The sequence below is a fragment of the Schistocerca serialis genome, chromosome 1 (genome assembly GCF_023864345.2).
Source record: "Schistocerca serialis cubense isolate TAMUIC-IGC-003099 chromosome 1, iqSchSeri2.2, whole genome shotgun sequence".
Lineage (NCBI taxonomy): Eukaryota > Metazoa > Arthropoda > Insecta > Orthoptera > Acrididae > Schistocerca > Schistocerca serialis.
The window spans coordinates 131431897-131576075 of NC_064638.1; the positions used below are offsets into that span (position 1 = coordinate 131431897).

Here is a 144179-nt window from a genome sequence, read left to right on the forward strand (position 1 = left end):
CCTCCTCCCCTGGTTGCTCCTCTCCAACCCCTGCCCTCTGCCGTTTCTTCACTGTTGTGTCCTCCCTACTCTCCATCTCTAGTCTTCATCTCCTTTCCCAGGGTGGCTTCCATTAACTCCCCCTCCCGGATGATGTCCTCTCTCCCTCCATTTGTCCCTCCCATCAACTCTGATCCTCACATCGCCCTCCTTCCCTCTGTCCTTTTCCTGGGCTCCCTCCCCCCCTTTCCATCCTGTTTTTTCGCTGCCTCCCTTCTCTCGCCCGAGTCCTTTTGCATTTCCCTCCTCTGTCATTCCCCATTCCCTCTCGTGTCTGCCCTGACCCCCCTTATGAGTCCTCTCCCTCCGTCAGCTCCCGCCCTTTCGTTTTTCCTCTTCTCCCCCCTTATTTTCCCCTCATCTGTCCAGGTCCCCCCCCCTCTCCCCATCTGCCCTTGGCTATTATGGTGTGTCATCTTCATGCTGACTTTTCAGTGCAGTGTTTCCAGTGATTGTTAAGTGTTGTGCATCTTTTCCAAAGTGTTGCAAACGTACATCATGGTGTAGCCGAGTGTGATTTTTATATCTTTTGGGAACAGAAACCAGACTGCCGCCGTGTTTTTTAATTGTCTGTCTACTATTTTATCTGTCTGCTTACTGTGTATTTTATTAGCATCGCCCACCCTTTGTTTCATGTTTTAACTTTCTACAATTTTCTGCCGTTTTACAATTTAAGTCGCCGTTTTATCGCCTGCTTTTATTCTTTCTTATCTTCTTCGTATGTTTTAAAAATTCTGTAGTCTGTAGAGCAGCGTACTAAGCTGCTGCCAGCCCACCCCCTTGGGGGGGGAATCCAAATTCAATAAAGGAAAAGAAAAAGACATAAAAAATGTGTGAGCTTACATTATGTTGACATGGCTTAAAGCCATAATATCAGTACTTGATAATGGCCTAAGGCCGAAATTGCAATAGTTAATGAAAACTTATAACAGTCACTGGCGAAAAGATGATGTCCTTCAAAGAATTTTTTATGACTGTGAATCCCAGCTACAACAAGTTTACATAAGAGTGGTGCTGATAGCGCCACTATACTGACGCAAATCGGGTTTGCTTTAAATACACTCTACAATGGTCGTGTGCCTTAGTTACCTTTGAGACTGAACATGGTCATCAGATGTAAGTCAAGAGTGCCTCTAAGGCGACAAAGACGCTATTATCAGTACCTCACTGAGCTTGAACGAGGAGGTGTAATAGCGGAAACACTTGGCAGGATGTAGCCGCTATAAACGACTGCTAACAGCGGTGATCACGAGAACGTACAGTCGCAAGAACACCGGACAGGACGGCCACGTTGCGCTACCGAGAGGGAAGACGATCACGTTTGGCATATGGCCCTAGCGAATCGTACTGCATCTGCAGCAGCAATTTGGTCAGCAGTTGGTACAACAGCGCCGCAACGAACTGTTACAAATCGATTGCTTCAAGGACAGTTCCGAGCCAGCCGCCCTGTACCGTGGATACCACTGACCCCAGGTCATCGCCGTTTGCAACTTCAGTGGTATCAAGGGAGAGCTCATTGGAAGATAGAGTGGAGGTCTGTTGTGTTTTCTGATAAAGGCTGTTTCTGCCTCATTGTCAGTGATGGCCGTGTATTGGTAAGAGGGAGACCAGTTGAGGGCCTACAACCAACCTACGCACGCTAGACACACTGGACCGACACCTGGAGGTATGATCTCGGATGCGATTTCGTATGACAGAAGCAGCATTTTCGTGGTTATAAAATGTACGTCTGTCTGGTGATTAGACTTGTGCTGCCATTCACGAACAGTATTCCAGGGTGTGAGACGTGCTGTGGCTCGCATTGGTGCCGTTTGTAGGTTTCCTCTGTTGGAGGCCAGACGTTTAGTTGGCATGGTTGTGGTTGTTTGTCTTCTTCTCGTTTTGACTGGCGCCATTTAGTTTCGCAAGCGTTGCCAGTCCGCTAGTGGAAGCAGCGGCAGTTATCGATATGTAGTAACTGTTGCCCTATCTTTGGAGAGACGTCGTTGTTTTTCCGGGTCGGCCAGTTCATTGGGGACTCAGGAGGAGCCAGGTCCACGCAGTGACAGAACACGCCGGGACTGCAGGCGGCCCGCATGGATTGCCAGATGGAAGGGCTGTGGTCACGAGGATGTACGACCTCGTTGTAAACCAGATCCTGCAAACTTAAAGTTGAGTGCATTTCAATCCAAGTAGAGAAACCTCCACCACTGTGATATCTCGCGATTCTCCAGTAACTTGAGTACGTGTTGCTGCTCGTAGTGTCGCCGAGGAGAAGAGCAGCGAGTGGAGTGCTTGGGGAAGGCGGAACTGATTAGCTTTCCCCGACTCCTTCTTACTGTTTACTGCGTTCACTTGATACAATTTGTTAAGTTCAACCAGCGGTAATCTTTCTTAGCTGGTGACCACTAACTCCACAGTTACCTGTCCTGGGGGTTAGCGCTTGTAACGGCAGTGTACGTTTACTTTCCTTGCCGCTGCTGTCCATTAAGGCGTGTAGGTTTGACAGCTTTCTAGATGGTAGGCCGATTGGTGATCCTTCTACTCTGGTGGAAGTGATTCCTTTCTCGTTCTGGGCGCTCTAAACACACTATTCTGGGGACTTAGTGCACACCGCCGGTTTCGGTTTTGGCGTATTGTTGCGTCGTTGTAATTGGTTTATCGGACGTCAGGTAGCTTTAGCAAGATTATCATTAGTCATTCGTTAGGCTGCCACTTGTCTGAGTTACCATCTTGTGAAGTGAATGCAACTCTTGGCTGCCTATCTCATCGCTCGCGAAAAAGTTTGTTGCCAGACCTTCTCAGAGGTCGATTGGAGCACCATCTGTGGCCCCTTGCGTTACAAAGTTTACCATCGTCTTATTTCACCCGTTTGGTGATCAGTTGCTTATTGTTTTATTAACCTTTCCTATTGTGTTTGCTGTTTTATAGCAGATTTCTAAATTTTTTATATTATTGCCATTACTGGCGTGTAAGGTCTTCAGCTGTTATTGTGATCATATCCATTAAAAATTTAATTTGCTGTTTGTATTTTAGCAGTAAACCTTAAAACCTTATTTACTGCCATTCCTGGCGTCTGATGACTTCTGCTGTGTTTGTGGTGACTTGCTTTTAATATTTCAATACCTGTAATTTGTAAGTTGCAGCGAGTTTTAAACAATTCTTAATTTATTGCCATTCCTGGCATGTAAGGCCTTCTGCCCAGATCACAGTGGCTTGCTTTTAAAACATTATTTGTTGTATCTGTATTTAATAATGATTTGCTAAATTGTAGCTCACTGAAAACGCTATTATTCGCACAGTTGTTTATTCCTTCATTAATAACGTTTGGTATTTTATTTATTGTTGAGTCTGGAATTACTAGTTTAAAATAAATTGTGTGTAATTGTAAAAGGCAACCAATAATAACTGATTACGACCCCGTCCACAATCGTAACCGAATCCTGCCTTCCTTTGACTATCAGGTCTCAGGGTGTTCCCCAACACAACAACGCTCGCCTGTAAGCCGTTCTTGTAACACAACGTGCTCTACAGAGTTTCTGTGTATTGCCTTGGTCTGCTGATCACCAGATCTGTCTCCAACCGAGCATGTGTAGGACATAATCGGGCAATAACTCCAGCATCACTAACAATCAGCATTAACCAGCACTGTATTGACTGTTCGAGTGCAAAAGGCATCCAACTCCATCCCAGAAACTGACACCCGACATCTGTACGACACAATGTATGCACACTTGCATGCTTGCATTCAACATTCTGACGGTTACACCGGTTGTTGATGTACCACCGTGTCACGTTTGAAATGGCTTTTATCGCGCTTATCTTAGCCTGTGATCTTGCATTGCTCTACATTAGCTATATCTTGGTGCTGGGATTTTTTTTTTTTTCGTCAGTGTATATTTCAGTGGATATTATCGATCGCAAATTTAAATAAAAGGAAGTGGAAGAACTCACTCACAGATAAACATAGGTAGTATGATCATGTCTTTGGTACCCATGTCACATCCAAATTCGAATTAATCGCATCTTGACCATTATGTAAGTATGCTGGCTTAGAAGGTAAATCTTTTAAGATGTAGGGGAGCGTCATTTTCCTCTTCAGTTTCTTCTTCTCGATCGACGTTTTGCACACTCTGGTGGCATCCTCTTCAGGATTTTTTTGTTTTCTAAGTTCATCATACACGGCGTTGATTGCAGAAATTATTGATTTCACATTTGGGCCCTTTTCAAGCGGTACAGCAAACGATTTTGCTTCAGCATACGTCAAACTTTAAAAGTTCTCTGATATGTATACATTGAGGTGTAACATGTGCTGCAGCAAAATATTTTGCAGCACCACTTGAAGATGGCTCAGAGGCTGAAACTGCAATTGTGAAATAAATAATTTCTACAGTCAACGACGAATAAGATGTGTGGTGTCACCGCCAGACACCACACTTGCTAGGTGGTAGCCTCTAAATCGGCCGCGGTCCGCTAGTATACGTCGGACCCGCGAGTGGCCACTATCAGTGATTGCAGACCGAGCGCCGCCACACGGCAGGTCTAGAGAGACTTCCTAGCACTCGCCCCAGTTGTACAACCGACTTTGCTAGCGATGGTTCACTGACAAATTACGCTCTCATTTGCCGAGACAATAGTTAGCATAGCCTTCAGCTACGTCATTTGCTACGACCTAGCAAGGTGCCATTATCATTTGCTATTTATCTTGTGATGCATGTACCGTCAGACAGATGTTCACCAATTATGGATTAAAGTTAAGTATTCCAGAAGCTACGTACTTTATTTGCTAGTCTTTATTACTTGTCCTGTTCCAGACCTCACGCCATCCTGTGTGAGCTTAAACGCGTGCCTTACGGCTACCCGTCACAGTGAATTAGCTGTCTTGCCAGTCCACAACAGCTGACGACGAGGATTTTGCGTTCGTATTGATAGACTGATTTACTTGTGTAATGGCTTCGCCACCATCTCCAGATGTACTGTCCGAATTTTATCGCTTGCAGAATCAGCAGACGCAGGCCATACTGGATGCCCTTGGACAGCTCGTCCAGGGTCAACGTGCAATGCAAAACGATGCGGCCACCGCAGCCACAACACGCTGTTGCACCACCTTTTCGTCCTTTTGATGCGACGCTGGAAGGCTGGACGGAGTGGTCACGCCAATTTGGATTCCATCTCGCCGCCTACAGAATTCAAGGTAATGAGCGGCAGCCTTTTCTCCTTTCTTGCGTCAGAGTGGCCACCTACAGTGTGACAGTCAAATTATTTCCCCGACGCGATGTAGCAACTCTATCCTACGACGAAATTTTGTCTGCATTAGATGCATATTTCAAAGAATCGGTCAATGTAGTTGCAAAAAGGTATACCTTCTTTCGTACCAAACGTATGGCAGGTCAGATGAATAGAGAGTGGGTTGCAACTTTGCAAGGCCTTACTAGGGATTGTGCTTTTGAGTGTGAATGTGGACTCCCTTATTCAGATACTATGGTATGTGATGCAATTGCACAGAACGTTTCTGATGTTCGTATAAGGGAACAGATTTTGAAACTCATCAATCCCTCCCTTCAACAAGTGATGGAAATATTGGATCGGCAGGACACACTTGACTTTGCTCAGAAATCATTTGATACTTCACCAGCCATGTGTCACATTAACTGGCCCGCCGGGCGCGCTGCACGCAACAGTAAACAGCCCTCGCGCCCGTCCGCGCAGCTGCCGCCAAGCTCTCCGCCACGTGTCCCGCGCTGGCAAGCAAATGCAGTGAAATCATGCCCGCAGTGTGCTACTAGACATTCGCGTGAGAATTGCCCGTCAAATGTTAAGCTCAGTAGCTATTCCAGTCAGCATATCCCTGTGTTGGGACAGTGCAACCTTCTTGCAACATACAAGGGACAAACAAAACTTGTGTCATTTTATGTCCTTCGTTCTTCTTCTGCGGTGAGCTTGCTTGGTTTAGATTTATTTCAGTTGTTTAACTTGTCTATACTCAATAAGGTCCTATCAGTGAACCAGACTGTGCCTTCAGACAGTGTTTCTCGTCTATGTGAAGAATTTGCAGACATTTTTGCACCGGGCCTTGGTTGCGCTAAGAACTATAAAGCACATTTGGAACTGAAAGTAAACGCACAACCGAAATTTTTCAGAGCGCGCAATGTTCCTCGCACATTGCGTGATGAGGTCGCAAGAACATTACACGATTTGGAATCACAAGGTGTAATTGAATGTGTGCAGGCTTCTCTCTGGGCATCACCCTTAGTAATTTTACCAAAACCTTCCAGAAAATTGAGACTTTGTGTGGACTTCAAGGCAACAGTGAATCCCCAACTAGTGATTGCAACTTTTCCTTTACCCCGCCTGGAAGATCTTTTTGACAAACTGTGCCCGGGTAAATATTTTTCGAAGTTGGACCTAGCAGATGCGTACTTGCAAATACCGGTGGACGAAGAATCCCAGCGCGTTTTGGTGGTTAACACGCATCTTGGTTTGTACCGATTCAAACGACTGCCATTCGGGTGCGCATCCACCCCTGCATTGTTTCAGCAATATTTACAAACTATTTGTGCGTCGGTCCCTACTGCAGCAAACTATCTGGACGATATTGTGATCTCCGGAAAAATGGAAGAAGAGCATTTAGCCAATCTCAGAATGTTATTTCAGGTCTTGCGACAAAATGGTCTTCGCTTGCGGAAGGACAAATGTGTGTTTTTTGCTCGTGACTTACCCTATCTGGGACATGTCTTCAATGCCCAAGGCATACATCCCAGTCCAGAGCACCTCCGTGCCATACAAGACTTGCCTTCGCCGCAGAATTTGAAGCAGCTACAGAGTGTGCTGGGAAAAATCGATTATTATCATCGCTATGTGCGCCACGCCTCTTCCTTTTCAGCTCCGCTTCATCAATTACGCCGTAAAGGTGTTCCGTTCGTCTGGACGACGGAATGTGAACGCGCATTTCGCCAGTTGAAATCGGCGTTGCTTTCCCATCCTTGCCTTACGCCATTCGATCCCCAGAAACCCCTTTTGTTGATGGTGGATGCCTCAGATTTCGGGATCGGTGCTGTGCTTGCGCACAAAGATGGATGACATGAACGCCCTATTGCCTTTGCGTCCATATTGCTCTCGTCTGCGCAAAGAAATTATTCACAGATCGGGAAAAAAGCATTGGCTCTCGTATTTGGTGTTACTAAGTTTCATGATTTCTTGTGTGGTCGTCACTTTACCATCATCACAGACCACAAACTTTTGACATTGCTTTTTCATCCGAACAAGCCTGTACCTCCACGTACAGCACAGAAATTCATTCGCTGGTCTATTTTCCTCTCGCAGTACCGCTACGATATCTTGTATCAGTCCACTGCTAAGCACGGAAACGCCGATGCGTTGTCCCGTTTGCCTGTTGCTGCGGATAGAGCATTCGATTCTTCTGAACTTGCTTGCATGTTCATTGATGCGGAAACCGATAACGTGGTAGAATCGTTTCCGATTGATTTTCGTCGTGTAGCTACAGCCACAGCTGCTGACCCTGTCCTGGCTACCGTTCTGCGTTTTGTTGCTACGCAATGGCCCTTGTCAAAGTCAAGGATCGAGGATCCGTTGGTTCGCCGATTTTTTGCTCACAAGGAAAGACTTGTTGTACGACGTGGTGTTTTGCTGTTGCGTTCTGATAATGATCAGTCCAGTGTCGTGGTCCCACATTCGTTACAGTCCTCTGTCTTACGGCTTCTCCACCACGGACATTGGGGTGTAGTGCGAACGAAACAACTTGCTCGTCAGCACTGTACTTGGTTCGGAATCGATTATGCGATTACGAATATGTGCTCTTCTTGCATGGCGTGTGCCGAACAACAATCCGCACCACCGCGGAAATTCTTTGCATGGCCAAAAGCCACTTCCCCTTGGCAATGCTTACACATCGATTTTTCTGGTCCGTTCTGGAATGCTTGATGGTTGGTTCTGGTCGATTCATTCAGTAATTTTCCTTTTGTTGTCCGTATGTCTTCCACAACGTCTTCTGCCACCATCCAAGTGTCATCTGCTATCTTTTGCATTGAAGGTCTTCCACAGACTATTGTTTCCGACAATGGCCCACAATTCATGTCCGCAGAATTTCAGTCATTCTGCAAGGCCAATGGTATTCAACATCTGACATCCGCGCCGTTTTCGCCTCAGTCAAACGGTGCCGCTGAACGATTGGTCCGGACTTTCAAGTCACAGATGTTGAAGTTGAAAGAGTCGCATTCTCGGGAGGACGCGTTATTGCTCTTTTTGTCCTCGTATCGCTCTCAGCCCCGAGATGGTCGCTCGCCGGCTGAGTTGCTCCACGGTCGTCCTCTTCGAACCTTGATGTCTTTGCTACATCCACCGCATCAGGTTCCTGTGCAGCGGCAGACACCTGCTTTTGCTCCAGGCGACGTTGTCTACTATCGTCCCTATCGCGGTTCACGGCGTTGGCTCAAAGGGCGCATTCTTCGCTGCCTCGGCCGCGCTATGTATCTGGTCTTGGGGGCCTCTGGTGAGGTGCGTCGGCATCTCAATCAGCTGCGCCTCTGTCGTCGCAAGGGTTCTGCCGCTCCTCGTCTGCTTTCAGCGACGGTGCCGTCCGGTCAGCGCCCTGGGGACCCATCTACTAGCTCGCCTCAGCCCCAGGTGTTCCCGACGCTGCCTTCCATTTTGCCCCATGGCGACGCGCCGCCGCCGCCGCCTGTTCTTCCGCCGGCGACGCCCGCAGTGGACGCGTCGCTGCAACCGCCGGGCGCCTCCCTGGGTCACGCGCCGCCGATCGCTTCCCGTGACCAGGTGTCCTCCACCATGGAACTCTTGCCCGCTCCGGACCACATTGCGTCTTCGCCCGTCGGGTGCCCCGACCCGATGGAGGTCGACCCTTCGGCCCCTCCTGTCTCTATAGGGGCGCATACACCGCATGTTGGCGTGCTCCCTGGACTAGGATTTCAGGTGTTTCCTAGCTCCCCTCGGACCGAATGGCAGGGTGCGGGTGGCACAGCCTCGTCTGTTGTTAGGCTCCCCACATCGTCGCATGCGTCAACATGGGGTCCTCCCCACGGCGGGCGGAAGCCTTATAACATAACCTTCCGCCGATTTGTGGGGGAGGAATGTGGTGTCACCGCCAGACACCACACTTGCTAGGTGGTAGCCTTTAAATCGGCCGCGGTACGGTAGTATACGTCGGACCCGCGTGTCGCCACTATCAGTGATTGCAGACCGAGCGCCACCACACGGCAGGTCTAGAGAGACGTCCTAGCACTCGCCCCAGTTGTACAGCCGACTTTGCTAGCGATGGTTCACTGACAAATTACGCTCTCATTTGCCGAGACAATAGTTAGCATAGCCTTCAGCTACGTCATTTGCTACGACCTAGCAAGGCGCCATTATCATTTGCTATTTATCTTGTGATGCATGTACCGTCAGACAGATGTTCACCAATTATGGATTAAAGCTACGTACTTTATTTGCTAGTCTTCATTACTTGTCCTGTTCCAGACCTCACGCCATACTGCGTGAGCTTAAACGCGTGCCTTACGGCTACCCGTCACAGTGGATTGGCTGTCTTGCCAGTCCACAACATGATGTCCTTCAAAAAATTCTACATGACTGTGAACACCGACTATGGGAAGTTAATCTTCAGAAAGTTGTTGTTTTCACGGTTAGATGAACACCACAAAGTTCTGAGGAGGATAGCAGCAAAAGGTTTGAAACGTCACTGAGTAGAAAGAAAGCGACAGGTAAATGATACGACCTAACATATTACATTTTATCTTTTCATTTCAACTCAGCTTGATGTGCTGGGCTGTCTGTAAGTGTGAATCTACCCTTCTAAAACATGGGTGGATAGACAGAAATATTAAGTCAATTAGTAAGAGGTAGGAGAGTTGGCAGAATCTGTGGGGCTATGTTACCAACACGTCGGCCATTGTGGAATTCTCCGTTTAGCATGCAGCTCGTAATTTTCAAGTAGGAAGTGGGCCATGCGATATCAAACTGACAGAAAACGACACGAGATAAATAATGGTGCTTTTCATTTCAGTATGACTTACTTCATTCTCGAGTTATGCCAAATTTTTCTCCCTCACATGTTTACAAGTGACGCAGAAAACTGGGTTAGCCGCACATCGATAACGGACAATGAGAATTTTGACCACATATAAATAGCTCCCATAACGAGCTCCTCTACACGCTGTAAAGGGCCAAGGGATGTCTGCCAGCCGCCCTGTCATCCTCTGCCTTTCGGCCTCATGCGGATGCGGTGTGGAGGGGCATGTGGTCAGCACACCGCTCTCCCGGCCGTTTTGCAGGCTTTCCCGTCAGTGGAACCGTTACTGCTCGGTCAATTAGGTGCTCAATAACTGGCACCACGAAGCTTAGGGCACACCATGCCAGTCCTCCAACCAAGGAAAAATCCTTGGCAGTACTGGGAATCGAACCCGGGTCTGCCGCATGGCAGGGTGCTATTTGTCCACCTCTGTAGCTGAGTGATCAGTGTAGATGTCTGCCACTCAGCTACAGAGGCGGACAAATAGCACCCTTAAAAAATGCAAATATTACAACATCTCACCGGGGACGATCCATATCGTCGGGTTCAGTTTACAGAGTGGGTGACACACAATGTAGATGACATCCGTCTTTTCCTCTATGACGTACAGTTTATGGATGAAGCTAATTTCTGTGTGAAGGAAGAGATAAATAAACAGAATCACAGATCCTGGTTAGATGTCAACCGTCACTGGATGGATCCATGGGAGCTAGAAGACACACCAAAAGTGATGGTTTGGAGTGGTATGTGGGGCTGAAGAATTGTTGAGCCTTCTCCTTTTCAGCAGGCAACGGCCTTGCCGCAGTGGATACACCGGTTCCCGTGAGATCACCGAAGTTAAGCGCTGTCGGGCGTGGTCGGCACTTGGATGGGTGACCATCCAGGCCGCCATGCGCTGTTGCCATTTTTCGGGGTGCACTCAGCCTCGTGATGCCAGTTGAGGAGCTACTCGACCGAATAGTAGCGACTTCGGCCAAGAATACCATCATAACGACCGGGAGAGCGGTGTGCTGACCCCACGCCCCTCCTATCCACATCCTCAGCTGAGGATGACACGGCGGTCGGATGGTATCGGTAGGCCACTCGTGGCCTGAAGACGGATTGTTTTTTCCTCCTTTTCAGTGTACACTAACAGCAGCCTGTTATCTGCCAGTGTTAGACGAATATGTGCTGCCTTCACTGCTGTTTGAAGATGAACATTCCCAACTCTCTTTCAGCGTGATGGTGCCCTACTTCATTACAGGCTAGCTGACTGGACATACCTGGACATCCGGTTTTCCCAGAGATGGAAAGCTGGTAGAAGTCTGGTGGAGTGACCACCAGGTTCCCTGCATTTAAGTACATTAGATTGCTATCTATGGGGACATGCGAAGGCAACTATTGATGCAGGGAAAGGTCAGAAAACTTTCACACGTCAGGGAGCGCACTTGCATTCCAATATGTGTGTTAGTTAGTGGGCGAAGCGGATAATCACGGCCTTGCAATGCGCCAGACAACACGCCGAACACATCCTTTAGCATTTATGTACTACCAATAGTATTTTCCTTGTTCCGTACAAAATGCTACAAAGCCTGGGAATTAATAAAGCGATGCTTAAATGAAAGCCACAGTTCTTCTTCCCACGTAACTCTCTATATGTTTTGTATGTTACATGATCTCCTTTCGGTTTCAAAAATTACGAGTTGTATCCAGAATGGTGGCTACCAAAATCGCCACCACGTTGGTAACATAGCCTCACAGTTTTTCCCCCTGTCCTATCTCATACTATTTGACTTTAAATTTCTGTTTATCCATTTGGTTTTTTCTAGAAAGGCCGTTTCACAGATATGGACTACTTTGTAGTATACGCACCATTTACATACAGTAATACAGGAAAACAAGATATGTAAATACAGTGACCGTTTATTAGACAATCAACCAGTGTTTGTGTACCAATATAAGAACAAAAGTACACTCTGAATAAAATGACAGCTGTGTATGACCCGTCTCATACACCTATTGACGTCCATACATTTGGCAGGAAGGTGCCCATATTGATATGTACAGACAAACGACGCTGGAATTAGCATCTGAATACTCGTGCATTTATTTACATCATTCAAGTGTTGTGAAACTGTGTGACCCACACAGTGCATTATTGATTGTCACAGACAAGATGTGTCGCTGATGGCCACGTGTCAGAGCACTATTCTCTGATTAAGCTGGGTGTGTGTCAACATATTGTACATAGTGTGCTGGTTGTGTGGACCACGTGCTGTCTCGGCTTTGCTCGATCTTTCTTGGAAGTATCCAGAACAGCGCGAATTTCAACAAGTATTGCGCTGTAGCAGTTTTAGGTCGGCAAAACTTTCTTCAATTCACCAAATCTGTGGTGTCAGTACTGTTTACCTTTCGCTATTTGTTCGTCTAGTGGCTGTTTCCACAAAAAGAGGCAGTCTAGCGATCTATAGTCGCAAGCCTTTATAAAATGAATTGAAATGACAGAAGAGAGAGATGGCAATTCTCAGTATATATTATGCAGTCACATAATCAAATCTGCTATGAAACAGCATTACAATACCATGCAGAAAGAAAATAAAGATTTAGTTGACAATGAAAGAGCAAAAAATTACATTGATCAACAGATGAGATTCATTACTCTGTACATCAAGAAGCAATTTGCTAATTTTTGATATGAATAGTAAAATTTCTGAAGTCGCAAGCATTATCCCACTACCACCTGCAACAGTCGTCGATGGAACTGAAAGAAGGGGCTGCATACTTCAAAGGGCATTGGTTAATCCAAGGAGCGTGGTTGGAACGATTTTTCGATTTAAAGTTCTCTACTGTTGAATTTTCGAAGGAACAAGGAGTGCAGGAACATCTGGAATCGATTGGAGACCTCGCATTTTATATGCACTTGACTGCACACTGCCCACAATAAGATACTACAATGACTTCTTTCTGATTTTATGGGGATGCATTTAAAAAGAGAATCGCTTTTTACAAGGAACACTTTCTGACAAACACAGTCCAATTCCCTAAGGCGACTTAAAGAAAATGCAAGGTTTGAAGAATTGATCGTGGCTGGAAAGGATTACAAGGATAGTTCCCTAAACGTTTTGAGAATACTGGCAATCTTACATCTGTTTTACAGTTGTTTCCGAGACCATTTGCTGTTTCAGTCATAAACACCCCTGTGCATGTGCAGATGCAACTGACGGCAGAGTAATTCCCATTTTAAAGGCAAATCCCTTTATCGCTAAAACTGTCTAGCATATCTACACTGCTTTCCGCAGGTACAATTTTCATGTCTGCACAATGAAGTTGCAAAAGTGCTCCAATATTTCAAGCGATATATATGTGTGTGTGAAAGACTTGTTTTCGATTATGAAACTAAATGTCATGATTACGAGGCAATCTGAGTGCAAAAATATGAAATTGTACACATCTCTCTGTATGTCGACAGTTTGTACCAGAAAAAAATATATTACATCTCCAGTGCGCAAAAATAATTAAATAATACTGAAATTCTGTTTGGTTCTTGATCTATGCTGTTGAGAAGTGTGAAATATAAATCCAAGTCATACACAATGTGACTGTGTTGCCTTTTATATACAGCCTATTGACAGTTTCCCTCTCCTCCCCCCCCCCCTCCTCAAGCAAGCATGGAGCGGCAGTGGGGGAAACGTGCCAGTCAGGCTGTGTGCTATGGCACTTATGCTGTGACACAACTCATGAGCCAAATTCTTGGCCACCCTGACGTAGTGTGAATTCACCGCAATTTGATGACGATGTTGTCTGTCATTTTGTTCAATTCCATTGATGTCCCTAAAGTAACATACGTCATAATATCAATTCGCTCTTGAGAAAAGAAAGGGAGCAGAATACTAAAACATTCCACAATGTTTAAAAATGGAGGCTTTCACATGTGCTGTCACTAGAATAGAATGGGATAGATGGGATGTCAAGGTCTATGTTTCTTGGAAACTTAAGTTTTGACCTGATATTGCTGGGAGGGATGGTGTCTTTGTCTACTATCTCTTTTTAGCCTTGTTCACACATCTCACTATAGTAGAGTTCATGTTTTTGTGTCTTTATAGACTTAATGTTATTATATTGCTTTATTATCATGATAAAATGCAAATGTTCTTGTCCAAAAGGGCCAGATACATGAAAGGGGAAAAAAGTTATAGGTTTCACAGTATATAGGTTTCACAGCACCTGGACAGAGAAAAATCATACTTGCTGTGTCAGAATAATATCCACGTATTTATGTTTAAAATCTATTCCTGACTGCAGACGCTACTTCATGCATTGAGTACCTTAGGTAACATCCTAACAGCGGTCATCAGTCATTCCATGCATTGGTAACACGCTAATCCTGGCATCCGCCAACACTTCATGAGGTGAAGAGGAAAAAAATACTTAAGGGGAGCCAGAATGTTCTATCTCCTCCACGTTAATTTCAGCAAATATAAACATTTTTTCCTTAAACTTTAAACATATGGGTCTGAAATTTGGACAATATTTTCAATGAGTATTTCTGTACAAAGTTGTAATGCCATGTTAAGAAATATTTATTGATTTTTGTATTACAATTTTTTTAAATGTTGCCAATTTTTCTCTAAAATTTTGCAATTTTTCTTCTATAACTCCTTAAATATACAATATTTTTTTACATTTATTATGACAATGAAGGAAATGAAATAAACAATACTGTCTATAATTTTGATTCATCTACTGTTGGTGATTTTCGAGAAAATCTTCCTTAAATACGAAAATTTGAATCTTGTGGGAAGTGGCTTCCAAAGTTTTTTTTAATACATTCCCGCTCCATGTGATGGCTCATCAGCATCCTCTTCTTTTCCTGGTGTTAGTTTTTTTCACAGGTCTCTTCTTCGCTTTTGCTGCATGTTGTAGAATTTTGTCTCTTCTTGCTGTACCTCTTAGTCTTTCTTCATCAATTATGCGCAGTGTGAAAATGGTGTTGTGCCCTGGTTGGAAACCAAAACCTTTCGACATATCACATTTTATAATGTCTCCAGCATTGTATGTTGCAATTGCATCATACACTACAAAGTGTAATGTTTTTATCTGCACAAACACTAGTTTTGGAATCACAACCCAAATTAAACCGTTCACACTTCCATTGGGATTTTGTGTTTTCCCATGTAGGTACTTTTGCAATAAATTTGGCACTGATAAATCTCTGAATATGGTCTTAATTATATCAATTACAGCATTTGGCAAAACTTTTTTATGGTCATAATTCTTTCCTGCCCCCCTATGAACCATGGATATTGCCATTGGTGAGGAAGCTTTCTTGCCTCAGCGATACAGATAGCTGTATCATAGGTACAACCGCAACAGAGGGGTATCTGTTGACAGGCCAGACAAAGGTGTATTTCCTGAAGAGGGGCAACAGTCTTTTCAGCAGTTGCAGAGGCAACAGTCTGGATGACTGACTGATCTGGCCTTGTGACATTAACCAAAGCAGCCTTGCTCTGCTGGTACTGTGAATGGCAGAAAGCAAGGGGAAACTACAGCCGAAATTACTTCCTATGACATGCAGCTTTACTGTATGGTTAAATTATGAAGGTGTTCTCTTGGGTCAAATATTCCAGTGGTAAAACACGCCGGTCGTGGGCTACTCAGGAGGACGTCGTTATCAGGAGAAACAAAACTGGTGTTCTATGGATCGGAGTGTGGAATGTCAGATCCCTTATCGGTTAGGTAAGTTAGAATATTAAAAAAGGGAAACGGATAGGTTAAAGTTAGATATAGTGAGAATTAGTAAAGTTCGGTGACAGAAGGAACAAGACTTCTGATCAGGTGAATACAGGGTTATAAATACAAAATCAAATAGGGATAATGCAGAAGTAGGTTTAATAATGAATAAAAAATAGGAATGCAGGTAAGCTACTACAAACAGCATAGTGAACACATTATTGTAGCCAAGACAGCCACGAAGCCCACGCCTACCACAGTAGTACAAGTTTATATGCCAACTAGCTCCGCAGACGACAAAGAGATTGAAGAAATCTATGATGAGATAAAAAAAATTATTCAGGTAGTGAAGGAAGACGAAAATTTAATAGTCATGGGGGACTGGAATTCTATAGTAGGTAAAGGAAGAGAAGGAAAGTTAGTAGGTGAATATGGAATAGTGGTAACGAATGAAAGAGGAAGCCACCTGGTAGAATTTTGCACAGGGAATAACATAATCGTAGCTGACACTTATTTTAAGAATCATGAAAGAAGGTTGTATACATGGAAGATGCCTCGGGTCACTGGAAGGTTTCAGATAGATTATACAGGGTGAGTCACCTAACGTTACCGCTGGATATATTTCGTAAACCACATCAAATACTGACGAATCGATTCCACAGACCGAACGTGAGGAGAGGGGGTAGTGTAATTGGTTAATACAAACCGTAAAAAAATGCACGGAAGTATGTTTTTTTACACAAACCTACGTTTTTTTAAAATGGAACCCCGTTAGTTTTGTTAGCACATCTGAAGATATAAACAAATACGTAATCAGTGCCGTTTGTTGCATTGTAAAATGTTAATTACATCCGGAGATATTGTAACCTAAAGTTGACGCTTGAGTACCACTCCTCTGCTGTTCGATCGTGTGTATCGGAGAGCACCGAATTACGTAGGGATCCAAAGGGAACGGTGATGGACCTTAGGTACAGAAGAGACTGGAACAGCACATTACGTCCACATGCTAACACCTTTTTATTGGTCTTTTTCACTGATGCACATGTACATTACCATGAGGGCTGAGGTAAACGTACACACGTGGTTTCCGTTTTCAATTATGAAGTGGAATAGAGTGTGTCCCACTGGAAACGCGTCGACGTATGTGGTATCAGCATGATGGTGACCCAGCACATTCCGCAATTAACACTAGGCTGACCCTTGACAGGATGTTTGATGGGCGTTTCATAGGACGTGGAGGACGCATAAATTGGCAAGCCCGTTCTCCTGATCTTACACCTCTGGACTTCTTTCTGTGGGGTACGTTAAAGGAGAATGTGTACCGTGATGTGCCTACAACCCCAGAGGATATGAAACAAGATATTGTGACAGTCTGCGGCGACATTACACCAGATGTACTGCGGCGTGTACGACATTCATTACGCCAGAGATTGCAATTGTGTGCAGCAAATGATGACCACCATATTGAACATCTATTGGCCTGACATGTCGGGACACACTCTATTCTACTCCATAATTGAAAACGGAAACCAAGTGTTTACGTGTACCTCACCCCTCATGGTAATGTACATGTGCGTCAGTGAAAAAGACCAATAAAAAGGTGTTAGCATGTGTACGTAATGTGCTGTTCCAGTCTCTTCTGTACCTAAGGACCATCACCGTTCCCTTAGGATCCCTACGTAATTCGGTGCTCTCCGATACACACGATCGAACAGCAGAGGAGTGGTACTCAAGCGTCAACTTTACGTTACAATATCTCCGGATGTAATTAACATTTACAATGCAACAAACGGCACTGATTACGTATTTGTTTATATGTTCAGATGTGCTAACAAAACTAACGGGGTTCCATTTTAAAAAACGTAGGTTTGTGTTAAAAAACATACTTCGGTGCATTTTTTTATAGTTTGTATTAACCAATTACACTAGCCCCTCTCCTCACGTTCGGTCTGTGGAATCGATTCGTCAGTATTTGATGTGGTTTACGAAATATATCCAGCGGTAATGTTTGGTGACTCACCCTGTATAATAGTTAGACAAAGACTTTTAAGTTGTAAGACATTTCCAGGGCAGATGTGGACTCTGACCCAATCTATTGGTTATGAGCTGTAGATTAAAACTGAAGAAACTGCAAGAAAGTGGGAATTTAAGGAGATGGGACCTGGATAAACTGAAAGAACCAGAGGTTGTAGAGAGTTTCAGACAGAGCGTTAGGGAACGATTGACAAGAACGGGGAAAGAAATACAGTAGAAGAGGAATGGGTAGCTTTGAGAGATGAAATACGGAAGGCAGCAGAGGATCAAGTAGGTAAAAAGATGAGGGCTAGTAGAAATCCTTGTGTAACAGAAGAGCTATTGAATTTAATGCTGAAAGGGGAAAATATAAAAATGCAGTAAATGAAGCAGGCACAAATGAATACAAACATCTGAAAAATGAGATCGATAGGAAGCGCAATATGGCTAAGCAGGGATGGCTAGAGGACAAATGTAAGGATATAGAGGCATTTATCACTAGGGGTAAGAGAGATACTCCCTACAGGAAAATTAAAGAGACCTTTGGATAAAATAGATGGTCAGATGGGAAACTAGTTACAAGCAAAGAAGGGAAAGCAGACAGGTGGAAGGATACAAGGGCGATGTACTTGAGGGCAATGTTATGGAAATGGAAGAGGATGTAGATAAAGGTGAAATGGGAGATATGATACTGCATGAAGAATTTGACAGAGCACTGATAGACTTAAGTCGAAAAAAGATCCAAGGAGTAGACAACATTCCATTAGAACTTCTAATAGCTTTGGGAGAGCCAGCCATGACAAAACTCTACCATCCATGACAAAACTCTACCATCTGGTGAGCAGTATGTATGAGACAGGTGAAATATACTCAGACTTCAAGAAAAATATCATACTTCCAAACCCAAGGAAAGTAGGCGTTGACAGGTGTGAAAATTACCAAACTATCAGTTTGATAGATCATGGCTGCAAAATACTAACACAAATTCCTTACAGCAGAATGGAAAACTGACAGAAGCCGACGTCGGGGAAGATCAATTTTTGATTCCGTAGAAATGTTGGAAGATGTGAGGCAATACTGACCCTTCGAATTATCATAGAATCATAGAAGATAGATTAAAGAAAGGCAAACCTGCGTTTGTAGAATATGTAGACGTAGAGAAAGCTTTTGACAATGCTGAGTGGAATACCCTCTTTCAAATTCTGAAGGTGGCAGGGGTAAAATACAGGGAGTGAAAGACTTTTTACAATTTGTACAGAAACCAGATGGCAGTTATAAGAGTCGAGGGACATGAAAGGGAAGCAGTAGTTGGGAAGGGAGTGAGACAAGGTTGTACCCTATCCCCGTGGTACTCACTCTGTATGTTGAGCAAGCAGTAAACGAAACAAAAAAATTGGAGTAGGAATTAAACTCCATGGATAACAAATAAAAACTTTGAGGTTTACCGATGACATTGTAATTCTATCAGAGATAGCTAAGGACCTGGAAGAGCCGTTGAACGGAAAGGACAGTGTCTTGAAGGGAGTATATAAAATGAATATCAACAAAAGCAAAACGAGGATAATGGAATGTAGTCAAATTAAATCAGGTGATGGTGAGGGAATTAGATCAGGAAATGGGACACTTAAAGTAGTAAATGAATTTTGCTATTTGGGAAGTTAAATAACTGATGATGGTCGAAGTAGAGAGGATATAAAATGTAGACTGGCAAGGGCAAGGAAAGCGTTTCTGAAGAAGAGAAATTTGTTAATGTCAAGTATAAGCTTAAGTGTCAGGAAGTCTTTTCTGAAAGTATTTGCATGGAGTGTAGTCATGTATGGAAGTGAAACATGGACACTAAATAGTTTAGACAAGAAGAGAATAGAAGCTTTCGAAATGTGGTGCTAAAAACTAATGTTGACAGTTAGATGGGTAGATCATGTAAGTAACGAGGTGAGAAGAGGAGTTTCTGGCACAACTTGGCTAGAAGAAGGGATCTGTTGGTAGGACATTTCCGGAGGCATCAAGGAATCACCGATTTAGTATTGGAGGGCAGCATGGAGGGTGAAAATCGTAGAGGGAGACCAAGAGATGAATACGCTAAACAGATTCAGAAGGATGTAGGTTGAGGTAGGTACTGGGAGATGAAGAAGCTTGCACAGGATAGAGTAGCATGGAGAGCTGCATCAAACCAGTCTCAAGACTAAAGACCACAAAAGCAATAGAATCACCATCCCATATGTAGTTACCATATCCTACATGATACCAACCCTCTGATCTGGAACAAATTCTTTTCATTCCCTCTAAATCCATGACTCATCTTGTGTCACGAAAATTTGCTACACAACCTTCATTATGTTCCTCCTTGGTATTTCCCTTACACCTACAATGTATGGAGAGAACAGCAACATCAATAACTTAGCAACTGTCTCCACTGGTAGGCGTCATGACTCCATTTAGAGATTTATGACCTCTACATTGCCATGATCCATCTAAAGCAACACTTAAATCTCTACAATCTCCATTATCAGTCACAGCCTTGAGAGGTGGCATGAGCCCCCTCTCATATTTCTATCTTACGATTTTCATCTCTAATTGCATGCGGTGAAAAGTTGCTATTCCTTCACATGCAGCCTTCCCACGCAGCGTCTCTCGTCACCCAGGTGGTCTGGTGACAGGCGGGCTCCGCTGATCTCGAGAGGGTTAGGCCGACGGTTGTGAGGGAGTCGAGTGAATGCTTTCCAGACGCTGACATTGTCAAAAGACACGCCCGGATGGGCCTGAAGTAGCGGCTGGGCTAGAGGTTCCGTTACTTCGCAGAAACATAGCGAAAACACTTTCTGGCGTGCTACCAGCGAGGCGTGGGAATGACTTGTGTACCCAGGCAGTTGTGGCGGGAAAATTCCCGCGCTTTCTGCAAAATAGTAACTGTGATTGGCTTGCTGAGGGCATAGCTCCGTGACGTAGCAAAATCAGCGCAGAAATTGGTGCCAAATATCTCCATTGGTGGAATGGTAGTGCTCCGGCAATGGAGTGGAATTTGCCGCCGGTTTTCGAGTTGCTGATTGGAACGTTTAACCACGGCCACTGTCATGGGGGCGGGAATGTTCTGTGTTCGGCCTGTACGGGTGCTCAGGGGTAGTCGGCTCTCGCCTTTCGCTCGAGGACGTCGAAGCAACCAGCCATCGCCTCCGGTACGCCAGATCGTGTTCTGGCAGTTAAGAAGACAGTTTGGTAATGTATGTCCGCAGCACCGGCAGATAGGGATTTTCCTAGCTGATAATCAGAGCTCAGCGGAGCGCGCCTGTTCGTCTTTTTCTAACTTTGTTCTGTCTTGAGTAGCAGCAATTAATGTTGGGTTAGCTGTGTTTCTCTCTTAAGATTTGAGTGGCAAGGAATTGGCTCCACATACCACTTCGTCTTCAACCTCAAAATCTAGTTTAGGGACAACTTCACCTTCACAGCGTTTGTTTGAGTATCCAATTTGATGTATTATAAATGTTTCATGTGTTTTTGTTTATTATTTTGTGTTTAGTCGTAATAAATCCTATTGTTATTTTGGACAGAACTTTCATTCTGTTAATCGGTAGAGCAAGCCATCATTTCTCACTACGTTAATGAAACCTTCCTTTATTTAACTTATTTATCAAATTAAATTATTGCAGGTGCCAAACTCTTTTCCACTCCACTTGCAGGGTTGATTACAGTCAGTTCGCGTATATTTTTTTATCCATGTGCAACAGCAAAAGTCGGAGTTAGAATAGGGGGGGCTTAGAGCATCATTTACATATGTAGATTCTAGAAGAATTTAGTGTTAAATACACTGCTTGCCCCGGCACCTCGCAGCCTTTTCAAATGCTTTTTTTCGTTGTTGCTTGTGCAACATCTCAGCAGAAGATTCCACCTATTCATTATAAAATCCGAACTTGGTTGGTGGTTTTGGCAAGTTCATAATTCCACATAACATTTTTTCTGCAGCACTGCCCTTTCCTATGCCACACTAACTCTGCACTAGCCTAACATTTATGTCATACACCTTTCCACTATTACCACTACAAGAATTATACAACGAAACCTCTCCACCACATTTGTCACATTTCAATAACATTTTACATGCAAAACCAATGTGTGAAATTATTTTCAATTCGAGTCCTCTTTCTTTGCAAACTTGGCATAATGCATTACGTTTTAAAATATTAGACAGCAAGAAAATGTTAATTATTTCATTCACATCATCACTGTCACTTTCATAGTTTTCAAATTTTCCTTCGCTGTCAAAAAGTTTCTTGCTGGAAGAAGTTTTCACAAACAGACTTGGATTGGTTGGTGAAGCAGATGGAACAGCATTTCCCTTTGAAACAGCAAAGGATTTCTTCGTCTACTCATTTCGTCTTTTCTTATACACTCGATTGCTGAAATGGGGCATATTTATATCCGCAAATCGAATACATAAAACAAATACGAGAAAAATTCGTTAAATACGCAAAATTGTTGAGGCAATCAGCAGACATATAGAAAACTTCACAAGTCAACATAAACCATGTGCCATTTATGTTTATGGATAAGAAGACAGCGAGTGGTGCCGTCAGCAATAACACACCAGTTGTCTATGGCCATTTACGCGGCGCGGCGCATCAACTTTAAAACGATAAAAAACACACGTAGAATTTATTTAGAAGATTGAAACTTGATTTGTTTTAATCAGAAAACTCCAAATAATTATATAATAAAAAACCACAAAACTTTCATTTTGCCATTTTTATCGTTCTGGCTCCTTTTAAGACGTGTATGTATATGAGGCATATAGTGCTGCTCATAGAACCGATATAAACCAGTTCCAGTACAAGATTAAATTTTATTTATGCTAGTATGTACTAGCAACTGTGGACAAGACTGCAGATGAACTAATTATATACATCAATATAACCAGGTGTCATTAAGTAGTTGCTAGTATGTTGCTGGAATTTTAAATAACTGGTAACTATCATTCAATACAGCTTCATGTAACTAAAATTAAGACTGTTGTTTTTGAATAAAATAATTTAGGGTAGTGGCTGCATCACTGTAAACTGCTAAAACAACAAAATTGGTAATGTTTCAACTCACTTGCTGTAGTTCTCTTCAAGGTGGTTCACTGTTGTATACTGGCGAATGTCTTCCTATGTACTCGTATACTGTCATTTTGAGTTATTTGGTAGCTCCTGACGCCACTTATCTGATATGTCATTGAACAATTTGAAGAGGCTGTTATGGAATGGGTGGCTGTATGGCATGCTGTTACCTGTGCTACCCCAGTGGTTTACTGGAAGGCAACTGTAGTAGATGACTGATAGAAGGTAGCATATAGGCTGCTGTTGCCTGCGCCATTTAGGCAGTTCTTCGTTGGTGATTGGAAGGCAATAAATAACAAATTGACATCTTGTATCCAGGGGATGGTGTTTTCCTGCAGTGAGGCCACATGGCAATTCTCTTGCAGCCACTGTTTATACTGCTAAACCCAGGTGAAATTGTGCTGATGACTGGCAAACACACGTGGACTGCTGGGCTGGATTAGCTAACAGCCAGGCCTTACTCAACTTGTACCCATCCTCCCTGTTTATATTGTTAGGGCCTTTGATTATTTCGATAGCCCCTCTTATTTTCCATTGCTGCATCCACAGCTGCCAAACAGGCACATGAGGTTCTTGAAAATTGATAGGACAGGCACATTCCTGATGGTGTTAAGCTACAACTGACATGTTCTGTTCCAGTCAAACATAACGTTCATGCACCGAGACGCGAGAGCTAATGGGTCTCCCAGTTCCATCAACACAGACTACGCCACATTAACACTGAAGTTTGTAGACACCTGCTATGTGGACAGCATTCATGGGATCCTCAGCAGGCCTTACCAAATCTTCGATCTTGCTGCCACTCTGAAATGTAGGTATAATAACTCTGCAGCACAGAACATTGTCTACACATTCGCTGTCGCCTCTCACATAAAAGTATGCGAGTAACTGGAAGAGTATGTTCGTTGTCTTTGATCTGTTTTTCTTCACTGCATCTCACCGCTCGTTGCATGTCTCTGTTCTTGTATCTGTTCGTGTGGGATGTTGTCTTGAGCTCGTTCAGTTCCTGTTGTACATAGTTGGCTTCAGTACTCCGTTGAGCTCAAGCAGTTAGTATACGTAACACAGCTTTCTTTCGTGCTGGATGATGATGCAAATCCGCGTGTGTGTATCTGCTGGTGTGCTTCGGTTTCCTGTAGACTTTATGGCCTAGTCTGCCAGTAGATGTTCTATATGGCCTACATATCCAGGAAAGCAATCGTTCCATTTTTTTCCACTTCTAGCTTGAATTGTATGTTCTTGTGTTAGCTGTTGAGGCTCTCATTTAATCTGCATAGTTCTGCTTCCTCAAGCGGCCGTATGACGAGCGTGTCATCCCCATCTCTCAGCCGGCAATATGGGCACAATGGCATGGAATTTAGAGCGGTTTGTTCGAAGGCTTCCATGATATGTCAGCTGGTTCAGGTGAGAGGGTGGAGCCCATAGCCGTTCCATCTGTTTGCTCTTAAAATTTGCCCTGCCAACTAATATATGTTGATGACAAGCACAGCTGTACTAGGTCACAGATGTCTAGCGGTATTTGCTCCTGTAGGATGTTGATGGTTTTGGCTGTAGGCACGTTAGTTAACAAAGATTTTATTTTTTTATTTATTTATTGTTCTGTGGGACCAAATTAAGGAGAAGTCTCCATGGTCATGGAATGAGTCAATACATGAAATTATAACACGATAGTAGAAACAGATAAAATGAAATATAAGAAACATATTCAGGCGACAATTTGTAAGCTTAAATAAAGAAAATCAACAATGTAACACTGGAATTTGCTTAATTTTTCAGCTCTCCCAGGAGCTCCTCGACAGAATAGAAGGAGTGAGCCATGAGCAAACTCTTCAGTTTTGCCTTAAAAGTGTTTGGGCTACTGCTAAGATTTTTGAGTTCTTGTGGTAGCTTACTGAAAATGGATACAGCAGAATACTGCACTCCTTTCTGCACAAGAGTCAAGGAAGTGCATTCCACATGCAGATTTGATTTATCCCTAGTATTAACTGGGTGAAAGCTGCTAACTCTTGGGAATAAGCTAATATTGCTAACAACAAACGACATTAAAGAAACTTACACCACAGATAGCTCGAACAGCCCGTTTTTGAGCCAAAAATACCCTTTTTGAATCAGAAGAATTATCCCAAAAAATAATACCATATGACATAAGCAAATGAAAATATGCGAAGTAGACTACTTTTCATGTTGAACTGTCACTTATTTCAGATATTGTTCTAATGGTAAATAAAGCAGCATTTAGTTTCTGAACAAGATCCTGAACATGGGCTTTCCACAACAGCTCACTATCTATCTGAACGCCTAGGAACTTGAACTGTTCCGTCTCTCTTATAATATGCCCATTCTGTCTGATCAAAATATCGGTTCTTGTTGAATTGTGACTTAGAAACTGTAAAAACTGAGTCTTACTGTGATTTAGCATCAAATTATTTTCCACAAGCCACGAACGTATTTCATGAACTACATTATTTGATACTGTTTCAATATTACACACAAGATCCTTCACTACCAAGCTGGTGTCATCAGCAAACAGAAATATTTTTGAATCTCCTGTAATAGTAGAAGGCATATCATTTATATGAATAAGAAACAGCAGTGGCCCCAGCATCAACCCTTGGGGAATACCCCACTTAACACTGCCCCATTGGGACTGAACATCACTACCACTCTCAAAATTGCGGAGAATTACCTTCTGCTTTCTGTTCTTAAAGTAAGAGGCGAACCAATTGTAAGCTACTCCCCTTACTCCACAATGGTCCAGCTTCTGCAGGAATATTTTGTGGTCAACACAGTCAAAAGCCTTCGTTAAATCAAAGAAAACACCTAGCGTTCGCAACATTTTATTTAATCCGTCCAAAACCTCACAGTGAAAAGAGAATATAGCATTTTCAGTTGTTAAACCATTTCTAAAACCAAACTGTACATTTGACAGCAAATTATGTGAATTTAAATGCTCCAGTAACCTTGTATATACAACCCTCTCGATAACTTTAGCAAACACCAATGGCATAGAAATAGGTCTATAATTGTTAACATTATCCCTGTCTCCCTTTTTATAAAGTGGCTTCACTACTGAGTACTTTAATCGGTCAGGAAACCGACCACTCCTAAAGGAAAAGTTACAGATGTGGCTAAGTACTGATCTAACATACATAGAACAATACTTCAGTATTCTGTTAGATACCCCATCATATCTATGAGAGTTCTTGGTCTTTAGTGATTTAATTATTAACTCAATCTCCCTCTTGTCATTGTCATGGAGGAGCATTTCAGGTAACAGTCTCGGAACACTCTTTTCTACGTGCGCTATATGATTCCCTGCTGGGACTAGGTTTCTATTTAGGTTACCTGCTATATTCAGAAAGTGATTATTAAATACTGTACATATATGCGACTTATCAGTAACACGGACATTTCCACTAAGCACTGATTATATATCCTTGACCTGTATCTGCAGACCAGCCACTTCCTTTACGACTGACCATATGGTTTTAATTTTATGCTGAGACTTAGCTATTCTACCTGCATACTACATACTTTATGTCGAAGCTGACTGTAAGATCCGTAGCTACTAGTTGCTGTTCCCATATAAGCTGGATTAAATGCATAGATTCCTTAACATGAGAGTACATATGGTCAAACACTGCGTAATATGTGGACCACATATTTTGCTATATAATATATGGACACTTGATCGCACTGACAACCAGTCTTAAAGGATAGCTTTCCTTCTGGACCTTAGGTACTCGATATATTCTTGGTGGCACTGAAACGTTCGACATAAGCCCCCCCAGGTGTGTCGATCGATTCTAGAACCCTCAAGCATGGCTTGCATCTGCCTCACTATCTTCGATGTGGTATGACTTGTCAGTTCTTTGCACATGAGGTCATCGAACAGTTCGCCCCTTTTGGCTTCATATAATGTAGTGTCCAATATTACTGTTTTATTGGCTTTGCCTGAGCGTAAAATTACAATTTATTTGTTGTTCCATAGTCCACTTAGGGCTACTCTTTGTCCAAGTGAGATATTCTGCTGTGGATGCAGGATTCTAGTTATTTCTTGAGTATCTTCTCTGCTTCTACCTGAGGCGGTTTCCAGAAAGAGGCTTCAATGGCTTGTGTAATGTCCTATGTCAATGTGCACTGGGGCATCACAAAAAAGTTTAAACCCGTAGACAGCACATCTGTAGCTGCCTCGCTGAAAGTATGTGTTGATAGGTTCACCACAGGGCGAGACATGTGCAGCTTCGATTGAACAGTCTGTTTCACCTGTGCGAGCTCCATAAATTTCCTCTGCTGGCGACCCTTTACTCCTTCACTCCACGTGTAGGCTTGCCTGTACGTTATTTTATCGTCCTTTTCTCAGTCAGTTTCCGTTAACTTGGCTGTCAACCATAAATAGTTCTCAAATAACTACCTGTTGTTAAAATCCAGCATGGAACAAAGATGATGGATTCCTTCCCGAAATAGTGAATGGCTAACACATTTGAAAATATTACTTGCTTTTCTCGTTCCGAAATGTGGTTGCTCCCAAAGGAAACTTAGTATAATGTCGTGATCTCGGTACCTCTTCATGATGGCGAAACCACTGAGCCGCTCTTCTTTGTCTTCTTCAGTTGTTCCAACTTTCGAATAGGACCATAAACTTTCTACCCATACAGGTCACTAATATAAGTTTGTAGGCTTCCACAGCCAGTGTCGTTTCGTATTAAATAATTTACGGTATTGTTCTTATGTCAAAGTTGTCAGTGCTGTTGAGTCCCCTGGTTTCACCAACATAGACTTCGCTGCATTCAAACTTAAGTTTGTAGACACCTACAGTGTGGAGAGCATTCATAGAATCCTTAGTGCACCTCAACAAATCTCAGATCTTATGGCAACTCCGATATATTGGTCTGATACCTATGTAATGTAGAACCTTGCCTAGATGGTTACTGATGCCTCTCACATGATGAATGTGAGCAGCAGGAAGAATAGCTTCCGAACCTTTATCTGTTTTGTCTTTGGTGTACCTCATAGTTTCTATTTCTCTGTTGATGTGGAGCTAAACATGCTCAAGGCAACATGCTGTGTGAATGTATACAACAATACAGACATGAGATACGGCAAAGACAAAACAGACAAAGCTACAGAAGTTACCATATGCAAGAGGCCTCAGCGACTGCATTAGCAAAATATGCACTGAGCAGGTATCAGACCTATATTTTTCAGTGGCCACATGTGTTCACCATGCCTACTAATCACTTACCAGAGTGGCACAGGCAACAAACCGTCAATACGTTACCTTCTACCAGTCACTTACTAGAGTTGCCTTCCAACAAACCACTAGTGTAGCACAGGCAATAGTGTACCATGCAGCCACTCCCTCCATAACAACCTCATCAAATTGTCCAATGAAATCTCAGATATGTGACGTCGCGAGCCACGAGATAATCGAAAATGACAGTATATAAAGGAAGACATTCACCAGTATACAGCAGTGAACTGCCCTGAAGAGGACCACAGCAAGTCGGTCGAAATGTCGGCAATTTAGTTGTTTACAATGATGTGGCCCAGTACCGAAAATAATTTTATCTAAAGTGACACAAGTCATGGAAGCTTACAAGCTTAAGATTATCCTTGTTTATCCACAAATCCTTGAGTAAGCGATCTACATACTCCATATTAATAATTAGCACTGACCTCAGTTGATTACTTGTTAATTATTCCTGTTGACTTTATATAAATGCAGCACTATTTTATTTATATTTAATGAAGATCAGATGCATGTTATGTATCAGTTGGTATTTAGGTCCAGGTGGGAATGATACAGCATATCATGAGGTGCAGTTCAACCATGATTACTCCCTGACAGTTCTGAGTGACACAAGCAAGTAATGATTACTCTCCCTATATACAATATAAATACCATCTTTAAATCGAGAAAAATAAAGTAATTCAGGACAGACCTACTATTTTGCGAATATCTGCTACTTACATTCTTCTACAATACATAATAGCGACAGCTTTTGCTTAGATTGTCGATTACTATCGCTCACTTAACACAAAAAGCTTATTTAACACCCAGTCAGCGATATAATCTTAGTCAACACTGTATTATCTCTGTTTTCTTTCCAGTGTAAAATATAGAACTCGCTTTCTTTCCTTTTCTTTCCCAAAATATTTACCATGAACTACCTCTATTAACTGTAGCACTTATAGTGACACTATATTAGCTTCATGGTTCATTTTCATCCACAAAAATCTGCTGAAATAATATCGTAAAATTAGACACATAAATAATATATTATATTCTGAGCTTTTCTCTGTAGTACTACCAACAGTAAGCTACCAGTATCTTAGATTTTCTAGCCTCTCTCCCCCTTACTTTATTTTCTTTCACTTATTTATTTATTATTCCTTTTCTTCCTGGGACTCAAGCTTATTTTGAAGATTATTTCATCTACTTCAACCAAACACTCAGGAAGTATTTTATTTCCTTTTTTGTACCAAAACTTTATTCCATATTTATGTGTACAACAGAATATCAATGATAGTGGATGGGTACTAGTAACACTTTGTCCTGAAGCACAATGACTAAAAGTCAAAAAATCTATAATCAAAAAGCCAGAGAGCCACTCTGTTTTTGGGTGCTGAAGTTAAGCAATCCAAGCAAAATAAAGTTTCTTAAAATGTTGGCAAATCGCATCCCACTTTCATTCCCTAATGGAAGTGTCACTCACCATCTTAGTACTGAAAGTAATGATAGTACTTTGACATGTTTGCATAAATGGTTCCGATGGGATACTATTTAACTGTTGTGAGAAAGATCTTGACAATTTATGGGCAACACTCACTGTACAACGAAAGTAGAGTTTGGCCCCAAAATTTTCTAGTGCCTGTTTAATCAAATATTTTGCATATTGGGTCACTACTACTCAAAGCAAACCACAAATCAATCAGCTACGCCATATCAATCCGATATGCAAACAGAGCAACCACACTATCATCTGAGTGTGTTCCAGTCCTCCAAATAAACACACCAAACACTCAGTTACCCCAGAGTTTGCTAATTTCCTATAAAAAAAACAGTGAGCACTCAACTGCCTTGGAGTATGCCAAACAGAAGCACAAATCAAAATACACAGAACAATTTGGATCAGTATCAATAAATGCTTGATCCAAGTATAGCTCTCCCAATGAAATGTTGCCATCATCCAACACATTATATACACCTGCTCTTTACACCATTATTTTGCAAGACCTCCCATGCTAGCAATTAATTTACTGACAACGGAAACCAACTAGACCATATTTAATGGCAGAAAACTTGTATAGCTTAACAAATCAAATGATAGTAGTAGTTCACTTACCATACCTGCAAATATACTTCTGACTACATGAGATCAGTAATCATTCTGATTTGTAAGTACCCGCACTCAATTACTACTGCAATCTGCACTGCTCCACTTTGTCTACCCATCCAATGGTTAAACTGTGAATGTCAGTGCAATAGCTTCACTGTGATCCACCCTAATACCCATGTTAAACCAAGTTTATTCATTTTTTCAAACAAAACATTGTGCATGTGTGAGCATGTACATTTGTATGCTCTCAGACTGAAATTTAATTTCTTGAATCAATTGCCTACAAGGACAATTATTTAGGAGATGAGGTTCAAAAACTTTCTTAGCAGCTGGGGAAGAGAAACTATATGGAAAAATATGACGGGAGTGCACAGGTGATGTACAAACACAGATGGGTATGAGGCTGTGGCAAAAGAGAACTACATACAATGGAAAGAAATTGGAAGATGACAGACAATTACATGGTAAGATAGACTCACAGAATCTGTTATAGATAAAATTCAAAATTATTATTGCATGACCATTAGGCAATATATTGATATAGTATCAGCAGCATAAGATGGGACAAAATTCCCACAACAGTGATTGTCTCAGTCAGTAAACTGTATCTTGGTGTCTTTGATAGAGTGGCAACAATCAGTCAAGGAAATGTTGCAAAGTGTGAAGTCCTGAAAATATTGTTGCCAACTCTTGTTTGTTCCACAATGAAACACACTTCCAATTTAGTTAAAGAAAGACAAGGGCAAGACAACACAGATGATATATTATCCCTTCCTTTCTGTGGTTCTTAATTATTATTATGTGAAACACAAGAAAGGTATGATATAAGATATATATATATATTGATTTGTAGGTGGCCACATAGGTGGGTAGATCACATAACTAATGAGGAAGTATTGAATAGGATTGGGGAGAAGAGAAGTTTGTGGCACAACTTGACCAGAAGAAGGGATCGGTTGGTAGGACATGTTCTGAGGCAGCAAGGGATCACCAATTTAGTATTGGAGGGCAGCATGGAGGGTAAAAATCGTAGAGGGAGACCAAGAGATGAATACACTAAGCAGATTCAGAAGGATGTAGGTTGCAGTAGGTACTGGGAGATGAAAGAGCTTGCACAGGATAGAGTAGCATGGAGAGCTGCATCAAACCAGTCTCAGGACTGAAGACCACAACAACAACATAGGTGGCCAAAGATAATTCCACAAAGCACAGAATACACACTTGAATTATTCGCTACATACGAGAACAAAAAGAACAAAAGCTACCGCAAGTGTACCTTACATACAGCAGAAGAAATGATCTGACTCGAAATAATTTTAGATATCTTTTTTCTCTTGTATATAATGACAAAGATAATAATGTTCGTTTTGAGAACATTATGCACCATGATCTCATCTAATATAAATAATCAGCATCAATATTTCAAAAGGGACACTATAATGAGCAGGAAAAAGGTAATTGCAAGACGAGATGAAAGAGGATGCAGTCAACCCATCATACTGTGCTGGAATGCATTCACAAGTTTTATCGCTTTTTCCCGTAAGTTTTATTTATTAAGTACAAAGTGTACTTTTTCTCAGCTTCTACTTGCCAGAATTTGTTCAAAACTACTTGGTATATTCATTAGAGTATTGTAGATATTTTAACACAGGATTTCCATATTTTGTAAATCTCAAACAAGTTAGAGCATTGCATACATACAAAAGTGAAGACAGTTTTTATATTTTTATTTCCACTTTAAAAAAATAATTATTGTGTTAAAACTAATCAATATTTTTAGAAATTCCTCTGCTAGGGTGGTTAGAAATATATAACCTGCAAGTCATATTTTTCAGATTTTTATTCCTGATAGGTTCTGAGAAAAGGTAGCTTTTACATGAATAAATTAAACCATTTTGGAACCACTTCAGCAAACGTACGTACAGCACTAGCATCACCTTCAAAAATTTAATCACTATTGTTGGTTACCGATTTGGGTACCATCTTCGCTTCTCAATTGGCTATTTCTGTAGTCCATCGATTCTGCATTGGTACTCTACAACATACTTCAAACAATCATATATTAGTAAATACTTATATTGACATATGATCAATATCTAAGACATGTCAGCATAAATCGAGCTGTTGTGCCTACAAGTTAAGATGACAGAACTATTGTGACAACAACTAAAATATGTCAAATCTTTTTGACCCATCACATCTACATTGTACATAAATAATAACATAAACTGACTATACAATTTTCATCAAATAATCTTTTTAACAGTGTAAAAGCAGATCTATTGAAGTAGAAAAATACAGCTGCTTTGACTTTATTTGGTTTTTAGAAAGAAAAATATACAGTGATTAAGGCAAACAGATTCATTATATTACCTTGCAAATATCGTTTAATTTGTTTTTTCTAGCAAATGCCTGAATGACACTTTTCCTTTAGTTCCACTTTTTAGCAATTACAATACAAATTTTATCAAAAATATCCCTTGCCAATTTTCCTTTGCCTATTCATAAATATTGTCATTGTTGTAATTCTACTGTTTGTCCCAGCATATTTATTGATCGAACAGTCCACTGGTATGCTGCCAGATCATAATGGTCAACAGGCATAATATCTCATTGATCAGACGTGTCACTACTCTCGGGTTCATAGACAAACTGACCTCCTGTGGACACACAGCCGATTTCTATCCCCTCAGTCCCCAAGCCATTCTCTACACTATCTGCTCCCAAGGGTGCATGTCATTGGCCAAATTGGTAATCATGTCTCCATCTGTGGCTGGTGACACCTGGCAGGGCAATCCAGTTATGGTAACATGGGTGTAGTTACTCTGTCTGCCCTGGCTGCCAGAACATTGTGTTTGCTCCATGTCTTCTTAATGCAATCTAGTGATGGTTCCAAGCCTTGCTGAGATTGTAACCATGGCCACGGTTTGTTAGATTATCCCTGGTGCACGTTTTGGAGACCTCTACAATACTGCTGTCCCAAGATATTGGAAGCTTGCGCTACAGTCCTGGTACATTGGTGTTCCATTGTAAGAATCTCTGACAAACATTGCTCTGCGACCGCCATATTGTTAGGATACATTAATCGAGTGTGCCACTGGCATACTTTGCTCTAATGTCTGACAGTGTACACTGTTTATCCGATATATGTCTTGCCACATTGGTATGGAATCTGATATACCCCAGCTTTCTGTAAGCTTAGGTCATCTTTAGCGCTTGACAATGATGGGCATGTTTTATTGGGTGGGCAAAAGACAGTTACTACTCTGTACTTTTTCAGTATAGTATGTTCCCACCGAGCGAGGTGGTGCTGTGGTTAGACACTGGACTTACATTCGGGAGGACGACGGTTCAATCCCGTGTCCACCCATCCTGATTTAGGTTTTCCATGATTTCCCTAAATCACTCCAGGCAAATGCCGGGATGGTTCCTCTGAAAGGGCACGGCCGACTTCCTTCCCCATCCTTCCCTAATCCAATGAGACCGATGACCACGCTGTCCAGTCTCCTTCCCCAAACCAACCAACCAACCAACCTAGTATGTTCCTGATCTTTCTAAACAGAGCACAGTTGTACTGTAAAACTATGGTAGCTGCCTGTTTCCTTATGCCTTCGGCCATCATCACTGATTGTACTGTAATGGAGGGAGGGGGGTTGTAGAGCGTGTCTAGTCTGCCATTACAGCAATTTCTTTTGGAAACATAGTTCTGTGGTGTTCCCATTTCCATGGAACATTCTCTGCATCTGACATGGTACATGCCTTATGTACTAAAGTTTTCAGTATCTCATTTCTGTGAGAGGACAGTGGCAGCTGTATGTGTGTAAGTACAGGACAGTGTACTTTCTGATGCACAGCTCTTCTTCCGATCTTGGGTCGAGGAAAAGTAATCTTTCTTCTGCCTTGGGTTCTGTAGGGAATTTGATGTTAGGATTGAACCGTGGTTTTATTTTCAAAGAATATTCTTAAGAATTTATTTTATTTACTAAAGATTCATCAAGAACATTAACACATTTAATCACACTATGTAAGCATGGAAGTAGTTGCCAGGGAGTAACTGATGAAATCATAAGCAAATTCCTTTTAGCAAATGGCAATTTTATTCACTTTAACAGTGCCTAAAAGCATTTTTTTAAAGAAACAGTTTAAAATTATAATCAGAAAGCACCCTCTAAATGTCAAGTTACAATTTATTCAGAGGCAGAAAGAAACAAGTGTTGACTGTATGAGCTTTCAGGCAGAGAACCTCGCCGCTCCCTTTTGACACAGCCGTAGCTACGACTGATCACAACAGCCTCTGAAAGACTACACTGGTGCAAATCTGCAACACACCAAATTACTTAAAACTAACAGTTTTAACAATTTACAGAAGCACACAAACTATGCACCCCCGTAGGAGGGATGGAAATGGTACAAAACACTAAAAATTAAAATCTTAACTTTGCCACCGGAGGTGCAACTTGATTTTAACTTCTAAGAAAAGACTTATGATGAAAGGGTGGCAACTTTACATACTAAAATGATCATTTAAATAAAAGCCCATGGAATGCAATCTCATATAAAATTTTACAAGGTTGGCCAAACAAGTTTCGATGCTCTACAGTAAACAGATACCACCTCTCAAGATGATAGGCAAGGTCAAGACATATTTCAGGAATTAGGCCATTACACTCCAAGCAATAAATTCGTTAACAGACCAAATCCGACAAACATGACAGAGGCAGCTACTAACGTATGGTAGATTGATAGGGAGATTGCTCTAACCCGCCCCTACTCCACAAGGGAAAAACGGACCACCCAATTTATAAACAACCACCTTCATGCAGGTGGGCAAACGGAGAAGAATGGTGGGACGACCCCAAAGAAAAACGGCTGGTGACCTCACCAAGAAAACAAGTAGAATTTAAAAAGAGTAAATGAAACAACAGATCTCCAATCACTTAACTTCTAATAAACTGCGATTTCTCGAGAAGACCTGGCGCAGCACCCCAAAATCGTTCTCCCGAACCGTCCGCTGCCAACCGCTTCCACGGACGCAGGAAGGCGCGCCGATCTCCCGTCTCACGGCGTCGCAGCTCGCACTGGCCAGACCAATGTCGTGTGTTGACTCCTGTTGCTCTCGTGTCGACCGCGAAGCCACTACCCCTCCTATACGGCACGGACCACTGGACTCACGTGGCGACCTCGCATGCGCAGACGTTCAAGACGGACAAGTAATCTTGTGTCTCAGTGCGCGACTGACCAACCGATCGATCTAACCGTCAATGACCATTAACTGAGCAAACTGGAGCAGACTGGCGGCCCAACGCGCAGACTCAGATACAGGAACTAAGACCTGACCTGACGACCACTCGCTGAGTTCTCTTACTGGCGGAGTGGTAAGACTCTCATATTGCCAGCTTTAAAGGTTGATCTGAACGAAATACATGCTAGGACTCCGGACGACAGACAGACACTAACTGCCTCACAAATGCGGATGAGAGACAGACTAGCTAGCTGGGAACGAGAGACTGACCCAGACTGACCCCTGGCTAGCGCATAGCGCCCCTTAAATGCACATGAACAGGCAACCTTTCCCCTTTCTCACCAGAGGGAGACACCAAATCTGTGACTGCCACAGCGGCGCCAACGTCAGAAATGGAGGGCGACTGCTTCACACTATGCGCTGTGGTCCGCTCTTCAAAACAGCAATTTTTACCACGGCTCAAGGACGAATGAAGGTTAGATGTGGGAGGAAGTCATGGAGTTTGTCCCTTCCATGGGGCCAGATGAGCAACATTTTGTCAACATAATTGAAAAAGCAAGTGGGTTTTCATTTGGGCTGGCAAGTGTGGCCAAGCGGTTCTAGGTGCTTCAGTCTGGAACCGCGCGACCGCTATGGTTCAGGTTCGAATCCAGCCTCAGGCATGGATGTGTGTGATGTTCTTAGGTTAGTTAGGTTTAAGTAGTTCTAATTTCTAGGGGACTGATGACCTCAGATGTAAAGTCCCATAGTGCTCAGAGCCATTTGAACCATTTTTTCATTTGGCTTTCAGGGCTTATTCCTCGAAGTGCTCCATATAGAAATTCGCAACCACAGGCGAGTATGGCCTCTGCTTGTTCATAGTAATCTCCATTAAAGAGAAAATACGTGGAAATCAGGACATGGCTGAGAAGGTTGGTGGTCTTCCCATCAAATTTCTGACCATTGAGTTTAAGTGATTCTTGTAGGAGTATGCTGATGAAATGACGGCTGATACTCATCAGGATATCTGAGGCCTTCAGACTGAAGTTGAGGCATTTCACAAAATCCACTGAATTGTGGACATGATGAAGGCATTTCCCCACATAAGTGTTTTGTATTTCATTATGATCATCAATATTTTGCCAACCAACCTGTAGGAGCCCTGATGTTGCTGACAATTAAGTGTAACTGGAAAACATATTTGTGGAACTTAGGAAGTACGTATCGTCGTGGCAGTACAGACCCTCGTGTTAGCTATGTCTTGTTGAACCACTGTGAAACGTTCGAGTCCTTGAGAAGTGCGCTGGTCTTTTTCTCCACCTTTTCGATGCACTCAGATTGATCTTCCTGTAGGAGTCTTCATCTAGCAGGATCTGCATCTTCTCATTGTAATCCTTTTGGGAGAGAACAACAATGACTTTGCCTTTGTCAGCAGGTAATATAACAATCTCTGGACACTCTGAGGTCTCAAATGGCTACGCTCTCTTTGCTGGTAATGTTTGACTTGGTAGGCTTAGTTCTCGTCAGAGCACATCAATTTCCACTACATATTTCTTTGATGCATCAGGCCGTAGTCACACCACGAATTGTTCAACTGTTCTGACGATGTCCAAACTGGTGTGAACTTATGAGATTGGAGCAAATTTATGTACCATCTCCAGAACCGAAACAGCGTCTCCATTCACCTTCATGTCTGTCTAACTGATGACAGTCTTGAAGGGAGCTTCCAGTGCTGATTTGTGAGTGAGATGTACCAATTTTGATGCTTAATATCCTTTACTTTCCCTAAATGCAGAATTGGCTGCTACCCAGGCAAAACCATCAGTCCAGTCCCAGGTCCAGGAATTAAAATGTCTGGCCAGTTGTAAATAAAGTTTAAATAGTTCCTGGCAGTTGTTCTCCAGGCTCCAGTGGGCAAAAAGTATCATCTCGTGCACCAAGACAAAGCTGGCTTGCTTCTTGATTCTCCTGGCTGCCACTGAATCGATTTCATGCATCACCTTAGCACAGTTTGGCACAACATACTCAGCACGATACCTCTTCAGAAATGTGAGAGCACACAGTAAATGTGATCTTTGGTGGCGCAACTTGTAGAATTTCTTCTTGCTGTGATACAGCCCCTCCCTGGCTATGATTCTCCAGTATCTCCCAAAGCATTTGTTCCTTGAACAGTCCATCTGTGTAATGCAGGTTCATACTGTGCAACAGTCACAATATTTCGGCCATCAGACATCTCGCCGTAGACAGGTGTGCTGACGAACTGAGCTCCTGGGGGATGCAGCTGACTTATACTATGTGATCAAAAGTATGTGGACACCGGGCTGAAAATGACTTACAGGTTTGTGGCGTCCCCCATCGGTTATGCTGGAATTCAATATGGTGTTGACCCACGCTTAGCCTTGATGACAGCTTCCACTCTCGCAGGCATACTTTCAGTCAGGTGCTGGGAGGTTTCTTGGGGAATTACAGCCCATTCTTCACGGAGTGCTGCACCAACGAGAGATATCGACTGATGTTGGTCAGTGAGGCCTGGCACGAAGTCAGTGTTCCAAAACTTCCAAAAGGTGTTCTATAGGATTCAGGTCAAGACTCTGTTCAGGCCAATCCATTGCAGGGATGTTATTGTCGTGTAACCACTCCGCCACAGCCGTGCATTATGGACAGGTGCTCGACCATGCTGAAAGATGCAATCGCCATCCCCGAATTGCTCATCAACAGTGGGAAACAAGAAGGTGCTTTAAATATCAATGTAGGCCTATGCTGTGATAGTGCCACGCAAAACAACAAGGGGTGCAAGCCCCCCTCCATGAAAAACACGACCACACCATAACACAACAGCCCCTGAATTTTACTTTTGGCACTACACAAGCTGGCAGATGATGTTCACTGGGCATTTGCGATGCCCAAACCATGCCATCAGATCGCCATATTGTGTACCTTAATTCGTCACTCCACATAACAGTTTTTCCACTGTTCACTGATCCAATGTTTATGCTCCTTACACCAAGCAAGGTTTCGTTTGCCATTTAGCGGGGTGATGAGTGGCATATGAGCAGCCGCTCGACCATGAAATCAAAGCTTTATCATCTCCCACCTAACTGGCGTAGTACTTGCAGTGCATCCTGATGCAGTTTGGAATTCTTGTGTGATGGTCTGGAGAGATATCTGCATGTTACACATTACAACCCTCTTCAACTGTTGGTTGTCTCTGTCAGCCAACAGACGAGGTCGGCCTGTACTCTTTTGTGCTGCATGTGTCCCTTCACGTTTCCACTTCACTAACACATCGTAAACAGTGGACCTAGGGATGTTTAGGAGTGTGAAAATCTCGAGTACAGACGTATGACACAAGTAACACTCAATCACGTGATCACGTTCGAAGTCCATAAGTTCTGCGGAGCTCGCCACTCTGCTCTCTCACGATATCTAATGACTACTGAGGTCGCTGATATGGAGTACCTGCCAGTAGGTGGCAGCACACTGCACATAATATGAAGAACGTATGATTTTGGGGGTGTCCAGATACTTTTGATCACATAGTACATTTCTGTATGCAGTTCCCATCTGAGGGCGCTTGTTGGTGCCCAAGGAGGTGACACAGCGCCCACCACAGATGCCAAAGAGAAACCTCTAGTATACAGGGTATGCACCATCTGAGATGCAGAGTGTCTTCCCCAGGAACTAGAACGCCTCACAACTGTGTTACAGAAAACGGTTATTCAGAATGTTAGATTACGAATGCTCTGTGCCCTTCCACTACAGTACATTGTATGAAGATGGACGAAGTCATGGAGACAGAGGCAGCCACAGTCTTTTTACTCTACACAGGCGCACTATTGGGAAAAATTGGGCACATACTGAGAAAGCACTTAGTGAGAACTGTTCTTTTCTCACGCAATAAAACACGAGCGTTGCTGGGGAGCATCGAAGACGACCTTAGTTTACATTTGTGGAAGACAGTATATACCAAATTCAGCACAAATGTGTGCGAGATATACAGTGGACGAACAGCATACACCATCAAAGATTGATGCTGAGTACGCCAGCAGTACACTCAAGTAATGTATCCCATCAATTGCAGATCATCGTTTGTTCAAGGCTCGTGCAATGGAACATGAACATACCAAGATTTTAGCACATACGTCCATACACTGGATCAGTGTTGTTAGAGAGTCCATTTAAATTTGTGGGACGATCTCATCAACCAGGGTTGTGGTTATTATCTCAGTAAGGACAGGCAACCAGCACTGGGTGTAATTAAGAAGATGTTTAGCAAACAAAACATTGTGTATCATGTAAAAAATGAGAAAGAATGGCTGCAAATATTGAAAACACCATCACATGTAACTTTTTGGCAGTTGGGTTACTGTTAACCTTATGTCCTGACAAGTAACTGCTTTACAGACAAGAGCATAAATATCAGTTGGCTCGACTGACCCATTCCACCAGGGCAGATACAACAATTAACAGATATATTTGCTAGTGTTAACCAAAGTGTAACATCTACAGTGATACTTCACAGAAGTAAGATTTTAATATTAGTGGAGTCATGGAGTGTGAAGGGATATAAGTTTTGAATTAATAAAATGGGATTTTAAACTGTGACAATTTGCAGCTAAAAATAGCAGTTACCTGAGAGTAGAATCCAGAGAAATCACTACTATTGGAAAGTCACAGTTTAGCCTGTTCCCACAATTTGATTAATTTTGTATAGCACACTACCGAAAAGCGGAACATCTGGAAAAGCAATGACAATATTTATAAAGGAAATCAATTTACCATATCTATTGTGTTTTTTCTGTGCTTCGAATAATGTCAAATTACTGTATGTATCCTTTTCGGTATAGTTGACATTTTCACTTAGAAAAGCTATTTCGTGAATATTTCTTCATCAATTTAAATTCTTATGTATATGTAGTGTATGTGTCAGCTGTTCCATTATTGTATTAGCTAAAGCATTTTCCTCTTTTGGATTTCTGTCCTGTCTTATTGGAAAACCTTCAATGGAAAAAATATCTAAGTCACTGTGTAATATTTGAAATGTGTCACATAAACAAAGCAAAATAAAAAATTAAGGCTAAAGAGATACAAACATATGAACACCATACATTAGTGAGTGTGGTGAAAATAGGTTAACTTCTTATGTTAACAAATGACGATATCCTCTGGATAAATTCTAGTGTCTGATTCCACTCATCGGATTTGACTAATGGTGTCATACATAAGGCAAAGATGCTGCATATCAGCAATCTATGAAGGGAATTGATCATACTCATAAACAAACGAATATAGCATGCGATAAAATAATAAATTTAATGCGATTATTATTTACACACGAATTATATGTAAATGAGTTGAAGATAACCGAAATAAGTAAGAACAGGAGTGTAAAAAATTTGTGTCTAACTAGAATTATTATCATAATTTATGCAAATGGAGGGGCACAGAGAACCATAAACTGTAATACAGTATAGCACATGGTGAAATCGTTCTATTGCAAAATTATGTTAATTTTATTATTGATTATTCATTCAAATGGGAGAAGCGCAGGAAAGTTGGTGTTTTGGGCGGGGAGAAATTAAATTAGAACAGAACAACGGAAAAATAAAGAGAATTATAACAAATATGCATTACTAACACGAAATATGGAGAAATATCAACTGGAAATCCTAAACAAATGAGGAACTGACGTAAAGGAACTCCATTAAAAATTAACAAATATTGGAATCGGTAACTAGAATTGACCTGTATAAGAGGTCAATTCTAGTTACCAATTCCAATATTACTAACTTTACTGCAGAAGTTCAGAGAGCAGCTAAGAGTGCAGAAATAGTACTACATGTAACACAGGACTTGGAAAAAAGATCTAATTAATGAAATAGCGAATAGGTGGAATAGGAAACTAGAATTGACCTACAGGTCAATTCTAGTTATCGATTCCAATGTTTGTAGCTATTTTGCGGTAAATCAGAGAACAATTATGAGCAGAAAAATGTTATTACATTTGAGACACCTGCTGGAAAGAAACTATCCAGTTAATGAGCCATCGAATAGAAAAAAGGATTTAATGAATGAACAATCGAATAGTTGGAATCGGTAACAGGAATTGACCTACATAAGAGGTCTATTCTAGTTACTGATTCCAATGCTTGTAGCTTTTTTGCGGTAATTCAGAGAGCAATTACGAGCAGAAAAATATTATTACATTTGAGATAGCTACTGGAAAAATGAAGATCCCATTAATGAACTTTCCAATTGGAATCAGTAACTAGAAGTAACCTATATAACAGGTCATTTCTAGTTACTGACTCCAATATTACTGTTTTGCGGTAGTACAAAGAGCAATTACAAGTGCAAAAATCTGGTAACATAAGAGAAACCTGCTTCGAAAACGATCTTATTAGTGACCTACAGAATATGGCCAGACTTTCAAAAAATGAAAATCTTTACATGACTGCATGATCAAAAAACAAAACGCAAAAATAATCAAACTTTGGAACTGATAACTATAATAAGAAACACCAGCTACAGTAGCTCAAAATAACATTCAGTAAAATTGATACATCAGGAATTAAAGTAAAATTAAGAGAAGTATAGCAAAAACATCGAAGAGGAAAACATAAAAGTGGCTACACAAAACGAAACTTACCACATATGAACTTCCAAAGGAGTGAAGGATCGAGACTGACAAGAAGAACAAAATAGGGACATAACAAGAAATAATAATGTTAAGATGTCAAACTATAACGAAATACACAAAATCGAGAATAACTAGTCAAAAAATTAATAAGAAACACAAACTGCCAGGCACAAAAGAGGCACCACCCAATCAGTTCTTCCCTGCCACCTGTCCTCAACCAGACGCAAAATTTTAAAATAATAAAAAGAATGATATCACAAGTCAGTCAAGTAAACCCACAGGTACAAGACACAGCAATTCCCCTCACCCACCATTGTAACCAAATAATATTAAAACGACAGAAAAACCTGTCCCCAGAGAAACCAAAAAAGTAGCAAACCCACAGTACAGTAACAGAAAAAAACGCAACGTAAAACAAGGAAAAAGCATCAGACCCACCAACGCCTAACAAACAAAACGAGGCTTGTTCATTTTGCTGACTATTTTCATAAACGCAAGAAATACACAATAACCTTACGAATACTCTTCCTCCAACAGAATTCATCCAAATGGCCTCACAACACAGAAATGCTTCTATTTTGCCACCTGACAATAGATTTTATGGTCCTCCAATACCCCTCAATAGTAGTGGTACATGCCCCCATCTTGTAATCTTTAAACTGAATATTGTGATTCATGATCAAATGATGATAACACCTTTCACCCAGCCGCTTGTATGAAGCAAACCCATCCGACATGACTATGGAACCTTCTTCCACATATTCTTCTATTAAAGATGTCACTACTTCCTTTGTACGATTTTGTACAATCCTAAATACAACATCACGATCCCCTCCAGAAACTATACTCCAAAAATCCAAAGTCCAACAGCCTCATGCCCCCTTTATACTTTCTCTCTCCTAAATGTGATTTGTCTACCTCAACTCTAATCCCCCCCCCCCCCCATGAGCCTCTATACTCTATAAATTCCCCACAGATTTCTCTACAAAATGAAACCAGTTAACTAAAGTGCCACACGAAACACCTTCTTCATGCATGACAGATCTACAAGAATATTGATAGCAAAAATAGTAGGTTAACATGACAGTTAATTCTAAATTCAGCCTTGATCTTTCGAACCAGGCCCCCCTGTGTATAGATCTCCATACATTATTTTTTCTGCACCTCCACCTTTGTCAAACTCATATAATTTCCACAAACACTGCACTTGCAAAATTCTGCAGTAACGCCAAATGATTTCAAAAATCTTATAGCTGACTTACTCTCAATCATTTTCTCATGGAGAATTTTCACTGTAAATACAAATGACTCATCCATAATTAAAAGCAGTTGTGTGAGAAATCAAGAACTTATAAATTTTGACTACTTTCGTCAACAAAAGATGCCGAAAATGAATTACAATATGAAAACAAAACAATATATGTAGAATTTTTAATATACGCGTAACTAGGAAATCCAGAGAAACCACTTAACGTACGTAATTTGCGGTACAAACAAAACAACGTCATACATTACATAATTGGTCAAAGTCGACAGGTGGAGTCGGGTACTAGAATTGACGCCATCCTCTCGCCACCAGCGTCAACGTCACAGTGCTCATTCCGAGTACCTTGACCTTACCTTAACGTTCCAGTCCGTCCCGCTCCATTCCACCCATTGACCGCCTGTGCAAATCAGACCATTTGAAATCTTGTGGAATGTTTTGTTTATTACGTTTCGCTACGTCCCGTTCCGTCAAGCTGAATCAGCCTTTACGGTGGTGGAATATGTTTCACCAAACTTAAAGTACATATCGCTTGCGAAGATGCTAATGTAATATTTTTATGTCCTACAAACGCCTTTGGGAATTCAACCGTGTATAACATTACCAATGCAGGAGGCATCATTTTTTTCTTTCTCCGTTGATTCACTATTTTTTAGCTAATGATAGTGATATCTTTGGTAATGTCTCACAAATGTCATCTGAGGTTGGTGCATAGTTTAAGGTCTTTGGATCCGGCGTCTGGTTTTGTGCTGTTGTTGTAGAAGACGCGGAGTAGTGATTGTATTGAACGAGTTGTAACGTAAGTACGTTTTTTAATAAGGGCATCTGAATGCTTGTGAAATAAGTTTTTCACGTTATTTCAATAGAAGTTTTCATTTAGGAGAAGTTGCTTCTACTATGTAAAATAAATCCCGCGGCGTGTTGTCTCGTTCGTGGCCGAATAGCTGATTAAGAGAAAGCTTTGTTTAAGCTACAGTCAAGGTGAAGTTTATATGTTTAATTGCAGCACAACAGTAACAAGATGAAGATGGTAAGAGGAAGAGGTCGAGGTGGAATGGGAAGAGGAATGGGCAGACCAGGGCCATTCAAAGTTAAGCCTTTTGTCCCTCGTCACCCTTTCGATCTTACTTTGTGTGAATCTGCGTTTCCTCGTGTAAAGCCATTGCCTGATGAGACTGCATTCACGCAGGTAAAACTTTCGTGATACATTTAACCTTAATTAATAATGAAATAGGCTAATATCTATAGTTTGAGTACGTAGAAATAGTATGTCTTCCTGGTGCTTATGTCTGTAAATCTGGCCATCTGTACGTTTTACCTTAGCGGTCTTGGAAAGCAGTTTTTTAACTACGTGTTTTTTTTATGTATTTATTATGAGCCTCTTGTTTACTAGCAATATTTCCGTACAATGACTTTTAGTCTGCCAATTTCAGGTTTTGTGGCATGGCATATTCAGCTGCTGGTAGCAGACGAGTGCATAATTGTTTACACAAGAATAACTGTGGAGTTCCATAACATTATTTCGCTATACTTTTCTATGCATTTCACATCTGCAGATCGTTTTTATTAATACGTTATATAGATCACATGGGTAATTGTTTTGGTGTTCGCTCATGTTCCTCTATATAAGAACCATTAGTACTTAGTCGACCTGTAATTTGCCTTCTAGTGCTGACAGTGCCTTCATGTTTTTAAAAAGAATAAATTTGTAGGTAGTTCATGCTTTAGGACTACTATTGTTTGTAGCAGTTGTATTAGGCTGACAAAATTAATATTACTATTGCTTGTTTTTCTCATCATATTTTACTGTGGTGCTGCATTCTTGCGAAAAAAAACTTTGGTTTTCTTTGTAGGCACTTCTGAAGAGAAATACAGACCTGTCACCATCACCTCAAGAGCAGACTTCTGTACTAAATCTTGTGACAAAGATACAGACAGTAATGGACAACTTGGTTGTTGCTCCAGGTGGCTTTGATGCCTGTCAGTTGGAAGAAGTTAGACAAGTTGGATCTTTTAAAAAGGGAACTATGATGACTGGACATAATGTGGCAGACATTGTTGTCATACTGAAAACCTTGCCAACAAGAGAAGCTGTTGATGCGCTTGGTGTTAAGGTGCAAGAAGATTTGAAAGCTCAAGATCCACAAGAGAGTGAGTAACTCAATCATTCCTTGAGAAAATGTCAAACATTGTCTTTACAGTAGTAGTATTAAATTGGCAATTTTTTGGTTATTGGAATATTGCAATATGTGAAATGGCTTATTCTGTGGGAATACTTATGTAGTAAACATACTCGGAAAATATATTTCGGCAGAAACAGTGGGGAAAGAGGTTTTACATAAGATATAAAATGTTTTGTGTGTGTGTGTGTGTGTGTGTGTGTGTGTGTGTGTGTGTGTGTGTGTGTGTGTGTGACAAATATAATGTTAAAGTTTGTACAAAATGTTTCAGTTCTCTCTATGTTAACAAATGACCGTGGCTTCGAGATCAGTAGTTCTGAAGCAACTGTGAGGGTTTTAATGACCACTGTCCATCACAATCTTCGGAAACTAGACCCTGAACTGCATTTAGATCAGAAAATTTTGCAGAGTCATTTAGCAGCAATCAGACACAGGTGAGAATGTTTCCCATGTTCATAGTATTCACTCTTCAAAAACGTGTAAATGTACTAATAAAATGAGTCATCTGTTTCTAAAAGCTTCAGTCTGCTCTGTTCTACTTTTAAGAGGCGTTATCAGAAGAATGCTCCTGACATTGCTTGTTTGCTGTAGAAGGCATGAATTAAAGTTGAAACTTGTTACTTATTGTTAGGGATAGTTCGCTTTACATTATTAGGGATTGAGTGTGCTGTCATTGAAGTCTGAAGATTTGATGTTCTAAACTTTGTAGTATTCATGGTGTTAATTCATTTCATAAACTGACTGCCTCTGAAAACCTCGAAGTTTATCTCTAATGGCTCAGTGGTTGCTGTTCTTTACAAGAAATGATAATGACAGCCAACACCACCTCATATTACACTGGTGTGGAAATATAAACACCAAATAAAAAACACAAATTCATAATAATAGTTGAATGTAAGACACAGTTATATGCAAATTTGACATAGACAGCAGTACAAAATGACAAAATATGGTGGCAATACACACAGTGAAAAACCACAAACTATAGAAAGAGGTTTCAGCAACAGTGGTTAACTTATGTGTCTCAACTGAAGATGCAGATACCGATGGTTGATAGCTTACACAACAAAAACATTAACCACACAAAATATCCAGGCACCAAATTTAATATTAGAGATGGAGACTCATGAAAGGAAATAAACTTATGAAGAAAAAATAGTTTACAGTAATAAAATAGCCTTTACAGAATTCAAGAAACAATTTAGAAAACTGAGACTATAACACATACCTCAATTAAAAAACAAATGACATACGTGAAACAACTTGAATGCCAACCTCACCTTCCCCGCCCATAAAGGAAGAGAATACACAGCCAGCCAGTCGCACTTAACTTAGGAGCAGGGGCCTATATTTGTTGCCAATAATGAAAAATGACAGTAATGCTGTAAAACAGTTCTTCTAACTGGGCTCAACACGAGCATGCAAGACAGAAGAATGCCTTTTGTCCTTTTCAACAACAGGTCTGACAGGAACCGCCACTCCCCTCCAGTTACTCTCAATAGTATTTTTTGCAGGCCCCAATCTTCAAATCCAGTATTAATGTTCACAATGAGGTGATTACGGCCCCTATTGCACAACACCTTGTATGAACTGAAGTCATGTAACAGTAAATCATTTAGATACATATTCCTCTTAGTGAATGTAAAACACATGTACCTACTGAGATTGTTAGCATGTCTCCACCTGAAATAATAGCCCCAAAGACCAACATGTATTTCTTCACTCTTATCAAAAGAGCTTGTCAGCTTTCACTGTAACCCCAAACAGCATCCCTACCCCTGTAATGATCCCCTTCATTTAGTGAATACAGCACAACGTCTCTACAGAAAGAAAATTAATCAGTTGCTGTCTGTTCAGTACCACCAGCTTGATGCTTGTCATTTCTGATAAAGGACTAGTATTATAAATAATATATCAACAGACCTATAACACAAGAACAATGTTGACCTTTCCAGTGACGATCTGTGCCACACATCGTGGGGGCATCTCCACATAAACCTATTGGAAGAATGTTGTGAGAAGACCTTCATTAATCTTACTACCACCTTTAATTTCACACCACAACATGAGACCATTAAATCTTAATTATGGATCCCTCTTGCAAAAATCACATAGCAAGAGTGTGAACCAATGTAACCAACTAATGAAACAAGGCTTAGACCATAGATCTATGATCTAAGAATAGGAGTATAGCAAAGCAATAAAAGGATAAATATGTTACACAACTATAAGGCACTAGATATTTGAGCACTAAAAGGAATTAGTGCGCAGGGTAAAAAATTTCAAGAAGAAAATTATTGATCTAAAATTCTAAATTTGTGTGAATTGCGAATATAATTCACAATTTTTTTTCTTGTAATTAGGACAACCATAGAATGTGGAAATATGGAAGTGTCTGATCCTGCCTGTCTGCTTTGACCCATGACGTCACAAATATGGCGGAAACGACCATAAACCACGATTCCAATATGGCGCATATAAAGTCGTTACATACACATTATGAGGATGAAAATACATGGAAAAACACACACACACACGTTCCACAAAAAGCCTAATGACACTAACGGGACAAGTGCGGGAAATAGGGGGTTTTTGGGTGGCGACAAACTAAATATAAACAAATCTAGACACCCACCTCCATACAAAACCGACATCACAAAACTCCTCAAATACCACTAAACACAATATAATCTGGAATCGGACACTTCCCTTGACATATGTAGCTCATCAGCAGCTCCCGATCTCATAAATTGGGATCGAACACTTCCCCTGACCTATACAGATCAACAGCAGCTCTCGAGCCCATAAATTAGGACATAACACTTCCCTTGACCTATATAGCTTAGAAACATCTACCGACACCAACATTCACAGCCACACATTGGGATTGAACACTTCTCTTGACCTGTTATCCTTAAGACATCTCCACATACAGCTGTCCGTGGTCCGAGACGCTGGAACTTTAAGTAAGCTTCGTTTCTTCACAACCAACTGAACACTTCAAGACCTCATCCAAAAATCCGAATAGTTGAAGAAATTTTATTAGAGACATCGCACTGTCCCTGACATAGCCAACAACCGAAAACTGTTGACCCTGTCAGTCATATCCATACCTACCAAACACATAAAAAAAGCAATTTACCAAAATTCACACATGATGTCACACTCTCAAACTAAACCAAAATCATCACCTAACACGCCACCAGAGAGCACCACCGATCGCATCAAGACGACAACTACAAACACGCCACTCTCACAAATTATATTCCGCGCCGTCGTGACGTCACATACCACAACATCCTTACGTCAAAGGTCAAGCAGACGGTTGGGATCGGAGGCTTTGGTCGACCCAAGAATGTTTAGTATCTGTACAGTGTCACCCTTCAAAACAAAGAAATGAGGCTTGTCACTGTTCAAAGCAAAGAAGTGGTATTCAGCACTCAAATTGACCTGTGAATAAATTGTGAAAGAAATATGAAATGTATGGTACAATGGGTAATACACGCACACACATGAATGATTGAGAGCTTGATTGGCACACTAGTTCTACTGCTACAAAATCTGTATTTGTTACTACATACAGGGAAACAATTTTGGTATCCATTGTCATCAAATAAGATGTTAAATGTTTCTGCCTTATTGGCTAAGAGATAGCTGTAACCAGTTATTATCATTGTTTCAAAGGAAATGATCAGTTGGTAACATAATGTCATGCTGTTTAGTTTGACAGTCTAGTGAATTATCATGGTAAAGAGGTATTATTTAGGCTGTACACTTTAGCTGGCATGTAGTTGGGCACTTATATTGGAGTGTGGTGCTGTGGACATGTTAAAATTGATTTTGCATTGGAGATAATTTTCAAAATAAATGGTACACTAATTACTTGTTGTGATTCTTCAATTTCTCCAGGCGTATTTTGACAAAATAAATCTCGGGTGAACAGCCTGATATGAGTGTGCATAGGACATGCACGTTCATACCAGGCTGTTCACCCGAGATTTATTTCGTCTTAATTACTTATTGTTATTTCTGGGGATTAATTTATAATTTCACAATATGTACACCACAGATTTCTTGTGCTCGGTTGTGAAACTTCTCTGCTTTGAACAGTTCTCTGTGGCATACATGATCACTGTAAAAAAAATTTTAAATTACTATTGTAGTGGTAGGTTGCGTGTTCATAATACATCTGATGGGGAAGTATCTGCCACATGATTTTGATAACTTATCAACTTTTCAGCCGTTGGTTTGAAGAAAATGCCCACCATTCATCAATAAAAGTTCTTATACGCCTATTGAGAGATCTAAGAAACAGATTTGAAGGTTTTGAACCTCTTTCTCCGTGGATGCTCGACTTGCTGGTAAGTTGACAGGCATTTTTATTGTACTTGATTTTAATGGATAATTGGAATTTTAAAAAACAGTTGACAAATGTGCACAAAATATTTGTCGGGTTGTCACAATCTATTCTGTACAAAAATATAAAAAATAGCATTTCTCAGTTTTGAAATTAGATTTATAAATCAAGTATGTACGTGTGAAGATGGTAGGACTTCATGCATGACAGTGTAAGGTCTTACATGTCAGCTGACATGCAGTATGTTCCATAATCATTGGATTTAGGCCTATTAGTAATGAGCACCCAGAAAGCAGAACTGTAATGTGCAGCTTTGAGTGTCTTCATTGGTGATGGTGGTTGTCGTGGTGGCAGCGGAAGTTGTAGTGCAGTGTAAATAGGTATGTTAAGTGTTTAAGGAAAACTATTAGCATTGGCTGTTACAGGAAAATCATAAAGGATGTGTAAAAGGGCTCAAATATAAACACGTGTCACATCTACAAGGATTTAATCTGATAGTCAACGGTGTAGTCTGTGGTAGTGTAAAATCTTGACAAGATAGCAAGTTGCTCTGCCGTTATTTACTACACATGATCACGGCTTTTCGAAGTGGAATTCATAATTGATTATTTTTCGTAAAAGTTTAAGGAGGTTAAATTTTAGTTTGCAAGCTGTCGAAAATTAAGAACTACGGCATACTCATATGGATGCTGTGTGATTAGAGTACAAGATACAGTTCCTCATTTAAGGTAAATTCTGGTGCTGGACAGCCTTTAGCAGCAACAGTGATGGAACTACTGATACCTTCTTATGGAAAGTTGCATCAAATCTACATGTATAATTATTATTACAGTGTAGAACTTGCAGAGAAGTTACTTGAAAAGAAAATTCGAGTTCACGGAACAATATGGAAAAATAGAGAATTTCTGGAAAAATTAAAGTGCGCAAAAATCAATGTTTGAAGCTTGTGATCAATGGGAAGGTGAAGTACCCGCACCGGTATGAAGAGCTTTGACAAACTAAAACAATAAAAATGATCTCTACAACACATAATGCCACTTTGACTGACACTCAAAGAAAATGTAGCAAAATGAATTACACAATAAAAAACCTGAAAGTGCATTAGACTGCAATAAATACATGAAAGGAGTGGATCAGGCAGACCAATATTTATTACCCTGTATACTGAAAAATTATAAAAAGGTTTGCTTGTAACTCTTAAATTGCACATTATTTAATGCATTCCGTACGTGTCAATATTTCAAAACAGAACACAAAGGTCCGATTTCACAATTTATTGAAAGCATCTGATTTGTAGATAAGACATTGTATCTTCTTCTGAGCAAAACTTTGAGGTTGCCACTACATCGCATACGTCTCGTCGTGATCTGGTTGAGACTTTTTGGTCACATAAAGAGACATATTTATTTACATATGTACACCTTTGAAATTTCAGGAAAGTAAGGGAACAGGCTTGAAGTTACACTGATAAATAGTTCATGCACATAATAAAAGCTTCAGGCTCCCATGCTGATGTGATAAGTCTAATTGTTAATGATGTCTGACTATTTTCATGAATATTCTAGAAATTAATGAATATAAAAAATTTCTAACCTTCATTAATCAGAGAAACATTTGTCAGGTCATGATTAGTTGCCTCTGGGAAGGGAAAGGTGAGATATAGGCGAAATGAGTAGCATATAGGGCGATAAATAAGAATTAGATATAACTAATTAGAAGTGACACTTGATTAGGGATAATGATTGAGAGGCATGGTAATGCAAAAAGTAATTGCCACATATTTCGTGGTTCACCTGATATTACAGAATAATATACACTATGGGATCAAAAGTACGTGGACAGCTCACTGAAAATGATTTAAAAGTTCGTGGTGCCCTTCATCGGTAATGCTGAAATTCAGTATGGTGTTAAACAACCTTTAACTTTCATGACTGCTTCCACTCTCACAGCCATACGTTAAATCAGGTGCTGGGAGGTTTCGTGGGGAATGGTAGCCCATTCTTCACTGACTGCTGCACTGAACAGAGTATCGATGTTGGTTGGTGAGGCCTAGCATGAAGTCAGTGTTTCAAAACATCCCAAAGGTTTTCTGTATGATACAGGTAAAGTTTCTGTGCAGGCCAGTCCATTACAGGGATGTTATTGCCGTGTAACCACTCTGTCACAGGCCGTGCATTATCAACAGGTGCTTGATTGTATTGAAAGTTGCAATTGCCATCCCTGAATTGCTCTTCAACAGTGGGAAGCAAGAACGTGCTTAAAACATTTTAAGCCTTTGCTGTGATAGTGCCACACAAAGCAGCAATGGGTGCAAGCCTCCTCCATGAAAAACATGACCACACCATAACACAGCCGCCTCCAAATTTTACTGGTGGCACTACACGTGATGGCAGATTACGTTCACCGGACGTTCGTCATACCCACACCATGCCATCAGATCGCCTCATTGTGTACCGTGATTCGTCACTCCACACAATGTTTTTCCGCTGTTCAACATCCAACGTTTACGTTCCTTACACCAAGCAAGGCGTCGTTCGACATTCACCGTGGTGATGTGTGGCATATGAGCAGACAGCATGAAATCAAAGTTTTCCTACCTCCTGCCTAACTGTCGTAGTACTTGCAGTGGATCCTGATGCAGTTTGGAATTCCTGTGTAATGGTCTGGAGAGATGTCTGCCTGTTACACATTACGACCCTCTTAGACTGTCGGTGGTCTGTCAGCCAACAGACGAGGGCAGCCTGTATGCTTTTGTGCTGTATGTGTCCCTTTACATTTCCACTTCACTAACACATTGGAAACAGTAGACCTAGGGGTGTTTAGGAGTGTGGAAATCTCACGTACAGATGTATGACGCAAGTGACACCCAATCACCTGACCATGTTTGAAGTCCGTGAGTTCTGTGGTGCGCCTCATTCTGCTCTCTAGCTGAGGTCGCTGATATGGAGTACCTGGCAGTAGGCGGCAGCACAATGCACCTCATATGGAAAATGTATGTTTTTGGGCGTGTCCAGGTACTTTCATGTGCATAGTATATTTCAACTATAGTGACTTCTCAAGGCAACATTAAATGAGAAGTCTCTAGCCTGATTGCTAGTTCTGCAGTTCTCTTTGTTGACTTACTATGTTCTAAGCCACGCATCACATGCAACAAACTTGGGAAGTTATATATTGTATCTAGACAACATACACAGTTCCAGTATTCCGATTGAGCTTGCTGCATCGGTCCATTATGCCACAATGGATAGCACATTCTAATTAACGCTTACAGTGCTTATTTATTTTCAGATAGATCTTAATTTTGTTGAAATTTTTTAACAAGTTCAATGCTAAGTGAGGCTAATTCAACTAGCAGATTGTGCAAATGACTAGTTTCTTTGTTGATGCACAACAAATGTTCATAACCATGCTGTCTGTGGTCTTCAGCATCTCAAGAAAAAGAAACAAGATTGGTAAATGAAATTTTACATACAACTTTGGGTTATGACAACTGAACCATAACTTATGTTCTTCATAAATTTACTAAATTTATGTCCGCTGATCAACCAGTATGTCGTAAAATTTTCTTTGTATGGTTTGTATAAAATGAAATGCAATACAGATTAAAAATATTTTTCTTTCACAGGCACATAGTTCAATTATGAATAATCCCAGTCGCCAGGCATTGCCAATCAATCAGGCATATCGCAGGGTTCTGCAGTTGCTTGCAGCTGGTTTGTTTCTCCCAGGATCAGCAGGTATTGTTCTACATAATTTAAAGCTTCATTTTGTGTATAAATGTTAGGTAATATGCGTACGTAATACTTCAGCACCCTCTCTTATTTTGATTGTTCCCATGTTGATTGTTATGAGGATCTATACCCCTGATCATGAGCTGCGTGTTGTTGTGTTGAACTTCTTTGTGACACGTACAACATAATTTAAATATTGACAGTGAGCAACAGATTAGATAAATAACTGTGTGGTGCTAAAGTTGGATATTATCTGTTGGGATGTTATAATGTAAGGCTGCTATTAGTTCAGCCCAAACATCCGTGGTAGCAGAAAAGTGGTTTTACTACACTAGTTCTGTAAATGTGCCAGATTGCACACTATAACTATCAACTTGAACTTGACAGGATGGCACTAGTACAAAATGTAGTGACACAATAAGATATAACCGAATATGATACAGCAATATTTTAAAAATGATGTGTTTTGGCAATCTGATACTTTTGCTGTAATGGAATTTAATTTAGTAGACATTTGATATCATCTTAGTCCTCCATAAATATATTGCAAAGTCGGAATACTGTCCTCACTACATAAGTAGTATAACTTTACTCTCTACTGCAGTGACAGGAGCTGTACAGAGCTGGCTGCAGGCACTAAAGTAGTCCACAGTTGACAGTGCTCTTAGCCAAATGGCAATACTATCGGCAGAATTGCACGACGTACAGGTGGAGGTGGGGAAGATGCAGGTGGTGGTCTGAATTTGTGAGTGCTATGTGGAGGCTGCTGCTCGGAACAGAGGCACTAGGCAAGTAGTGGTGGTGGTAGCAAACTGTTGTGGTTATCCTTCAAGTTTTTTAATCACTACCTACTTGAACATGGTATCACTGGTAGGAATAACTGTATCAAAGGACTGCATTGATTGTTGTGCTGTGGCATTCGCAGTTGTAAGACCCTGTGCAGTACACCAATGCAGCATCGCCTCCTCAAGGCTTCTCGCAGGCTTACCCTGTCAGAGACGGGACTATCTGTTAAAACAGTCATATCATAACCATACCTTCTGTAATTTCTGCACAGCATTTTATGCAACCAGCTGCCAACCAAAATGAATGGCCACAGCCAAACTGTGGCTAAGAGCAGAGTTGACCGCCCACAGACCTAACATGCTGCTCTGCACAGGATGCTAGATCTACACTACACACACACACACACACACACACACACACACACACACACACACACACACAAAATTCTTTCTCTCCCCTGAATGTAGGTGGAAGTTGTCTTTGAAATTAAACATTGAGTCTCGTCATTCTTTCGCCCTCTTTCTCCACCAACCACTCCCCCACATCCATCTCCAGTGCTGCTCCAGGACCAGTAGTAACTCATCCTGTTGGCATAGTTACCCATTTTTGCTCACATTCTCTTCTATTCAGTACTGCACCTAACTGTGCACAACTGCCTGTGGCTAGAATGAACTCATTACTGGCACATGCCTGTGCATCCGCAGCATCTCCTACTCAGCTGTCTTCCAGCCTTCTACAACCCTCCCATCTGATTGCTGCTACTTTTCCCCATTCCATCCAGCACCGCTGCTTGCCTCAGTTGAGCTGTTGTCCCGGCACAATCTAGTAAGTCAGGACAATGTAGCTGTGCAAGTGTTACTTTGTATGTGTATGCTATAACTCTGACAAAATGATTTGTTGGAAAGCTGGCAAAGTTCTCAGTCTAGTTTTTGTGCCTTCCAACAATTCACTGCCTGCAGTAGAGTTGTTACATTTATTTTTTTAATTATTGATCCAGGGTAGTTTGCAGTGAGATGACCATGTTATACTCTAGTGACAATCTCTGTTAGGCTTCTCTTTCCAAATTTTATAGAGACTGCAATGACAATTCATTGGCTCTCCTGAGTCCTAGTTTGACTTGCTTCCAGAGATGTAAATAGAAGCACCTGCAAGAGAAATACATTCAGAGGTACTCCACAAGCCTTCGTATGATATGTGGTGGAGGGTACCCTGTATCATTATTAGTCATTTCATTTCTTGTTCCATTCCCAAATAGAAAAAGGAAAAATGACTTACTATATGCCTCAGTACGAGCCATAATTTCTCTGGTCATTGTTTCATGGTGCGTAAATGAAATATATGCTGGTGGCAATAGAATTGTTCTGTGTCCCGCAAAAAAGGCCTTCACTCCAGGTATTGGCACTTGAGCTCACAGATTATCTCTGTAATAATCACTTGTTGATCAAACCTAACTGTAACAAATCTAGCAACCCATTTTTGAATTGCTTCAATATCTTGCTTGAATTCAACCTGGTGGGATCCAAAACACTTCAGGGCTCAAAGAAGGGTTGAACTCATGTTCTAAACATGATGTCCTTTACAGACAATGCATGCTTTCGTAAAATTCTCTGTATAAACCAAAGTCTGCCTTCCCTCCTACTGTCTTTATCAATTATATGCCTTGAATAGTTACACCTAGATATTGAAACAATGTGACTGTGAACCGATACACTGCTAATGCTGTATTCAAAAATTGCAGAGTTGGTTTGTCTACTCACTTGTAGTAACTTAAGTGTTTCTACATTTAAAACAAGCTGTCAATAGTCACAAAAAATTGCATCAGTCATCTTGTCATCTTACAGTCAGTTGACAACACCTTCCCGTATACCACAGTGTTATCAGTAGGTGCAGATTGCTGCTCAGTCTGTCAGATCATTGATGTATGTTGACAATAAGTGTGTTCCTATCACACTTCACTGGGGTACTCCTGATAATACCCTTGTTTCCAATGAACACCCAGTGTTGAGGACAACATATTGTGTTCAATTGCTTAGTCTTCGAATCACTTGGGTATCTGGAACCTGTTCTGTATGCTTAGACCTTTAAGTCAACCACGTCAAATGCTTTGTGAAAGTCCAGGAAGTAGTAGTCCGTTTGTTGCCCTTGATCCATGGTTTACAGGATACTGTGTAAGAAAAGGGCAAATTGAGTTCTGCACAAGCAATGCTTTCTAAATCAGTGCTGATTTGTGGACAGAAGCTCTTAAGTCTCAGAAAATTTGTTTATATTTGAACTGAGAATATGTTCAAGAACTTGGCAGCAGACTAATGTTAAAGGTATTGGTTGCTGATTGTACAGAACCATTTTTCCATTTTCCAAGTGTATGACTCACCTGCGCTTTCTCCCGGTTGCTCACAACTTTGTGCTGGGTGAGAGATCCGTGATAAATGAAAGCTAAGTAAGGAGCCAGTGTTGCAGAATACTCACTGTGAAACTGGACTGGGGTTCGATCTGGAGCTAGTGGCTTTGTTTTTAACTCACAGTTGTTTCTCTACAACAGGGATGCCTATTACTGTTTCCTCCATACTAGGGGATGTGCGACGTGAAACAGTGGTATGTTTGTATGATCATTCCTGCATGAATGATTTCTTAAATGCGAGGTTTGAAACTGTGGGAGGTCACTGTTGACAGTAGTTCAGAAATTGAACTTTGCGGGACTCCGCTCCATTGTATAACACTAGACTTGGATCCACTGAACAGGTTCAGTTCTCATCTACACTAGCAGGAAACACGCTTGGCAATGTCGCTAAAATTGGTGATTGACATTATATTAATTTTACTTAGTAGAAACACAGTATTTATTACCAAAGATGCCGCAGTATAAAGATCGAGGAAAGTAAGTAGAGAAAGATCCTTCAAAAAGATTCTGCAGTGGAGTGTGCACTGATATGAAACTTCTTGGCAGAGTGAAAATTTCATTCTGGAAACATTCCCCAGACTGCAGCTAAGCCATGTCCTTTCTTCCAGGAATGCTAATTCTGCATGTTTCGTAGGAGGGCTTGTGCGAAGTTCGGAAGGTAGGAGACGAGGTACTGGTGAAGTAAAGCTGGATGCCTCAAGAGTCATGCATGGGTAGCTCAGTCGATAGAGCAATTGGCTGTGAAAGGCAAAGCTCCCGAGTTCGAGTCTCGGTCCCGGCACACAGTTTTCATCTGCCAGGAAGTTTCGAACATAGTGTTTAGCTAAAGTTGGTAAGAATGATAGTGTCAATTAACTGACAGCAAAGCTTAGGATAATTATAACTAAAAACAACTTCTGACACACAGGTAAGGATTCTGTTACAGAATCTAGTGTCAGAATGTTGTCCAAAAAACAAAAAGTATAGAAAATGTTCTCAATGAGAAGTACCAGTTTTACAACAGGAGATAATGCCTCGAATAATAGTGTAGAATAAAGGTAAATTATTGCTTTGGAACATGAAATAAGAAAGTAACATGGAAAGAAGGAAAAGAAATTAAAGAATGGAACTAAAATAAATGAAAAAATCCAGATTTCAAACTGACATTTTGTAAATTTATTCTAATTTTGTAAATGTTTTATGTAAATAACATTGTTACTAAATGCCGTCCACATTGCTTTATGACTGTTAGCATTGTTTTCTCTGTTAGAACTGGAATTCCTTCTCCTAACAAATATTGTCATCCATTTTAGACTTCTTACCTGGTGCACTGATGTCTTTTATGTTTTTAAAGTAAAATGTTGCCGTAACTGTTAAGAGATTTAGTTTTACTCTGAGTCCTATAGTCAATAGCTCAGCATTTTACACATTAAGAAACATTGTTCAAGGTGGAAAAAATGGCAAGGCGAGAAAAAATACACAGAACTGATGCAATATTGAGCCTGGGGTTTTCTGGACTGCACTCGGCGACTCACCCACTGAGTCACCAGGTGCATATAGCATTATTGTAGGAGTTGTTCAGTTTTTATTGGCTACTGTTGAACTCTGTGTACTTAACTTCTCACTGCAAATATTTTGAATCTATAATTCTTAAACCGTCACTAAGTATCTATACAATGCTGTTAATTAATCACATTGTAATCTTCTAAGATTGTTACATCAGTTAGCTACACTCATTGCTTACATAGCTGAGTAATTCACAATGTAACTGTACAGATCCAAAAAAAAGTATTTTGAGCTTAAGCAGAGTGAGTATTAATTATTCAAAAAATTTTCTAATACCAATTATTTATTATTTACATCTTAATGTGTGTTTGCAGTAAACAAAACCATTATTTGGTAATGCCTCTAGGTTGTGAACTGATAATAGCAATTGAACCTACCTTCCTCAACAAAATTTTGCCAGTCATAAATGATCGCACTTTCCAACAATGGTTATACAATGCAGACTATTGCGTTTAGTTTTATCCAAGTTATTTTCTGTGCTAATTGAATGTCAGTTGCTTTATAGTCGGATCCTACTGTTAAGAAATCTTTTCTGAAAGTAGGTTTTTGCAGTGTAGCCTCAACATAAAATGAAATACTGTTCTGCAGAAGAATGCTTAAGGTTAGTGTAATACCTAAAGTGATAGATGAAGAGGTACATAGTCTAATATAGTTTCTTACTGGTTCACTGGAAAAGTCAGAGTATCAAAGCAAAAAATATGATCAAACACTTCCAGAACAACATCACATGAAACAAAACACACAAAATATGTAGTGTAGATTGCCATCCACTAAATTGACAATGTAAAATAAAGGCATCTTATGAAAAAGTTGTCAGCTCCCTACCAATTCATCTGGCAGTTCCTACAAATAAAATTTTATTCTCCTTCTTCCACATCTTTCCTGAACTGGAGCCTTTGAAAGTACTTGCAGCTATGCCCCCCCCTCCCCTCCCCTTTATCATCTTCATTGTGCAGTTGGAATAGCTAGTGGTTCCTGCAATCCACTCAAATGCTGACTGTAATGAAATTTCGTTCCCTTGTTTGCCTCTTCAAACCCAAATCGAATGACATTATGTGTAATCAGACGTGTGATTAAGAACTTTCCTTGTACCTGTGGAATGTAAAGACTGCTGCTATGCTATGTAATGTAGTACAGAGATTGCCACAAGAGCACACACAGTGCACAGATTGCCACGTAACAGGCAGCCCAGGCCACTGCCCCTTCAGAACAGGGTGGACTCACCCAGCTGTCATGGCAAAAATGTGTTCCTGTGGATTGGTATCTTATTTTGTGCAAGCTGTCAAGGAACAGGTAATTTAGTAAGGGAGTAAATGTGGGAATAAATACTGCAGAGGTAGACAAAGACTTGCATATAGTAAGCAGGTACAAACAGATGTAGGGTGCAGTGATTATGTAAATGTGAAAAAAAAGCAAAAGCTGGACATGCAGGAGGCTGCAACAAACGAGTCTACAGTCTAAAATAGCAATGTAACAAACAGGAAAAATGGCAGTATCGTTTTCATGTTTGGCACTTAACTATTCGGATTTACACCTCCTGACTTGCAAATAATACAATACAATACAATCACATGTACTAAAATAAAAATGCAGATGGTGTTACCATGTCATACTCAAATGACAATTTTTTGCATTGCTTGTTAGATTTTTGCTTCTAGTATTACTATGCCAACAAATCAGATGCTCAAACCATGTAGGTGCTTCCGAAGAGATCTAATTATTAAAATATTGTTTTTAGGCATTTCAGATCCATGTGAAGGAGGTAACATACGGGTTCACACAGCAATGACTTTAGAGCAGCAAGATATGGTGTGTCTTACTGCACAGACATTATTGCGTGTGTTAGCACACGGAGGTTACAAGCGCATATTGGGTCTAGAGGGCAGTGCAGGTATGAATCTATATTAAACCAAAGTATTAGCATTCGTGATGTTGTCACAAATTGCTAAATAAAAATTCATTTTATCCAGGTATTGCAACTGACATGTCTGTCTGGGATGGTGTGGTGGTGTCTCCATTGGACAAGGCATATGAAAAACCACTGGAAAAGAAAGAAGGTGAAGAAGATGATATGGAAGCTGATGGTGGTGGTGATGAAGCTATGGAAACTGCAGAAAATTAATGCAGGCCTTATTTAAATCCCTGTGTGTGTGCATTGTTTAAAGATTTTTATTATATTTGTTTTAATATTAACTTTCAGGACCATTCCATCAAGCTGTTACAGTTGATGTTTGTGTGATGTTTCATGACTTTTCACTGTGATGTGTGTACATTATACTCATAAACAATGAAACCTAAACATGTGTATTCTATACTTACGCCCTTTCCTCTAATAAGTAACTCTCAATGTATGATATTGGACTGAGCTGTTAACTGATGACAGTGTACTGTGATATGGGTAATGGACAACAGTGCTCCTAATAATTATATTAGGTATCCAGGACAGTCTTTTCCTTTATTAGCTCTCTGGATGGAATAATATGAACTACTAAAGGTTAGTGTTCTATTTTGCATTTATTTCCAGAATACAAATACAGTGCAACATCAAATTACACTTTCCAAAAACATTTTAAGCTGTAAATGTTACATACAGAATACCCCTTGGATTTTTGCGCTTTAGGTATGTGTACATAAAAGCCATAAAGTACTTGTCAGTGACTTGTTTATTGCCTAGTAAAGATTTATCATCTAACGAAAACTGCTGATGTAACTGGAATTAATACTGTTTGGGAAGTAGAAACATTTGATTCAAATTTCGTATGTCATAATTGATGTTTCTGGAAAGCTTGCAGCTGTCATTGATTATTTAAATAATGAAACACTGCACCAATTGCGTGTTTTTTATGCATCTCTTGCATTGTAGTTGTCTTCTTGAAATTATCAGGTACTGTGCCTCTTCAGTTATGTAGAAACATGCACATGCGCGCACACACACATTCTGTTTGCACGTGACAATGAGAATAAATTCTTGAAACACATTTTGCTCAGCATGAGAAATACGTAATTGGTGCTGTATTTAAACCAAAAATATTTAAGCAACGCAGAGTGAGTGATAGTATGAGCCAGTGCCACAAGTGACCAAATGCTGAAACACACTTAATATGGTTTGACAAAGATGTCATCACAATCACATCATAAAACTGCGCACATGGAATAGACACGGTTCGGTATCAGTTGCGATTGGTCATAATATCTTTATTCAAACAAACCTAGTTACTCCCATCAGCCACCACACTGAGTAGAGCTTTGGGGGGGGGGGGGGGGGGGCGCTCCTGTTCCATTTTTCACACATTCACCAGCTGAAATTCGCTGAGCAGAGCACCAACCACGTAATGTTTGTCAACACTATTTGACAGCCAACAGCATGGCAGTGTCATTTTAAATCAGTTTTTTCGCCACAAACATTTTTTCACAAAGTGTAAATTGCGGGAAAATTACAAATACGTTGACACAAAATTGGATGCGAATTAACATTGTCGACATAGGAAATTTGACAGGAGCGGTAAGTCTTAAACAGCAGGAAGACATTAATTCCAGGACCATAAAAGCGCGGTTACAGTGTAACTCCTTTGTCTCCGAACCTTACGTGAACAATACTACACCTGTCACCAAGCACTCACCGGCTGGGTTAGGGAAGTATTCTTACTTCCAAAATGACGTGAATGGAGTGGAGGTGTTGGAAGGGTGGAGATGGACTCTAATGATGCATAAGCAGTGGGTGTTTCCATTAGTGCCACTGTGCATTTTAAACATGGTTTGGTTGAACAAACTGTGCTATTGCCATTGAAACTTATTTTACCAAAAAAGTCTATTGCTGCAGAGCATGTGTACTTATCAGATCCCCCTACTCAAAATGCTATTACTAACTGGAAACAGTGTTTTATGGGTGGAGAAGTTCTGTGCATGTGATAGTGTTGTACAAATGGTAATTGGAGCACAGTGGCCTGGTCAAATTCCAGAAGTCTGTTCAGTCAGTTCTGAGTGGTACATCAGCATGGTCCAACAGTTTTTGAAACCACAACTTCAACAAATGGATTGGGACTACTGTGGTTCTGGCAGGATAGATTCGTGACTCATAATGCTGGAAATGGATTGTTGTTTGAGGGGAACTCTTCATGTCGGCACTTATCTCCCGGTATGGTGACATTTCATAGCCTATATGCTCACTGAATTTAACTCTGTACAGCTATTTTTACATCAAGAGAGGTGGATAAATACAACCCTATGTACAGCATGCAGTACAAATGGAAGTGGACTGTATTCCACAACAGATGCTTCACGAAGTTATGCAGAACTTCAGAAACTGGCTGTTCAATGCATTAACAATGAGGGACATCACTTTCGAGACATGTTGATTACCTTGTGAAATTAACTTCCAGTTGTACCCTATTAATGCCAAAATAATTTGTTCAAAAATTTTATTAACCTTTATTTTTCTCCGTCCCGAGTTTCGACCATTTTCATACATTATCCAACGAAGTAAATACAAATTCCGTATTGTTCATCTTCGAATGTAGCAGAATTTCAATGTACTACGAAAATACGACTGGCAAGACTGTTTGGGATGTTTGTCAATATGGCCAACTCTACGTTCTGAATTTTTTCCTACCTGTGAGAAGAGATGGTTGCTAATAGGAACCTGATGAAATGTGAATCACATGCACTATTCTCTTCACCATAACAATAATACGAATATAAATATTTTGGCATGTATTCTTTGGCGTTTGCTGCTATTTCATTTAAATCCTGTCTGCCTAATAAACTGCGAAACTAGAGTGCGACAACAGCAAACGCGGAAGAATATACGTATCGTGTCATGTTTATATTCGTATTATTTTTATGCCTAATAGTGATAGTCAGAAATGAAGCACGGCAACTGACTAGATTTTTAAATCTAAGATGACTAATTTCTGTGCAGAATTTGATGTACTAAAGAAGCGGCCGCAAAGATTTTCAAACGGAGAAAAATTTTCGCCTAACTCTCGTTCAGAACATGTTCTATCATACGCAGTCTATTATTTGGTTCTTGTTGCTCATTATCAAAGAAAGCAGCAGTGTAAGTAACAACAAATGGCAGTCTCTTGCCATTGTTTCGCTAATGAGACGATTCCTCTCTTTTTTTTTTTTTTTTTTTTTTTTTTTTTTTTTTTTTTTAATTGTAAGCGGCAGTAGCGCGCACAAAAGCAAGCCATGCCGCGAGCGGCGACAGGCCGTAAACACGCACTATCAGAATGCGACAAACAGTGCATGACACAGTACAGTAATGCATTTTCAGCTTACAGTGGCGTAAACACCTATAACAAAGAAAACGGCACTTATCAGATCAAAGCAAAATAAGCAATCGATTCAAACCAGACGAAGCACGCGAAAAAGGAAGGGTACCCGTATAAATACTGAAGGAGCGCCTGACGCATAGCAATGGCTACCTGGTAAAGCTTAACTGCTAAGTTTACGACTCGAACCAAACTACTGTAGCTGTATCGTCATTCATTCGACCTAAATTGTGTCTCATATTACAATGGGCCAACTTTGTTTCGATTTGGAGGTGCGGCCTAAAACTTTTCTCCCCCCTTGAATTTCGTGTCTCAAATTTCAGGTGCGGCTTAGATTCGGGAAATTTTTTTTTCCTTTACTTCGAGTCTCATTTTTCAGGTGCGGCTTAGATTCGAGTAAATACGGTACTGCAATCTACATCCATTTGAACCTGCTTCCTCAAACCAAACTGTTGATGTGTTGAGGCAAGCATGTCCTCTGGGGCACACATTAAATGGTACTGAAATTCCCTGAAACGTTAATGTGTATTTCCTGTATTCTGAATAAATAAATAAATTATAAGGGAGATACATCAACCAGTAAGGCATGTAATTTTAATGACAGAGAACATGTCTGCCCAAAAAAAAAAAAAAAAAAAAAAAAAAAAAAACCTCACTGTTACATAATAGTGTATTATGTGCTCTAACACTATAATTTGAAGTGCATTGTGCTAAATTAAGACAAACTAAAACAGTGGTTTCTGTATGAATTGGTATGGTTCTTGACAATTCTGTTAGTTCCATTACTGGAAGAGAGATGTATGTTAGAAGAATTGTGCAGTTTCACAGGTTTTTTAATCAATGTGTGTCAGGAAAAAACTTAACTTCCACTGGGCAGCACAACTTAAGAGATGATGAATATGCTTATGTATAGAATTCAAAGATGTTTAAAGTGACCACATAATCGCCATGAAGCTAACACACAGACTACCATTGTGGCCAACGGGCAGTTCTTCCCAAACATCATCTGGGAGTGAAATTGAAAAGTGTAGAAAATAGTACTGATAAAGTACATATCCTGTCTCCAGTTTTCAGCAGCACATGTGTTATAACTTAACATGTTGACTGTCTTGCGCGAAGTATCACTGTGTTATTGCCAGGCGAGGCCTCAGCATCAGGTGTGAGGCTTGGCTGTGATCACTGACTGCATCGTGGCAGTAAATGTGTTAATGTATCTGTTTCAGTATGAGCAAGAATTTGGTTTTTAGTGCAATTTTTGTGTTTTATGTAGTCAAGACAATATGGTTGCTCAAAGTAGCCACCATATAGTTTTTGGAAGAGTTGAGTCAGCAATTTCAGTTTGTTTGATAGCAACTTACAGAACATCACTATCTTGATACAACTGTTATTTTCTATTGTCGGTTGTCTAAAGGTGTGAAAATATTTTCTGTACTGGGCATCACTGTCATCTTTCACCATCAGAACGGTGTGATCTCTTGTTTCAGGCCATTTGAGACCACATCAAGTATGCATCTTCCTCTTAACGTTTCTCTTGGTGTCGCCCATCAGCATTTTATACCCTCTTTATTTCTGCCAAAATCAGTCACTTTACTACCTAAATAGCAGAACTCTCCAATTTCTATGTTCCACATCTCAATTCCCTCAGCATCACTTGATTTGACTCCATTCCATTCCATTGCTGTGGATACAGACAGGCTTGTGAAGTACTTTTGAACACTTTTCTGAAAAGAGTCACAAGCAGCTAATTCAACAACCCACACACTATGGAAACCTGATCTTACTAATAGTGTCAGATATTAGTGATCATGTCATCTTAGTGACTATGTTTACCAAAGTTAATACGAGTAAATCAGTCTAGAAGGCCAGGAAAGTGTTTTTGCTAGAAAGAGCAGATAAGCATTAGTTAGCATCTCACTTGGACAATGAATCGGCATTATTTAATGTTCCAGTATGATGCACATAAAGAAATAATGGGAAAAGTTTAAACAGATAGTGAATCATGCTGTGGAGAAGTAAGTGGATTAATGACAGTGAAGACCAACTGTGGTTTAACAAAGAAATTCAAAAAATTCTCAGGAAGCAAAGGCTGTTGCATTCAAGATTCAGAAGACAACATGCAAATGACAGCCTAAGGTTAGTAGATATTTGTGTGTCAAAAAGGGTTATGTGCAAATCCTACAACTACTATCACTGTCATGTCTGAGCAAAAAATCTGCTCGAGAACCCAAGAAAATTCTGGTCCTATGTAAAAGCAGGTATGTTTCCATCCAGTTGCTTGTTGATGAGGCTTTTCACGTTTAAGGAATTGTTCACGCAGGAGAATCATACAAACATACCATCATTTGACAGTTGCACAGACTTCTGTATGGAGGACATAGTAACACCCAACCCTGGCACACACAAGCAATTGAAAGAGTTGAAAACAAACAACTTGCAAGATATGGATGGAATCCCAATTCGGTTTTAGAAAGATTACTCCATGGCATTGGCCCCTTACTTAGCTTGCATTTATTGTAAATATCCACCTACTGCAAAGCCGTAAGCGACTGAAAAAAATAAATAAAAATTTTAAAAAATGTACATAACTCCTGTGTGTGAGAACGTACGTGCAAAATTAGACCAATATTGTTAACATCAGTTTGCTACAGAATTCTTGAATATATTCTGAGTTCAAATATAATTCATTTCCTTGAGAGCGAAAAGCTTCTGTCTCTGAATTTGTACAGTTTTAGAAAACATCATTCACGCGAAACTCAGCTTGCCCTTTTCTCACATGATACAGTGCAAACTATGGATGATGAGCAGATTCAAGATTTCGAAAAGCATTTGGCATGGTGCCCCACTGCAGACTGCTAATGAAGATACGAGAATATAGAATACATTCTTAGATATGAGTGGACTTAAGTAATGGATCATAATACTCTGTCCTGAGCTGCAAGTGTTCATCAGCGATAAGGGTATCGCCAGGAGCGCCCAGGGAAGTGTACTAGGACCAATATTACTTTTTATATGTAGAAATTATCTGGTGGACAGCAGTCTGTAGTTTGATGATGCTGAGGTGTATAGGAAGGTGTCAAATCTGAGTGACTGTAAGAGGATACAAGGTCACTCAGAAAAAATTTCTAGTTGATATGATGAAATGGCAGCTAATTCTAAATGTAGGGGGAAAAAAAAAAACCCTGTAATGTCTGAATATGGCATTAGTAGTGTCCTGTGTGACACAGTGACATCGTTTAAGTACGTGGGTGTAATGATGCAAGTGATATGAAATGGAATGAGCATATGAGGATTGTGATAGGGAAGGCGAATGGTCAACTTTGGTTTATTGGGAGAATTTTGGGAAAGTGTAGTTCCATCTGTAAAGAAGAGCTGGAGTGCTGGAGTGACCTATTCTTGACTGCTGTTGTAACATTTTGGATCCCTGCCAAGTCAGACTAAAGGAAGACATGGAAGAAATTCAGAAGTGAGGTGCTAGATTTGTTACCAGTAGGTTTGGACAACACCCAAGTATTATGGAGGTGCTTTGGGAACTCAAATGGGAATCCCTGGAGGGGAAGGTGACCTGTTCAAGGAACACTACTGAGAAAATTTAGAGAATCAGCATTTGAAGTTGACTGCACCACACACTTCTACTGCTGCCAACATACATTTCACGTATGGAGGACAAAAATTAGATACAATAAACTAAAGCTCTTACGAAGGCATATAAAAGTCGTTTTTCCTTGCTCTATTTGCCAATGTAACAGGAAAGGAAATACCTGGTAGTGGTACAGGGTACCCACTGCCACACAACATACATTGGTTTGCGGAGTATTTATGTAGGTGTAGATTATACTTTTGTTGATATTCATCTTACAACCTGATTGAGAGACTATTTCTTCAGTTCAACTGATCTAAGTCTTGCGCTCTGACAAAACTACAGTGCCATTGCAAAACAAGTTTTTGTGCCTACTCTCAGGGGTTTAAATCATTTTAAAAATTTCTCCTTGGCTTTATTTAATGCCTGCTGAATGTACGGACTGAATAAAATAGGGAGTAGGCTGTAAACTGTCTCAGCCCCTGCCTTTTATGTACTTTGATAATTGAAGTTTGCTTTCTCTTAAAATTTTGGATAACCTTTTATTCCTACTTTTTTTTTCAAAATTCCCATAGTTTCAGAATTGCAAGTAGTTGCCAAAATTTAACTGTTAAAATTTTGTAACAGTGAATAATGAAAGCATTACTTTTATTTTTCCTGATGGGTAAAATTAAGATTTGATGATAATTACTTGAAATGACATTCCTTTCCTCCAGTCAATGTTTTCCTGCTATGTCTCCTTTTTCCCCCATCACAGGTTTTTCTTCCTTAAATAACTGTATAATTTAATCTAACAACAAAATCAATTTTTGACAATATTATATATTTGGATAGATACAAAATCTACTCACCAAGAAGAGGCAGAACACACACATAAAAGATGTTATAATTAGCCAAGCTTTCGGAGCCAGTGGCTCCTCCTTCAGGCAGAAGGGGAAGGAAAAGGCATAGATTTCAGATAAGTTACCCAGAACTGCTGCTCAGGGGAGACTTACCGGACACAATGAGGGGGAAAGCGGCAAGTCTCCCCCGACCAGCGATTTCGGGTGACTTTTCCAAAATCTACCCCTTTTCCTAGACTCATCACTCCTTTACTTTCACCCCTCCTCCTTCCCCTTCAACCCGAAAGCTTGCCTAATTATAACATCTTTTACGTGTGTGGTCTGCTACCACTTGGTTAGTAGACTTTTTACCTATCCAAATACATTATATTGAATAATTTAATGTATCATCATCTGAGAAGCTGGTAGGGATATTCAGTTGTACTGTGATGAGTTATGGCTTTGTGTCTATCTTGGTTATAACAATGTATTCGCTCTTCTGTTCATAGTCCCCGGCATTATTGATTACTTGATATTGTATTGCAAAGTGTACTCACCTGACCTCACACCATGATTCACTGATTCCCACTGTAGCTAACTTTATCTGCATCCTTTCTCTTTTAAGTTCTCTAACGTACCTACATGATTAAGGGCTTTATTGTTTGACATCCTGACCTATAGGATGCCATATTTTTTCTTCTTATGAAAACGTATGTCACCTTGAGATGAAAATGACAGTATTTCACCTAGGAGGGGTGCAATCATTAAGTTGTACAGAAGAGCTGCATGTTGTTAGGAAATACGATGGCTGTAGTTTCTCTATGCTACAGTACTAACATACAAGGACAGGAAATGTTTTTCAAAATTAGTGTTTTTGCTAAATAACTCTGAAATGGCAGTTGTTAATGAGATATCACAAAATTTGTAATTTTGTTGTATACACATGTTGTAAATCAGAGGACAGCAATTTATTAATATTCATAACTGATAGTTCTGAATGTTAAAATTGTGTTTTGACTTCTAATCTCCAAGAGGCTTGTTTATAATCTTAAAATGAGAGTAGTTCATTTCACATGTAATGAACTTTGATGTGACTGACTGGCAAGAAATAAAACTGAATTTGGCAAAAAGAGTAACTCCAAATTTGGCAAAGAAGAATAATAAATTTGAGAAGACACTGAATTTAGCAAAAAACACTAGATTTGCCCATAAATTAAACCGATATTTTCCTGTATCTACTAACAAAGTATGGCTAATGTTACATGGCCGGATAAGTGTATCATTCAGATTGTTATACTGCAGTTACAGAAGAGGCTACTGCCCTTCTTCAGGAACCATATGAGACAGTTAAAAACAAAGGGTTGTGACAAAACTGAATATCTGGTGACATGTGCACCACATTGCAGTGGAAGAACCAAGCTATTTGGTGGCAAAGGTATATTGGTGTATCGGATCTATTTGAACTGCTTCATAGTAGTGTTTCCTTTTTGGATGCAAAGAGATGCAAGTGCACATACATGTCTTTGTCAAAAACATGTTTCCAACCATATACGTGATCACTAGCAAGTGGAGGACCAAGAACATAACATGCTAATGATGTGGTGCATTCTGGTGAAAGAGTTCTGAACTGACATATCCTGCAATATAAAGAAATGGGAGTAGTTCTGTGTGTATGTGCTAAGAACATGTTTCTATACGTAACATTGTTTATTCATTTGCCTTATCCGCTATTATATGTATAATCAATAATATTAATGTAATGAGTGACAATGGTGCAAACTATTGTATTATTTCGTTGTGGGTCATTCCAGACCTGATATTTTGAGTGTCAAATGGATGTAAGTGACATCCCTGGAGGCAGTGGGGTAAGTGATAACTAAATTATTGATAAAACGTCACTGAGCATAACATTCAGAATTCAATTCACTCGTATTGTATGTGTACTTCAGTAATAACCACTGCATATGATGGTTACCGTAAACAATATAACAAATGAACATAGGACTTTAAGTTAGTTACAAACTTTGCTTATTTTTCTCAGAATTGGGATTTTGTCACTTGCACCCCTTTGCTTTTTACTGCCTAACGTAAATCTGGCATCTTGACAGACAACCCTTCGAAATGGTTCCACCTATAGTAAGGTCCTGAACACAAACCGTATTACCACAGCCAAATCTCCCCCGCCCCCTTCTCCCAGCACATTAATTTTGATTAAGTGCTCACTTGAAAAACCATAAAGAAAACTGAGGACATTGGTACAATTTAACACGAAAAGTGGCATACAACTTTGCTGGAAAAGGGGTATTCTCAAAGTTTATTGCTAAGCATTTGCAAACGATTTATTACTGCTGATAGTATAGATGTAATATTTTGTGAGACAACAAATCTTATTAGAAAATTGGAGAATTAGTGACAAACAAGACCAAATCATCAGAATTATGTATAGAAAACTGGAACGTACTGATTTAACATTTAGGAGAAATTATCCAGCTTAATGGAGGGGAGCAGGAAGCTATTACAGCAAGATTACAAAAGAGGGGCAACAAACATTATAAATCATTTTCCCTACAGATGCAAACCTATAATGTAAGCCAAAAATTCAGCTCAAATTTATATCTACAGTGAAAATACTAAATTCAAAATAAAAGAATTAAAGAAAAAAGGAAAGGTAGTGGAAAATTTATTAAGAAATAAAGAATAAGTGGAATTTTTAAATTAAGAAGTACACAAACAGGGAGGAAAAATAGCATATGGGTACATCCAAAGAATAAGTTCTATCGCAATGGCAAGGGAAGTTTAACGTTTTGAAAAATTAAGAGGCAAACACGACAGGCTTATGAAAATGTGTAACAGTTTAGAAGAAACTGGTATATGTACCTAAGAAATTGAAGTAAGAGCCAAATAGAAAAACAGAATTTACAAGTGAAAACTGTAGCAAGAAAGTGGAGGAAAAAATAAACAGTAGAAGATGAAATAAAAGCAAACAGACAGAGTATTAAAACACACTAAGCTAACTTAGCATTTTAAGTGTGGTCCTTAGCTGACTTGCAATGAAAGAAATAATAAAGACAGGTAACCATACTCCTGCAGATGAATATGGCTTGTATGTACACACACTTAAATGATCAGAAAAATAACATCAGTTTTTGGAAGATCAGTGTGCCAATCCCTTACCCTTCTACAATTCATCCCAGTAGGTGACGAAATGGTGGTTGGTCAGCGCCAGATGGCCTGTCGGCCATAATGTGTAACTCTTATGTCGTCCTGCTTCCATAGAGCCATATCCAACAATGGGTGGTCCACACTCTGACAGAGCGATGTGGGTCCTCAGGAACTCTTTTTTTTCCAAATATGTAACAGAGGAGAGCTAGTAGCAAAGGAAGAATCATAAAATGTCACTGATTTTACAAGAGGCTCTATCTCTTATAGTAGTATATGAAATGCCTGTGACTCCGCTGTGGTAAGGCAAGTGGGTGGGTGCGTAGAATGTTTTACACAACAGTAATGACTTCAGTACTTGTGTTACTTAGATCCCCCCCCCCCCATCCCCGGCAGTAGTTCCTTCGAACAACGTGGGTAGGAGTAGTCACTCCAACAATATAATCTAAAATACATAGAGTGAATGAAGACAACCAATCATATTTTAGTGAGTTGGAGAAAAAAATTTACTACCTGATCTTCTCCCACCCCAGTCTCTTTGTACCTGTCCATTGGCTGGATCATTCCTTCATTATATATTTTTTTTCTTTGTGTAAATGAATTACCATTCACTTGTGGCATGTACTTACCTTGCCTTTACGGCCTACTTGTTCCACTGCTGAGATCATATTAATATACCAGTAATTTAAAAACTGTGTATAAAGGGATATTAATCTGTATTCCACTGAGTTTCTCATGAAATGCAGTAGGTGGCAATCACAGCAATAGTAGTGCCAAGAATCCCAAAACAACATCAATTCTCAAAAAAGCTATTTTATTTGCACATTTAATGTAAAGACAGGGATATTGCACTTAGGTTTTTCATCCATTAGAATTTTTTAATGTAAACATATTGAGCGTATTACCTTACACAACAGTTTTGCAGAAAAATATTGTGTAATACTGAGTATTTGCTGAATTAAATCAACAATAAATAGATCCATAACTTACAATGAGTCAGACTTTTAAGGCAAGGTGACTAGTAGCACGAGTTTCTTAATTAAAATTTTGTTACATATTTTAAAACACTATTTGCCTTTTTACAAAAACTAGTAACTGTTTTACATTAACTATTAATTATGCACTATTTCTATTGTGCTAATACTACCAATGACTAGACTCAGCACGAAATATGACTTCACGACTGGCTTTGAAAACGTTTAATGACTAGATAAATGTAAAACAATGGCACTCTGTAATTTTTTGTCGGTATATTTCTTCCATCAAAGCACTTACTCTTGAAGCACACCAGGTGAGGCTTACTTAAAAATACAGAGAAGCTCGTTGGTGAGTTATTTGGCTTGGAAAGAAACAGTGTAAGTACCATTTTACACTGACGCGTGGTTGTTCAGTAAACACAATGAGTCATGTTATTTCACTTCGGGAAGAAAAACAGGACCATTGAATTTATACGAAGTACAAGGAAGTGAAGAAGTTACCTTTCGCCCAACTTGTATTCAGCTACTGAAGTGTTCAGACCATGCTAACACACAATCTTGACACCTGACTGTTACCAGTTTTTCGATAGATGACTTTCTCATTTACTTCAATACTGTATGAGAAAAAAGTATTACAAGACATACTTATGTTTGACATTAAACTAAGTTAATTGTCACTAGTACAGGCAAGTAAATTCGAAGTGTGCAGTCATATTAAAATGGTGAAATACCTGCAACGTTTCTAAACTGTGCTATTTCAGTGCATCCTACCTATGATCCACAAAACACACAGCTAAACTAAGCAACTGTTCGTAACTCATCTGCACACTTCATAAGAAATATGCATTATTGCCAGTTGAGAACTAGTGTTTCTCTGCTGTGCTATTAATAACAGAAATGAAAAATCAGGATGTTATACACAGTTCATTTCCATTCTCATTGATTATTTACACTGGCTTACCTGCAATGGTACATGCTCACTAGTGAACAGCTACTGTATATGTTTCATATACATGGATTCATCAAGGGAGAGAAATCAACATTGTGACATGCTATACGTGCATTTTCTCCCAAAGTAACTGGCACTCTGTATAATTTACCACCTGGCCAGCAGACACACAATTTGTACTGTGTTATCAATTGCACTGATGAATCTCTATCGTGATTCACTGATGGTATATCCTTCATATTAATTGAAATCCCTTCATGCCCATCTAGAGTAACACTACCATTAACACTTTTTAGAAAAATATCTTGATCTGCAGACCATACAATTTCCCTACCTTCCATTCGTGTCCCTTCATTTCCTTTAAGACGTATAAATGTCCGTGACTGTAGATAGAGGCTATTGTTGACAGAACTCGTGATCCTGCGTGTCTGTGCTATTTTAATTTGAAGTTTATCAACTCCATGTGGTAGGCCAAAATTGGGAAATCCTGTGGAAAATATAGGCTTTCCTGATACTGGATCATGTACATCAAAGGATTTTACATTATTAACTGTCGCATTGTCTAGGCTCATTTTTAATTCTGACATTTTAGTGGCATCTTTTCCATCGATCCTTAATGAAACTGAATTGTTGTCACCGGCAATTTCAACAGGCCATTCATCAAATCCCTCTAATTTGCCGTCCGGCTTGTACACTCTGTCCAGGTCGGTAGTGCCATAGAAAGTTATCAAACCTTGTTCCGGTACTAGTTCGAGACTCTCCATACCTTGGCCTAACCTTAATACACCTAAAATAACAAATGTTAGCAAAAGGTTCCCCATTGCCAAAAAGAACAAGAGTATAACCAGTGTCCAAAACGCATATGTTTTCCGGCCTCGCAATCCGGTTTTCGGGACGGCTTGCTCGTGTACTGGCTTATAACCGCCCCTTGAAAAAAGAAATTGACACTACGTTAGACACTTCACTGATGACATAAACAAATGATTTAATAACTGTTTTATCATCACACCTCAAGTTGTTTTCATGGTGTTTACTGCTGCTACTTTTTTTGATGAGTGCTTTTTCTCCCATTGTTAGAGTACCAAAACCACTTTCGGAGCCTGCATCAGACAGAGGCGAATTTCTTGAATCTGTCAGTGTCGACATACTTTGCTTCTAATCGTGTCACTCTTATCAAATCTGACTTGCGACAGTAATCTCGAAGTGTCACTCAACACCGCAATGACTTGTTTACATCTGTTAGACAATTGCCTGACGTTCCTGATTACCAAAGTTGTTCAAATGAAGATGAAAGCCAGTGTAGAAAGCCACCCCAAAGCCATCTGTGTTGATGGCATATCCAAAGGTATTGGGCGTATACCTTGCACTAGATTGTGATAGGGCAGTATAAGAAATTTAAGTGAGTGTTTATAATTAGTCTTATTGCCAATACAGCATTATTTTTTGTAGGATGTATCAGAAAGTCAAAGCCTTGGTGTAGATTTTAAACTGGCATCCATGTCTTCATTATTTGACGAGTTAATCGTTCGTAGCTACTCGAGGTCGATATTCTTATCGATATTGAAGTAATTCGATGTTTGAAACTTTGTTGCAGTGTAATCATGGCATCAGAGCGGTACAGCTTCTCATTAACAACTTTCAGGTAATAAAAAGAAAGAATTAGTTTGAAGAGGTTAAACTGTCCAAATACTGTGCATAAATTACGATATAGATTAATGATTTGTGTTCCATGGTTTTCAAATCTATGTACGTTCTCTGCCCTCGGTTGTAATTTGGAAACACTGCATTTGTTACTATTGTGATTTATGTTTTTGCAGCCCTTCGGGCAAATTGGTGCAGATCGAATACGCCCTAGCGGCAGTGGCAGCCGGTGCTCCGTCTGTAGGAATTAAAGGTAAGGCGTATTTTAAGAAATGCTTTGGAAATAAATTGTGACCCTGTCAGGAATAGTGAGATCCACGTGCATTTTCATACATTGACGCCAAGGAATAAATCTCCTGTTGAAACCATACAGCACATGAGTAATAGTAAATGTATTTATGTTTATACAATGGTGTTTGTGTTGGTCCCGAGATTTCAGGCTTGATTATGACTTTATTCTATGAACTAAATCTTGCTCGTATTAAAAGCAGTGTATGGTTTTATAACGACCCACACGTATCTTTCATGACCACTATCTTATTTCTGCTTTTTCGTATGCTGCAAGGTGGGAAGATAATTCTGCCATGTACAACTTCACAAGTTCTGACCCAAGCAGAGAGAAGTTTCATTTACTTGACAAATAATGTCTTAGGCTATTGTTCTTTATGTATTTGGTTCAGTCCTTGATGTTTAATTGGTCCATGATGTTTCATTCTTAGGGCTGTAGCTTGTTCGTACTACATAAACCAAATTTGATGTAATACAGGACACGTCATAGCATTGCTCGCTTGCTCTCCCATGCTTGTTTCCATCAGGAATTTTGAATGGGACAGATGTCAGGGTTAACTGAAGGTTTCAATATCACATTGCCAAACCACAATCAAAGTGTCACTGTACGACCCAACCTTGGTCTTGATCTAAGCCACAGATCAGCATTTCATCACCGTTAAGATTTTTTTATTCACATTAATTGGATTTCATCAATTCACAGCCAGTTTTTCACCTTCATCCTAACATATACCACAGACAATGTGATAGATCAGTGTGTCTCAACAACTTAATCCAAAATAATAAAATAGACATAAAAAGTATTGTCATTGTTTAGTTCTCTTCCTGTTTGCACATTTGAGATGTCACAAACCACATCATTACATCACAAGGCATGGCCATTGTCCGGTATATGTTCTTATAAGAGGTCATTTAGTTCGTGGATTGTAGAATTACATACAAGACCATTAAGGTGGTGGAGCAATATTTGAACAGCTACATATCTGCAAAGTACATCTCAGAGATGAGTAAAGTAGTGTTTATTGAAATCATTTCACCAGCCTGTATTTTTATGCAAGTCATCCTTAGTGTCCGATATATTTATGTGAACGAGCTAATCATCTGTCAAATAACATCCAGATATTCACTGGAGGAAGCACAAACAAATGAACAGCTGTGAACAGAGCCTATTCTTTCATGTAAATTCCAGGTAAACATGAGAAAACAGCTTTGTCATGTTTGGTTCACATTTCCAGGTGTTTGCTCTTATTTGTCTGGTGGTTGTTGTTTACCAAATCTTCAAAGTAAGTTCACTTATTCTCCACTCTAGTGCTTGCCTTGATGTGGACCACACAGGAAGCATTTTGTTTTTCAGATTATGGATTTATGTTTAAAACAGAATTATCTTTCTTTATAATTTGTCGTGATAAATTAGAATGATGGAGTGCTCAGAAGAGGGAAATCATGCTGACCGAAGTTGTATTTGATGCTTGCATAATAATTCACACACATATTTTTCCTTCCCTGATCAGCATTGCTTGCTTCATCACTATCAGTGCATTTGCCATACAAAAAATCGGAAATACGGAAGCGTCCGATCCCGCCCGTCTGCTCTGACCGATGACATCACAAGTTTGGTGGAAACGACCATAAACCACGAGTACAGTATGGCACATATAAAATCGTTATGTACACATTCTGAGGACGGAAATACATCAAAAAACAAACACACACACTGTCCACAAAAAACCTAATGACACTAATGGGACAAGCACAGGAAATGGGGAGGTTTTTGGGCGGGGACAAACTAAATATAAACAAATTTAGACACCTACCCCCGTACAGAACCACATAAAGTGACGAAAAAACCATCACAAAACTCCCCAAACACCACTAAACACAATATAATCTGGAATCGGACACTTCCCTTGACCTATATAGCTCAACAGCAGCTCTCAATCCCATAAATTAGGATCAAACACTTCCCTTGGCCTATATAGCTCAAAAACATCTCCCGATACCAATACCAACATTCACAGCCACACATTGGGATCGAACACTTCCCTTGACCTGCGCGCTCTTAATTTTATCCGTCATATCCATTCCTGAACAAAAACAACAACCGATTAATTTTACTAAAATTACCGCACGACGTGCAGTGAACAACACTAAATTAATCTTCACACAAAACCACAAAATCGTCAACTCACTGAAACAAATTCCACTACAAACACAGCCGACACACGGACAATTCTGGATAATGAGCAAGAGCAAACTGAGCCCATTACACCACACAAACGAAAACCCTGTACATACCACCAGCGGGGACAACAAACCATAACACGACGACATCTACAAACGCGCCACACTCACAAACCAAACTCAGTTCATGACATTACACAACAACACCCTTATGTCACGGGTCGAAGCCGACGCATGGGATCAGACGCTTCAGTCAACCCAAATAATCCTATCTGCTCATCGCTGTTTTCATCACAACTGTACCTGTCACTTCAGTGAATGAAACCAAAGAGTTTGATGACCTGAGCACAAAAATAAAAAATGACTGTTTAAAGTGTTTCTTTGAAGATACTCTTATATATAGTAAGATGTTGTGCTTCAAAATTCAGTTTTGAATTCTGTCAGATTACCAACAACACATGACATACTGTTGACATGTTTACCTACAAGTTCTTTTTGTACTAATGTTCAAACATGCTTAGGTTGATTGGGGCTTTGTTGTGCAATGCAGAGCTGTGCTTCTAAGGAGTCCTGACATTCATCACTGAATGGATAGCATCAATTTCACTGGCTTTAGTTCACCATAGTTCAGCTGATTGGCATAAAATATTTATATATAATCTTCACAAACCTTTGTCATAAATCAGTCTCTGTATTAAAGAAAATCATGTCAATATCATTAGGCCTATAGTAATCCTTGAAATTATCCTGAATATACAGATAGTCTGGCACGTGGAATAAATTTATATTTATGGATTAATTGCTGACAAGAATTATGAGAACTGCTAGTATAATAGTCAATAGCAAGTAAGGTTGTAGTACATAAGATTCGCTTTACTTCAGTTCTTACTGATTTTATGTATCTACTGTGTGTTGTTACTAACTAAAAATGTACTTTGCAGTCAATTTTAAAAGAATAGTTCTGTCTGTGCCATCAAAAAGTCTCATTTTTTTGTGCGTAGTTTAGTTAATTAATATTGCATGACGGGTTCTGAGATGCAGTTGGCTGTTTTCAGGTGCATGCCTTTGTAGATGGGCTGCTAACAGAACATTCATGAAAACCTGCAGCTGTGTTGCCAGTTCTGCTACACAGCTGTTTTTTGTTAAACTATGTTGGTTGCCTGGCTACGAATATTTTGCTCAAAAATTTTAGAGCCATTACAATTCCTTACTATTGAAGCATGAAAAAACTGGTAATTACCTCAGAATTTCAAAATGCCCTTCCTTCATAATTAAAAAAAGAAAGATTTGGGATTGTATGTTGAGATATAGAAAAATGATGGTATTTCAGTACTTAAATACATATCACTTGGCTGCATCTTATGGAAGAGTGTGGATTCCACAGTCTTCTTAGGTAGTATTGTTGCCACCCACATGTATTTTACTTTGTGTCATTATCTTCGCTGCTGCTGCTGTCATCTCCTAATCTTATTATCAGCTCTTCTGCTCTTTGTCTCAGTGCACCTTCTTGTTGCCATGCCTCTTCCAAGATTTTGCACATCCATGATAATATTGTTCAATTTTGTGGGAGTAGTACAGCCCAAAGCTTCAGGCACTAAAAATTTAGTGACCTTAGTTAAAAACTTTTATTTCTGTGTATGAAATATGACTTAATCTGAAGCTACAAGAGTTATGTTGCATTGAAAGGACAGTATAGTGACAGGCATGACTCCATTTTCTCGAGAAATTTTGTCAGTGTTGTGAACAGTGTTGTATGATTGGAAATACGGAAGCGTCCGATCCCGCCCGTCTGCTTTGACCCATGACGTCACAAATATGGCGGAAACGACCATAATCCACGATTCCAGTATGGCGCATATAAAGTCGGTACGTACACATTATGTGGACGAAAATACATCGAAAAACAAACACACACACACACACACACACACACACACACACACACACGCTGTCCACAAAAAGCCTAATGACACTAATGGGACAAGCGCGGGAAATAGGGGGTTTCTGGGTGGGGGCAAACTAAATATAAACAAATTTAGACACCCACCCCCATACAAAACCACACAAAACGACAAAAAAAACCGACATCACAAAACTCCCCAAATACCACTAAACACAGTATCATCTGGAATCGGACACTTCCCTTGACCTATATAGCTCAACAGCAGCTCCCGATCCCACAAATTAGAATCAAACACTTCCCTTGGGCTATATAGCTCAAAAACATCTCTCGATACCAATATCAACATACACAGCCACACATTGGGATCGAACACTTCCCTTGACCTGCGCACTGTTAATTTTATCCGTCATATCCATTAAAGATCATAAACAACAACAGATTAATTTCAGTAAAATTACCACACGATGTACAGCGAACAACACTAAATTAACCTTCACACAAAATCATTAACTCACTGAAATGAATTCCACTAAAACACAGCCGAGACTCTAACAATTCTGGATAATGAGCAAAAGCAAACTGAGCCCATTACACCACACAAACGAAAACCCTGAACATACCACCAGAGAGCACAACAAACCACAACACGACGACATCCACAAACACGCCATACTCACAAACCAAACTCCGCGCCGTCATTACGTCACACACGACAACATCCTTACGTCATGGGTCAAAGCCGACGCGCGGGATCGGACGCTTCTGACGACCCGTATAATTTATGCTGTTTTATGATTTCCACCAGTTCTGCCCCTTCAATTTCCATGTCACATGATTCTATGCTTTTTTTTAAGTGAGTCAATTGTAACTTTCTACTGCTGCTTGTAGCAGCTTGGTTCATGTATATAATCGAGCAAGAAAAATCTCACCTGTAAGGAGCTGCTCTCTCACTGTAAGATAGTTTGTTCTACTTCAGCGCAAAAAATACCCTTTTCGTGGTGCTAAAAAAGATAATCGAAAAAATTTTCTGGAAGAAGAGTTTTGCTAGAACAGGAGGACATCATTTCCAGGAGGTACTGTTTTTTGATGAAAGTGTATTATGTACAGACCTCTTGAAATTATTTGGTTGGAAGAAGTGAGAGTAATTGATAGTCATTCCAGACCCACCATGTGGACTGATGACACTGTGTGAGGAAAAAATGAATGCTTCAGTTGGAAAAGGCAGAGCTCATTCTTTTACATGCTGGAGTAAACACTGGGTTTGTTCCAAGTGCCTTGATGTTGTTTACATTTAAGAAATCTGAATGCTGCCTTGATGAAGTGGTGGTGGTGATGATGATGATGATGATGATGATGATGATGATGATGAAATAGTGTTTTATACATTCATTGCTTCCAAAGATAAAAGAACTCTACTATAACATTGTCTGTTCAGAAAGAGTGACATAGTGGACTGACTAGAGAAAAAGAGGATAGAATCATTTGATAGGGAGACGAAAGAGGCAAAACTACTGGAATAAGTTTCCTTTAATTTATGTCTATGGTCACAATCTTTTTTTGTTTAACAGATTACCGGTTTCGGTCTTTAATGACCATAGACGTAAATTAAAGGAAACTTATTACATATACGGGTCACTGTGTTTTTTCGTGACGATGTCGCAGCTTGTAAAACTACTGGAAGTCGTGAAACAGAATCACGTAACACCATTTACGACACTGACAAAATTGTACAAAAAAATGGAGAGTTGTCTTGCAGTGTATTCCTTTCAATGCAATCGAACTTGTGTAGGTTCAGGTCAAATCGTATGTTGCAAATAGAAATAAAAATTTCAAATTAAAAAGCATGGAATATATACATATACAGGGTGAACATTAATAAAACTAACAAACTGCAGGGACAGATTCCTGACAGGAAATGGAGGAAAACAGGTCCTATGAACTCTTGTTTGGTAATGGATGGTGTGCATGCCTCAACAACAAATTGTCCCAGAACACAGCACAGAGCTGCATCGAATCTACGTCACAACAGATGTTCAAAGTGGCCTCCATGGGATGCAGTTCGCATGTCACATCATGGGTTGTCACACTTTTGCACGTTCTGGCCCCTCTCTCAATAGCGTCACATGTGTTGTGGAACATACTATTGGAGGGGTCAGGACATTAGGAACTGGTTCAGCATACACAGAACTTCTCAGACACCTCAGAGGTAAAAATCCATGGGATTTAAGTTTGATGATCTAGCAGGCCATGCTACAGGGCCTCCACGTTCTATCCAATGTTCAGCGAAGAAGGCGACGAGTGTCGACGAACTGTAATGCCGAAGTGGGGTGTTGCTCCATCATGCAGAAACCACATAACCTGTAATATTGCCAAAGGCACATTCTCAAGCAGCCCAGGCAAAGTAATCCGTTGGAAGTCCAGGTATGTTCCTCCGTTGAGGCAGTGTGGAATAATGTTCAGTTCAAGTATGTAACTGGCAAGAGTCCCTGCCCACACACTGATGCAAAATCAATGCTGATGAGATGCCTCAACCATTCCATGAAGACTGTCTGTACCCCACAGATGATGATTATGCAGATTGATAATGCCATATCTGGTAAAGGTTACTTTGTTGGTAAAGAGGTTTGATGACAGAAATCCCATAATTGTGATGTTCTGGCACAAAAACTATCGACAAAATCCTTCCTGTAGAGGGAAGTCCGCTGCTGACAATCCTGGCACTCATTGCAGGTGATTTAGAAAGTAGTGGTTGCCATGCAGAGTACATGTAATCGTACTTTGGCTTACATCATGTTTGTGAGCCACTTGTTTGGCGCTTGTACTAGGGTTCGTTTCAGTATCCTGTAGAACCTGGTCCTCCAGATATGGTGTACACACAATCTGCTGCCTCACTGCATGTTCATCTGTTTGAAAGAACTCTTGATTTGACAAATGCCCAAAAAGCTCCTGAAATGTTGTGTGATGTAGTTGGTGTCTGTGAAGGTACTTGTTTTGGTATAGCTGTGCTGCCTCTCAACTGTTTTCATCTGCTTGCTCGTACACAAACACCATCCCGGCTTGTTCCTGACATGGATACCGGACCATTCTGCTGCTTACAGTTGTTGTGTCAGTCACATATCCTGTAACACACAGCATGTGGTCAGAGGAACTGTCATTCGTCAGCGCCATCTACCGTGGTGTGCATTTCCAGACACATGTTCATAGGATCTTTTTCCCTCCACTTTCAGTCACAAATCTGTCCCAGAAGTTTGCCGGTTTTATGCTTCACATGCATAAACTATCAGGGACCTCTTTTTAGTGGCCTGACTACTATAAAGCATGAGGATTTGTGTATGTGGATGGTGGTGACAAGGCAAGGCATTTTGATAAGATGCACTAGCATTACAAAATGAAAGCAAAAAGTGTTACTGTTGATGGCTCAACAATTCAGTAGTTGTTCAGTACTTTGTGTCTCCTGTGAAACTTATAGTAATACCACCCATAAAGACACAAATCTGAGTGTACCTGAAGATGAAGTGTTACTGATCGTAATATGTTATACAGTAGTAATACACAAACTTGTTTTTGTAATGGGTTTCAGTCTTCGTTTACACTACCATTTAACAATCACAGTTGGCCTTAATTTGAAGGTTAACTAACTGTACAGGCTATTGGCAGCACCCCCATGTAGGTTAAAACTTCTAATGTTATCACACTCCATCATCTTTCCTCTTCTTCATAATATTTTGATTCTACTGCAGACCTAGTTGGAAAGAGACCACTCGTACAGACGACATTCCCTCTGAATTATTGAAATCTTCAGGGAAGCCAGCCATGATAAAATTATTCCACCTGGTTTACTAGACAGGAGACAAGCGAATTACCCTTGGACTTAAAGAAAACTGTAATAACACCAGTCTGAAAGAAAGCAGGTGCTGACTGATGTGATTGCTGTCAAATCCTCAGTTTCATACATCATTGTTGCAAAATACTGACACAAATTATTTACAGAAGAACAGAAAATGTGGTGGAGGCTGTTTTTTGTGAAAATCTAGGAACACATAAGCAGTACTTTTCCTCCCACTGGGGGGGCTCACCACTCTTTGGTGGGTTTGTGCTTGGCTACCACGTGTCTCCAGCGTTTGCAGCATTTTTTCCCTTCCATGCTGCATTTCTGTCCTCTGGCTGTTCTTTTTCCCCTCCCTTGGGGAACATGTCTGGGGTATTATTGGTAATATTCTGCATTCTGTCACTGACATGTGAACAGTCTCCCCTTTGTTTTTCGTTCCCTTTTCCTTTCTCTGTTTCCCTTCTCCCCTCGTTCCTCTGCTTTGGTGTTTGAGGATCTTCTCTCTCCCTCCCTCTCTCTCCCTCCCTCTCCCCCCTTTTTTCCTCCCCCCCACGCGTCTGACATGTAACAAGTGACTGGGTAAAGTGTAATTCTGAGCCCTGGGTCGACAGGTAGGGTTCACACGTACCCCCTGGTACAGGCCAGATGCAGGGAGGGGTGAATGCCTGAGCTGTAACCTTCCCAAATTGCCGATTGGTCTCTCCGTCGGGTGTTCAGGAAGTGTGACCTGAGGTATGAGCAATCACCTAAGGCGGGTGTGTCTCCTTGGGAAGGGGGCCCCCAGTTGGAAAGAGGACGACATCGGAGACGCTGGCAATCATGGGGGGCTTTCCTCGCGAGGAGTCAATTATCTTCCCACTCGGCGTCTACAAAACGTAAACATAATGGGGGTAATGATTCCAAGACCCTTCCTGCTGCACCACTGTTTCTCTTGGTCTCACGTACTGAAGACGGTCAGTTCTTCGCTAGGGTAAATCCGTTTATTATTCAGAAAAGTGTAGATGCAATTGCTGGTCCTGTGAAATCCTGCTCTCGTTTACGGAGTGCACTTTGCTTTCGGAGACCACTTTTGATTCTCAAGCACGATAACTTCTTCCTGCTTCGCTTATCCACGATTACCCTGTTTGTATCGATGCCCATAGAACTTTGAATTCTTCCCGTGGTGTAATTTTCACCAGGCGGCTTGACGATCTAACAGAGGCCGAAATACAATCTTACCTCTCTGATCTGGGTATCATTGCTGTCCATCATGTAATGAAAAATGTAGATTCCTCCTTAGTGCCCACCTGCACTCTCTTTCTCACCTTTGGTAGAGTTGTGCTTCCATCCAAGGTCAAAGCAGGCTATGATATTATCACTGTCTGGCAATACATTTTGAACCCGATGCACTGCTAACAGTGTCATTGTTTCAGCCACACGAGAATGTCTTGTCGACACCCCACCAAATGTGTCTTGTCGACACCCCACCAAATGTGACACCTGTCGTAGGGATGCACATGAGTGCGATTGTCCACCACCTCCTCCCCGCTGTATCAACTGCAATGGCAGCCATGCCACCTCCTCTCAGGTGTGTCCAGTGTATCTTGATGAGCGGGCTGTTCAAGAGATCAAGGTAAAGGAAAAGGTGCCTTATCCAGTCCCTCACAAGTTAATGGCTAGTTGCAAACCCTGCGTTCTCCCGTCTGGTACCTATAGTTTTGTTCTTGTTACCCCTCGCTCCATGAACGACATGGCCACGGAGACATGTGACGTCCAATTCAGCTCTGAGTTTGTAAAATCACCCAGTGTCAAGGTAGCATCGCCAGCCCCCCGCCCAGCTGTGCAGCAAGCCGTCAAACTCTCAGTGCAAGGGGTGAAACCACCGGCTACATAACCTTTAAGCCAGAATGGACAGAAGGAGCACTCTTGTGAAGACTTCCTCTGCCCCTCCAGCCAAACAACACCTGAGTCTTCATCTAACCAGAAAGGCTCGAAGAAATCCACCAAAGACAAACGGTCTTGTCCTTCACCACCTCGAAGATCCTCTTTGATGGTGTCTGCACGTGATACCTTAACCCGGCCAGCCTCCATGGAGCGCCTGCACAAGCAAGCTGATGCTTCTGTGGACCCCATGGAGTAGGATCCTCCTGCTTATGTGCCCTGTAGTAGTGCCTTTTCCCCAGCTGTTACTCGGCAGCCTCTGAGGTGAAACCCCTATGTCTCTTCCTCATCATGACTCTCCTCCAAAGGAACGTCCACCGCTTTCGGTCCCACAAAGATGATTTACGGCTGCTTTTAGCGGCACAGTGTCCCGTTGTATTCTGCCTTCAGGAAACGAAATTGCGCCGTCACGACTGCTTCAAGCTTTCACATTTCTTACCGATTTGTTTTGACCTTCCCCCTGAAATCGGCATTCCCTCTCATGGGGGCGTCATGCTGCTCATACGGGATGAAATTCATAATCAACCCATCTCCCTGGCTACCAATCTTCAAGCTGTTGCAGTTCGCTTCCTTCCCCACCTGACTTTTTCTCTCGGTACCATATATGTCCCTCCATCATTCGCTGTCACCAGGGCAGACTTCCTTCAACTTATTGGGCAGCTACCTACCCCATTTTTGCTACTCGGTGACTTTAATGTGCATCATCCCCTTTTGGGTTCTCCCAGGACCTGTCCGAGAGGTGCCCTCTTAGTCGACCTTCTTAACTAACTTAACCTCTTCTGCCTTAACACTGGAGCACCCACTTTCCTTTCTGACTCCTCGCACACCTATTCCCTTTCGGACCTATCCCGCACTGCCCAGCTTCCCCATCGTCTTGAATGGTCCGTTTTTCCTGACACCTACTTGAGCAACAGTTTCCTGTGTGCTATCTGTTTGCTGACTCCTACCCCATCTGCATGCACACCTAAATGGCAGCTTCCTAAGGCTGACTGGCATCTTTACTCCTCCCTGGCAACCTTCGAAGAAGATGATTTCCACAGTTGTGATGACCAGGTCAAATACCTCACAAATGTTATCCCCTGCACTTCCTCTCTACCATGTCGTGTCCCAGTCCCTTGGTGGACTGAGGCATGCTGCGACGCAGTTCGCGCACATAGGCGTGCTCTCCACATTTTTAACCGCCACCCTATGCTGGCAAACTGCATTCATTGTAAACAGATGCGTGCAAAGTGTCGTCGTGTTCTTCGGAATAGCAAAAGAGCTATCTGGATTTCATTTACTAGTTCTTTTCACAGTTCCACATCATCCTCTGTCACGTGGGCCAACCTCCGACGGCTCTCTGGAACCAAGATCCATTCCCAAATTTCTGGCCTGACAGTCGCTGACGATGTCATTGTGCATCCTATTGCTATCTCCAACACCTTGGGGCGCCATTTTGTGGAAGTTTCGATCTCTTCCCACTATCACCCTTCCTTCCTCCATCGGAATTGAGTGGAGGAAGCTCGGGCGATACCCTTCTCTTCTCCAAACCATGAGTGCTACAATGCTGACTTTACTATGAGGGAGCTAGATTATGCTCTCAGTTCATCCCAATCCTCCGCCCCAAGACCTGACACGTCATCCACATTTGGGTGTTGTAGCAGCTTTCTCTTGCGGGCAAACACTTTCTGCTAAACACATAGAACCGTGTGTGGGCAGCAGAGGGCACATTTCCTGGACACTGGAGTGAAGCCACCGTCATACCCATACCTAAGCCCGATAAGGACAAAAACCTTCCTTCTAGGTACTGCCCCATCTCTCTCACCAGTTGCATTTGCAAGGTGATGGAACGTATGATTCATGCCCGGCTGGTGTGGTGGCTCGAGTCTCGCCATTTTCTAACGAATGCACAGTGTGGATTTCGAACGTGGCTTTCTGCAGTTGACAATCTTGTTACTTTGTCCACCCGTGTCATAAATGGTTTTCTGTGGAAATCCCAGACTGTGGCTGTGTTTTTTGATTTGGAGAAGGCCTACAACACCTGCTGGATAACTGGTAATCTCTGTACTCTTTACATGTGGCACTTCGGTGGGCACCTGTCCTGTGTTCTTCGGACATTTTTACAAGACTCGAGTTTTCGAGGTGCGTGTGGGTTATGCCTTGTTGGATTCCTTTGTCCAGGAAAATGGTGTGCCTCAGGGTTCGGTCCTGGAAGTCATTCTCTTTGTTATTGCCATTATAATGGCCTGTCTCCCACTGGGCATCTCTGGCTCTTTTTTTGTTGACGATTTTGCCATCTATTGCAGTTCTCCATGGGCCTGCATCATCAGGCGGTGTCTTAAGCACTGTCTTGATCACCTTTACTCCTGGATCAATGACAATGGCTTTCGCTTTTCCACTGACAAAATCGTCTGTACGAATTTCTGGCGGCGCACATGGTTTCTCCCACCATCTCTACATCTTGGGCCTGTTGCCCTTCCATTGGTTGAAACTAAGAAATTTCTGGGGCTCATGCTTGATAGGAAACTCGCTTGGTGTTCCCATGTGTCTTACCTGGCAGCCCGCTGTACATGGTGCCTCAATCTCCTAAGTGTCCTCAATGGTACTTCCTGGGGTGCCAATTGAACCACCCTCCTCTGTTTGTACTGGTCCCTTGTCTGTTCGAAATTTGACTATGGGCGCTTTGTTTATGTGTCTGCACGCCCATCTCTCTTACACCATCTCAACACTATCCACCATCATGGCTTCCGTTTGGCCACAGGCACCTTTTACACCAGCCCGGCTGAGAATCTGTATGCTGAAGCTACTGGACTACCACTGTCCTACCGCTGTGACTTTCTCCTTAGCAGGTATGCATGCCGTTTGTCTGCCAAGCGTGGCGTCTTTCTTCGATGATTCCTTTGATCCCCAGTATGTGGCACATCCATCTTCTCTGTTACGTCCTGGAGTCTGCTTTTGCCACTTGTTTTGGCAGCTTAACTTCACACTAACTGCAACTTTGCCGGTGGGTGTGAACTCTTCACCACCTTGGCTTCATGAAGTGGCCCGTGTTAACCTTGGCCTTCATTTACTCCCTAAGGACACTACTCAAGCCTTGGTCTATTGCCTCCAGTTTCATGACCTTCACATGGAACTTCACGATAGTACCTTTGTATACACTGATGGCTTTCAGACTGAATGTGGGGTCGGATGTGCCTTAGTCATTGGCACCTGTGTCTGTTGATATCGGCTTCTGAGACACTCATCAGTATTTACTGCCGAGCTCTTTGCTTTGTATAAGGCCACGGAGTACATACGACTACACAGCCTTTCCAATTGTGTCTTCTGCTCAGACTCACTCAGTGCCCTCCAAAGTCTGCGTGCAGTGTACACTGCTCATCTCTTAGTGCAGCAGGTCCAGGAAAACTGTCACTTGCTCGCTCTTGGTGGAGCCAGGTGGGCCCCTGGTCATGTCAGTCTGCCAGTAAACAAGGCTGCTGATGCTGCTGCCAAGGCTGCAGTCCTTGTATCTCAGCTCACAAGTACTTTTATTCCATCCGATGATCTCTGCATTGCCATCTGTCAGGTGGTGGTGTCCCTTTGGCATCACCAATGGTCCTCCCTTCACGGAAATGAGCTTTGGCTTATTAAGCCTCTCCCAGCGCCTTGGACAACCTCCTCTCGGCCCTCCAGCTGCGGGAGATTATTTTAACTTGGCTGCATATTGGGCACTGCCTTTTTAGGCATTATCATTTGCTAAGTGGTGCTGCCCCACCACTTTGTACACATTGTGCCCAAATTTTAACAGTCGGCCAGTTCCTGCTGGAATGTCCTTTTTTAATTAAACTATTTACGTTGCAGCTCAGGTTTGCCGTCTGATTTATCAGCCGTTTTAGTGAGTGACGCAAGGGCTGTCGACTGCATTTTACTTTTTATCCACTGAAGCAATATGGTGAAGGTCATTTAATTTTTAAGTTTGGACCTCTGTTTGTGCATGGTGTTTTTTAGCCTATTTTCCATGTGCCTGTTTTTAACTGTCTGCTATTCTGTCCATTGGGACTGACATATAGTCGTTTAACTCCTCTCTGTGTTCGTTTTCTATAGTTTTGACTTGGGTGCGTGTAACCCCAGTTGTTTTTTGCACCCTAAAGCGAAGCATAACAAAACAATACTGTCCCTGTCACGTATTATAGAAGGTAGGTTGAAGAAAGGCAAACCTACGTTTACAGAATTGGTGAAGTTTGAGAAAGTTTTTGATTACATTGACTGGACTACACTTCAAAACATTGAAGGCAGCAGAGATAAAATACAGGGTGGAAAGGCTATTTACAACTTGTACAGAAGCCATACTGCAATTATAAGAGGCAAATGACGTGTAACGGAAGTCTTAGTTGAGAAGGGAGTGAGACAGGGTTGTAGCGTATCCCTGTTGTTTTTCATTGTGTACTTGAGCAAGGTGTGAAAGAAACCAACTAGAAAATTGGAAAGGGAATTAAAAGTTCTGAGAGGAGAAATAAAAACTTTGAGGTTTGCTGATGACATTGTGATGGTCAGACAGCTAAGGACTGGGAAGAGCAGTTGACTAAGTGGATAGCATTGTGAAAAGGAGATAAAAAGAAAAAAAACCTGTGAAAGTAAAAAAGAGGTAATGGAATTAGTCAAAGCAAATCATGCTATACTGAGGAAAAACTAGATCAGGAACTGAGACACTGGAAGTAGCAGATGAGTATTGCTATTTGGGCAGCATAATTAGAGATGATGATCCAAATACAGAGGATATAAAATGCGGACTGACTAAAGCAAGAAAATGCTTTCTGAAAATAGGAATTTGTTAAGATTAATGTAGATTTAAGTGCCAGGAAGTTTTTACTGAATATATATGTATTGAGAATGTACACTTGTGTGGAAGTGAAATATGGACAACAGAAAATTGAGACAAGAAGAAAGAAGCATTTGAAATGTGGTGCTATAGAATAACAGTAAAGATTAGCTGAGTAGATTGAATAAGAAATGTGGAGGTGCAGAATCGAGTTGGGGGGAAAAAAGAAACTAGTGGCACAACTCAGCTGAAAGAAGGATGAGTTTGTGGGACACGTCCTTAGGCATCAAATTGGTAATGGAAGGAAGTTTGGAGGTAGGGGGGGTAGGAGTTCTAGAGGAAGAGAAAGGCTTGAATACAGTAGGCAGCTTCATGGGGTGTAGGTTGCAATAGTTACGCAGAGATAAAGAGACTTGCATAGGATAGACTAGTATGGAGAGTTGCATCGAGCAAGATATCAGTCGGAAGACCACAACAACAGCACAATTGGAACTACTGAGATGTAGATGTTTTGAAGTACCCTGCATCTCCACCAGTGTCGCATCATACCCACAATCAAGTACTCATCCAAAAGCAATGTTGTTAATAAAATACAACACTTGGTAATGAAAGCACATGTATTTTGAACACCAACGTACAGCTGGAACAGAACTGAACTCCTGTACGGAGAGTACTGATATCTATACAAAGATAACGAGAACAAACAATTACCGGTGGTTGGGTTTAAACTAGTGACCCATAGCATGCCAGCCATCTACAGTAACAGCTACACCTAGCTGCTTGGGGCACAGTTCATGGCAAAATTATTATTGGTTGTAGGAATACAGTGCATCTTCAACACTTCCCATAAAACTACTACTCTTTAAGGAGTTGCTGACTCAAGTGAATTGTAAATAGATTTTGCTGTTGTATCATTGTCGACATTGAGTATGTCTTCTTTTTAGCTGTATATTTGTGATCATTAACTGTAACTTATTTTCCTTATTACAGCATCAAATGGAGTTGTTCTTGCTACTGAGAACAAACACAAGTCAATTCTCTATGAGGAACATAGTGTCAATAAGGTTGAACTCATAACAAAGCACATTGGTATGGTGTACAGTGGTAAGTGTAATTTTTTGTTGATTCACTATGTATTGTAACTGGTGTTACTCATATTGTGTCGTCGTGACTACTTAGTTTTATTCCAGTTTTAGTCCTCTTAAGGTAACTGGTATATGTAAATTTTCAAGTGTGCTAGCAATTTATAGGTTGGAGGTATCCCGTTTGTTCTCAGTGTGTCTCTATGAAAAATTCTCAGAAGTTGGGTGTGTTTTGTGATCCTGAATGTTGAATATTAATGTTAGTTTTTAATAGTGAAAGTGAAAGAAGACAATTATTCCATTGACCCTGCATGATGTACGTAAATGCTGTAGGAATCAAAATTTAGGCTTGGGAAATTGTATTTAAGAAAAGTATAAAATACGGGACAGAATTGCTGGCTAGTGCACACACACACACACACACACACACACACACACACACACACACACACACACACACTCCTCATATGTCGAAACTCTGTTAGCAAGGCAGGTCTTTTTAACCTTCCCTATTCTTCTCAGTATATTACAACTTGGGATAAAATTTACCAATTCCTCGACACATTTTTAGGGTTGCAGTCATGAAAAAATTCAAAAATGGAGTTAATTTGTGATACTGACAATATACACTCTTGTTAGAAGAGATTAGTAAATGTAACACAATATGGTGAAGTAAATGCTGCATTAACTGTAGATCACAGACACCAGTTTACTGCAAAATATGTTATGTACAACATGCAGAACTCCTGAAAATTCTCAAAAATATACATCCATTCACATAGATACACACTGAAATTTTGAATGAATTGCTCCCTCCCCCGCCCCCACTCTCCTCCCCCGCCCCCACTCTCCTCCCCCGCCCCCACTCTCCTCCCCCGCCCCCACTCTCCTCCCCCAACCTTTATTAACCCTTAACTCACGAGGTGACTTTTCTGTAATGTACACCACAAGGTGGGGTCTCTGAGACCTCTATGTTTAAACAGAGATTAAGGCCAAAAATGGTTTGAAATTTTTAATTTATGCTATATAACATTTATTTTTACAATCATTTAAGTGTTGTTTAAATGCTTCTAGTTTATTTTATTGCACTAAACAAAGCTGGCAGCATTTTACTATTTATCACACAAAAGCACATTATTTCATGTGGTTCTTTTAAATAGTACACACAAATAGACTGTGAGAGTACTGAATTTTACATTCTGAAAAATTATACAATCTCTGTAGCAAATAAATTTCCAAATAAATTAAATTCCAGGGTTTAAATTTGCACATAAAAATTCCACCCGATAGGTGCAAAAAGAAAGTCTGTCAAATTCATGTTGATTGCTGGGAACTACTCAGAACACATTCGATTTTAACAGACTCATTGAAGAAATGGACAGAGCCCCATCACAACTTCCCTAAAGTTCTTCCGCTGAATGACACTCGTGTTTGGTAGCAGAACTGTGATCACTGGCTAATGTAAGATCCTTGACTTTTCCATTTATTTGTTGATCTATATCACTGAAACATTCCTCTGTAGACTGACTAACAATTTCATCAAACTCAAGAAAGTTAAAAATGACACATTCATACCAACAAATTTTAAGCTATATGGTACCGTACTGGAGAAAACAGGTATGTGGTTGACAAGGTTCGGTCTAGAAGACTCCAACACCTATCAGGAGTAGATGTCAACAATAAACACAGAAGGCAGTAATGTAACCGACAACAAAACATCGTAGGGTTGGCAATTTAAGGTAGGTGGGGGAGTTTAGAAGTATTCCACCACAACTGGTCTTGGAGAGTGAATTCAAAAATTTTCACGCAGTCTGAGAGACCACACTTCTTGAATTATGGGTTTATGAGGATAGTTCTGTTAAGAATGTATAAAGCACAAGCACTCATATTTGACGATTTATGTATCACAATACATCCAAGGCTTGATACTCTCTCTGAAAAATCATACAAACTTGACATGAAGAATAGACTGCACGAATCTAGAATTTTGAATCGGACCTATCTGGTTCATTCATTGTTATCAAAGAAAAATTTGGAAGTCAGCTTACACAAGTAAGTAAATATGGAAGGTGCGTGCATTTTCTACTTAGCTGAATTTATGGCATTTTCTGTGCTATCATTGCTGAAGATGAACACTGTTGTGTGAGCGTATCACAGTCCATATCACAAAGTGTGAAGCTTGAGCAAAGTATGTTCTCTGTTTGGGGTGACTAACAGTGTAGTCCTGACTCCTAATTCCCTGTAAACCTCAGAACAATTGTTCCGTCCTAATTGTGTAAACATGGTGCTACCAATTTATTGTCAAAGATAATTTAAAGGAGATGACAATGGCTATTGATACATATTTATAGTTGTATTTGCCACTGTATAATAATTTTTTGATATTTTTTTGCCAGGTAGTAATAGCAAAATAAAGTGTCTTTTCATTACATATCAGGTATTTTATTTCCTAGAAGCACTGATAGTTAATTGGCTTTGAAGTAGCTGTATCAAGATTTAACCATGAAAGAACATAATGAATCACATACATCCGAACTTTTAATTGTGATGTTAAGTGGCCAACAACATAAGGCACTAAGTAAATAGCCCATACTCAGGGAATCAGTGATGGGGAACAGGTGCAGGAATCTTGCACTGCTACCCAAGGAAAGATCCTAGAGGATGTCGTTTGCTGTTGCGTTCATGTACCCATTATGAAGCGTCTTGTGTATCATCCAGTGGGTATCTGTGACTTGCAGATGACTATGATGAGTGCATCTACAGTGTAGTAATGTTGCGTTTGTGTTGTCATGGATGAAGGGAAGGGAGAGGGTGACACGTGGTGCCTGCAGATGCCCTACCCTTCACAAAAGGCACTAAGGGGGCCGTTGAACTTAACATTTCCATCCGACGGATGGATCACCATCAAGTTTCAAATATCCTTGCTTCATGAGACACTGTAGAGAGGGTTGTCTTTCAATCCAAGACATTGGCACAAAACTAGTGATAATAAACATCATGCCACTGCATCTCCTCCTCTTTATGGCCAAATACTGGCAGTGAAAATTTCATCTATCTCCCAGATTCGAACCGGTTTACCTCCAAGTTGAGTACCACCACACAGACTTGCGTAAGCGACCTCGGCTGCAGAGGTGGGTAGTTAAGTCTTAGGTTGATGGAAATTCGGATAGAGTGCAGCATATATGTGTCATGGTCAGTAATCATACACAGATAATAGACTAGTGTGCTCAGGTTGTACAGAGGTGTGATGAAGATTTGGGGAGTGGGGAGGGCACATCATCTGCTCGTCATAAGTTTGCCAACAAGGGAGCAGTGAGCAGATGTGCCCATAGCAATAACTTGAAATAATTGCACCAAATCCTGACCTCAGTTTGAAAGTTCACAAAATAATCACCGTAACAGTAAAAATATATTTGTGCCACTTGATAAGCAACAGAAATGAGGATGTGAAGTAACATAAGATGTAGCTAAGCTGTGACCACTGAATGTTTTCTGAAAACTAAGTAAACTGTTCATTAAATGTAGAGGATCATGATGTTGTGAAGTCACCATTGTTTGCTTTGATGATTTAAAAACATTCTATTTGAATTTCCTGAAAGGCTAACTATTGCAGCAGACTGCAAAATCTGGCCATAGTTTGAGTATGAGTGTCACTGTAAATAAAAACAGTAAAGGTGAATTATTCAACCAGTTGTAGGGGGAAATACAGTTTAATGTGGATTCTGAATCATGGCATAACTTGGCATTTTTCGTGTCAGCAAGTTACTGCAAGAGGTGAAAGAATCGTCAATTAGCTGAAAGATTCCTACAACCAAATGGGTAATGAATAACAGAGCTTTGAATTTGTAGTATCAAAATAAATTTTAGTGTTCTGTTTATATCCAGCAGTTATCAGCAGCTGGACTAAAGTCATTTCACTATTCAGGTCATGCTTTTGTAGTACTAGCAGCTAAATGAGTGGTCAAGATGATTACTTTATAAGCATCACTTATTCACTCTGTGAACATTAGTAAATAAAGTTGACAACATTCCGAAACCCGTTACACACACCAGTGCTGTATTAGATATGATGCTATTATCTTGGAGACTTATGAGTGGTTGTAATTTGATAATCTTGCAGTAACTTGCATTGGCCTTGTTTTGCAATGATGTAGAAAGCTTGGGACAATACGCTATTAAATTATTTACAGTCATATAATTATTCTGTTCTAAATATATTGGAATGGCCACACGTATTTTATGATCCTTAAAGTGATGTACTACACTAAGCAGATGGCAGGATTTTGTATTGTGTGAAGCTATAACATTACATTGAGTACTATGAAGTGTTTGCCTTTTCTTTCTATATTTTGTTGATGAATTGTTCTTAATTGTGAATGCCCTTGGTCAGGTATGGGTCCAGATTATCGACTGTTAGTGAAACGTGCAAGAAAGATGGCTCAGCAGTATCAGCTTATATATCAAGAACCTATTCCAACTGCACAGTTGGTCCAGAGAGTTGCTATGGTCATGCAGGAGTATACACAATCTGGGTAAGTTGTATAATTTTCTTTCAATCATGTAAAACATCTGAGCATGTTCTAAAATAACAAGTATTGCTATCTGTTAAATGTATACAGAAACAAAAAAAGATGTAACATTAAGAGATAATAAACTGTGATACACTTAAGTAATCTGCCCGCATCTCGTGGTCGTGCGGTAGCGTTCTCGCTTCCCACGCCCGGGTTCCGGGTTCGATTCCCGGCGGGGTCAGGGATTTTCTCTGCCTCGTGATGGCTGGGTGTTGTGTGCTGTCCTTGGTTAGTTAGGTTTAAGTAGTTCTAAGTTCTAGGGGACTGATGACCATAGATGCTAAGTCCCATAGTGCTCAGAGCCATTTGAACCAACTTAAGTAATCTGTGCCAAAAAAAGTAATTCAATTCTAGAAATTTTAGATGGACAACAAATAATGCAAGGAGTGAAGGTCATAACACGCACTGTAGCTGAGGCATTCCATAAACAAAACTGAAATGATTGCTAAGCTTTCCAGATTTTATTCCTCAGAAGTAGTTAACAGGAACACAGACAGTTAGAATAACTTGGAAGATAATCTACTATTCTCTCGCACACATTTTCCTCTCAGTTACTGTCGCCCTGTAGTGTCCTTTGATTCTTATTGCTGCAGTTTGCTTTCTGTACCATTTGTAAATAACACTTTATTCCTTATGTGTTGTCCTTTGTAACCTTAGAAATTGGAATTTACAGTATCTGTAGAAAGAATTGTTCTTCTGTTATATTGAGTAATGTTTTTGTTCCACCTGCTCTATGAAATTAAGATATACTGACAGTTACGTCTAAAGTACATTCTTGAAATGACAGCAAGCTTACAAAGTTAATGTAGTTTTTGTGCTCTGCTGAGAATGGCAGTAGGATGTTAGTTCATCTTCATAATATACATTAGTTAGAATTATTGAGAGATATCAGGAGGACAGCCTGCATCTTTGCTTCAGAAGGAAACTTCATTGCTGGCCAGTACTCCCTTCACGAGCAAAATTTACAGTACCGATGATAGGGATAAAAGTACAAGAAACTATCTTAGCTTCCGCAACTACTCATCCTTCCTTCATGGCAGAAAGAGGGACTATTTGGGGAAAGTTAAAAAAGAAATGCAGGCCACACAAACACCAGGATCAGAGGGGCCCACTTGTTGTGAGGATGAGGGGAAACAAAGATCAAGAGGAAGGTGAGAGATAGTAGGAGGTCAGTAACTACTGTGTCAGATTGAGTCCTGAGATGATGACAGTGAAAAGTAAAAACAAACTAAGAGTACGAGAAATGATATGAATGGTACCAGGGGTAGGTTAGGGTGAAAGGCGAGCTTGGATTGGGGGAGGAGGAGAGATGAAATTGGCTTTGGGGGGGGGGGGGGGGAAATAATAATAATAATAATGATATTTTAAGAAATATAAAATTACACAATTAAAAAATATACAATGGCAAAGGACAGTTATACACCCAGATAGTTGTGCGTATTGTTCGGGGAGGTGCGCTGGTCCCGGATCAAATCTGCCGAGCGAATTAATGATGATGGTCAGTGTGATAGCCAGCCTGAATCTTGAGTTAATAATGAGCATCAAAATGGGTACAGGGATTAGTGAACACAGAGTTGTCGTAGTGAGATTGAATATTGTAACCGCAAATCCTCCAAAATAAACGAAAAATATTCCTATGCAAAAAAAGCAGATAAAAATTCATTTGACACCTTCCTGAGAGACAATCTCCACTCCTTCCAAATTAACAATGTATGTGTAGACCAGATATGACTTGAATTCAAAGAAATAGTATCGCAGCAATTGAGAGATTTATACCAAATAAATTAACAAATGACGGAGCTGACCCTCCTTGGTACACAAAACGTGTCAGAACATTGTTGCAGAAACAACGAAACAAACAAGCCAAATTTAAACAGACACAAAATCCCTAAGATTGGCAAACTTTTACAGAAGCTCAAAATTTAGTGTACTTCAATGTGAGATGCTTATAATAGTTTCCACAATGAAACTTTGTCTTGAAACCTGGCAGAAAATCGAAAGAGATCTGGTCATATGTGAAGTATGCTAGCAGTAAGATACAGTCAATGCCTTCTCTGTGCAATAGCAATGGAGATACTATCAAAGACAGTTCTGCCAAAGTAGAGTTACTAAACACAACTTTCTGAAATTCCTTCACTAAAGAAGACAAAGTAAATATTACAGAATTTGAATCAAGAACAGCTTTCGATATGAGTGACATAGAAGTAAATATCCTCTGAGTAGTGAAGTAACTTAAATCACTTAATAAAAGCAAGTCTTCTGGTCCAGACTGTACACTAATTATCTTCCTTTCAGAGTATGCTGATGCAATAGCTTCATACTTAACAACCATATACAAACATTCACTCAACAAAAGATCTTTACCCAAAGACTGGAAAGTTACACAGGTCACATCAATATTCAAGAAAGGTAATCGGAGTAATCCATCAAATTACAGTCCCATATCGTTAACGTCGATATGCTGCAGGATTTTGGAACATATATTGTGTTCAAACATGAATTACCTTGAAGAAAACAGTCTGTTGACACACGGTCATTTAGAAAAAACTGCTCTTGTGAAACACAACTACTCGCATGAAGTGCTGAGTGCTATTGACAAGGGATTTCAGATCGATTCCGTACTTCTGGATTTCCGGAAGGCTTTTGACATTGTACCACACAAGCGGCTAGTAGTAAAATTGCGTGCTTGTGGAATATCGTCTCAGTTATGTGACTGGATTTGTGATTTCCTGTCAGAGAGGTCACAGTCGTGGTAATTGGCGGATAGTCATTGAGTAAAACGGAAGTGATTTCTGCCGTTCCCCAAGATAATTTTATAGGCTCTTTGCTGTACCTTATCTTTATAAACGATTTGCGGAGACAATCTGAGGAGCCGTCTTAGATTGTTTACAGATGACAGTGTCATTTATTGACTAATAAAGTTATGAGCAGATCAAAACAAATTGCAAAATGATTTAGAAAAGATATCTGTGTGGAGCAAAAATTGGCATTTGCCCTAAATAACCAAAAGTGTGAGATCGTCCATATGAGTGCTAAAAGGAATCTGTTAAACTTTGGTCAAGTCTAAAGGCCATAAATTCAACTAAATACTTAGGAATTACAATTATGAACAACTTAAATTGGAAGGAACACACAGAAAATGTTGTGGGGAAGGGTAACCAAGGACTGCGTTTGATTGGCAGGACACTTAAAAAATGTAGCATGTCTACTAAGGAGACTGCCTAAACTATGCTTGTCCATTCTCATTTAGGATATTGCTGCACGGTGTGGGATCCTTACCAGATAGGATTGACAGATTACATCGAAAAAGTTCACAGAAGGGCAGCACGTTTTGTATTATTGCGAAATATGGGAGAGTGTGTCACTGAAATGATACAGGATTTCGGATGAACATAATTACATCAAAGGTGTTTTTCGTTATGGCAGAATCGTCTCACAAAATTTGAATAGTCATCTTTCTCCTCCAGCTGCGAAAATATTTTGTTGACACTGACCTACATAGGGAGAAACGATCACCACGATAAAATAAGGGAAATCAGAGCTTGTATGAAAAGATATAGGTGTTTGTTCCTTTCACATGCTGTACGAGATTGGAATAATAGAGAATTGTGGAGGTGGTTCGATGAACCCTCTGCCAGGCACTTAAATGTGATTTGTATAGTATCCATGTATATGTAGATGAGAATGTTGTTTTTTTAAAGCTACATCCATCTATGTTGCTACCACACTCCTGCCTCAGCAACATGTTTTGCAAGAATTTAGAAAGCTGTCGCTCACATTAATATGACAGACAGTTGGAATACACACATTCCAACCTGGTGGTGTTGGGGGGGGGGGGGGGGGGGAGGACAAAAGGTGTGGTGAAAGGATGAGCATCTGGTCACCCTTTAAATTAACAATGACAAATGGTTAATAACCATGTCACCCTGTGCCGATGTGGGATAGGAGCACAAGAAAAAGAATAATAGTAGGGGATAGTAGTTCTTCTGTGCCCATTTGTGTGCTCTGCCAGTGTAGTAGTGGTCATTTCTACGTTAGTTGGAAAACATTTCTGTTTTTTATTTGCTCTGCCTGTGATACTGTAGGCTCTACCTTCGGTGGGGCTATGTTAGTGGGTAGTTTGTGGGTGCATGGGGCAGGGTATACAGTTTGCACAATTACAGAGGTAAGAACCTTCACAGAGGAATAGTGGTCTAGGTTTCTACTGGTGTGTTGGACTTAGCTGGTGTATAGGTGGAAGAAAATTACTAATCCCTGTACACCATTAAAGTCATATGGTGACATGTACTGTTACGAGTTTGTTGGATTATAACTCACTTGTATGCACTGAAGACAGCTGTAGCTGAAATCTGGATATGCAAGAGTAATAAAAAACAATTGGGATTGCAACTGATTCCTGTGTTCCTATCCTTCCTGTCATATGTTGTAACACAGATGTTAAATAAGCTAGAAGGGTGAAAGTAGGCAACTGTTCATAATGTGAAAAGAGACAGTCCCACTCTGGGGATTGACATGAGGAAATCATAGCCTTGGCTGTGTAGTTTTTGAGACATGTAAAGTGTGGTTGACAAGGAAGATGTTTCAGGTACCAAATTAAATCTGGAAGGATGGTATGTGCGAGGGGTGTGGCGAAATTTATGTATTTATTTATTTTGTATGCTGCCTCTGTGTCAGTAGTTATTATAAAATGTTGACAAGTATAGAACATTTTTCTTGCCCATGTTTTTAAGAATATAGGAGTATTCACTTGAAAATGGGTAACAGATGAAATCAAATGATCATGATGAAAGTGACAGTGATTGCATAACAGCCAAGCTGGAAAATTTAATTGTCCTTCAATGCCTTTTGGTTCGTTTTGTATGGGCAGAGACTTGGCTGTTGGCTTCAGTAAGGTGGAGGTCAACAATAGGGAAGATAGCTTTGCATTTTGAAAGCGTGAGGTGAGTTTGCATTGCTAAAAGTTATTAAGGAGTTGCAGAAAGTATAGAGCAGGTCTTCTTCGCCATGAGTCCTGACCTCAAACATGTTTACAATAAATCTGTACCAAGTCAAGTTGCCACACATCTGGGTTTCCAGGAGTGCCTCTTCCATTCAGCCCTTGAAAAGGTTGATGTATAATGAAGCCATTCTGGTTCACGTAGTAGTCTCCTTGATTCATATTTTACATTCAGAGGTGAAGGGGGTTAGTTATAGTTAGGGTTGAAATGGGCTAGAGTGACAGTAAATTAAGTTTAAGGAAGGCCTTCAGGTAGCTTTTGGAAGAGGTTGCATTCTAGTGTGAGAGGCAAATGTAAATGGGATGGTTGGAATTGATGATGAGATGTACAGGGAAGTAGTATCTGTTTTTTCCTGTGGATGGAATGAATACTGATTAACAGTGGCTGTATTCATTGGTGGAGGTTGCTGGGATGGTTGTCCTTGTGACATGTAATATAAATAGTGATGTTTGACTAATCAGGCCAGTAAGGCAACTATGTGTACTGCATGAGAAAGCAAGGTTCTATAATCAATTTTTGACCAGTGCCAGGAGGTAGTCAGTATAGACAAAAACCAGAAGCACCATTCAGTAGAGTTTATACAGCAGCTGGTGGTTACAGGAATTTATATCTACATGATTACTCTGCAGTTCACAATTAAGTGCCTGGCATAGGGTTCATTGAACCACCTTCAAGGTGTTTCTCTACTGCACTGCTCTGGACCAGCATGTTGGAAAAATGAACATTTGAGTCTTTCTGTCCAACCTCTGATTTCTCTTACTTTCCTATGATGATCAACTCTCCCTATGTAGGTGGTGCCAAAAAAATATTTTCACATTTGGGTAAGAAAGCTGGTGGTTGGAATTTCATGAGAAGGTCCTGTTGCAATGAAAAATGCCTTTGTCGTAATGACTGCCACCCCAATTTCCATATTTCATAGTCTCCTGGTTTTCCCCATAACAATATCTATATTATTATTCCAAGTTAAGTTATTCATAATCATAATTCCTCAGTATTAGCTGAATTCTGAGCCTTTAGATTGATGTCGTTTATCATGTTACTGAAATTTAGCAGATTATTTTTAATACTCACGTGGATGACTTCACACTTTCATTATTTAGAGTCAATTGCCACTTTTTGTGTCGTACAGATACCTTGAGTGAATCATTTGGCAATAATTTGTTTTGATCATCTGTTGACTTTACTACACAGTAAATGACAGCATCATCTCCAAACAATCAAAGAGGTTGCTCAGATTGGCTCATAAATCATTTATGTATATCAGGAAAAGCAGAGGGCCTATAACATTTTCTTGGGGAATGCCAGATATCACTTCTGTTTTACTCAATGATATTAAATCAATTATTATGAACTGTGATCTTTCTGTCTGGAAATTATGAATCCAGATGCACAACTAAGATGATACTTGGTAGGCGTGCAGTTTGATTAGAAAATGATTGTGAGGATATGTCAAAAGTGGAAATCTAAAATCTGATAAGTATGGATTTGACATCTCCTGCCGAAAGCACTCATTACTTTTTGAAAGTAAATAGCTATTTTACAGAACAATATTTTCAGAACCCTTATCAACTATCAGTCAATAAATAATTTTCTCCAAGGTAATTCATAATGTTAGACCACAGTATTATTTCCAAAATCTTACCGCAAATTGATATTAGTGTTATGGGTCTGTAATTATCTGGATTAATCCTGTTTTCTTCCTCGAGTATTGGTCTGACGTGTGGGGCTTTCCAGTCTTTAGATATGGATATTTTGATGAGTGAGTGGTTGTATAAGATGACAAACTATGGAGCTATTTTATCAGCATACTCTGAAAGGAACCTAACTGGAGTACAGTGTGGATCAGTCCTTGCCTTTATTAAGTGATTTAAGGTGCTTCACTACACCAAGTATATCTACATCTAAGTTTCATGGGTTTGCAATTGTTCTTGATCTGAATTCTGGAATATTTACTTTGTGTCCGTTGGTGGAGGAATTCCAGAAAACTGTTTAATAATCCTACTTTAGCGGCACTATCATCAGTAACATCACCATTGCTAATGTGCAGTGAAGGTATTGAGTATCCTTTCACTGGTGTACATTACAGATTGTCTTTGGATTTTCTGCAATATTTTGAGACAAAGTTTCATTGTGGAAACTGTTAGCAGCATGTCGTGTGGAAGTTTGCACTGAATTTAGAGCTCCTGTAAAACTTTGCCGAACTTGAGGATTTTGTGTTCCTTTAAATTTAGCATTTTTTTGTCGTAGTTTCTGCGACAGTGTTCCGACCTGTTTTATGTACCATTGGCAATCAGAACCATCTCTTATTAATAAATTTGGTATGTGTCTCTCAATGACTGTCAATATTGTTTCTTTGAATTTAAGCCATGTACGCTCTGTGCTTACATAGCCAGATTGAAAAGGGTGGAGACTGTCTCTCAGGAAGAGGTCAAGTTAATTTTTATCTGCTTTTTTAAACAGCTATATTTTGCATTTAATTTTGCTGGATTTGAATGTTACGGTATTCAGTCTTGCTACAATGACCTTGTGGTCGCTAATCCCTGTATCTGTCATGATGCTTCCTGTTTGGTTGCAATTATTTGTTGCTTGGACGCCAAGTATGTTCTCGCAACTGTTCAAATTTGTTGTTCCCTGAGCTAATTGTTCAAAATAATTTCCAGAGACAGCATTCAATAAGATTTTGGGTGAATGAATTACTTTTATTGTTTTTAGGTATTAGGGGAATGAGGTATAAGGTAAGTGTCTGTGGATCAGAATGGGTAAGGAGTTTTATGGGAGTATTGTGTGTGGCCTTAAGGTTTAAAATATTTTATGCATATCACTTTGGATGGAAGGAATGTGGTCATTAATTCTTTCAGACTTTAATTGTTTCCGTAGTAAGGAAACTTTTTTAAATAATGATGTTAGAAACATGAATTATACAAATACACCATTTGATCAAAAGTATCCGGAGGCCCCCCCTAAAAAAAAATCATTTGACATCGTGAGAGAGCAGAATAGGGCACTCCACGGAACTCACGGACTTCGAACGGGGTCATGTGATAGGGTGTCAATTGTGCCATACGTCTATACACGAGATTTTCACACTCCTGAACATTCATAGGTCCACTGTTTGTGATGTGATAGTGAAGTGGAAACGAAAAGGGACACATACGGCACAAAAATGTACAGGCTGACCTCATTTGTTGATTGACAAAGGCTGCCGACAATTGAAGAGGGTCGTAATGTGTAACAGGCAGACAGACATCTATCCAGGCCATCACACAGGAATTCCAAACTGCATCAAGATCCACTACACGTACTATGACAGGCGGGAGGTGATAAAACTGAGATTTCATGGTAGAGCGGCTGCTCATAAACCACACATTACGCCAGTAAATGCCAAATGATGCCATGCTTGGTGTAAGGAGCGTAAACATTGGACGATTGAACAGTGGAAAAACTTTGCGTGGAGTGATGAATCAAGGTACATAATGTGGCGATCCGCTGGTAGGGTGTGGGTATGGCAAATGCCCAGTAAACATCGTCTGTCAGCGTGTGTAGTGCCAGCACTAAAATTCAGAGGTGTTGTTGTTTTGGTGTGCTCGTTCTTTTCATGGAGGGGGCTTGCACCCCTTGTTGTTTTGCGTGGCACTATCACACCAAATGCCTACATTGATGTTTTAAGCACCTTCTTGCTTCCCACTGTTGAAGAGCAACTCTGGGATGGCGATTGCATGTTTCAACATGAAAGAGCATGTGTTCATAATGCACGGTCTGTGGCGGAGTGGTTACATGACAATAACATCCCTGTAATGGACTGACGTGCACAGAGTCCTGACCTGAATCCTACAGAACACCATTGGGATGTTTTGGAACACTGACTTCGTGCCAGGCCTCACTGACTGACATCGATACCTCTCCTCAGTGGAGCACTCCGTGAAGAATGGACTGTCATTCCCCAAGAAATCTTGCAGCACCTGACTGAATGTATGCCTGCAAGAGCGGAAGCTGTCATCAAGGCTAAGCATGGGCTAACACCATATTGAATTCCAGCATTACCAATGGAGGGTGCCACAAACATGCAAGTCATTTTCAGCCAAGCCAGGTGTCGGGATACCTTTGATCACATAGTGAATATGCACCAGTTTCCTAAATATGCTGCTTTGTACTCAGATACGTGCACTGGATCTCAATGAACACAGAAATCACTTCACCAGACCAAAAGACTTTATTTACATAGTGCAGCTAGATGTGAACTCCTACACACACAATAGATGTAAAATTATCTGTTTTTAGTAAATAACAAAATGATTCCACAAATTATATTCATAATGTTCTACAATCTCTGGTTAACAGTAGTTGTGTATTTATTTTGTTTTTTGTACCATCCCAGCATTTACTTTCTCAGTTTCTCCTTTGCTAATAAAATTTAAACCACGAACAACTGTCAATCAATCTATTTTGTCAGTGTTATGTCATCCATGCTGCAAATTTCTTCTGAAAATCCTCTTCCCTTTTTCAGTGCCTCCTTGTCTGGCATTAGAGGAGGGTTAGCAAAACAGTTCCAGCAGCATAAATGTTTTCTCGTTTCAGTGCTCAGAGAAGCTTGTATGAAGAAAAAGTATCAAAATTCTGTATTTCTCTTTTTACTCTCTGGGCCAACTGAAAAGCTGCTGTTGGTCCTTGTCCAAGTGCCTTCAGTGAAGATTCCTGAAATTCAGTTGTTCCCTGAAAAAGAAAAAAATCATAAGCTTGTCCACTGTTACCACGTAACCTGTACATTTGATACATCGTGGAGTTGCTTGCCCCGGCCCCTTGCTCCATTTCACAGAGAGAGATGCCTTGTAAAGGGGATCATTGCCTCATCAACTGCTAATTCTTTCTCCACAAGTAACTGCAAACATCTGTTATGAAGAGTAGTTCAAATTTGGTCTGAGTTGAAATAATCTGCCTCTTGACATGCTATCTAAGAATAATTCCAGTTTCATTGTCATGTCCCAGTACATTTAAACTCTGAGAAATTTTGGAGTTACCATAATTATATTAAACCGAAACAGCGTTGTGTGCTCAGCTAGTGCCATTTGATTGAAATTGTCAATCTTACCACTTTGCAATGCATATATGTTTGCCATATCAACCATGGTGCTGGAGAGGTCATTGGGAGTGTACTTACTTCAATAAGCTGAAAGAGAAAGTAACTCCTGCTCTTCAGTATGTTGATTCCATTCAGAATATGAATCCAGTATAGATATTGGATGATGGCGCCACTTGATGTCCTTTGTTTCTAATAAAATGTATTTTGTATCATTAATTTCATTGTTGGCAACTACGGTATATTACTTTCTTGAATATTGCTGCCACTGTCACCAGTGACGTTACACACAACTTTCATCTCTGTTTACTTTATCAGCCCCCACTCTCACCTTTTTCTCTCAAAATACAGGAGGATTCTATACAAAACTGAATCTCCCTCTTACAATAAGTCAGAATCTGACATCTTCTCATTGATCAGCATGTCTAAAGAGGCGTCTGCATCTTGCTTATTTGAAACACTGTTACTTTGACTTGAGGAACAGAACTTAAAAATCAAAAGGTCACAAATAATTTTCTCAGTAGTAGTACTTTTCTGTATGTAATATTATACAGTAGGCTTAACCACGTTGTCGATAACTACATCTTGAATACTATACTAATTTTTCTGATTGCAACTAATTATAAAAATTATTAGTAATAAAAACTGACATGTCTGTTTTGAAAAAATCCCAATCAAAACTCATAAAAATTGTTTAGATAACAAAGTTAAAAAAAAGGTAAAGTAAGAACAAAGTTCTAGGTTGTATCATATACTGTGCGTGAGACCTCATGGTTACAATTGTGAACACTGAAAAATGTGATGTCTTTTTAAGTGCTTAAGTAATTAATTTTGAAATGTTTGTTGTTGCAGTAAATAAACTTTTAAATCAGTAAGTCCCAACAAAATAACAGTAACAAAATTCAACTATATAGAGGAATATAACTGACCAACCATTTCTGTATTCTGATGGTCACAAGCTTCTGCACAGTGCTACATTCAGTTGTGTGTTTTTAAATGCATGGTAGTAGGCAGCACTTCCACAGTGTGAAAAGATTGAACGTTCACAAGTGTGTGTGTGTGTGGGGGGGGGGGGGGGGGGGGCAAAATACTTCTGTTGCAGCTGAGACACAGTAAAAATTAATGTACACAATTGCAGCCAATGAGTCTGAAACAATTAAGAATGGTTGTGTGTGACAAGATGCCAGAGAGCTGATGATGCCCTTCTGCCACATAATTCTCACAAGCATGTACCACAGTAATGGAGCCTTTGTCTGCAGGGAGGATGTTAGAGCTACTTATCTCCAGGTCACTCTCTTGTCTTTGATGTCTGTTATATTTTGTATTCTTCATTCTATTCATATTTTTCAGTGGTGTTCGTCCTTTTGGTGTGTCCCTTCTGATTTGTGGCTGGGATGAAAACCGTCCGTACCTCTTCCAGTGTGACCCCTCAGGAGCATATTTTGCTTGGAAAGCAACGGCAATGGGAAAGAATTTTATTAATGGGAAAACATTCCTTGAAAAGAGGTAAGCTTTTTACTAATGTAACAAAGAAATGCAATTCATAATGACTGCCATCATCTAAGTGGGAACACAATTTGGCAAGTTTGCTCTTAAAAGCTAGAACTTTGCACTGAGTCACAACTCTTTGTAGCACATATGACAGACATGTATTTCACAGTCTGTAATTTTCATTATCGCTGTATTAAGAGATAGTTCCTATTTTACTTTTATCAGTACAGTTATGAAAGTTATGCAGGGCTACACATTGTATTCAGCAATTCATTCGTTTGTCAGTGTTTTCTCATTGGAGCAGTTATTTGGAAGATTAAGGTCACCTCCTCTGTCATGTTATTTTTTATTCATTTAGTTTTATGTTGTAGGTTCTATAATCTTTTGCTCAATTGGTTTTCCACAATAGTATTTACTACCAAAATTTTCTAGAAAGAAGTAAACGTGAAAACATATTTTGTATTTTAGATACAGTGAAGACCTCGAACTTGATGATGCAGTCCACACTGCTATATTAACACTGAAGGAAGGATTTGAAGGACAGATGACAGCTGATAACATTGAAGTTGGAATTTGTGACGCTGAGGGATTTAGGCGGCTTGATCCATCAACTATTAAGGATTATCTTGCAAATATCCCATAATTTTATGGAACAATAAGTTGTTGAATGTGTTGTGTGAAAATGTTACGGTGGGATGTGCCCTGTTGTCATAATAAAACACTTTTATACAAGTGATTTTGTGGTCTTTGGATATGAACTCCTTGTTGTTTATAGTATGTGCAACCATTACAATGTGATACGAATGCAAAGTGTGTTTATGGTAAGTATTTATAAATACAAATTATATATTAAAAATAACAATTTTCAGGAATTGTTAAGCCTTTCAGAACAGACCCTCTAGTTAGTTTATATTACTGCCATTCGCTTCATAAGAGCATTAAGTGTTAAGAATTGTTGCTGGGAACATACCATTACTTGAAGAAAATGTGTAAACTAGAACAAATACAGATGTGCTGGCTGTATTAGGATGTTAGTGAGGGACATAGTCTTCAGTGACACAATGAACTCCAGTTCAGTTGTAGTAGTTTTATAATGCACATGTGGAAATTTGTCTGTTTTCCATCATGTCTGCAAATCTCAATGTAAATTCTATTATGTTCCTTTGGAAAACCAGTGACTGATTTTGTGTCATGTATTTGTCCAGTGTTAGTTGGGATTCTGTTTGTAATGACCTTGCCATTGATAAAATGTTAGACTGTAGTACTCTACCTTTTCTTTTAGTGTCAGTGGGCAGAGAGATTACAGAACCTGTTATGTTACTGGGAATGAAAGAGGGTATTGCAAAATATTGAAATTTTGTAATTACTTGATAGGATCACTTAAAAACTATCTTTCCAGTGTATTGATTACCAGTGCATTCTGCAAATTATTGGAAAATGCAGTTAAGTTGAAGGTAGACAAAAATACTTCATGTACCATTTCCACCCTTCCCACTGTGTGTGTGCGTGTGTGTGTGTGTGTGTGTGTGTGTGTGTGTGTGTGTGTGTGTGTAGGAATGAAATAGGATGTAAAAGTTGTCTGCAGTACACACACTTTCCAAGCTGTTAGCTCCAGTAAGTAAAACAACTGCAGTGATATGGCCATAAGAAGGTAGTGGTTCCCCACATGACCTCAAGAGTGCTTTGATAAAAATCTTCCATAGAATAGGTCAAGAGAAATCCCATTTGAACACTGGGCCAAGGTGATCATCAAGGAAGTCAGAGTTGATAGCAACTGTTGTTAAATGTGTGAACAATAATGGTAGACACTCAAAACATTTTGGAAGAGGCTTGGCCAGAACTATATATCGTTTGCTGGAGCAGGGAAACAGCATGGTGAATCTTACTAAGAAACTACAGTGTTGGAATGTCAAAGAGGACATTTATCACTCCTTGTGGGGTGTTGTAAGTGATGTGTGCCCCCTGGATTCAGCTAAATAGTGAGCACCTCAAATTTCTCGTTATTGGGTACACGTGGTTTTGATGAATCCCTGGTTCAGAGGTGGAGACTGGAAATGCCACCAGTGCTTTGTAATGGTAACCTGTGGACAAGCTTCAGTGACCACAGTGCGATGATGTGGGTCACTTGAGTGGTATTGTCACTATATTGTCCTGATCCCATGGATGGGGCAAATTTCTGTTCATTGGCAAGGTATACTATGTGTGAATGGGTTAGAATACAGTTGAGACAAAACAGTCATTAGGGACCTAAAGGGCACATGCTAGCCATCAGTTCAATTATACTTATGCATGTCACCCCAGCTGTTAAAATACATCTATAGATTTTACTAATTCTCACACCAGCAATGTGGTTCAGGTGGGTTGTTGTGATAATCACAACTAACGTTTCTGTAACCTGCATGAGTAATTAGAACAGTTACTAAGTGGCTGAATCCAATCCATTCGTGAGTGATTTCAACTGTAAAGAGATCAGAGGGACTACTGAAAAGCCTTAATAGACCTCCACCGCAGTTCTGCTATGTTGCAGAACCATAAACATCATGCAGAACAGCTGATGCTAGTTGTGTTGTAAGACATTTTTAATTACATCAAATTTTGTATCATATCTCACAAAGATGTCATGGATATTGGTAAATCCAAATGTAAGATGGAATGAGAGAATAAATATGTCATTGACCAAAAAAGTTAAGAGAATAAATGAGCTTTAGAAAACAATGAATTTGTTATCACTCAATATGAGAATGGAGCCTATGAATTTTCAAAAGCTTGGTGCCTATTTTAGGAGTGATTAATCTCTTTATGGTCAAACTGGCATAAATTTTATTAGGATTCTTTTAATCAGTTAGATAGCATAAAATAATCTGATTTCACCCAGTTGCTAATGTATGAAAGTAATTTTGATGAAGCCTGTAGTTGTCAGTTGTTCCATTAACTACTACTGTTTAATCACTCTCTCTTAGAAACAAAATAAAATCATCGTTTTACAACTAATTTTTGACTATATGCATTGTTGCTGATAAAAGAAAGTATTGTTCTGTACTTGGAGAAATTTGAAGCAAACTGTGTATGTAGTGAGTGGCATTTGAGACTTCCTGTGTAAGAAGCCTTTCAAAATCTTGTTTGTGTAATTTCAGTTACATTTGTGAGAGTCTCTAGATCAAGATAAAATAATAACAACAAAATTTTGGTGTGTTTATAGTACTGTAAAGTGACCACAACAACCCAGTAGCTTTAAGCATACCTGGGAAAAGAAAGCGTACTTAACAGTGAGAATTATTTCACGAAATCGTATATAATGTAAATAAAAACTGTGACTGGCAGGAGCAAATGTTTTTACACATAGAAATGTGAACCACTTATTTTATAGACTACACATTGGGAGCACCAATTAGTAATTGTACACCTGGAATACATGTTTTTTGTGAACTTCAAGAACATATTACTCTACAGATCTTACATGGTGATCTGCAGTGCAGATCGTGAAAAACCACATATTGTTAGGAAATGCAGACTAAAGAATAACTCTTTACTGACTTTCTCATATTTATGGAAACTGAGTTAAAGAAAAACTGGTACAATATAAGACAATTACTGCTATATAGTACATTTCTGAAATGTAAGGTAGAGTGCGCAAAAAATTAGTATTTTCGATGTATGTCAGTCATTTAGATAATTCCTCTTTCAAGATTCAAGACTTAATTACTTTACAGCAGGTAAAAGAAAAGTCTGCCATTCAGTTTTCTACTTACGAACTGCACATATTGTGTGGTATCTGTTGTGTACAAGAAGCACCTTTCTTGCACAAAGAGCCCATATCCCTAATGAGATTTCCCAGCTCTTAGAGTATGATATTTGCTTTTACAGAAATTTCAGCTCTTCTTTCTCTGAAATAAGTTTTATATTGTTTTCTTTTTGTAGCACCATTTAAGCTTTTGGAGTCATAATTACTTCTTTCAAGAAGTAGTAGCATTTTCTCTCCAGTAAGCATAGTGAGTCTTCACTTTAAAAGTTTCTGAACATATTTCTTTTCCCACCAATTTCAACTGGTAGAAAATCTACAGAACTGGTTTTTTAAAACTGTAGCATATAAATCTCGACTAACATTGTTAAGCCCTGTAGTGAACATTCATAGCCATGTATCTCATACTATTAGTATCGGCACCCTAGATAAAATACAAACTGAATTGTGCACTTTTGTTTGTTCTACTTTGCTAGGTACCACCACCAAGTCCTACCTTGCATGTGTCTTGTAGAGACTTAACACCCACCCAACAAATGACACCAAAGTATAACTTTGAGCGTACTGGTACAGCATTGCATTCGTGTCATTCATCTCTGGTTCACACACTTGCATGTTATTTATTTTACAAATGTGGCACTGATGATTGGTTCTTTGTCAATATTTACAGAAAATAAAACTATTTGAAATTATCGTGGCTAAAATACACTGCACGATTTTTAAAAAAAATTACACACTCGGAAGACATAATCCGATGACATAATTACACATACACACCATTGGAGAGTTTGTAAATTATTGCGTAGCAATTCTCCCTGACAAGCAGAATGGCTATCAGGTGCAGCTGTCTTGTTCATATTTAGTATGTAAGGGGTATGAACAGAATCAGATGTTGAATGAAAACTGTGTGCTTGTGTGAGACAGTGTTATCAACACCATACAGTTTGAAAAAGGTTTTATTTGTCCGGGTGGTTGAATTGTACCATATCCATATTTGTGGTGGACTGGGATGGAACAGTGGCCCACTGTTTAACACTAAGGGCAGGCATTCTTTCCAAGGCTTCAGTCGACTACGCCTGACCACTGCAACGGAGAATTGCTGTATTGTGTACCAAGCACTTCCATAAACCCTTCACATCTGTGACTGCCATCTGGGAAGAAGTAATGGACATCCTGCAACATTCTGTATCATCCTGCACCATCGGTCAGAGACTAGCAGCTGCCAAACCAGAGACTTACCATTCCATTTGTAGGGTGCTTTTTATTTTTGCAGCACAAATGGCTGCATGTTGATTGGTTTTATGGACAGGAAGTGTGGACAGCTGATGTATGCCGTCACATTGTGTTCAGCGATGAATTGTGGTTCTGCAGTTCCATGGATGACCACCATTAGTGAGAGTGCCAGCAAGCTGTGGAGAGGTCACATTCTTCCAAAATTGTGCAGAGGCATTGCAGTATTACATACGGCATCATGGTGTGGAGAGCCATCAGATATGATTTCAGGTCACGGCTGGCACTAGCGATGGAACTCTGACAGCACAACTATATGTTAGGGGCTTCTTTTATTGTTGTGTGTTACTTCTCAAGTGTCAATCTCGGTGCCATTTTTCAACAGGACAGTGCTCATCAGCACATGGCACATGCATCTATGATATGTCTGTGTGATGCTGAGGTACTCGCTCAGCCAGCAAGATAACCAGATCTGTCCCTGATATAACTTGTAGGGCCAGCTTGGATGTTAGCTCCGTCCCACAGCCTGTATCCAGGATATTGACAGTTGTGGCCGAAATTGATGCTGCCCAGAATACTGCAACTTTGACAACTTCTCAACTCAACTGTGTGTGCAGCCAGGTCAGAAGGGGCACAATGTCATATTGGTAAGTGGGCTAATATGCCAAGTTCATAAACTTACGTGATATTGTAATCACTGAAATAACATCAACACCCGCTGTGTGAGAAGTTTCATTTAATTCCCTGCTCGCCTCCCACGTGTTTTCTTTTTTTCAAGGCAATGTATACAGATACAATTTGCTATAAAATAGTATTGATTAAGCAAGTTTTATCAAGCATGCTCAGTTACATGGAGGTTCTGCCTGAGTCGACTTATACATCTCTAACTTTTAGCAGAAATTTCATGGAATTCAGTAAGCAACCATGTAATACTGCTTGGTTTTCTCTATGTTAATGAAGATGTAGATGTAGCTGAAAAATCTGGTATAACATTTAGACATTTATATCTCTACAACAGGTACTTTATTCACTCTAATCTTTGAGCGTGATTGGTTTTGAAATTTATAATCTTATTTTAAAGTGTACACCTCTGCATATTCACCTTAACCAAGAGAGTATATAGAACACTCCCTGAGAAATCTGTTTCAAGGAAACCCCCATCAGAAACCTGTACAAATATAAAGTTTGCAACTGAAAACACTTACATAAAGCTTTCATCCTTAGATATTGTCGCATCTAGTAGGTACATTAAGAGGCAATGGAGCAGAAAGCAAGTGCCAAATTGAGTTAATTACTTTAAGTGGACTTTGAGAAATATTTTGTCATTGCATTTGTGGCATTTGATGGCATAAATTATTAGGATTCTCAAATAATAAGATATCAACTGAATTATAGTTTGATTTATTATGAATGAAGGTAGGTTCCTTGTAAAATAACAGAAAATGAAACTTCCTGGCAGATTAAAACTGTGTGCAGGACTGAGACTCGAACTCGGGACCTTTGCCTTTTGCGGGCAAGTGCTCTACCAACTGAGCTACCCAAGCACGACCCATCCTCACAGCTTCAGTTCTGCCAGTACCTCGTCTCCTACCTTCCAAACTTCACAGACCCTCTTCTTCTGCGAACCTTGCGGAACTAGCACTCCTGGAAGAAAGGATATTGCGGACATGGCTTAGCCACAGCCTAGGGGATGTTTCCAATCGTGCACAACTGGAGCGCAGTTGTTTCAACCACTAAACAATGCAGTTCCAACTTTCTATTTGGCAGTTAATTGCAAATATATTGAATTGACATTTTATGGGAAGAACAAACATTTTTATAAATAAGTTTCATGAAACATAGTTTAGCAAGAATGCTAATTATTATTCAGAAAAAGTTTTTGCAATGATCTGAACATTCAGGTTGGAGCCAGTGCAGAACAACAGTTACTGGAAGAAAAGAAAAGAGGAATGGGCATTTAGAAGACAAAGGGATTAATGTTATTAACATAATTGTTTGTTGCACAATATAGAGTCTGTGTCTCACAGTGGCTTATCTTTATTTGATTTCGTAAACAGTGTTACATATTGTATTTGATGGAGGTACAGTACATTCCGATAAGTATTGTGGGCCATTCAAAATGTATGAGGGGCTTCAAAAAGTAACTTACTCGTGTAGTCCCATACGAAGACTATTCTGCAACAAGCGATGCTGTGCCAGAATGTTGTGGATTTCTTGCAAACAGAGTCATGTTGTGGTATGGATAATGCCTGCATTATGGTGTGTAAGTGAAATGGTGCTACAATTGGAAACATACTCCAATGTCAAAGTATGTGGGACAGTATGGTTCTTGCGAGCAAGAAAGCTTAATTGCTCACAGATTCACTGCAAAGTTGTGGCAATATATCAACCAAATGCAGTGTCCTGTCCAGCTACACCGAAATGGTGCCAGTAATTTGACCAAAGCCATAAAGACTTGGGTGATGTTGATCGGAAAGGAAGACCAACATCGACCACAGACGAAAGTCACTAGTCAGTTGAGGAACTGATTTTATGCAAAACCAGATTTTTTCCAAGAATTCGGATGTTCTCACAGCAGTTCTGGACTCATTCAAAAGAACGATGGTTCAAATATGTCCCCTACCATCTAGATTTAGGTTTTCTGTGACCTTCCTAAATCACTCCGGGCAAATGCCATAATGGTTCCTTTGAAATGGCACATCCGATTTCATTCCCATTCTTGAATTATTCTGAACTTTTGTTCTATCTCTAATGACCTCAATGTCATCCTTCTTTCCTTCCTTCAGAATGTTTCTGGAATGGTGCCATGCTCAAGGAGCCTATTTCTATCATCAAGGAGCCGAATAATTGGTAGAAGGTGTTGACAGATGTTTACAGAGACTTGATGGATATGTTGAAAAATAGTGTCATGCATGTGTGTTACTTTGAAGTGTAGTGCAGCATTCAGTAATGTACTTGGCCTGTCGTAACAACATACTTACTTTTCGAAAATGCCTTGTAACAGCTTGTAGCGTCTCTGGTGGAGGACAAAGCCACAGCCTTGTTATTTCATTTTACCACATATTGTTGCTCATGGTACTTATAAAGATTTCATCTTCAATTGTGAAAGTAAACAGATCAAAGTTAGTTTATTTGCTTTCTCACACAGTGTTGGTGTTCAGGACAAAGTTTTGTATTATAACAAAAGTTCCTCAACTGTATGAACGGAGCTGCAGTTCCAATTAGTCCATCTTCAAAACACAAATTACTCAGCTCCTCTTCTCTTCATGCCATGTAAGTATATATACAGTTTTCCAATATAGACCCTTGAAAATTCCAGAAACTGCTACTTGGCTACATAAGTCTGCATTTGTAATGTTACCTCTGTTTGCCTACTTTACTATTTACAACAAGCAGACAAATTCATATGAAAGTTTCTCTGAGTGTAATACTGGCTGGCTGTTTCCTGTATCATTAACATATGTCTGAGAAATAGTTTTCTGTTATGACAGGATGATGTATTTTATCTCATGATTGTTACTGTCATTTCAAAATACTGCAAGCAAAACATTTAATTCGAGACTCATTTGTTGAACAAGAATTTTTTACTGGCACTAATAAAACTCATTTTTAAGCCAAACAGTCAACTAGCCACATTATTGGAAAATTTGATGAGCAAAACGTGTTTAAGGTATCCAAAAAGTCTCCCTGCCCTCCTGTAACTATCAGTAACCTTCCTTCTTAGTAAAGAGAAAGGGTAAAAGATGGAACAAAACATGGCTGATAAAATGGAACCTAACTGAATGTACTACTAGAGGAACTTAAACCCATGGCGCAGGCAAGATAACTGTTCATCTGTTTAAGGAAACTTGTTTGAACTTAAGACCTCTGTGGCACAGAGATAATGCCTTTCATGACAAGGACAACCTCAGAAGGGATGCGAGAAAAGTTAATTTCACTGCTGCCCCTTGGTTGCATGTTCCTGAACAACTGCTGCTGAAATTTTATGTGCCACATGAGTTTCATCTTATCTAATATAAGGCAGCAGTATGCCCCCTATATCGGACACCACAAGGGAACACTGGACTAAAATATTCTAACAGACCTCATAGTGCTACTCGCCCAACCAAGTGGGAGGCTTTCTAACATACACACAAGGTGCTATGGGGCTCAAAATTTACTTGCCCAGGAAGTCGAGCTGATGAGAACTTGAAGTTCTCTCAGCATCTATGAATCCTTAACATTGGTAACAACATCCACTTCATTACTACTTAGTGATCATTAGTCACAGACATCCCATTCTGCCCTGCAGTCTTTAAAGATTCTGCTTGGAAGTTATCGGTGATCTTTATTCCAGTAACCACTTCGCAGATCAGCTCTGTATACCAAACAGAATAGTCCTCAAAAGGAAGTTGCTTGGATGGAACAAACTAAGAACAACAGATTGGAAGCTGTACACCCAATTAGTTTTATTTCACCAGTAAGACAGCCTGCAAGATTAAGGAAATGACATTTCAAGCATGATTTATTATGCAGCTGATTACTCCATCTCAAAGTGATTAGCCCATCTTAAGGGGGTAGTACTCTGAAAATTTCAAAAAATCAATTTCAATGTTCTCCGCGATGCCCTCGTTATTGCATTGTCCATCCCATGTTTGTCAGAAACTGTTCTCGAGTTACAAGGGATTTGTGGAAATGTGTCACGGAAACCATTCACGGGATGGAGGGGGGGGGGGGGGGTATAGTCGACATATAATTTCAGTGATAGCCTAACAGGCATTATGGAAAGTATGAATGTGTTTGAACTTGAGATCGGAACAGTCTGTCTCTATTAAACTTCTGCATGAAAGCAGATGAAAAGCCTATTCAGTGAGCAGAGCAGCAGATCACAGAAGCTGCCAAAGAGGCCAGCAGGAATGCCACAGTCACAAAGAAGACAGAGGAGGAATTCCTTTTGGATCTGTAATGATTGCTGTATGGTCCAGCGTTTGCTGACTATAAACTGCAAATAAAATTCGATCCAAAGCTATAAACGTATTTTTCTGATTGATGGGGAACCTAACTGGAAAATGGTACATATGATTTTGATTGGAATTTGATGCCAGCATTCTCCACTGAATTCTGTGCTGCATACCTAGTCATCTTGTGATATATTCAAAAGCCTATTTTCAGTGCACCGTTTGTCTTGATTTTGTGGGCAAAGAAACTGACATTCGTTCCAAAACATCATTATTTTCTTATAACTTAATAGTTCTCAGTTATCCTCTGTCTGCTGATGGGAAATACATTGTAAATGAATTATGCAAAATATCTACATCTACACCCATACTCTGCAAGCCACCTGACGGTGTGTGGCGGAGGGTACCCTGAGTACCTCTATCGGTTCTCCCTTCTATTCCAGTCTCGTATTGTTCGTGGAAAGAAGGATTGTCGGTATGCTTCTGTGTGGGCTCTAATCTCTCTGATTTTATCCTCATGGTCTCTTCGCGAGATATACGTAGGAGGGAGCAATATACTGCTTGACTCTTTGGTGAAGGTATGTTCTCGAAACTTTAACAAAAGCCCGTACCGAGCTACTGAGCGTCTCTCCTGCAGAGTCTTCCACTGGAGTTTATCTATCTTCTCCGTAACGCTTTCACGATTACTAAATGATCCTGTAATGAAGCTCGCTGCTCTCCGTTGGATCTTCTCTATCTGTTCTGTCAACCCTATCTGGTTAGGATCCCACACTGCTGAGCAGTATTCAAGCAGTGGGTGAACAAGCGTACTGTAACCTATTTCCTTTGTTTTCGGATTGCATTTCCTTAGGATTCTTCCAATGAATCTCAGTCTGGCATCTGCTTTACCGATGATCAACTTTATATGATCATTCCATTAAAATCACTCCTAATGCGTACTCCCAGATAACTTACGGAATTAACTGCTTCCAGTTGCTGACCTGCTATTTTGTAGCTAAATGATAAGGGATCTATCTTTCTATGTATTCGCAGCACATTACACTTGTCTGCAGTGAGATTCAATTGCCATTCCCTGCACCATGCGTCAATTCGCTGCAGATCCTCCTGCATTTCAGTACAATTTTCCATTGTTACAACCTCTCGATACACCACAGCATCATCTGCAAAAAGCCTCAGTGAACTTCCAATGTCATCCACAAGGTCATTTATGTATATAGTGAATAGCAACGATCCTATGACACTCCCCTGCGGCACACCTGAAATCACTCTTACTTCGGAAGACTTCTCTCCATTGAGAATGACATGCTGCGTTCTGTTATCTAGGAACTCTTCAATCCAATCACACAATTGGTCTGATAGTCCATATGCTCTTACTTTGTTCATTAAACGACTGTGGGGAACTGTATCGAACGCCTTGCGGAAGTCAAGAAACACGGCATCTACCTGTGAACCCGTGTCTATGGCCCTCTGAGTCTCGTAGACGAATAGCGCGAGCTGGGTTTCACACGATCGTCTTTATCGAAACCCATGCTGATTCCTACAGAGTAGATTTCTAGTCTCCAGAAAAGTCATTATACTCGAACATAATACGTGTTCCAAAATTCTACAACTGATCGACGTTAGAGATGTAGGTCTATAGTTCTGCACATCTGTTCGATGTCCCTTCTTGAAAACGGGGATGACCTGTGCCCTTTTCCAATTCTTTGGAACGCTACGCTCTTCTCGAGACCTACGGTACACCGCTGCAAGAAGGGGGGCAAGTTCCTTCGCGTACTCTGCGTAAAATCGAACTGGTATCCCATCAGGTCCAGCAGCCTTTCCTCTTTTGAGCGATTTTAATTGTTTCTCTATCCTTCAGTCGTCTATTTCGATATCTACCATTTTTTCATCTGTGCGACAATCTAGAGAAGGAACTACAGTGCAGTCTTCCTCTGTGAAACAGCTTTGGAAAAAGACATTTAGTATTTCGGCCTTTAGTCTGTCATCCTCTGTACCATTTTGGTCACAGAGTGTCTGGACATTTTGTTTTGATCCACCTACCGCTTTGACATAAGACCAAAATTTCTTAGGATTTTCTGCCAAGTCAGTACATAGAACTTTACTTTTGAATTCATTGAACGCCTCTCGCATAGCCCTCCTCGCACTACATTTCGCTTCACGTAATTTTTGTTTGTCTGCAAGGCTTTGGCTATGTTTATGTTTGCTGTGAAGTTCCCTTTGCTTCCGCAGCAGTTTTCTAACTCAGTTGTTATACCACGGTGGTTCTTTTCCATCTCTTACGATCTTGCTTGGCACATACTCATCTAACGCATATTGTACGATGGTTTTGAACTTTGTCCACTGATCCTCAACACTATCTGTACTTGAGACAAAACTTTTGTGTTGAGCCGTCAGGTACTCTGTAATCTGCTTTTTGTCACTTTTGCTAAACAGAAAAATCTTCCTACCTTTTTTAATATTTCTATTTACGGCTGAAATCATCGATGCTGTAACCGCTTTATGATCGCTGATTCCCTGTTCTGCGTTAACTGTTTCAAATAGCTCGGGTCTGTTTGTCACCAGAAGGATAATATGTTATCGCCACGAGTCGGTTCCCTGTTTAACTGCTCAAGGTAGTTTTCAGATAAAGCACTTTAAAAAAATTTCACTGGATTCTTTATCCCTGCCGCCCGTTATGAATGTTTGAGTCTCCCAGTCTATATCCGGCAAATTAAAATCTCCACCCAGAACTATAACATGGTGGGGAAATCTACTCGAAATATTTTCCAAATTATCCTTCAGGTGCTCAGCCACAACAGCTGCTGAGCCCGGGGGCCTATAGAGACATGCAATTACCGTGTCTGAGCCTGCTTTAACCGTGACCTTCACCCAAATCATTTCACATTTCAGATCTCCGTCAATTTCCTTTGATACTATTGCACTTCTTATCGCTATAAACACGCCTTCCCCTTCACTGTCCAGCTGGTCTCTGCGGTATACATTCCAATCTGAGTTTAAGATTTCCTTACTGTTTACGTCTGGTTTCAGCCAACTTTCTGTCCCTAGTGCTATGTGGGCGTTGTGACCGTTTATTAATGAGAGCAGTTCTGGGACCTTTCTATAGACGCTCCTGCAGTTTACTATTAGCACATTAATATTGTTATTCCCTGTTGCATTTTGCCTACTCCTACCTTGCCGTGTCTCAGGAGGCGTCTTGTCGGGCCTAGGGAGGGAATTCTCTAACCTAAAAAAACCCCATGTGCACTCGACACGTACTCCGCTACCCTTGTAGCCACTTCCAGCGTGTAGTGCATGCCTGACCTATTCAGGGGGACCCTACATTTCTCCACCCGATAGCGGAGGTCGAGAAATTTGCACCCCAGATCTCCGCAGAATCATCTGAGCCTCTGGTTTAAGCCTTCCACTCGGCTCCAAACCAGAGGACCACTATCGGTTCTGGGAACGATACTACAAACAGTTAGCTCTGATTCCATCCCGCAAGCGAGGCTTTCTGCCTTCACCAATTCCGCCAACCGCCTGTACGAACTGAGGATGACCTCTGAACCCAGACGGCAGGAGTCATTGGTGCCAACATGAGCAACAATTTGCAGTCAGGTGCACCCAGTGCTCTCTATCGCCGGTCTCGGATGAGACCCCCCGGCAAGCAGACTGGCCTTCTTCCCCGACCTTTCCGCTATTTCCGTAAGGGGCTCCATCACCCGCCTAACGTTGGAGCTCCCAATAACTAATAAACCCCTCCCCCCGAGTGCCTGCTCGGACCTTGCTGAAGGAGCGACCACATGTTCACTCACAGGCAGAGCGGGCGATACCACACGGCCAGCCTCCACATTTACCCTCCACCTCGTGCGCCGCGAACGCCACTGAACCCGCCACTTCCCTTGGGGAGAGGGTGGCCCAACCGCACCCGGTACCCACGAAGATGTCTCGACAGCAGGGACAGTGGGTGAAGCATGTAACACCTGGGGTGTTACATGCGACGCACCAGACTCCCCACTGCCGCTACACTCCAAGGCAGCAGCCTGAAGATGGCTGACCGCGGCCATCAACACGTTCAGCTGTTCGCGAACAGTGGCAAGCTCCTCCTGCGTCCGTACACAGCAGTCACACATCCTATCCATCCTAAGGAATCAATTTACTGAAGAGAGTTAATCAACTTTTAACTAGACTGCTAATTCACTAAAGGCGGCTGATTATTGACTAAACTGTGATTGCTAGCCACTTCTTGTAGAAAACAATGAAATTAGCACCACCTGTCTCTGGACTGTATTGAAAACAAACACTAGCACTACTGGCACCATGGTTGACTAAAGGGACTCTCTCTGACTGTATTCAAAACAAACACTAAATCTATGGAACACTATTAATAGCACTCAACAATTAAAGCTTCCTAAAAGCAAAAACACACAGAAGAAGAAGTGACAAGTAAGAAAAATACAGTTAATACTTAAATTAAGGTAGCTCGCTGCACAGCAGACGTGAAGCAGACGGCGGTTAGGACTTTTTTATAGGTCCGATATGAGGCATCGGACACTCCCACCAATGGCCAGTGTTCTGGGTGCAAGAGGTCCTTCCACCTGGTGCAGCAATTACAAGGAGCATCTGATGTAGAGCCAAAACTGATTTCTTAAATACAAAAGTATAAGGAGTAAAACTATGTCATCATATGTACCATTAATTTTTATTTTATTTGGAAAAGAAATTCTGAAAATCACCTATTTTTCATGTATTCCAAGAGTGCTACCCTGTTAAGAGGTTATCTCCGTTGTTGGAGTGGTGAGCACTGCTCTTGCAATTCAGATCTGACACAAGCCTCTGTGACATTTTAAACTCCACCCAAAGAAAACCTTACTGCATTTTGGTCTGTGGATTTCTAACAAATATAGTAGGCCATCTGTAACGGCTGTTCTACATTAGGGGCGTGTATTAACAACAGCTGGAGACACCATCTAGACGATGTAGAACATTTTCCAAAGACTACTGTCTGGTCACGGACAAGGTAGGGTTGAATTCCAGTCTAACAAACAATGAGCTCTACAATTGCCTCACTTCCAGTTGGGAGATAGGGCCAACATTGTCTGAGGCATGAGGTGCTGCACTCGGCCGTGAACATATCAGTGCAGTATGTTGTGGCAGCTTACAGGTGAAACAGTTTTTAATAAAATGTTTCAGTCAGGAGAACTTTCCAACGTATTGAGAGAGAGAATTTTGACCCCCTCTGCGATCTAGGGGAGATTTAAGCGTGTGCAAGTAGTTACAGAAGTATTTCCTTAACAATCTGTGTAGGAGGAGCAAATGGTCAACTGATACCTGTACCTATCCTAGAAAACAAGTAACTCCTTATCCTCTCACATTTCTGGTTTGGAAGGTATTGGTCTGCTGTAAACCTAACCTTACTAGTGGCAGGTGTCCAACAGTGAACGTTTTTCCATACCGGAAAAGAGTATGACTTCTTTGAGCCACAACATACATATTTTTAGGTACTGTACTGTCCATCAGAGTACCCTCTTTACTGTCAGAGTGAATACTATAACAGCCAATCTAGAGAGACCATTGTGTAGAGCTGCTTATTTATGGACCATTTTACATTTATTACTCCTGTCCTGTAACAGCGGTGGATGTAGCTGAGACATCAAAGGATTGAATCAAAGAGTCAAGTTTTAAGGTTTATACATTGCGAATCACCTAAAACTTGTACCTCAAATATTGCAGGTATGGAACGTGCTATTGATGTGCGGTTTTCACAGGATGGATTGGTGATTAGGGGCTCGTATTGCTATCCATCAAACACATTGTAACAATACTTCAAAAGTGTGCTTTTTGTGCAAACATACATTTTTTAAAGTGGAGCAAGGCCTATTGACATTAACAAACTAAAGACAAGGTAAATTAGAATGTCAGTGGTGTTTGTTCTAGGATTCTAATGTGAGCTGTTTATCATATATATTGTGAAAAGTTCCCACACTGACTCTTCTACAGCACCAGTGGTAGCATACACTAAAGAACAATACGAGTACACATACTAGTTGTGTGGATTCTGACGGGTAACGAGACAACTGACCACCACAGGTTGTGTTCAAAATGACGACCAACAGCGACAGTACCCTCTTCCAGTGTGGTATGGAGTGACTGCTGTACACGTACTAGCATTTCAACAGAGATGTCCAAGCAGACTGCAGTAATACATCATTGCATATAATCGTGTGTTGTTGGAATGTCCTCGTAGACAGTGCCTTTCAGCTTTCCCCACAGAAAAAAGTCTGCAGTGTCAAATCTGGGGAACAGGCTAGCCAAGGTACAGGTCCTCTGTGTTCAGTCCAACTATTTGGAAACAATTTGTGAAGACATACTGTAGTACTTCATACAGCTTTGGCTTGGACAGCCATCACATTAGTACAACAGGTTGCCCCTAGTCTGCTGAGAATCCATCCGTGATAGATGGTCTGTTAGGAGGCTGCAGTACTTGTGCGCATTCAATGTTCCATCTAAGAAACTTCCTAAGGGCTGATGGTTCACTATCCCACACCACATGTTTACAATCCATGGACAGTATCATTCCACTTGATGAAGCCAACGGGGATTGTCAGTATACCAATAGTTCATGTTTTGGTGCTGGCCATAATTGGTAAATGTCACTTTATCTCTAAACAAGATACAAGATACATCTGTACTATTCCTTCTTAATGCCCACGTACAGAAGTTAGCACAATTCCCATAATCGTTTCCAAACAGCTCTTGATGGAGAGAGATGTGATAGTGATGTAACCAATGTCGATTTAGAATGCTTAGGATGATTGTTTGACTCATGCCTCTTCCTCACGCGATTGCGTGGGAGCTCATGTGCGGATCAGCTGCAACAGCAGCAGGAACATTTTTCCCTTTTCCTGTCACCACTTGTTTCCTTCTGTTACAATGTCTAAGTGTTACACTTCCACTTCCACATAACTGGTTGAAGAGGCTGGTAAATAATTGCAGAGATGTCGACATCTGTTGAGACATCTTGCCACATACACCATACGAGGATGAACTGCATTCTTCCTACACTCCCCATACACCATGAGCCTGTTGGCTTTTTCTGCATTGGTAAATCCCCTCGTCCACTCATGAACTACTGCTTGGATTGTCACACACTAACTGAAAAGCAAGTCACAGTGCACTCAAGGAACACACAAGCATACTGTAAGCAAACATAAAAACATTGAACCTAGCATCTATGCAGGTTGAATGGCACAAGTGAGTATCAGTGTGGAAACTTTTCAAAATATGATACCTCATAAATGACTCGTACTAGTATCCTGCAAGAAACACCACTGAAATTCTAATTTGCCCTACTTTTATTTTGTTAATGTCAATAAGCATTGTTGCATTTAAAAATTTGTATATTTGCACAAAAATACACTTTCTAAGTATTATTACACTCCATTTATTGGCTAACAATATAAGCCACTGACTACCAATCAATACATTCTGTAAAAACCACACATCAGCAGCCCATTCTGTTTCTGCAATATTTCCAGTGTAAGTTTTAGGTGATTCACACTGTATAGAGGGTCACTGTGTTTGACCTTAATTGCAAATGTGTATACTATTTTAAATTTAAATACTCAGATGTGATTCCAAGCTGTCACTGCTGTCACATCTAAGTAGCTTAATCAATAGATGAAACAATGGAAACTCCAGGTAAGAATGTTAACAATATAGGAAAAGACAGATTGCTACTTACCGTAAAGAAGATACGTCAAGTTGCAGACAGCCACAATTAAGACACTCACATATAGCTTTCGGCCACAGCCTTCACCAGTAAACAAACACACAAACACACACACACACACACACACACACACTCACTCTCTCTCTCTCTCTCTCTCTCTCTCTCTCTCTCTCTCTCTCTCTCTCTCTCTCTCTCTCTCTCTCTCTTTGCCCGCCACCCCAGCATCTTGGGCATTCTAGCTCAGGGTGCTGGAGTTGGTGGTCGTGTGTGTGTGTGAGATGTGCTTGCTTGTGTGAATGTTGTGCGTCCCTCTTTTCTAATGATGAAGGCTGTGGCCAAAAGTTATATGTGAGTGTCTTTTAATTGTGCCTGTCTGCAACATGACGTGTCTTCTTTACAATAAGTAGCAATCTGTCTTTTCCTACATTGTCAGTAGCTAGGTCACCTTTTCAACTCCATTTTGTGGCAAAAAAGTGTAGGAAAGGAGGTGTTAGTCTTCTTGGTTCCAGAGTATGGAGGAATTCATGAAACTGAATTAGGAGATGAGCCAGCCAAGGGAGCACAAACTGAGATTCTTTGTTTCAGTGTGTTATCTTTTGAAGTCAAAGATCACAGGAATCAGACAGGGAAAAATATGCTCCATTTTGGCTCTACTTGACTATTGGAACACTTTCTCCAGCTGCCAGAGGCAGTAAGCATCTGCAAGGTATAAATCTTTGCCACCAACCAGCATGTGTGGTGCTGACTTGCATACATAGTGCCATCATGCTGCAGCATACTAGGCTGCTCTTGGCTCTGCGTCTTTAGTCTTGTGACGACGCATCAAAGTTCTTCACCATGCCAGAACACTGAGCACATCCAACCACTGTTTGCCTTGGTATGTGATCAGTATTCATTAATCATTGGCAATGAACAAAGAAATTTGGAGTTAAACAAACTAGCAGCACTTGGTGTAGCACATATACCAATCTCTGTCGCGGTTCGACCTACTACCAATTTGAATATTGGAAAGGCCCTAATTATGTCAAAGGTGCAGGAGGAACTGCGCACCTGAATATATTTTTCACTTATTGTCCTACCAAATTTTTAAATGACAATAATGACAATATACATGGTAGTCAGATAGGGTCTGGAAAGCTTGAAGGGTGTTGCAAGGTAGGTTGTGCTGAGAAATAATTCTTAAGAAAAAAAAATACGTGAGCTGTTCCCAAGTTAATTAGCATTGAAGTTAGCCAGTCAGACCAATGTGTGCACAAACTGAAATGGCCTGCCGAATAAAGTTAGTGTCAGTTTTTCTCATAGCATAGGTGATAGTGCACAAGATGGCTCAGCCTTTGGATTGGGTTTGATCCTTACTACCATCCCATGTCCAATTTTATTATTGCTCTCTTGTTCAGTTTTAGGAAACCAAATAAAGAACACTTTGACAACACCTTCTCTGGTGAAGCGTTTGAATTTGTGTGCAGTGGCCTGATTGGGTAACTTCAGTGTTAATTAACTTGGCAATTGTGCAGTGTATTGAATTCTTTTCTTAACAATTATTTTCTCAGCATAACAAGCCTTACAACACCCTTAGAAGCTTTTCGGACTGTTTCTGATCACTCTGTGTATCAATTTTCTTGGGAGGTTCTGAGCAAGGGCATTGTTTCTTACTGCTCTTGTGGGTTTACTTGAGCATGTCATCTAATGAATGGTTACATGTCAACTTGAGGTCAGGAGTACGGATGAGATATATTTTTGCCACAAATTGCTTGTCTGTTGTTACTATCTGAACACCTTTAAGTGTATACAGTGCACTGACATGGATAAAAAAATCCCAAATTTACAGAAATCTCTTCCCTGGGTACAGAGGCAAGGAAAGGTGGTGTTATTTTTCTGGGTACCAGACTGTTAGATGAGCCAGCCAAGGGAACCCGAGTCAAAAATTCTGACTCGATGTGTTGTCACCCTAGATGCTATGACTTCATTATTAAGGGGAAGAAAAGTTCCTGGAAGTGATGGACAATTAGCTGTGGCTGTTAAATACAATTAATTGGTTATGATAAGCATCCATACACTAACTTAGGTAAGATAAAGCACTTCTCACTAGTCTGCACAGCACACGGTTCAGTGACACAAAATTTCTTTCTCCACTGAGAGAACGCCACGTGCAGTAGCCTACTTCGGCATATCGAATTCAGTATGCTACAGTCTGACTTGTGTATTCAGACCAAAGGACAAAGTTTAGTTTGTGAGGTGATCTGCACTCAATTTTAACAGATGATCAGGTAAAGTGGTTCAATATTTCAGATTTTGTGAACTATCTGATCTGCCTCCTACTTTATGAGGAGAAAAATTTTAGTGTTTATCAGAATAGCTGGTTTACCTGGATATTTTACAAATGAACAGCAAGCCAAAATTTCATGAGTTCTTAAATTAGTCTTATCTTTGACAGTATCTAGGTGTTTTGCAGGATATGTTTGTAGTTGAAGAAATTACATAATAACTTCGCATTATACACTGAGGTGACAAAGGTCATGGGACATCTCTTAATATCATATTAGACCTCCTCCTGCCCAGTGTAAAGTCCTCTGCAGAAATGTTGAACCATACTGCCTCTATAGCCATCTATAATTGCATTGTTGCTGGTTAAGGATTTTGTGTGCCAACTAGCCTCTCAATTATGTCTCATAAATGTTCACTGGGATTCATGTTGAGTGATCTAGTGGCTAAATAATTTTCTCAGATTGTCCAGAATGCTCTTCAAACCAATCGCGAACAGTTGTGGCCTGTTGACATGGCACATTGTCATCCATAAAAAGCCCATCGCTGTTTGGGAACATGAAGTCAATGAATGGCTGCAAATGGTCTCCGTGTAGTCAAATATAACCATTTCCAGTCAATGATCAATTCAGTTCGACCAGAGGCCCCAGTCTATTCCGTGTAGACACAGCCCAAACCACTATGGTGCCTCTAGCAGCTTGCACAGTGCCTTGTGGACAAGGCTTTGCTTTGGGGTCTGTGCCACACTTGAGCCCTACCATCAACTCTTACCAGCTGAAATCAGAAATTATGTGACCAGCCCATGGTTCTCTAGTCATCTACAGTCCAAATGATATTGTCATAAGACCATGAAAGGTGCTGCAAACAGTGTCCGGCTATTAGCAAAAGCACTGACATCGGTCATCAGCTACCATAGCCCACTAACATCAAATTTTGCTGTGCTTCACTGAAGGGATACGTTCATCGTATGTCCCACATTGATTTCTGTGGTAATTTCATGCAGTGCTGCTTATCTGTTGACACTGAAAACTCTGCGCAAATGCCGCTGCTCTCGGTCATTAAGCAAAGGCTGTCGGCTGCTGCATTGCCCTTGGTGAGAGTTAAGGCCTGAAATCTGGTATTCTGAGCACACTCTTGACATTATGGTTCTCAGAGTATTGAATTCCCTTGTTGTTGTTGTTGTCGTTGTGGTCTTCGGTCCAGAGACTGGTTTGATGAAGCTCTGCGTGCTACTCTATCCTGTGCAAGCTTCATCATCTCCCAGTACCTACTGCAGCCCACATCCATCTGAATCTGCTTAGTGTATTCATCTCTTGGTCTCCCTCTACGATTTTTACCCTCCACGCTGCCCTCCAATATTAAATTGGTGATCCCTTGATGCCTCAGAATATGTCCTACCAACTGATCCCTTCTTCTAATCACGTTGTGCCACAAACTCCTCTTCTCCCCAATTCTATTCAATACCTCCCCATTAGTTATGTGATCTACCCATCTAATCTTCAGCATTCTTCTGTAATACCACGTTTCGAAAGCTTCTGTTCACTTCTTGTCCAAACTATTTGTCATCTATGTTTCACTTCCATACATGGCTACACTCCATATAAATACTTTCAGAAATGACTTCCTGACACTAAATCTATTCTCGATGTTAACAGATTTCTCTACTTCTGAAATGCTTTCCTTGCCATTGCCAGTCTACATTTTATATCCTCTCTACTTTGACCATCATCAGTTATTTTGCTCCCCAAATAGCAAAACTCCTTTACTACTTTAAGTGTCTCATTACCTAATCTAATTCCCTCAGCATCACCCGACTTAATTCGACTACATTCCTTTATCCTCGTTTTGCTTTTGTTGATGTTCATCTTATACCCTCCTTTCAAGACACTGTCCATTACATTCAACTGCACTTCCAAGTCCTTTGCTGTCTCTGACAGAATTACAATGTTATCGGCGAACCTCAAAGTTTTTATTTCTTCTCCATGGATTTTAATACCTACTCCAAATTTTTATTTTGTTTCCTTTACTGCTTGCTCAATATATAGATTGAATAACATCGGGGAGAGGCTACAACCCTGTCTCACTCCCTTCCCAACCACTGCTTCCCTTTCATGCCCCTCGACTCTTATAACTGCCATCTGGTTTCTGTACAAATTGTAAATAGCCTTTCGCTCCCTGTATTTTACCCCTGACACGTTCAGAATTTGAAAGAGAGTATTCCAGTCAACAGTGTCAAAAGCTTTCTCTAAGTCTACAAATGCTAGAAACATAGGTTTGCCTTTCCTTAATCTATCTTCTAAGATAAGTCGTAGAATCAGTATTGCTTCACGTGTTCCAACATTTCTGCGGAATCCAAACTGATCTTCCCTGAGGTTGGCTTCTACCAGTTTTTCCATTTGTCTGTAAAGAATTCATGTTAGTATTTTGCAGCTGTGACTTATTAAACTGATAGTTCAGTAATTTTCATGTCTATCAACACCTGCTTTCTTTGGGATTGGAATTATTATATTCTTCTTGAAGTCTGAGGGTATTTTGCCTGCCTCATACATCTTGCTCACCAGATGGTAGAGTTTTGTCAGGAATGGCTCTTCCAAGGATGTCAGTAGTTCTAATGAAATGTTGTCTACTCCTGGGGCCTTGTTTCGACTCAGGTCTTTCAGTGCTCTGTCAAACTCTTCACTCAGTATCATATCTCCCATTTCATCTTCATCTACATCCTCTTCCATTTCCATAATATCGTCCTCAAGTACATCGCCCTTGTATAGACCCTCTATATACTCCTTCAAACTTTCTGCTTTTCCTTCTTTGCTCAGAACTGGGTTTCCATCTGAGCTCTTGATATTCATACAAGTGGTTCTCTTATCTCCAAAGGCCTCTTTAATTTTCCTTTAGGCAGTATCAATCTTACCCCTAGTGAGACAAGCCTCCACATCCTTACATTTGTCCTCTAGCCATCCCTGCTTAGCCATTTTGCACTTCCTGTTGATCTCATTTTTGAGACGTTTGTATTCGTTTTTGCCTGCTTCATTTATTGCATTTTTATATTTTCTCCTTTCATCAGTTAAATTCAATATTTCTTCTGTTACCCAAGGATTTCTACTAGCCCTCGTCTTTTTACCTACTTGATCCTCTGCTGCCTTCACTACTTCATCCCTCAGAGCTACCCATTCTTCTTCTACTGTATTTCTTTCCCCCATTCCTGTCAATTGATCCCGTATGCTCTCCCTGAAACTCTGTACAACACCTGGTTTAGTCAGTTTATCCAGGTCCCATCTCCTTAAATTCCCACCTTTTTGCAGATTCTTCAGTTTTAATCTACAGTTCTAACCAATAGATTGTGGTCAGTGTCCACATCTGGCCTTGGAAATGTCTTACAATTTAAAACCTGGTTCATAAATCTCTGTGTTACTATTATATAATCTATCTGATACCTTCTAGTGTCTCCAAGCTGCTTCCATGTACACAACCTTCTTTCATCATTCTTGAACCAAGTGTTAGCTATGATTAAGTTACGCTCTGTGCAAAGTTCTACCAGGCGGCTTCCTCTTTCATTTCTTATCCCCAATCCATATTGACCTATCATGTTTCCTTCTCTCCCTTCTCCTACTATTGAATTCCAGTCACCCATGACTATTAAATTTTCGTCTCCTTTCACTATCAATGATTTCTTTCATCTCATCATACATTTCATCAATTTCTTCATCATCTGCGGTGCTAGTTGGCATATAAACTTGTACTACTGTAGTAGGCATGGGCTTCGTGTCTACCTTGGCCACAATAATGTGTTCACTATGCTGTTTGTAGTAGCTTACCCACACTCCTATTTTTTATTCATTATTAAACCTACTCCTGCATTACCCCTATTTGATTTTGTATTTATATCCCTGTATTCACCTGACCAAAAGTCTTGTTCCTCCTGCCACTGAACTTCACTAATTACCACTATATCTAACTTTAACCTATCCATTTCCCTTTTTAAATTTTCCAACCTACCTGCCTGATTAAGGGATCTGACATTCCACGCTCCATTCCATAGAACACCAGTTTTCTTTCTCCTGAAAAATCCCTTATGATTTCTAAAATGAAATGTCCCATATGTCTAGCTCCAATTCCCATCCCATGTTCAAAGTCTGTTAATTCCCATTGGGCAGCCATAATCATGCCAGAAACCTTTTCACATGAACTGCCTGAGTACAAATGACAGCTCCACCAATGCGCTACCCTTTTATACATTGTGTATGCAATATTACCGCCATCTGTAGATGCATATTTATATCATATCCCATGACTTTTGTGACCTCAGTGCAATAGAATTTACATACGTCCAAAAAATACTTTTTATAATGTCTCAGATTTTGCAAAGTTTACTCTTAAAACAAGACCATAGATTTCATGAAACTGATATTTCTTTAGTGTTAAGTGTGAAAACGACAACAGTGGCATTTTAATTAACTGGCTATTAAACAGGTAGATTGTTGATAGAATAATAATTTCGTATGAGGAAGGTTTTTTGGAAGTAAAGAGTAATTAACACTTAATTACTATTGAGTGAAATGTAGAATTTACAAAGAAAATAGAATTTATACAGAATCTTTCATAATTGGAAGATTAATATAATATTCAATACAGTGAAATTTTATATAAATGTAGCCATGATAATGTTTGTTACAGTAATTACTTGTAGCTATATCAGTAGTGGCTCCCTAGTGCCTGAGAAGCAGATGCCAGTTCATGATATCTGGTTCCACCTTCATCAACTGGAATCTCAGGTCACCCCGTTTACACATCCCACTTGATTTCTTACTTTCATCAGAAGCTGCTGCACCATGCTGAGCTGATGTTCCACAAAGTATTTCACTGTATATGCCAAACTGAGCAAGTTAACTTCTTGCCAAAAAGAAGATAGGATTCATTTTCACCCTGAATCATCCTGACCTGTTCTACATCTTTGGACCTCCTCACTATGGAGCGAAAAGTGCATGTAATCAAATATTGTCATCAAATTGCCAAAAAAGTTATTAGGCTTCACTGAGTTGTTCTATAAGTAAGTTGATAAGGTGCTATGAATATCACTATCTCATAAAAATATATTCAAACTTATTTCTTTTTTAAATCAATTTAGCCGGTGAATATAATTGTACAAAAACCATATATTTTAACACCGTATTCCATCGATGGACTCAGCAAATGATAAACATGAAACTTCAATACTTAGCTTTGGTAATGAGATGTGACAGTTCTAGATCTTTCATAGAATAAAATGATGATAAATGGATCTGCCATTTTCATATTTATGGAAGTATAACAATCAGCTTCAAACATAATGTTGTTTAGTTATCCTGCAATTAAATAACAAAATTACAATAATTTTCACAGTTTATTATTCAGTGCCTTGCATGATTATCACTTTTTCTTGAAAGTTCAAATTGTTTTGTTACGGTCTCCAGTAATACTGCTTAAGGGGAGTTGGAATGCCCTATCTCGCCAATGTTAAATTTGCTAACTTTGTGTACCTTTTTCTTTGGAACTATTATCTTCAGAACTTTGAAATTCTGGCAGAGGTTTTCAGCATATATTGTGAGCCCACTGAACTAGAACCAATGTTTTCTTTTTGTTGGTATAGTATTTATGAATTTTTTACCATTAAGCCATTTTTTATTGGAAAAAGTATAACATAAACTTCCCTAGTTCAGAGAATAAGCCAGTTCTTGTCATGATTCTAGTTCAGTGGCCTCTTTGAACTGTTTTGCAGCATTTCTGAAAATTTGAATGTTGTTGGTTGAGTGGTTTATGAGATAAAGGTACATGTAACACTAAAAATGTCAAATGCCAGAAAATGCGATTAAAGTAATTTATTATGAAAATTCACAAATACCTTTTATTCTATTATCAAAAGTGTCCAGCAGAGTAATCAGGGTCATCTTCTAGTTCTTCTTCTTCACCTAGAAGCTTTCTTCTCCTTGCTGCCCTTGCTTTTTTTGTATTAAATTCAGCTGCATACTGAGCCTTCCTTACTCGCACGCTGTCCAGAAGCTGAAGACCTCTGATGGTGTTGATACCAGGAGCAATGCCGAGCCTTGCCATGACCTTTAGCCTACCCATATGACCATCATTGAATGAAATAACAGCATCACTGACTCCCCATTTCAATGTTTTTATCCCAACAAATACATTCTTAGGTACACGAGTCCAAATGAGGTTGTTGAACGACTCGTTTTGATTCTGGGTACAACCATGAAGACATTTTCGCAGAAGATCAGGATGCCCCAAGTCTCTATATATTGGTTTAATTACTTCCATAACAGCCAATGGAATATAATTTTTATGGTGATAAGGATCCCCAGTAGCTTGAGATTTTATATAATTGCACCATGACTGAGGACCATCTGGACAAGCAAAATGTTGAGGATTATCATCAGTTGATGATCGATGTAAATATGTGGCCCATACAGCTTGTCTCATTTCCTGCAAATTATTTGCATTATTTCTTATTGCCATACCATAGTATTGTTGTAATTCATTTATAATTTTATCTGACAGGCGACCTCTAATGGTTTTACCATCTGACAAAATTTTGTCCTTCAGATTCTGTTTCAGTTTCCTTAGACGAGTGCCCATTCGTTTCTGAACATGACCGACACATTCTAGTTTAGTTATTGTCTTATTGACATATGGCATGGATTCTGTAACACTTTTGTATGCCTTGGAGTCCCCATCTCCAAGGAATTTTGTGTAAAATACTCCCCGTTCTTTTTCTGATCTGCTAAACATTTTCACAGCAGCGGCAGCCTCCATGCCTCCACTCGTACCTTCATAATTCTTGCTACATATGTGAGCTGCTTCTATCTTACCAGATGCACAATGGTAACAATGTTTAGTGAGCACTTCATAGTCCAAAACTTTACCGCTGTCCACACTAGTAACAGTAGCAACAGCATTTTTGGATGTGTGACCCCTTTTCTGCCAGGTTCCATCAAAAGCAACAGGGATATCTGGGTTTCCTTCATTTATATATTTTGCTTCACTGGCAGCAGCTTTCATTGATAAATCTGCTACAGACTGAACAGCATCTCCTATCACTTCAGTGTAATTGTCAATTTTAGCAGGTGGAGGTGGAAGATTCATTATGGCACAAAATGTTTGAGCAGCAGTATGTCCTTTACCAATTGCTCTCATTGCATACATTAGCCTGATATTACTCTCAAACAAATTGCTACTGCATGTTTTAGAGCTCCAAAAACAGGTCTCATTTTCACAACTGGCACAAACTATAGCAATTTTGCAGGAAAGTCCTATAGATTTTGTTATGTTCATATCAAAAGAACCTCCACAAAGATTACAACACAAACATTTCTTCATAAACTCAGTAAAAACAGGAAAGTCGACTAAAACATATTGTTCATTAGAAGCTTCATCTGTAATTTCACTTGCACAGTTTGATAACTTCTTTTTTGATGCACTGGTGGGCGTGTCTCCTTCACACATCTCAGCTGTACAAACGTCAGAACTTTCACCAGCATCAACAGGTGCTGAAGCAGAATCACTTGAACAAACGTTATTTGTAAATCTATTACCGCGAAACTTTCGCTTTTTAAATAATGATGCACTCCTAGGCATCGTAGAAACTACGCACTCACCACTGAAAGTCAAAACAAGACAGATAACAAACTCCAAATGAGCGACAAACTAAACTCGAGGCTCAAAACAAACACTCACAGATCAAAAACTGAACAATAAACACAGCTAGTCGTAAAAACAATGGTACCTATGGAAGGATCAAAGATTCTACAACTGAAGAGTGAAATCCACAGCCTTCTATATGTAATGTTTTCGGAAATGCGAAGATTTAAATGTGTACAAATCACAAGATGGGTAACTTTGCTGGGCGCACATGTAATTTTGAAAAATTAAATAAAAATACTTCCAATTGGAATTTCTTAACAAATTTTGCACCATTTTAAGCAGAAAATTTCAAATTAAGTTATAAGGTTAAAAACTGAAAATGTGAATTTTTTCCATTTTCCGGCATTCCAACTCCCCTTAAAATTCAAACTTGGTACATTGGTTTTCATTTCCTGGCATATCAGTAATTACTCTATTATTAGTATGCTTCATTATTTGCCCACATTAATTTTTTACTGTAAGCTGCTGCTTCATTCATGGTCAGTTTTAATTTTTACGGCAAAACAAACTTTGTATAAAATTTATTTGTTTATATTAAGAAAACTGTGAAGCACCTCATATTTATATGTTTTTATTTAACATTATCAACATTGCCAGTTACAAAATGTCATTACAATGTTAAGCAAAATTCTTCAATTAACGACCAAGTTGTATGAACTGTCTACTCCAAACCATATGAAAACGCAAATATGTTGAAAAGACAGACTGTCAATAAAATACATGCATGTATTGGATGCTACACTAATTCATAGTATTTTATATTTCAATGCTGTTCAACTATGGCAATTACAATTCATACTCTTGCAACCTCTGATGACATTCTCTTGCATCTATTGAAAGTTAATTGAAATCTGTTTTACTTCTCTTCTTTGGTTTGTGTGATCCAAAAGCATCTATTTTCGCACCTAAGCATTTGTCTTAATATTTGTGGGAAATTTTTGAAAGAGTTATTAAGTGACTGGGTTTCTGTCAACTCAAGTTATAGGTGTGAAGCTGAAGTTTAGCAATGAAAGGAGATGTTAAACTTTTGGCATTTTCTCTTCCAGCAGCTTTGTGTTGACCTCAATGAATTTGTCAGATGTATCTTGAAGATAGACAACGGGAAGGTATTGTACTCTGATTACCTGACACAGGCTTGTTTCAACTGACTGCCAAAATTCAACTGTTTCATCAGAAAATTCAAATAAATGTTGCAAATGGCTTCCGGTTGATAGTCATCTGTCATTGGTGTGTAGGAGGAGGCTCTTAATTCATTGTGATTTTGTTGACAAAGCTTGCAGGAAATTCAGATATTCTACATGTACATCAATACTCTGCAAGGCACCATATGATGCTGTATCACTCACTACTTGAATTTCCTTTCCTGTTCCAATCACAAATAGAGCAAGGGAAAAACAATTATCTATATGATTCTGTAATTTTTTGTGTCTTATCTTCGTGGTCTTTATGTGCAATGGATGTTGGCTGCAGTAGAATTCGTCAGCAATCAGCTTCAAATGCCGGTTCTCTAACTTTCCCAAAAGTATTTCTTGAAAAGAATACCGCCTTTCCTTCAGGGATTCCCATTTTAGTTCCCAAAGCATCTCTGTAACACTTCTGTATTGCTTGAACGTGCTGATAACAAATCTACGTGCCTGCCTCTAAGTTGCTTAGATGTCTTCCTGCAGTCTATCCTTAAACAGGTCCCAACCACTTGAGCAGTACCCGTAGTATGAACTTTTACTTTGTTAACAGAATTAATGACATAGCTCAGAGATGAATGGTGGGCTCTATGTGGTTCCCAAGTTGTGATGTGACCGTAAACCATAAAATTACCAAATAAGCTGCAAACAGTCACAAAACCATGTTTTATTTATTCACTTTTTCAAATTGATTTCGACTGATTAACAGCCATCATCGGTGCTACAAATGCAAGAATAAAAATAAAAATAATTAATAACAGTGACCAAATGAATAAATGAACATAAAGCTATGTAAAACCAATTAAATGTATATAGGTGCATTAAACCATTTAAAATGCACATACAGATTTACCTTTTCAAGAATTTGTGCCCTGAGTAGTAATACTGCCTTAAGCAGAGGTCAAATATAAGGTGATACATCAAGAATTGACTATGACGTCGAGAAACCATAAGGGGGTGCTGCTGCAAAGCAAACCCGCCCTCTATGCGAAAACATACAGCTAAAATAAAAAATGAGAAGAAGAAGTGACATACAAAGTGAGGTAAAATATAATGATATAATACTAAAATATTTACATAAAATGGATATATTGACAAAGATTTTATCAAACACATAGTACAGTTATATACGCAAAAAGTGATTGCACAAATTAGTAAAAAGTAACAAACGTAGGTGAGAAGCACATAATAGAAGAAATTTTTAAAATTTTTTTAAAAAATTTCTATTTTTTAAAATTATTTATCGTATTATCGAAGAGCAAAAGTTAATCATAATGCCAAAACGTGAAACGGTGTTGGCATCTATCTAGCGTACAGTTAATGATATTCAGGAAGATCGGACTTTTGTTGGCAGAGGGCCCCACATTGCTGAATGCACATGTAATGTAAACTAAGTTGTGATAAGAAAATTACGGACACGAATGAAATAAACGTATTAAAGAAACAAGTTAGTTAGATGTTATTATTTTTTCCATAGCTAAATCTAATGATTATCTGCTACCCTTTGATCAAAAAATTTATGAAAAATTTGCCAATAAATATAAAGACATGGGAGCAAATGTAATTATAGGGAAAAATGAAGCAATGAAATATATTTCTTTACCATACTATGGGGCAGTTAGTCTTAAAGCTGCATCTATTTTTAGGAAATTCAAGGTTAAGATTGCTTTTTCAACTAAGAATATTTTGGGACAAATTTTAGATCATGGCGTAGATAAAGTAAAAGTTTTACACCAGTCGGGGGTTTACAAAATACTTTGTCCAAGCTGTAAAGCATGTTACATAGGTCAGACTAGACAAAAAATTGAAAGTAGATTTGCCGAACATGTCGCCATTGACAGAAAGGACGCAGCTGATAGGTCAAAATTTGCAACCCACGTTATAAATAGTGGACATGAACTTCCTTGAATTGAGATGCATGTGAGGTTATTACACAGAGCGGAAAAGGGAAATTATTTGATTTGCTAGAGGATATGGAGATCTTTTGTCGTCATAGATCAGCTTGCGTGTGCCTTCTCAATCAGCAGGTGACGGTGAAGGGTGTTCATGTTTGGGAGCTCTTCGCTGAGCATTTGCTTGATGGGAATGGAAATAATAGGACAAGGAAGGACAAGAGGAGGGTGGAGGAGGGGAGAGTGAAGGGGGAGGGAGGGGGGAGATAAATAGATTGGTGATATGAATGATGTTATTGTGACTAAGTTTGCGTTGACGCCCTTTAATTGGGCTTTTGCTGTCTTCACAGCTGCACTAACAGACATATGGTATGGATTTTTGTCTCATGATATACGAGCACACCGTAAGAGCTGCTACGAGCTCTCAATTCATCCTATCGAGCCTGTGTTAATTTTCCCATGTACGAAGTGTGCTAGCACTTTATTTTTGCATTTGGTCTTGTTTCTTTAATGCGTTCGTTTCGTTCAAGTCCGTAATTTTCTTATCTCAACTTAGTTTACATTACATGTGTATTCAGCAATGTGGCACCCTCTGCCGACAAAAATCCAATCTTCCTGAATATCATTAACTGCACGCTAGATGGATGCCAACGCTGTTTCACATTTTGGCATTATGATTAACTTTTGCTCTTTGATAATATGATAAATAATTTAAAGAAAAGAAATTTTTTAAAAAAATTTAAAAATTTCTTCTATTATGTGCTTCTCATCTATGTTTGTTCCTTTTTACTAATTTGTACAATCACTTTTCGGTGTATATAACTGTACTATGTGTTTGATAAAATCTTTGTCAATATATCCATTTTATGTAAATATTTTAGTATTACATCATTATATTTTACCTCACTTTGTATGTCATTTCTTCTTCTCATTTTTTATTTTAGCTGTATGTTTTTGCATAGAGGGCGGGTTTGCTTTGCAGTGCCCCCTTATGGTTTCTCGTTGTCATAGTCAATTCTCGATGTATCACTTTATATTTGACCTCTGCATAAGACAGTATTACTACTCACCACACATATTCATTGAAAGGTAAATTTGTATGTGCATTTTAAATGGTTTAATGCACCTATATACATTTAATTGGTTTTATATAGCTTTATGTACATTTATTCATTTGGTCACTGTTATTAATTATTTTTATTTTTATTCTTGTATTTGTAGCACTGATGATGGCTGTTAAACAGTTGAAATCATTTGCAAAAGTGAATAAATAAAACATGATTTTGCGACTGTTTGCTGCTAATTTGGTAATTTTATAGATCAGAGAATCATGAAATTTTGACAACAAGGTGCTGCCCATTAATTGTGATGTGGCTTGCAGTAACATCAGTTATAGAGTTTTTTAAATGGGCTATAAATTCATGATATCCAGTCATGGATGCTGCATCATCAATTGCACAGGCAAGTATGTTTTCTAAAGGAATATATTTTTCTTTCAAAAAGATCTTCCACCTTTTTATATATGGATCACTCTTTTGTGTTGTTGTCAAATTTCTATCAAAAGGCTCTTCCTCTGTTAGCTTGTCATTCCAATTAGTGAAATGGTCTTGAGCAACATTACATTGTTTATAGCTGTTGATTCATTAATTTTCATTACAGATTCTCTTTTCTTCAAGAAAATCAATAACTATTTTTCCACATCAAAGGCGATCTTTCTATTCTCCTCAAAACTGATTCATTTCTATAAGGAACTGAATTAATCTTGGGACATGCATCTGGCCAGTGTTCTACAGCCATTTTTTTCCCCCTGTGTTCATTGAAACTATGTGATTTCTCACAGTTCACAATTAATAATGAGGCTTCATAGGCAGGAGGTCTTCATCTGTGCTGAGATCAGAATTTTTGAATAACTTGATTACAGTATTGCATTTCTAAAACTTTGATTTTAAATCTTGGAAAATCAAATTGGCTTACCCGCTTTGTCAGAATGCAGCTTTCCAAGGTGGTTACTTAATCTGGAAGACTTCATAACTTCAACTAAAATGAGGCACAGTGGTAATTGTCCATTCAAAGGCAAGGGAAAGAATCCATATTTCAAGAATTCATTAGAATAGTGGCAGTAGCCTACTTCTTTTTTCTCAGTCGTGTTGAGAAAATATGCTTCGAAAATGAAATCATTATGCCACTGACTAAATGGCACAAATTTTCGTTTAACATAGGCACAACATGCCACAACATCACAACATGCAGGTGCTAAGTGGTTGGTCTGCACAATTATTTTCTCTCTCTCTCTCTCTCTCTCTCTCTCTCTCTGTGTGTTTGTGTGTGTGTGTGTGTGTGTGTGTGTGTGTGTGTGTGTGTGTGTGTGTGTGTGTGCAGAATAGGTTTCCAGAAATTTTGATTTTTTAATTCTTTTTCCCATTACTTAAGGGCTTTTTCTAAGATGAGATTGAAGACAAGTGGTGACAATCCATGTCCTTGGCAAATACCTGTTTCCAATTAAAAGGGTTCTGGTACTTTCTATGTAAATTTTACTTTGAACATTTTGTCCTTGAATGTGTGGTGACCATTGACTGCCGTAACTGTCGCCTGCTTGGTGCAGAGTAAACAGTCTTTGGGGCCCATTGTTCGTCGGAGTGTGTTTTGGGGACTTGAGTGATGATATTCAAGTTGTGATTTTCCTCGTGTCTTGCCCAACTATACGAGCCTTAATAAAAGTGCCTGATCATAATAAGTTGGAGTTTTGTGTGTGCGGTCAGTCTCTATAGCTAGAAAACACACAGATGTTTGGTTAATAAGGCTTACTGCCCTTCTGTCTTGTCCCTGCCCTTCTAGGTTATCAGAGACTATTGGTCAGTCATGTCATGTCTTCTCTAGAAAGTGTAGGTGATTCAGCTGTTTCAGGTTGTCCTATATTTCTGTATGGTTTTTTGTTTAAAAATATGTTCTACACATGAGCTCCCCAATAGGAAGCTCCTTAGGTATTGGCCACTCAATGTCCAAACTGTACTTTAGTTCTTCGAGGTAAACATGCTGAAAATGACATGAAAGAGAGGGGTACTTCTGTATTTATTTACATATATCCTGTCATCTTTCTTGTGGAGTGGGAGAATTAATTTGTATGTCCAGGCCTCTGGAAATTTTCTGTGTGCAAAATACCCATCATTATTTGAGTAAGTTGCTCAAGTGTGTTTGTCCCTATGTACTTCAATAACACTGTGATGATGTCACCTTCTGGAGATGTCCTGTTGCTTTTGAGTCTCAGGGTATGGTTGTAGATTTCATCTTTTGCAGGTGGATGAGATTCCGTGTGTGTGTGTGTGTGTGTGTGTGTGTGTGTGTGTGTGTACTTAATATCACCATCTGCTTTCTGACCTTTGAAAAGTGTTGTTTAGTCATTTTTTGTGTTACATTTGTGGAAGGCATTCTTTCGTTCTTCCAATCATCACCTGCTTAGTCCCACCAAGATTGCTTTGTATTTTGTTTCAAGTTCTTTTCTGCAGGTGAGATTTTTGGATTTCTGTGTAATCTTGGTTTGGGACTGTTCCCAGGTGACCGCCATTTTCTTTTCCCCCTCCGTCCTCTTTTATATTGGTTTATTGAATTCTTTTTTGTCAATTTTCTGAAGGTGTGTTCTTTTGAGACAAATTTCACTTTTATGTGGACAAGATAGTGATCCAAGTTGATGTTTGCACCTTTGTGGTTCTGTATGTCATGAACATTTTGCTCAGAATTTTGTGTGTTTTCCAGAGACACTGGTCAGGATCTGGTGAAATGGCTGAAAGGATTCAGCTGAGTCACCAAATATAACGGGTAGAATGATTATGTGTTTGTCAACTGTTTAGTTTTACACGGCTGGCACAACCTAGCAGTTGTTCAAGAACAACAAAGAGAATCTCAATTACTGAGACAAACACCAGGTTGAACTGAAGAAACCATCTGGTGAGAATCAGCAGCAAGTCTTTTTAGCTGGAGAACAACTGAAAAATAGTGCCCAATACCATGGGGAAATGAATCAGTTGAACATAAAGGATGTTTTGGTTCCAAGACACATCGTGAACCTGAACATGACAGAAGCCAACAAAATCTCACACTTGATGAGAGACTGGCAGAAGACATTTGGTGAAGGATGTTCCAGCAACAGAGGAATTCAACACATGATGCCTGTGAAGTGAGGAAATGCAGCAGAAGAGAGTCAGATGAAAGAAGTATGACTCACTGCTGAATGTGATCCTTACGATAGTTGTGGAAGATAATTACGAGCTCATCTCTCTCAAATACCAGATCATAGGAAGGTGCTGTTCCACGACACTAAAGTGATTGTACTAGAAGTTACAAATGGGAAATATGTCCACCTGGCAGGAACATGTATTGCAAGAATAACTATCAGTGACTGTGCCCATTTTCTATGCCAGCTTACATAAGCCTGAAGGATACGTCAGGCTGACATACAAGATGGGCATTGACGCACCGGGAGTACATGACAGTACCATGCATACGCAGACACATACACAATGACACTGAATCTTTAAAAGAATACTTTTGTGGGACACAGCAGCATGGATAAAATTTCAGTCTTCCCTGAATTCAATGACTTGCCTTTGAGCAGAGGAAAGGTCCAGCAGTGCTGAAAACCATAGAAGCCTAAGAGGAGAAGTAACTGGTCATAGTTGAACTCCAATTAATAAACAGCCCATTGTGTATGTGTAACTATGGTGCAGTGGGGCAAAAATAGTTGCTTATCATCCTAGTTCACATATGGCTGGCAATCCTGAAGTATTTCCATAATGCTCCAACATTTGGTTAACCTGCGATTTGTGAAGACACTGAATAGAATCAGACACATTTACCACTGGCCATGCCTCTACCAATCTGTTAGACACTGTGTGTGAGTGACTGTAAGGAATGCCAATTATGGAAGCACATGCTGCAGTTACCTGTGGGATATCTAGTACCAATCCTGCCTACAATAACATCATTCCAGCGAGTTGGAATCAGCCTCTTTGGGGATGTTACCGAAGTTAAGAAATGGGAATTGATAGATAATAGTCTGCACTGACTACTTCGCCCACTATGCTGTGCTCACTGCTGAAGCTCAACAAATTGTGAAGTTCCTTGTAGAAGACATCATTTTGAAGCATAAAGCATCCCGTGTGATGATCTCTAATAGTGGAAAAGTTTACTAGTCCAGTATCAGAAGTAATTTCACATTGCAACACCATCCACAGGATGACAACTGCTTACCTGCCACAGACAAATAACTTCATAGAATGCTTTCATAAGATGTCAACAGATATGTTCTTGTGTACATTGATAGAGATATTAGGCTACAATGCTGCCTATTGTGACATTGGCATACAACACAGCGAAGCACAACACCCCAAGCTTCACACTGTTATATCTGCTCCACACTCATAAGAGCAAAACGACGATGGATACAGTGTTCCCATTTCAACCAGACAATATTCAGGATGACTGCATGAAATTCCTCATCACCAGAACTTAAGAAGCAAGACAGCTGGCATACATAAGAATGACCCTGAGTTCTATAACACCAAGCACTGGCTGGTGAGGTACAGCCTGGGAGACTTGTATGTAGTTTCACCCCTAGGTGGAAAGTGGGACTATTGGAAAAGTTACTGAAGCACCAGGTGTAACAACATGATTGGAATTCAAGTATCTGCCAGCAACAGATGGGACCATTGATGAGATCTAACTTTACAGTACTGTAGTCATCTCCAGTGAGAACTTCTGAAAAAGCAGGTGGCTGTTTCTGCAGGAAATGGAGCAATGTTGCAAGCTGTAGTACATGCTGCATGGTGTAATGGTTGGAATCACTGGCTGGACTGCTAGGGGTTTTGAGAATGAAAATGTGGCCCGAATCAGCTGTATTCTTTTTATCATCAGTGAATTGGCCAATATTAACTGTGGGTCACTTAAGATGCAGTTGAAAATGACGAACAATTGAAATTAGCCAATTGCTTGGATAATAAAAAGAAATCAGCCCACTTTTCCATTCTTAGATTAAATGGCCCGCTCCTTTATTATCTGGTAATTCCTACCTTGATGCCTTCACTCACTTTGAACTATAAGGCTTACCAAGGTCTCAGTAATACCATTAGAAACTTTGAGTCCATTCTGGAAGCTAGTTACTCGTCCTCCAATTTTCTGTTGATCAGAAATCCTTCTTACCACCCTTAAATTAACTATCGTGAGTTTCCTACAGCACATTACCTTATGCCACAGCATGTGGGTATCCACTTTCTGCCACTCCAGGCAGAGCCTCCAACCTCTTCTTTCATGCTGATTACTCACTTACTCCCTAAGCCTCTCACCACACTGTCCATCCACCCTCAGGCCATCCACACCAGACTAATCATGGCTACTTGAACTCCCTACACACTCCCACACGCAGGTGCACTTTTTGTCGTCTTGCTGTTTATATGAAAAATGTAACATACTGTCCTGGAAAATAAAGTGACTGACTTACATTCTTTCGTCTTTATGTTTTTTTGCCTCAGTCACATGAGTATTTCATGATGCCATTACCAGCTTTGAACAGCCAGTGATCTGAGTACGACCAATGGTTGGATGAAACATAATGGCATTGTGAAATGGTCATGTAATTGCATCAAAAAACATAAAGATACAAGTATCTGTTGATTGGTTTCCTCACAAAAATCCATAAAACTGAACT

At 40.0% G+C, this 144179-nt stretch overlaps 3 protein-coding genes and 1 pseudogene across 3 annotated transcripts; 3 read left to right on the plus strand and 1 right to left on the minus strand.

The window, feature by feature from the left end:
• Positions 1-10849: 10849 nt before the first annotated feature.
• On the plus strand, positions 10850-10967 carry LOC126427024 (5S ribosomal RNA; annotated as a pseudogene).
• A 33074-nt stretch (positions 10968-44041) lies between these two features.
• LOC126464175 (interleukin enhancer-binding factor 2 homolog) lies at positions 44042-60639 on the plus strand. Its single transcript, XM_050096214.1, has 8 exons — positions 44042-44142; positions 44350-44532; positions 45197-45494; positions 45795-45957; positions 49764-49884; positions 53506-53617; positions 60079-60231; positions 60311-60639. The coding sequence occupies exons 2-8, from the start codon at positions 44365-44367 to the stop codon at positions 60460-60462; spliced, it is 1167 nt and encodes a 388-aa protein (XP_049952171.1). The 5' UTR covers positions 44042-44142; positions 44350-44364; the 3' UTR covers positions 60463-60639.
• Positions 60640-71987: 11348 nt separating this feature from the next.
• Positions 71988-74387, minus strand: LOC126464192 (beta-sarcoglycan). Its single transcript, XM_050096215.1, has 2 exons — positions 74106-74387; positions 71988-74023 (listed from the first exon to the last, which is right to left on the minus strand). The coding sequence occupies exons 1-2, from the start codon at positions 74240-74242 to the stop codon at positions 73153-73155; spliced, it is 1008 nt and encodes a 335-aa protein (XP_049952172.1). The 5' UTR covers positions 74243-74387; the 3' UTR covers positions 71988-73152.
• A 223-nt stretch (positions 74388-74610) lies between these two features.
• LOC126464208 (proteasome subunit alpha type-2) lies at positions 74611-107586 on the plus strand. The gene is made up of 6 exons (XM_050096216.1): positions 74611-74738; positions 74914-74990; positions 90626-90739; positions 95108-95249; positions 106710-106865; positions 107319-107586. The coding sequence occupies exons 1-6, from the start codon at positions 74698-74700 to the stop codon at positions 107491-107493; spliced, it is 705 nt and encodes a 234-aa protein (XP_049952173.1). The 5' UTR covers positions 74611-74697; the 3' UTR covers positions 107494-107586.
• The last annotated feature ends 36593 nt before the right edge of the window (positions 107587-144179 follow it).

Coding starts and splice junctions, on each gene's coding strand:
- LOC126464208 (XM_050096216.1), top strand. CDS start 74,698: ATGGCATCAGAGCGGTACAGCTTCTCATTAACAACTTTCAG. Junction 90,740..95,107: donor CATTGGTATGGTGTACAGTG/GTAAGTGTAATT, acceptor GCCCTTGGTCAG/GTATGGGTCCAGATTATCGA. Junction 95,250..106,709: donor CAGGAGTATACACAATCTGG/GTAAGTTGTATA, acceptor CATATTTTTCAG/TGGTGTTCGTCCTTTTGGTG.
- LOC126464192 (XM_050096215.1), bottom strand. CDS start 74,242: ATGTCGACACTGACAGATTCAAGAAATTCGCCTCTGTCTGATGCAGGC. Junction 74,024..74,105: donor CACCATGAAAACAACTTGAG/GTGTGATGATAA, acceptor TCTTTTTTCAAG/GGGCGGTTATAAGCCAGTAC.
- LOC126464175 (XM_050096214.1), top strand. CDS start 44,365: ATGAAGATGGTAAGAGGAAGAGGTCGAGGTGGAATGGGAAGAGGAATG. Junction 45,495..45,794: donor AGCTCAAGATCCACAAGAGA/GTGAGTAACTCA, acceptor AAAATGTTTCAG/TTCTCTCTATGTTAACAAAT. Junction 45,958..49,763: donor TTAGCAGCAATCAGACACAG/GTGAGAATGTTT, acceptor TCAACTTTTCAG/CCGTTGGTTTGAAGAAAATG.